Source organism: Polyodon spathula, chromosome 22 (genome assembly GCF_017654505.1).
Source record: "Polyodon spathula isolate WHYD16114869_AA chromosome 22, ASM1765450v1, whole genome shotgun sequence".
NCBI classification, from domain to species: domain Eukaryota; kingdom Metazoa; phylum Chordata; class Actinopteri; order Acipenseriformes; family Polyodontidae; genus Polyodon; species Polyodon spathula.
Genome location: NC_054555.1, coordinates 7,270,323 through 7,396,280, shown reverse-complemented (window position 1 = coordinate 7,396,280; position 125,958 = coordinate 7,270,323). Strand labels below are relative to the sequence as shown.

General features: G+C 38.6%; 3 protein-coding genes, 1 long non-coding RNA gene and 1 pseudogene across 5 annotated transcripts; 2 read left to right on the top strand and 3 right to left on the bottom strand.

Moving 5' to 3' along the window:
* Positions 1–38,814: 38,814 nt before the first annotated feature.
* On the bottom strand, positions 38,815–52,186 carry LOC121297142 (GDNF family receptor alpha-4-like). The gene is made up of 8 exons (XM_041223219.1): positions 51,530–52,186; positions 46,821–47,096; positions 46,126–46,218; positions 44,790–45,135; positions 44,299–44,408; positions 41,702–41,836; positions 41,105–41,226; positions 38,815–40,582 (listed from the first exon to the last, which is right to left on the bottom strand). Exons 1-8 carry the CDS (start codon positions 51,627–51,629, stop codon positions 40,427–40,429), a joined length of 1,338 nt encoding a protein of 445 aa, XP_041079153.1. The 5' UTR covers positions 51,630–52,186; the 3' UTR covers positions 38,815–40,426.
* Positions 52,187–70,951: 18,765 nt separating this feature from the next.
* LOC121297143 lies at positions 70,952–75,972 on the bottom strand (annotated as a pseudogene).
* Positions 75,973–76,051: 79 nt separating this feature from the next.
* On the bottom strand, positions 76,052–78,417 carry LOC121297144. Its single transcript, XR_005947130.1, has 3 exons — positions 77,712–78,417; positions 77,406–77,583; positions 76,052–76,274 (listed from the first exon to the last, which is right to left on the bottom strand). It is a non-coding gene; the product is annotated as an uncharacterized LOC121297144 (long non-coding RNA).
* A 1,481-nt stretch (positions 78,418–79,898) lies between these two features.
* On the top strand, positions 79,899–82,947 carry slbp2 (stem-loop binding protein 2). Its single transcript, XM_041223856.1, has 6 exons — positions 79,899–79,939; positions 80,463–80,543; positions 80,929–81,072; positions 81,316–81,465; positions 82,482–82,555; positions 82,811–82,947. The coding sequence occupies exons 1-6, from the start codon at positions 79,899–79,901 to the stop codon at positions 82,945–82,947; spliced, it is 627 nt and encodes a 208-aa protein (XP_041079790.1).
* A 5,539-nt stretch (positions 82,948–88,486) lies between these two features.
* On the top strand, positions 88,487–115,834 carry LOC121297210 (protein FAM53C-like). Of its 2 annotated transcripts, none has more exons than XM_041223355.1 (5): positions 88,487–88,520; positions 92,223–92,480; positions 93,381–93,432; positions 100,187–101,028; positions 113,108–115,834. In XM_041223355.1, exons 2-5 carry the CDS (start codon positions 92,403–92,405, stop codon positions 113,387–113,389), a joined length of 1,254 nt encoding a protein of 417 aa, XP_041079289.1. In that variant the 5' UTR covers positions 88,487–88,520; positions 92,223–92,402; the 3' UTR covers positions 113,390–115,834. The 2 variants fall into 2 exon arrangements, with proteins under 2 accessions (XP_041079289.1, XP_041079288.1); XM_041223354.1 differs by lacking the exon at positions 88,487–88,520 and adding an exon at positions 90,473–90,566.
* The last annotated feature ends 10,124 nt before the right edge of the window (positions 115,835–125,958 follow it).

Here is a 125,958-nt window from a genome sequence, read left to right as displayed (position 1 = left end):
CAATGTAAAATTGAAATGTAGTTTTGTGGCACTGTATTTTGTATACTTAGTATACTGTAATAATAAGTGCATTATAAAAATCACAAAACATTTCAGCCAACAAATGGAATCATGCATTAATGTCCTGCTCAGTTGTCATTACCTGCAGATAATTGACTGCAGCAACAGTTAGATCTACCAAGGTCAATTGGAAGTGGCCACTGCAGAGAATATTAATTATATCATGAACCAAACTAATGTCTTTGTGGAGGAATATCTTTTTAAAATGTGGTTTTGTTTGGACTGGATCGCTTTTGCTGCTTCAAAATCATGTTACTGTATAAGCAAGTTTCAAGATCCTGTTTGCTTTTAGAGAGCTTCTTTTACCTGGGGATAGCGTGAACGTTAAAATGGTCCCAAACACAGTAAAATCGTTTGTAAATGCTGTTATGGAGCTCTATCAACCAATTTATCACACTTTTACTGCAGTACGAAGCAGCTCAGTAACGTTAGAAAAGCAGTTAGCCAAAAAAAAAAAAAATCAAATACTTTGAATGGCAAGCACTATTTCATTAATTTTATTATTTCCATCTCCACTAGGCCTTTCAATGGTTAAACAGTGAACCTCTTTATACAGTAATGCCAGTAATCTGAGGTCATCCATAGGAACTCGATACAGCGTTGCCAAGGTCGCAACCCCAAGAGCTGTGACGTCATGTTGAAATGTGGCCGGAACAATAATTAACTGATTTATTTTAACATTTTAACATTTATTTTACTTTCATGTGCATTAAAACGACCTTCAGTAAACCCTTGGTTAATCCCATGTGCATAACTTCAAAAAGAATGGTGACTAATTAGTGACTCAGGCTCCTATGCAGCTGTGCATCATTTCAATGGGAGCCCTCTCACTCAGCTATTGAGTACAGTACAGTACAGTACAGTGGGTTTATTTACACTAACTCTTCATTGAGGTCCGGGTCCCACCTTTTAAAACATGATACTAGAAGATTGCCTTTCCTTGTTTATGAAATGGCTTAAAAAATGAAAGGTTATACAGATGCAACAGCAAGAAGAGGAGGGAGGAGAACCACTTAGGTAGGTCAAGGACGTTTTTCATCCAGCAGTAATTTCATAAACAGGGATGCAACAGAAAGGCTTCAGGAATACAGCACCTATATTTTTGCCCTTTTGTTTTCTACAGTTGCTGTTGTAAGTATCATATTGTGATCTGCAGATCACGGTGACCTTAGTGTACTGTTACACCCAATAATGGAGAGTCACATTAGTCTGATTGGATCTTGCAGTCCATTTCCAATAATGTTAATGATAATACCCCTTGTAAAAGTTCACCAAGTTTGCTCTATAATGTTGCAGTCTATACCGACTGTGATCTACAGCTTTGCTTTACTAGTGTGTGATTTGCTGCCTTGTTTTCCTGTGATTTGCCATGCTTTCATTTATTATATTTTACTACACTTTGTTGTGCATTTCCCATCCTGTATTAAAGTTTACAGCGGAACACCATGGTAAAACCATATACCGCAGTATACTTTTACAAAGGTCAGTGTCCCTACTATAATCCACAAGATACCAATAGAGCTATTCCATGTCTAAATAACTCAGTCAAGAACAGGCCTTTCATTAAGCAGGCTGGTTGGGTATTGGGATGTCCTGCCCTCTTAGTAATCATTCCCATGTGAGGAAATGAAGTCCTCAGAAGAACTGATTCTTTTCTTTCTCATCCCCATCTCCAGTTCAGCTCTTATTCCCTTAACACCGAAGCCTCGCTTTGAGTACCCCGAGGCACTCTTCTTTTCTGTTAGACATGCAGATTGAGTTGTATGCTACTGAAGACTTTCCTTGGGTATGAAATAAATAAAGTGCATAAACAAGACATGGTCTGCCTGCAATATTATTATTTGCTATCTTAATTTGCAAACTCTGAGTGAGCCGTTTCCCTGCCTGAGCCTGTGCCTTCGATTAGGTTGATGATTGCTTCTTTTAAGCAGACAGTGTCTTTTTCTGCACCCTGGGGCAGCTGGCTGGAGAATACACTGCATCACATTATTGAAAAATCAAATCACTGTCCTATTACTCACTTTCACACAGTAATAGAGATGAGTCTCCTTATAGCTAACCTCATAGATCGCAGCCTGCTTCATCTGTCTGGCTGCCAGGATCACCCCCCCCCCCCCCCCCACCCCACACACACACACACACACACACACACACACACACACACACAATTCTTCATTACTTTTGAGATGAAAAGATGTGCAACATTCTCAATTCTCCTAATCTAAAGAAGAAACCAAACATCACTATTATTTTTTCTATAAAGACACAAAAAGGCAAGTACCCAAAAACATACAGATGCAAGCAGGCACCCTAATTGCTGTTTCCAGTCAAATAAATAACCAAGGGCTCCACTATGACTGGTTACACACACACCGGGAAAAGATCATTTTTTTGCAGCTATGCAATTAATAAGAACAACATGCCTTTGAATCATTACTGCGAGTCCTGCGGTAACATTGCATTAACTGCAGGCTTTCATCGGGAGGATGCAATGTTTACAAGATAATAGTGTTTATAGCTGCAGGCATCCACATCTTTCCCAGGTACTTATTATTTTTAAGGCTGCAATATATAACCTGTAGACCCCTTTTCAATCAGTGCTATCAGAGCTCCTTGGGCGTTATTGTATTAAGCAACTAATGTAAATGAGGAATAGGATTGGTATGTGTGATGATCCTGAATTGTAAAGGTGCAACAAACAGCAGGCTTTTTAAATCCACTCTTCTGAATGAATAATAAGATATTCTGGCATCTATCTCCCCTTTCGACTAATTAAAGTAGATACAGCTAATAAAATAATTATAGTACCTACTGTATACTGACATCATCTCGAAGGTTTCGGGTTTTTTTTTTTTTTTAGGGCAACAGTGAATTACATTTTTTAATGGTTTATTTTTAAGAAATATGTTGATCCTTCCTTGCAGATATTTAAATGCTGCACCTTCAGGTCACTATATGAAGAGGTTACATGATGTAAGCCAGTTGATATTAAAAATACATCAGTCATTCAAAAGAAATGATCACAACTGGGAAAGTCAAGGGGTGAAGGAGTCTGGGAGTTTAAGTTTGGGGAAAGGAAATAAAAGGTTGGAAATTGGAATAGATTTTTCTTGAGAAATCTGTATTATTGTTCCATGTTTCATCAGTAACCGAAAACGGATTCTTTCAAACAAATAAACGCTGTGAATTGTTTTGCTTCCACTAAATATTCCACAAAAATCCAACTACCAGCGATGTGCTCACATGTGTCATAGTGACATGTGTGAGGCATTCCTTACAGGTCATAAGGGACACAACATTTGCTTAGAACCAGACTGTTCACCAAACTTGCTTGTGTTTAAGCTTCATAAAACCCCTTTGTGGTTCACTTGCCTTGATTAAGCTTTTTGTTGAAATGCGCGTACAAGCTCCATCCTTGATGTGAGGCGGTGTGCGTGCTTGTGTGGTTCTGTGTGTGTGTGTGTGAGTTTCTTTGAACTTTAGAGGAAGCAGGAGGAGCATAGGATGGCTTGCAGCTGCCAGAGAGTCACTTGGGCTTTTACAAGCAAGTGGATGGAAATGTTAATGCATAATTAAGGGCGACATCGTGATGTGTGCTCTTTTGGCTGATTGAAGGCTGAACCCACACCTGAGCTCATTTCATTAGCCTGTTGTGTTTGTTTGCTTGAAATGCACAGAAGCAACACTTTAAGCTGAGTGAAACACTGTACAATAAGCAGCATTTCAAGTAAAGCTGTGGAATTGATCAGGAATTGTTTATTGATTCAGTAGAATTGAATAGAAAATAGTGATTACTGTGGTAACCCTATTGACCGGAGCACTAGGGTGCTGTAGGTAATATCAAGCGTTATTGTTTACTACCTAATAGGCCACCATATGTCTCACTGAGATAACTTTAAAAGCAGCCGAATGCTGCCTTATCACAGGCCCATGCAAAACCAAACGGAGAATGGCGTCTGTCGATTCAGGAAGAAGGTTTACATTAAAGACAACAGTGCACAGTTGCTAAGTGATATCAAAATTCTCCTTTTTCTTTGATATGTCATTGCATTAGATTCTGCTTTTCAATCAGCTCTTATCATTTGGTCCCAGACTGGTGCCTAGCACATTCCTAAATGAGCAGGTGTTTTTTGTTATATTTCACTTTTGAGTGAAGGTAGATTGGAGCCTAGATCTTCAGAGATGTAAAGCTAGTGCACTAGCTAACCCACGGCATCCACCTGACCCAAAACTCCGGACGGCTTTCATTGACTTTGTCTCCCAGGGGACGGGATGGACTTTCTTCTCTGTGTCATCCAAGCATTGATGATGAAGGGTTACTAATAAAGAGTATCAGTCACAGGGAAGTGTGACACGCTCCTCCACGGGGTGGGGTGTGATGTAATGCAAAGTGTCAGGACAGAGGGGCAGCCCCATGGGACGAGAGGCAATCTCAGAAAGTGTGCCTGTCTGCCTGCCTGCTCCTTCCTCCCTCCCCCTCCCAATGCAATTACCACACAGAGAAATTAATCCTCCTTCACAAATTAAACACACCTCTGTCTGATTTGAGGTTGTACATTAACAGAACTTAATGACATCTTCTTAGACGTGTTCTGTTTAAAAATGGAATTATGCAAGAGCAACTGGATTTAGAAATACTGGTAAACGTGATCTAATTGTGTGAAAGCACATCCCTTTTACAGAAAAGCATAAGTCATGTATGTCAACATGGCCTAAATGTGAATAAACCAGATTTGTGAACTATCAAATCAGGCAATATCGAGGGAGCACCATGGCGTCACCATCTCCAAAAAGGCGGAACTATCTAGTGATGCTGTTTTTCCTAAAGGAAGTACGTGAGAAATGAAATCTAGAATGGTTTCATGGGAATTTGTACTTTTTAAAGGTCTATCGCGAAATACTAAACGTTAAAAATTCTTCAGAAACGGCCTGTAGTAGAGCGAGAACAGTTACTGTACCTTGGCTTTCAGCTGAAATGACGCTCACTGAAAAACATTTTCATACTACTTTCAATGGGGTATGATTTTTTGTTTGTTTGTTGATCAGCCTCTCACATATTATTTGGAGTCTGGAAGCTCATGAAGAGGGTGGATTGGCTTTATTATGAATGGATCCTACATCACAGAGCTGCATTGGAGTTGTTCACTTCCTGCATGAATTTACTACAGTAAATGCACTGTTTAAAACACTCAGGCATTCATTTCACACAAGTCATTAACCTTTGGAATAACCCTTGAACCTTATGTGTGCCCTTTGCTTAAAATATATAAAAGAAAAAACTAAAGCAAAGCAAAAATCCCCTGATAAACAGGTACAATGTAAGAGCTAAGGAGCAAGGAGCAGGGCTATTACTCCCACACTACAGTCAGCAGTAAATGACAGTGCTTACAGAGATTAGAGTGCACTGATGAAAATACAATCTACTGGGATCTAGAACTGGGTTTGATTGTACACTGTAAAAATAACCTTTTATACCACAGCAGAGATTTATTAGACTGATTACATGTCCCACACATAGGGTACTAAGAGGTTATATAGCCTAACAGCTATTCTTTTATTCGAGTCCCTAGCTGGAATTTTGTTTAAACGTATTCTTTGGCCCTGTATGCTTTTCTGTAATAACACCACCCCAGCCATGTTTTGTCGAGATGTTGTTATGTCCCCATAGACCTGCAATCTATATATTTTTTAATTGAATTCAGTAATACACTTTGTTCTTTCTGCAAAGTCTGTTGAATCAACTATATTTAGCTGGGGAAAATCCTAGCTACAAGTTCATTGATTTTGAGCCTCTGTCCAGCAGGAGTGTTCAGGTCTGGATAGAGGTGAGTTTGTGTAACTGAGTATTTACATGCCACCTGCCAGCATTGTGCCTGGCTGTACCGAGTGCTATTTTCCACTGTGCTGTAATAAAAAGGAATGATTTATTTAGTGTAGCAAGCATAATGCCCCTTAAGACTGGGCTGTTTAACTTAAACTGTGCCCTCAAATGGGCATTCAATTTACAAGTAAAAAAATTCTCAATTCTTTTTTAATTGTTACCCTGTTAATACCCTGTTTTTCTTCCAATTTGCAATATCCGAAACGTGTGCTGTCAACTGACTGCAGGCCCTCCATGCAGCCAACCTAGAGCTACAGCATTGGAGGACAATGCGACTCTGGGCAGCTTACAGGCTAGACTGTAGGTGCCCAACCAGACACTAGTGTGTGGTGAACTGAGGACACCCTTGTAAGATAGTGGCTTAAATGGTAGGCAAGTTTCATATGTCACAGTATCAACCTGCATACAATATTTAGTGTTTTTTGCTGACGGCTTAATTTAGCTGTTATAAAAGTGTGCTGTAAGATATACTGGTCCTTTTCATTACATTATGACTACATTAGGTCAGGGTGAATGTTTCCCTTTGTTACATTTTGCAGAATGTTATTTTTTAAATTAAAAAAATATATATTATACATGCCTCGTTAATTGTGCATTACTGGAATCGATATTGCTTAGACACAGGTAGCCATGGTGCTTTTTAACCAAGCAAGTTTGGAGATAAAGAAAATCACATTTCTATATCCTTTCGAGCCTGCTCGGCGGCAGATATGCAATGTTTTGTATTCCAGGCACACAAGTTGAGCTGAGGCAGAGTAATGGGACTGAGTCTGTGTACAATAAGAGAAGCTGCCAGAGTCCCTGGTTCACAGGCAGGATCCTTCAGAGTAGCAGAGTAGCCGAGAGCTATTACGAACATTAACTCTGGATAATAAAGTTGTTACGGTCTGTCAGTCGCAGCATTAGCAGAGTGTCAAACTGACCCCAAAGTGTCAACAAGTTAATAGTCTTTATATTGCTCTTATTATTACTTGTCACTGCTTGCTAAAGCTGACGCACCAATAATTCATGAAATAAACCAAACACGGTTGATTCATGATCCGAACAGGGTTTTCACACCTTGCATGATCCTGATAGCGAAGAATGCCCCGGATTCAGAAGGCTGGAGTTAAACCCGTCGCAGTATATGTCTCCTCGAGGTGTCAGAGGTGAAAACTTGATTTAGTTCCTGTGCTTCCACCCCTTAGGCAGTGCTTCATTGGTCCAGACTCATGGAAGACAAGCCTTTCCTGGGAGGAGACAGGGCTGCTACGCCCTGGCTGCGTTCCCTGGCTGGTCAAATCGACGTCAAGTTTTGCCAAATTATACGCCCTGGAGCAGGAACGAGAAGAAGGAATCAGTTCAAATCAGTTTTTGTTACTTTCTGACAAACCATCCTGGCATGGTCTGAGTAGCAAAGTGGGCCGATGCACTAGCCTTTCGTTTACTGCTGGCAACTGTATAGCAAAAACAAACTAAAGTATAACTTGAGGATACATAAGAGTGATGTAAGATATTACCACCCATCATCTTCTTTTATGTGCAAATATCTTACTCAAAAATGAATAAAGATCACAGCGAATATGCAAGTGGTTAAATGTTTGGATTCAAATTCATCCTGGAAACATATGAAACTGCATTCGGCTGGCAAGTGACTGTGACAAAATGCAGAGGCTTGTTTGGCCCAGTGGTCAAGATCAGGTAGGTCATGAGTCTTCTTACAGGGAGCTACAGGATGTTAAATGCCATCTATCAAGAAATCCTCTCGTTGGTTTAATCAAACCACTGAGACAGAAGCCTGCCCGCATGCGACATCACTGTTCAACTGGGAACACATCAGAAGCTGAAAGCCTATTTTCAATCCAACCAAGCCCTTATATTTCCTTTTTCAATCTACATTGCTTTCCGGTGCATATCGAAGTCGGTATGACAGCACCACAGCCCCTGAGACGTGTGTGTGTGTGTGTGTGTGTATGTGTGTGTGTGTGTGTGTGTGTGTGTGTGTGTGTGTGTGTGTGTGTGTGTGTGTGTGTTGTGTACTCTGTGGATGCCAGACTAATTTAAAAAAATACTATTTTTTTTGTAGTGTCTGGTCGATTGAAACAAAAACTTGAACTGTTACAGGACCAGATTGGACCGCGATTGATTCAGTGTTGAGAGCTCTAGAGCTGGGTTTTTGTTATTGTATTCTAAGCTACAAAGAGGTTTTTTGTTTTTTTTTTAATTTTGGAATCTTGCATTCATTTAAATCCGACCACAGACCAATTGCATTGTTCTGAATCACGTTGCATTACTAAGCAGATGCAGAGCTTGATTTAAGGGACATAACTCCCCTAAACATCCTTCCTTCTCTGTATATTATATTCTTATAAAAACAGTATACTCCACAAACATACGTAGAGCTCTGTGTTTAATGTAGTACATTAGGTGCAGTGAAATTAGGTGATGTGATGTGCATTCAGGTTAATGTTATTGAAGGGGGTAGATACACACAGATACACTAAGAGATATAATTAAACAGTGGCTATGGAAGTGTGTATTTGTATTGTAGAGGTCAGCCCTGCGTCTCAGTCCTCTCAGGGTCTACCCACATTCAATAGCTTTCATTAGTCACTGAGCTTCAGGGACCAATATTTAATAAGCAACATTCATCAGGGGATAGATTTATAATATTTTTACAAAGGAACTCCAGCAAACAGCCTGGGTGGTAAGCTATAAGAAACATTTACAGGGGCTCATTGGAATCAATTCAACATTTATGCTTGTCTCGGCAATCACTCTTCTATAAACATGTGCTTTATCAGTTACATTTAATTAAACCGGAGAGTAATGGAAAAACAAATACGCATGTCATCTTTCGCAAAAGTGATTACAAGCTAAGATTTGTCCACTCGTGTAATCGTGGTGTTGGTACAGAGGAACCTGTCACCTGTGATCACAAGTTTGAAAAGAACAGGTTTATAGATATGTAGAACTGACTTGTGATCAGAGTGCTAGTTAAACCTCAGTCTGGAATTGTGATTCCATGACCAGAGGTTTAGAAACCATTTTATTTAATGATGTGCTTAACTGGTAGCAGGGACAGCATTTCATTTTGTAAGTATAATGAGTTTGAGTTGGTATGACGTTAAAAAGAGTTTTAGCCTAATAAGGCTCCCTGACCATCAAAGCTCTTCTTCTGCGCACAACACAACATCACATCACATGTGGATTATGCATCGTCATCAACCACAAATGGAGGAAATGAAACTACACTGTATTAATGTGAGGTACATATTTTGGTATTTTAGCTTTTTGCCTTTATAAGTGCCATTATACAGTACAGTAGAGAATCAATTATCCAAACTAATTGGGACCAATACTAGTATGCATAATTGATCTGTATGGATAATCAAATAGGTATTAATAACAATTACTGTACCTTTAATAATTTATAGAATAACTTAACATACACAAGTAGCTACTGGTGATACAGTGCCTTTCAAAAGTATTCACCCTCCTTGGACTTTTCCACATTTTATTGTTTTACAACATGGAATCAATATGGATTTAATTAGGGTTTTTTGCCACTGATCAACACAAAAAAAGTCCATAATGTCAAAGTGAAAAATAAAATCTACAAATTGTTCTAAATTAATTACAAATATAAAACAGAAAATAATTGATTGCATAGGTATTCACCCCTTTTGCATGTGGGAGACTCTGAGACCAAGTGGAAGAAGATTCTATGGTCTGATGAGACCAAAATAGAGCTTTTTGGCCTCAACGCTAAGCACTATGTTTGGGGCAAGCCTAACAACGCACATCATCCTGAGAAAACCATCCCTACTGTGAAGCATGGTGCTGGCAGCATCATGCTATGGGGATGCTTCTCTACGTCAGGGCCTGGAAAGCTTGTCAAGATAGAGGGCAAAATGGATGCAGCAAAGTACAGAGAAATCCTGGAGGAAAACCTGCTGAAGTCTACAAGAGACCTGGGACTTGAGAGAAGATTCATCTTCCAGCAGGACAATGACCTCAAACATACAGCCAAAGCCACACTGGAGTGGCTTAAAAACAAAAAGGTCAATGTCTTGGAGTGGCCCAGTCAAAGCCTGGACCTCAATCAATTGAGAATATGTGGAAAGAGTTGAAAATTGCTGTTCACCAAAGGTCCCCATCCAACTTGACAAAGCTTGAGCAATTTCGCAAAGAAGAATGTGCAAAAATAGCAGTGTGCAAAGCTGGTAGAGACTTATTAAAATAGACTCATGGCTGTAATTGCTGCCAAAGGTGCCTCTACCAGATATTGACTCAAGGGGGTGAATACTTATGCAATCAATTATTTTCTGTTTTGTATTTGTAATTAATTTAGAACAAATTCTAGATTTTATTTTTCACTTTGACATTATGGACTTTTTTTGTGTTGATTTTTGTGGCAAAAATTCCTAATTAAATTAATTTTAAACACAATAAAGTGTGGCAAAGTCCAAGGGGGGTGAATACTTTTGAGAGCCACTGTATATAGCTACTAACCTATTTTATCACATTAAGCATACAAAATTACAAAGCTTTACAAATCATTAAATTCATGCAATTCAGTAAAGCTTTAACACCTACAGTTAAGGTAATGTATACTGTAATTAAACATACCATATACCAAAATCATCAAAGAATACAATTCAGTACAACTTTGACACATTACAGAACTTTAAGAATCATTAGACTTCAAAATTTGAGTAAAATGTTTCTATACTTTGATACTTGATTTCAAGGCATTGTAATAACGTGCAATTGAAAAAAAAAGTTCTTATCTGCTCAATGACATAGACAGGCTCTTCAGCCCTTATTGAAGAAATACAAGAAATATCAAGAACGAGGTGATTGTTTTAATTTGTTTAACTGCAACAATGTAAAGCACACAATGCTCCACCTACGGTTTGGGTGGTTTTAGCAGACAAATCTCGTAGCCGTTTTAGCTGCACAAGCTGTGTGTGTAATACACCACATATAATTCATCACGTGATTACAGGTGTGTTCGATTGATTCGGCAGTGCGGTTGACCGGATAATTGACGCTGCACTATATATATATATACAGTAGTTAGGAGATTCGTTTATTTGTGTTTTAAATTTGATTGTGTGGAAAAAAAAAAAAAAACATCCTTCAATTGATCTCTCCAAGGTACTATAAATATCCCACTCTACCTACAATATTTACAAACAACATTTTCCTGATGTAAGCGAATTCAGTGTCGCTGTTATTTCCGTCTCTCTTGTGATTTCGTTTTGTAAAGGGTCAGCAAGTTTACCCGTTGCTATATGCACTAGTGTGTGAATTACCTGGATTCTTCACTAGAGCTGCTGTAACAGAGGTTAATAACTTTAAAACGTGGTGTATTTTAAAATATTAGAATACGTATCCTGTGCATTGAAGTTAAGGCAGGTTATTATACCCTCTTGTTCGGGGTACAATTCTAATTTTATACAAGGAAGCACAGGTCAGCTCTCAATTTGGTCTCAGCAATATGTATTCACTGTACCCTATTCCCCTAGTCTTCCTTAGTCTCTGTTGTAAATTCAGGATGCTTCCTCCTCAGCGCCCTGCTTCAGTACACTTGTTCAACAAGAGGTTATCAGTTTCCCCTGGTAAAATGAAAACACAACCTTATGCAATTGCTACTGCTGTTTGAGTAATTGCTGGAGCAGCAATTGGGTTATCAAAGCAGTGCTTTGCAGGTGAGTTTGGGATATTAATACAGTTACAAAATTACAATTAGCTAAAAAAAAAAATTGCAATGTCCTGTTTTGTTTTATGTTATGAATAGGTTTGTCCGTTTTTAAGAAATCCAAATATGTACACAGAAGATTCAGAACAGCGATTCAACACACTCAGAACTCAGTGCCATGGCCACAGTTTATAATATCTTAAAGATTTTTCCACACATCGCTCTTGACTTGTAAAAGAATGAGAAGAATGGTAAAGCACTTAGCTAACCTCTTTAAAGCACTTGCATAGTAAAAGCAATGAAAAAGCAAAGTAAACTGAAAATCAAAGGATTATATCTATCCACTTTTGTAACCATAAAAGGTGCCATTCTTAAACTAGATCTAAATACATGTTGTTAATTGCCTTCCTTAATTTTTTTTTTTTAAGTAAGCTTTTTTTTTTTTTTTTTGCAGTCTCAAAACATCCTATCAAAGCATTTAATTAAATTCTGATATCTTTTTGGCAATGTTCATCCCATCTCTCGCAATTAGAGAAAAGATCAGTCAGAGTAAATTGCTAATAGTATTTCTGATTAGGAAAGAGATACAGCGCTGATATCAGACAGGTACTGCCAATCTGTCCACGTTCCAAAATGTAATGCTCCTAATGCACTCAATGCTGGGTATTATCTGTGGGACGCTTGTATCAAATAATACAGTCATATGGGATTTCAAATGGAAGAGAAGGCCGCAGTTTGGTTGATTTCCAGCTGGGACCATTGGCGCCACCTATTGTTGTTTTTTTCGAAATAGCAGCAAAGACAGGGGTTTGGTTTAAATTGATTACTGCTAATACTGTACAGAAACAAGAGATAAACAGCTTATTATTGACTTGTAAGCGTGATAATTAGATTCCTGTTCGTTACTGTCCAGCTAATTGATAGCAGTGGCTAAATAAATGTTGGAGTTACTGGTACACCATCGTTCATTATTTCCCTAGCTGGTAGACCTGTACATATGTAACAGTTTAGAGACATGCCTATCTCATGAGAACCGCTTGTCCACTGTAACAAAACAAAATCTGAAGGTAGAAGGTGGCTGGCTGTTCAAATGGGGGTCTGCAGGCTACTGTTAATTGCTTTCCACTATCTAGAACAATCGTGTTCAGTGAGAGTAAGGAATGAGAAGATTGTTCAAATTTAGCTAAAGCTTAAAGATCAGGCAGGTTTATCATTGAAATGTGTTCTCCCCACAAGCTTTTTATGCCATTGTGCTAGCAGACCAAAATACTGTGAACTTTAAGAATAAGGTGACACACTGTCACCGCACCTTCTCTGGCTGTGCCCCAGACGGTCCCAGGCTGCACAAATATATACATGCTTACAAAACATGCCAGTGTATTTTCTAAGAAGAAATGTGTAGACACAGCTTTGATTAATGATCTCTCTCTCTCTCTCTCTCTCTCTCTCTCTCTCTCTCTCTCTCTCTCTCTCTCTCTCTCTCTCTCTCTCTCTCTCTCTCTGTCATTGAATTGCACAATTTTCATAGATTTTAAAATATCTGAATTCTTCTGACTGTATCCATTACATCCATGTGAGATGAAAGCACAGACTGGGGTCCAGGGCTCTTGCCCCTTTTAGTCAAAGCCTTCACAACTCTCGAAACAGGCGACATCTGTTAAAAAGCAAGCAGGAGAGTGTGGAGATTCCCTGAGGACTGATCCTGGAGCTGATAAAGTGAACTAACTGAGCATTAACCCACACTCAGGGGTCATCGTGTCAGGGTGAACCCAGAGACAAACTCAATTGTGACGAGAACAACAGACATAAGAAGTATTCATTTTCGAGCCTTCATTTGTTTTTGAACGCTCAAAGCAATGCAGCACATAACAGCTCGACCAAGCTGATCTGTATTGATTTTTCTATGAGCAAGATTTCATAGCGTGCTCTCTATCTCACTCTGCATACAAATTATGTCTTGCATGGACACTTCAAAATCCAGATACTTACACAGTATACACTGCAGTTATCATTCACCAGTATTATCCTGATTATAACATGTTGTTTCTAAGTGCATGTATTTCGTAATGTAATACATGTTTAATCAGTGTAGCTGAAATGTAATGACTGTACTTGTATTTGGGAGTGTATCTGAATGGATGGTGCCAATAGTGGCTGGAATGGGGAACTTAATGGGGAATAAATTATGGCACTGCTATAGCCAACTTTTGATTTAATTTAAGCCTTAGTGCAAACCTGGCCATGTTCTGTTGATCTGTTTGTTAGTTTTTTTTAATCATTTGCCACATCTATCAATTGCAGATAAAGTCTGATCTTCAGTTTGTGCAGCCATCTATGCCTGCCTCAGTAAGAAAGCCAGCCTGTGTGCATTTAATCCATATACTGTCAATGTTACCATCAAGGGTTTTCCCATCGGAGAGCAAATTAAAAATACCCCTTCTACATTATGTTTCCCAGTTTAAGGGACATAAAAGTAACAGGATTACAGGAGTAATCACAGAGAGTGTGATTATACAATCATTGATTATACAATCAAAGATCATGACATATTACGGTGGAAAATAGGACCCATATTTCTTATTTTCCTAAATTATATCAATAGGAATCACACTGCTTTACCACAAATTAATTTGTAACTCCCTTCAATTAATTCCACTTGCAGAAGGATTTTGAAAATATATCCATAAAATGGAGAGGTCGGCATTACACTGGAGAGGTCAAGTTGTAACTCAAAGTGAAATGGGGTCCGTTTATTAACAGTTGAATCACAGACTCAAACAGGAACATATAATATTCAGTAATAATGTAGACAACTTCCAAAGAAGGTCCTAATCGTATAATTGAGGAGCTAGGCATAGCGTTGCTTGTTTACAGTGAAGTGGCTCTATCATCCGTCAAACTAGTGAAATGCATGTGCTGTGTCTCTGGGAGGAGCTATGACTATAGTAATTAATGTAATAGTACACCCTATGATAGTGCGTTACAAATTGACATACTGTCTTTGGGAGGATGCAAAGGCTGGAATTTCATCTGGGTTTGGAGGCGTATTTGTTTGGATTAAAATGAAACCAATAACAAACATACTTGCTGGGCTTCGATTTCCTTATACCAGCTACTAGTCACAAACAAGAAAGAAGATACAAAGACCCAGCTGTTTGGTTTGGAATGCACCTGCAGGGTGGATTCAGGTTAATCCACTACTCCTTTCAAGAGTGTGAGCACAGACAGGTGAACTTATTAACTGCACCTGTACAGCTGAACTGTGACTGGCCTGAATGCACAAAGCGTAACCTTGGGAACAGCTCTGAATGAACCCACTCCTATCCAAATCTAGTCCAGATCTCTAACTCAGCTCTCGTCCTTAAAGTTTACCAATGCAGTTTAGATTCCCCTGGTTTTTACAACACATGTACAGTGCTTTTCTGTGGTTAATGGAGCAATAAACATGGATTTAAACCCTATTTTCTTACCTCTCATTAGCATAACAACATTCTTACAAGTCCCATGTAAATTAGCTGATTTCCATTTTATTTTGACTCAAGTGAAGCTTGAAATTGACTGTCAGAACAACAAGGAATACTAAGCCTCAAACTCATGAGTCAGGTGGCATTCCAAATACCTCAGGACATGAATGGAAGCCCCTATTCATATATTACAGAAATATTGCAATATTGAAATATTGGACACTCAATATTGCAAAAAGGTTTCCCACTGTCTTCAAGGGAGGTTTTGTGGTAGGCTATTATTCAGCACCTACTTTTGCAGTTATATTCTGTGCGCACGATTCATAATTAGTTTGTGTTTTCATTTTGCACTTCAGGGCCACCGTAAGGGCTTTGTGGTAGGCTACTCAGCACTTACTTTTGCAGTTATATTCTGTGCGCACGATTCATACTTTGTTTTTGTTTTTGTTTTGCACTTCAGGGCCACCGTAAGGGCGGGGACCAGATTAGAAGCTAAGACTGGTGGAGACAGCTGGGTTAGTAATGCTGCACGACAGCCAGTTCTTGTGAAGTGGAGCCGGGGAGAGCTGGCGCAGGTCCAGAGCAGAGGACTGAACTGGCTCACAACAGAAGAAGGGCAAGTCTTAATGCGCACATAACTCACTTTGCACCATGCTCTACTTTTGAACAATCTGAGCCCAGATTTGACAGCTGCCCTGCCCTGATAATGCTCTAAAAGGGTCCGATTAGGTCTGTCTGAAGATGACGTCTCGATATTGAGCCTCCATTGATTACTCACTAATGCGTATTGAATTTTAGCTAAATGTGGCCCGGGGCACTGTTCCGAAAAGCACAAACACACGATGTCAAAGGCAACTAATTCTCTTTGTATCGACCTCGCTGCTAATAAGGCAACCTTCTTGTGTAATTAACTGACATCCTTGTTTCCCTGAATTGTCTTACTGTTCTTCACCTTCCCTCTTAGAGGGATACACTAATTGTTTGGGTTCTTTATTGCTTTTTGCTGCCCGTATGATTTCATTTGAGGAATGCCTGTTACCAAACAAAGGAATGTTTTCTCAAATCCTATCTTTATGCTTAGTGATTGCATCTAAAAACTCGGAACTCAAGCATATTACTGCAAGATTACTGAGGAACAATTTCCGTCTAACAAAAGAGGACAAGATGCACTTTTCAGTATATAAAACAAACTTAACTATATCAAAGATGTCTGACAAGTAAGAATAACAACATTTTACTTGTTTTAAACTACCATCAGGGTGAAGAAAGCAACGTTTTGTAATTTGAACTCCTCCGATTTTACAGGGATTCAATTTGGTAAGCTCTGATGTTAACTGCAAATAAAATGACTCCCTTCACCGAAGCGGGGGGGGAATTATCCTGTATAATATATAGTTTGTATTTTGAAATGTATTTTTGAATGCTATATACTCAGCGATTTGAGTTAGGACATCAACACCAGTGAGAGACTGCACTGTATACTCTCAACAGCCTTTACACTGCAGTAGACCTGTCTCTTACAATGACCAGGCTGTGTGAGAAGACAATTAAAAAGGGCAAGCAGAATGCTTGGTTTTATAGTCAAGATTGTACTAATCACAATAAAGTTGGTGAGAATGCATGTAGAATACTGCTTTCAATTTCAGTCTCCACATTTCAAAAAGGACATTTTAGAAGAGTCACGTGAAGATCAAACAGACTAATCCCAGGGTTTAAGGGCCTGAGTTATTAAGATAGGATGAGGAAACTGAACCTATTAGCCTGACCAGTGCAGTGAATTGATATTCATAAGACAACTCAAGCATTTTTATAAAGAACACTGACCATTGGATTTTCCCACCCTTTTTACAGTTGTAGAGCTTGGAGGAGTAGTTGGGGGACTGCATACTTGATAATAACCTACAAATAAGGGGAAGGGGAAAAGCAAGTTGTAATTAATCTCGGTTGGTGAGGTAATAATGCTGACATCAGCATAATACACATGCTTCTATCTCGACTAGAGAGCTCTTTGAACCATATGGTTTGCGGTCCAGGCCTTGCCTTTCCATTCAGTTCAATGATACGAGCTGCCAATTCATTGCAGAGTCGACAAGTTAACTTTACTTACTAGTTTAAGTGCAGCACAGAAATGAGGACCAGAAAACAACAGAAAGAAACAGAAAATAACAGACCCATTTAGCTGGTGCTGATACCCAACCTGCATTGAGAGTTCAAGCAATAAAACAGTCAGAGTTCAACAGCAGCCGGAACAGCATAGGGACAGCACTGTGGAGGGTTAATATTATGAATTGTACGAATTTCAAATTATAAAAGGCAGGGTGAAAAGGTAGGCTGTTCTCATCACGAGAGGCTGCAATATAGATATTTTATCTGGTTGGAACAGAGGCTTGATAAGCAAAAGCTTCATATCCATAACCCCCAAGCCTATCGCATACCTGGCTCTATGACATTAAAAAACAGCCTGATAAGAGTGGAGCAACCGAGCTAGGCACTATCTAAGATTTGTGTTATCTGTTTTGAATAAAGGCTATGTAGGCAAAGACAGTTAAAGTCTGTGTTGGTCGTTAACACTTAACACAAGGAAAAGGGTCTACTATTTACTATGAATAGAAAACTAGAATTTTTTATTTTGGTATTATATTAATGTCAAAAGTTAGACTGTTACACTTTTTAACTTAATTATATCTGGAAGCATTTGTTTCAGTAAAGTTAAAATTCCTTGTCAGTGTAAGTGATTTCTCCCCTTTACTCCCTCCCCTCTGTTGACACCACATTATTGATTATGATGATGCCATTATCCTTTCAGTTTATTAAAATATTGATTAACAGCAGCGCAGCTCTTACCGTGAGATGCCAAGCATACAGTTTCAATAGATCTGACTGGAAAAGAAAACGAAGCACAGGGACTTAACTGGGGCTGCAAGAGACAGAGTAAATGCAACTGGAGGAATCAAAGATCGTTATACTACATAAAAACTGCCAATTAGTCTATGCGCTGTGAGAAGCAGGTCATGTGACTGATGAGACGGCTGCAGAGGATTGTAACATCTGAAGGGTGTAAATAAATCATACATTAAGAGCTAGAAGGAAATACATTTAAGATAACAATCATGCAATTTCTGTTGCTGTTCCATCCAGATGTGTTCCCTGACACAAAGCCTGACACTAAACATGTGAGCGCCCAACAGACACTTCACAGGATATTGGCTCAAGACAAAAACATGAAATTTGGATGAACTTGGGTTGAATCAAAGGAAACTTGTCCTAGTTTTTTTTTTTTTTTTTTTTTTTAAATAATTGTCAACTTTCTGACTCAAGCTCTTAATTGTTAATGTCTGTCTAATTAGGGAGTGACGTTTACTGCATCGTTCCTGCTGTGAGATCGAACGCCCCAGAACATACTCTCGGACTGGCATCTTACTTTGCGTAAAAAAAATCATTGCTTAATTGATACCGAAAACACGGACCGAAACACTGGAAAGTGTTAAATAAATGATTTTTCTTTGACAGTATTACACTAAACTGTACTGAACTTTTTTGGGAGAACGGATGCAGTTTGATTGTACATTTGAGCCTGCATGCTGAGACAGTATTAACAGATAACCGGATTGTCTGGGGTTGTTTGTCTTTAGTCTTCTAACAGTCTGACTGATTGCTCGCCATGCTGTAATGTGTACTGCTGATAGACTCTGAATAGAACTAGAGAGTTTACCCTTTAATAACTGGTTCACGTAATAGAGAATATGTTTTTCAATTGATGATACCTGCTGTACACAAAAATGTTGCATGTAAATTCCTCAGCTCTGATCAGATGTCATTGTCAAGCATCATGAAGATTTTGCCAGCTAGTTTCTGCCCTGTCATGCATCTAAAAATTTTTCACTGTACCTTTGCAAGATATTTTGCAGTTTAATATCCTGTTCCCTGACTATACTTATTTAACATGCTTTATCATTTCTAACCAGAGTTCTAAAGCTGTTTAACCATGCTTCCTTGCAATACCTTGCTTTTATAACAGCTATATTCAAACAAATAAAAAAGCATACCTTCTGCATATGGTGTGACCATGAAGCAAAGCTGATCTCTCATGCTTGATTACTAATTAGTTTGCAAACTGTTCTGGGTAGAGGCAATTGAAACATTTAAGAAACAATCTACTACATTACAGGGGAACTATCTGCAATTAAGACAACTGTTTGTGTTTATCCTGCAGTGTGCTGTACAAAATGCATTTGGCAGACAGGAGTTTGAAATAGGATGTATTAATGTATATAAATAACATATGACTCATGAGACGAGGGGTGTGGTGGCTCTATTTTAATGATTTAAACAGTGGCTGATCTCAATACAGGACAACAGTGTTTAGTAAAGAACCTAGGGTGTGTAAAGACTGATGTTTCTGTCAAAAATAAGAAAGTAAACACAGTCAATGTCAGCTTTCATTAATTGTGAACCTGGCATTAAGAGGCGTAGTCACATAGGAAACTAATACAGTGGTTTCTGCACTTGAATGTTGACTTTGGATCACAGAATTTCTTGGAATTAGTCTTCATTATGTGCGCGGAGAAGATTAAAGGTGGAATTATTCATGTCAGCTTATCCCTCTTTGTTTGTTCTGCTTAATTTGCCTGAGTATATAGATCACTCAGTCCTCCGATGAGCCACTGATGGATAAATAGCACTGTGAGAGGTTTTGACTTGTCCTACTTCCTTGTCAAAAAAAAGTGTTTGTAAAGTTGAATGCAGCAACAAGTGAATAGTCACATAGTCACATGCAAGATGTGTGAGCAAGTTTTTGGGGTTTTTTTTGGTGAGACATTTTTTATATAAATGTTGGAAATTGTACATTGAATTTTGCTTTGCTTTCAATTTCCACCTTGAAAAGATATTAAAATAATATTTTTGTGGCTTTATATATAATATAAAATCTTCGACGATATATATATATATATATATACTATATATATATATATATATATATATAACCGGGCGTTCTCATATTGGCCGCAAGTCTTCCATGAAGGCCACTTCTGACCAGACTTCTCCGGACAGTAGATGGGTGTACCAGGGTCCCACTGTTTTCTGCCAATTCTGAGCTGATGGCATTGCTGGACATCTTCCGATTGCGAAGGGAAGTAAGCATGATGTGTCTTTCATCTGCTGCAGTAAGTTTCCTTGGCCGACCACTGCGTCTACGGTCCTCAACGTTGCCCGTTTCTTTGTGCTTCTTCAAAAGAGCTTGGACAGCACATCTGGAAACCCCTGTCTGCCTTGAAATTTCTGCCTGGGAGAGACCTTGCTGATGCAGTATAACTACCTTGTGTCTTGTTGCTGTGCTCAGTCTTGCCATGGTGTATGACTTTTGACAGTAAACTGTCTTCAGCAACCTCACCTTGTTAGCTGAGTTTGGCTGTTCCTCACCCAGTTTTATTCCTCCTACACAGCTGTTTCTGTTTCAGTTAATGATTGTGTTTCAACCTACATATTGAATTGATGATCATTAGCACCTGTTTGGTATAATTGTTTAATCATACACCTGACTATATGCCTACAAAATCCCTGACTTTGTGCAAGTGTACCTAGAAGAATTGATGCTGTTTTGAAGGCAAAGGGTGGTCACACCAAATATTGATTTGATGTAGATTTTTCTTCTGTTCACTCACTTTGCATTTTGTTAATTGATAAATATAATCTATTAACATGTCTATTTTTGAAAGCATTCTTACTTTACAGCATTTTTTCACACCTGCCTAAAACTTTTGCACAGTACTGTATATATATATATATATATATATATATATATATATAATATATATATATATATATATATATATATTATTTTCTATATCTTTGCCTAACTGAAAGGATACACCAGGTGGGCAGTCAAATGAGGGATAGTAAAGAAAATACAAGACTATATTTACACTGACCATCTGAACCACCCGCAAGCTCCTCCTTCCAGCCAGTATAAACAAAATAAAGTCCCATACCAACATCTGAAGGTAATGAGAGTGGCAGGCCGGTGGTGAGGTGTGGTGTGCCGCAGTGAATGAGAAGCTGTCAGGCCAGCTGTTAAATCAAGTCCATTTAGATTTGGGCACGCTTACCTACACAGCACTGGCCTGGAGACTGACAGAAAGCAAACCTTACTGAAGTTCCTGTTTTGTAAAACGAAGGGAAGTGGTTTAATTATTAGTCCTGGGGCTCTTTCTTGCTGCTGTCTCTCTGGAGATGAAATATAAAAGTAAACTTTCAGGCCCAAAGGCACAAATTTTGAGATCTGTTAAACTTCAATCTCCAGGAAGAAAGATAATCATCAATTCACAAAACACCCGCTGGCAAACTCACAGAGAGATAAATGTTATTGCGCGAAAGCATCGCTGATGAGCCTGGGCAATTGCAGCATTGATTTCTGTTTTTTACAGTCTGGACTGTTTATTGAAATGTTGTGCTTAAGCTTTACCAATGACCTTGGGCATGCGTACATTATTGTAATAAGCTCAACTATGCCAGACACCATTGATTTGAGACCTATTGTTTTGCTTCTAAAAATCCAAGCAATTCTTTGGAGCATTTCTGTTTCCTGCTCATCTTGGATGTGGATCAAATGTTTACCACCTGATTGGTCAGTGTTGTGAGGCAGTTCCACCCACCCCGCTTTGGTTTGCTCAGGGGCAGCTCGGATTGGCAGCCAACGTGGGTCTGTTAAGCTAACATGGAAACACAGTATCAAGGGCAGCAGGGGTTCAGGGGTGCATGGAAGTGAGGTGTAAGAGCAGCACGGCACTTACAGCAAAATAAACGGTGAGCGAAAACGGGTCTAGAGACCTGGGCCTCGATTACCTTCTCAGTACATTTATTACTGAACTATGAGAAGAGGCTCAGGATAGTGGCCCCTACATTTCAAGAAAAAGAAACTTGGATTAACTTTAAATAATAGAGCCCTATCAGCAAACATAATAAAATAGTAGTGAAAGTGATACACTGAATAGCTATACGATTCAGTATTGAGGTGAAACCCAATCTCTGTTTACACACTGTGGAACAGCCGCAGCAGTTCAAGCCTCGGGTTGGGGGCGGGACCGCTCCAGATTAATGCAGTCCTTGGATGGAGTCCATTAGAAACACTACTACCATCTGATGATTTGTGTGGTCCGGGTGACAGGGAGAGTGTCTAGTTTATATCGATACTATGGAGCATTTTACAAAATGCTAATTTACACAAAATGGTACCTTTGCACACACAGTTTCTGTAAGTCTTCCTCCCAAGAGAAGTTCTAATTAATTTCTTCTCTGGGGGTATCATTCTTTTCTCACCATCATTTTATCTTGTGGACTCTCTTGCACTCACACTGCTAGAAACACAGATAGTAGACAGTGTCTTATCCCATCCCTCTCTAATATTAGCAAGTTCATCATCTACTGATGTTACCAGATAGCAACTTGCAATAACGAACACCAATGGGAGCATGAAACAATCCTGCTAACACTCCTCATTTTGAAATGCTGAGTTAAACTAGGACAGTATCTAAAGTATTCATGGCAGGGCGGTAAAATGTGTATTTCCTTAGGTTGGTAGATTTCGCAGTTTATCCAGTCTCCTTTGTTTATACCCTGTATTTGCCATGCTTTACCATAGTTATCTGTGGTTCTTACAAAGCGCTACCACGGGTATCTGTGATGGACCATGCTTACCTGTGCTTTACCATGGGTTCACTATGCTTTAACTTTACTACACTGTACTCTTACTATTAGTGTACCGCAGTAAACTTTTTATTAGGGGGGTAGCACAAGCAAATTCCACAGGTGGGTTTAGCAGCTGACACTGATGCATGGTCATGTTACAGGGGTTTTGGGCCCCGATTATTGCAGAGGTTAATGAAGTTCTACAAAAAAAAATACAAAGTAGCACTGAAAAACAGGGATTCACTTCAAAAAAACAGGCACATTGGCTACAGGAAGGGAATAGTAGTTACCATTTTAATATTTACTACATCCATTTAGACCCTAGTTCTGTGATTATGAGGATGGAACTCCATACATTAGCCATAGGTATTTAACAAAGAGATTTTCCTTACCACGTCAATTTGTCATGAGATTTTGTTTTATCAAAATATAAAAAAATATGTGATTGAATTTGAGACTGAAACGGGTGGAGGACATTTACAAGTGTGTTTATATATATTTCCAGGTCCAATAAGATGGAGATTGAAGCTTCCCATCCTTGCTGTTTAGTGGAGCTCACTGCCCCAGCCTGCCTGAGTGATTTAAGGCTGGCTCTGAAAACAGATGCCTGCACTTCAGTTTACTGGGTTTCTGACATCTCTGTATTTATTTTGCCAGTATGTATTTTGTACCTGGAAAGCTGTATTGAAGCTTCACTCCAGCTGTCACATCATACAGGAGAATCCAAGACTATTCCCATATTAAACTGCCTATCATAGTTATTAACCTTTGCTAGTCATGCAGCCTCATAAAAGTACTGGACCAGGGCTGTCCAATCACTGTCCTGGGGGCCCATTCCACTCCAGGTTTAACAGGTAAAATGATATAATGAACAACTTCAGGACCTGGATGGAAATTTAATTCAATTACACAATTTAGAACAGGGTTGGAACGAAGACCAGGAGTGGAAGGGCCAGCTTTGGCCACCCCTGTACTAGACAATATCAGGACTCTTTCTTTACTGTTGGATCTTTTAAGGTTTTACTGAAAATTCACCTGCAAGTGCATATTGGTATCTAACAGCGTCTTCTTTATGTATTCTTGGAATTTGAATTGCAAAACTGCAATTCTAAGAAGCATGAATATGCCAATATTCTGGTAAGATTTTTAAAATATGTATTTTTTAATGTGAGCTTCAAAACACACAGTTAAAGCGTACAATCTTTCACAGCACAGGAATGCAGCAAAATAACTATCTAGTCTCAAAATGGGAAATGTGTGTGGCTTTTCCAGGAGCAGCATCTGCTACCTCCAACGAGTATTGGGACTATAGTGGGAACACAGGGTGTATCGAGAAATGTGTGCCTAATGGAAATCTAGCATTCACAAAACGATATGGCATGATGGTGTATACTGGTCATACAGGAACATAAGGGCTTTAGAACCCTGGGGGACATGAAGACTGTAAGGGAAATCATTTCTTCAGATTGAGAGCAGGTGGAAGGTTTGGCAGAGCTAATTAGTTTAATACTTTCAGGTCTGGGTATTAGCTCTGCCAATCATCTCCGCCTGTCCTGAACAAACTAATTAAATAGGCTATAAGCTATTAAATAAGTATGGGTGACTACAAGGGAATGCAAACAACAGTGCTGTGCTTTGTATTGTGTAATAAGAACCAGCGGTCATTTAAAAATGATTAAATGTTTGATGGGGGCAAAAGGACTTAGCCGTCCACCACAGTTAATAGAGGATGGAGTTACGGAGAACTTTCCTTGTTATAAGTTTAGGTTGTTTGTCCACCAACAAGTCTTTTCCCTGAACACTGTGACAGCTCACCTGATCTAGACAAGGTGCTATATCACTTATGGTTATAGTTATCTCAATGAACGTGTTCTTGTTGTTTAGATTGACTTTATTTTAGTTTCAGGCATCACTTTTTAAAACACATCAGTAAGAAACGCCACCTAAAACGAATGTGGATATATCTTACCTGCACTCGGGGCAGAGTGTTGTAGGGGGGACAGGTTAATGGTTACACGCTGGTGCATCTGATGCAAGAGGTTAGACATTCTGAGAACTATTATGAGGTCACAAGGTGTTTTAAATTCAGATGTGAATGATACAAAGTGAATCTAAACAACATGAAGGCTTCTTTAAGGTTTTCTCATGCTAGATCTTTGATTCATTCATTTAAGCTGCAATCAATGGGTCCAGCGATGTTTAGTTTCAACGCTTCCCTTCAGCTGCCATACAGTTTCCTTTCCCAAGGACATTTGTGAAAGCTCCCTGATGCTCCCCACCAAAGCCACTCAATTGTAAAATTTTCTATTGTGTTGTCTAACAACGCTTTTCATATTTCAATAAAAAGGTGTTCAAATCCCTCCAGTCAGTGAGTCATCAGAACAAATGGCATGACATTTTTCCTTTGAGTAATTACATTTTTTTTTTTTCATCTTTTGTGGAATTTCAAAATTAGAGGCTTGAGCTCCTTTTTGGAAAAAAAACCAACTCTTTTTAAATGCGTTTATGTTTCATATCAATGGTGCACCTACAACATAGTTTAATTTGTGCTAGGGTTTGTGTTGTAATAACTGTCATCTGTTTGTGCTTGAATATCCCTGAGGACACTTTTGAAAATGAGATGTATTCATCTAGAGGGGTGCTCTTGGTAGAATTATTATTGCAAACTAATACAACTCGTAAATAAATGTGTGTGCTTTCTCTTACGCTGTCATATTGAAATCAGCCATATCAATCTTCACACCGACTAATGAAATAACAGCTCTTCTCCTGTTTCAGCATTATAGGGCCAATTTGATTAAATGAAGAGAAGACAGTATTTAAAGAAATATAATACTGAAGCATGTGAGGCAGGACAGGTTTCATTGACTTTAACTGTTAGCTAAACAGTAATGCACTTTACTTAATATACACCAGATTCAAAGGAGATAAGTCTCCCTGAATGATTCCCTTTTAAATATTAAACATAGTCAGCTCCCAACACCAGAGGTGGGTTTGATATGTTTAGTGTCACCACCTTAAACTGGTGCAAGACAAGCTCAAGACCCTGGTTCTTCCTTTGAAATTACAAATATTCCCTGAAATGGTCACAACTGACCCAATATAAGAAGATCAATCAATCAATCAATAGATAAATAAATAAATACATACTTTTGAGGTCAGGCTACTTTGTAAATTTTTGAACATTTTTAACTAGAATCTACCTGTTATTTAAATTTTCTCTTTAACTATATTGTTATGACAACTTGCTCTAATTTTGTTAACAGCAAAACTTAAGTCTAAATGCAATTTGTCAGATTACATAAATACAAGCTTGTGTTCAAAGAAAAATGATTTTTTCACTTGATGGGTTAAAAATGTATCATGTATGCAAAGTTTACCTCTATTTTCTGACAAGGAAATGTTTCTGCCTAAACCCATGTTGTTTCTTGCTAGTTGAAAACATCAATGGCTAGATTATGTTTTCATTTAGAGGCTTTTACTATAAATAACCTTAAGTTGCTTCTTATATAGTTTAGAATTGTATTATGTGTTTTTTTCTTTCAGATAATAATTTCGCTAAAACTTTGCTAATCACGATTCGGAATCACTCCTAAGTGTTCAAGGCCTACGTTTGTTTTTCTGTAAACAAAATTAAAATCAAGCCTGTGGACTTTTTACTGAAACTGTTCAGATGTTTCTTCTGAAACTCTTCTGAAACAGTCTGTATAGACTGGAGCCTGCATGCTTGCATCCTGTCTGAGCTCTGCCTCTCTTTGTGAGAGCCCTGCCATTATCCTACTCCTCCTGCTCTATCTCAGAAGCCTCTTGTCTCCATCTGACCACTGCTCAAAGAGAGAGAGGTCACTGTGCCCCCGCTAAGTGCCTATTTAATCCTTGTTTCCCTTCAGATGGACTCCCTACTAGAGAACCTTTGCATTTCCAATGGGAATTTGGAAAGTGAATAGCAATAAGAAGCCTTGTTCTTTAAGTATGACGAACCAAAACCAGAGCACAAAACATAATTAAACGAATACACTAAATCAATAAGCGTGTGCACAGAAAAATGGGATTTCCATTGAATAGCAATCTTTAATATTGGCTGAAGGCTTATATATTAACTTCACTACATTGCTTTCTTAAAATAAACTTGGAAATCGATAGCAGAATCTGAGACACTTATCATCAATGACTAGTTCATTATATGCTGTGAGATTAATTTCCAGCGAGGAACTTGAATCATGCAGCAATCGCTGACAGACAGTGTCCAGTTTCCAAAGCTGGATGTGTTCAGTGGGTAGCTCTCTAAATCTTTTAGGTTCACCACACAGTCATTCTGTACAGTTGTTTAAAATGTATATTATTAAAAGTCTTGCCTGCAATGCTAGCCTACACAGACATGGTGGATCAATGTACTGTACTATGCTGCAATGCAATAAGACTTTGATCATGCAAGTTGGTTAATTCCACTGGGGAACCCCCAAGAGGAGACGAAAGAAAGAGGGAGGTTCATGATGAAAGATCAGCATTACAAGTAAGTACTGGTGAAAAAGCTTTTGGATTTAAAGAAAAGCTAATTCCATCCCTGTAGAGTCCTTCTATGTTGTATTTTGTAGGACTCCACTGGGTAGCAAGCTCCAAAGACCAGGTAATAAAATTAACTGTGACACATCCAAAATACATTTTTCACCAAGCATAGTTTTTAACTCCAACGTTAAAGAATAAAAAGGAAAAACATAGCTTTAAGATTCCCTTTGAAGTTTTGATATAAAACAGGTGGTTTACTTCAGAGGAAGTCACAGGAAATAGCAGATATCTAATCAGCCAATCAACGGTCACTTGAGTTGTTGGCTGATGTCAAAAGTAATACAATGTCACACAGTGTGTATATCACACAGTTAATAATCAAAAGAATCTATAAAACAAATAACCATCACATAACTGAGGCAGGTTGATGCAAATCCAAACTAAATCATTCTTTGGGAAAAAATGGCATAAATGTTCTGTAAATGGAAAACATTGTTGCTTGGTCTTATAAATACTTATTTTGTCCCCATAGACAGCATGTTAAGTATTTGAAACTGCGGCAGTCCATTATAAACAGACATCTCTAGAGCTCTATGAGCTGGAAAACAAGTCCCCAGTGAGATGTGACCAATGCTAGAAGAAACGCTAAAGAACAAAAATCAATAGATAAGACATCAGAGAGGACGACAGGGTTGGATGTCAAGAGGACCAGTTCTTGCTTGAAGGTTTGTGCTCTTGTAGTGTACAGTACACTAGGGACACCTCTTGTAATTATTGAGTCTTCAAGCCAAGCTTGGCAGTGCCTGTCAACAGGGTTGACTCAAAATCCATGGGTCGCGGGGTCCTTGTGAGGTTATCATCTGTTCTCCTGTTCATGAGTGACCCTGCAGACAGAGGGAATATCAGTCTTGACACACGAAGAGCTCTACCATTTCGAATTCAAGTGGAAGGAGAAACAGAGGCAGCAGAATCAGAATTTGGCCAGAGAAAGTTCTAGGAAATGAATCCCCCTTGGGGTGTCCCTCTGTGTAACTCTTTACAACATGGAGAAATGTGATCCCCTCGAAGCGGAAGGGTTGTTTTTTAAGTCTTGTCTTGTGTGATGGCAACTCTGGCTTTTCTTTCATTTGTTCAAAATGAGGATTACAGAGGTTTCTTCTTCCTAGCAGCTTTTCCCAGTGTCAGAAGGGTCCCCTTTCCAATTCTCTCAGGGCAGCCTGCCATCGCTCATTGTTCAAGCCATGTCTCCCTGCTGCAGTCTGTTCCCTGCTGTGCTCTTTTCACTTAACCCATTTGTCTCCAAAGAGAGAAACAGGATCTTAACATATCTAATACCCACTGGAGAGTTACAGAGAAAATACAGACTCCCGCTGCTCAAAAAACCTGCATCCGGCATTAAGCCAATTAAATCAATTAAAACATGAAACAACAAGTTTGATATACGTTAAAGAAATATAATTGTTTGGTCAAGTTTACAAGGTATTGTTTGTGGTTATTAACTGTTACCCAATAGCTTATTGACACATCATGTTGTTTATGCTTTGTTAACAGTTAGCTGATATGTATTAACCTCTTTGCAAACTATTAAAAAGGAATAACTACAATAAGTTAATATAATTTGATGCTCCCTAACCCTTCAATTATTATCCCTAAGATTGTTACTTTTTTGTTGGTTATTTTAGCATTTTAAGTGCCCTTTAAACCTCTGCACCCTCCTCTTAACTGAGTCTTCTTTGGGTTACACATAAAAACCTGATTGGTCAATGAATGGTTAATTCATATCCTTGACTCTGTGGATTTCCATTAACCAGAAGCAGGCTTACTGAGCGCATCCTCCTCTCAACCAGGATTGTCTTTTCTGTGCAGCTCTTGCTCCATTAATGTTGAACAGCTAAGAAAATGTATTTTAGTCTCTGAGTGATTATTATAATTCTATGGTGGTTGTCAATGTAATCCCATCTATTTCTACTTCATGTTAAAGTTCATTAACGCAGTGTGCTGATCTGACAAGAAAAAAAGAAATATGATTATATATTATTTGTTTATTTAGCAGATGCCTCTATCTAAGATGACTTACAGACACTAGGGTGTGTGAACTATGCATCAGCTGCAGAGTCACTCATAAACATCTCACCTGAAAGACAAAGCACAAGGAGGTTAAGTGACTTGCTCAGGGTCACACACTGAGTCAATGGGTGAGCTGGTATTTGAACGGAGAACCTCTTGTTTACAAGCCCTTTTCTTTAACCACTGGACCACACTGCCTTATATAATATAAGGTACATTTCCTACAGGCATACAATGCTGTGACTGAGGATGGAACTCCATCCATATGCATGTATTAAACCAAGTATGTGTGTGTGTGTGTGTGTATGTGTGTGTGTGTGTGTGTGTGTATATATATATATATATATATATATATATATATATATATATATATATATATATATATATATATATATATATATATATATATATATAATATATATATATTGTATTTGTATGTAATCCTGAATTTTATATGACGTAGAACGTCGTGCTCTTTATGTAAATAGATCACCCCGTCAAAAAACTAGTGGTTAGCCGGTTACTAGATGGGTTGAGGTGCCAATAGACATGGATTTGAATTATCTTTTTCAATAGTCAATTTATTTGCGCAACCCCTGTATGTGCCATTGCTAATTTAACTATACCCACAGCATTGTAGCTGTCAGAGAGACACAGTATCTTCCAGACATGCGATTATTTATCATCTGTCAGAATGAAGAAAATATTCAGGATTGAGTTCACTTCCCTGATCATTCTGTGGATGCAGATGGCACAGGATAGTGATAGATCAGCCCTCAGTTGACAGCTTAAATGCCTGTCAACAGTGGGAATATTTAAAACACACATCATTTTTAAACGTCAAACAAATCTTAGCTTTCGGCAAGATGTTAAGCATACAATCCACCGGAGAGCTGCCAAGAGACAGATTTTGTATTAATTATTTATAGGAAATACAAACAGAGAGATGTTGATTTATTGATTATTAGCCAGTTGAAAATTGACTCTCTTTCCTTCCAAATTAATTGCACAGCCTTGATTTGTTGCAGTGAACTTTGTGGCAGCTATTTCTTTGAGTGAAAAACAACACTTCTCTGAAGATACACTCACTGGCCCTTATACTGACTCTGCATGCTGATTTCTTCCTTCTCCTAACCTCCCCCTCCCCTTCCATCTCACCCTCACTCGTGGTTATGATTAATGTGATATCATCTGATCACAGCAGATTAATGCATGGTTTTATATAGATTCCATCATGACGTCATGTTACTGGTGCCACGTGTGTTGTCTGTGGGGAAAGAGCATCTCTATCAGTGCAAACAGTCCGACAGTGTCACGCCGCCTCTGAGATGAGGCCAGCAGTGTTAATGGGAGTCAGCCGGCAGACATGTGGACTATCTGATTACTTTGACAAAGTCTCATCTCCTTTTTCTATAATCGGCTGCATCTCATTTAAACACAGCTAGTACTGCTGCTCTCATTTTAATTGTTCACACGAGACATACTCATACCATTACAGATTCAGCCTTGGAAAACTGAAGCGACAGTCTCGTATACCTTTTGGTTTGTGAATAGGACACAGGAATTGAAATGCAATTCTCTACTGAATTATAATAATGTTATAAGCCTTCAAACTCCGGCTTTTAAACTCATAACCAACTTTAATCCTAACTATGATTGATAACAAGTGCAATTCAAATTACTTAAGGTTATAAAAGAGTTGTGCAAATATGCCCAGCAAGTGGGTAACCCTAATCAAGTAAAACTCTTAAATCAACAGTATTTGTAAGGGGTTGCATGTTCCCCTTCTGGATAATTACTCTAGTATGGAGGAAAGGTGAACTTCCATAGACTTCTGTATTGATTTAGAGAGATAACTGGAAACAGGCAGAAGGAATCTGAACTATTTAATAAAATATGAGATTCAATAACAAAAGCAATATAATACAAGCACATATGAGCAGAAATGTTATCCTCAATACCTAAGTCTTACTAGTTACAATTAACTCAGGGGGTATCCTATACAATCTATAAAATGTAATAATTAACTGCTGTAATAATAAAAAAATATGCTTGTAAAAGTTTTATAAAATGATCAATGCAATCTTTGAAGCTGACACACCCGCTCCATAGAGCACACATACAGAAACATCTTTAAGACGTTAAGTGCATCAAGACCCATTACTAATATGGACGGATTAACGATGCGTACTCAAAGACTGATGAATCAAGAGCTAAATCAGCTACATATTTTTTCCCAGTTTAAAGGTTTGTTTCCTAAATTACCATATTACATTACGTGCTGTTCTGCATTTAAAAAAGCATTCAATCATATATAATCTATGCATTAAGTAAACCCATAGGATTGAAGTAACAGCGAGAAAATGTGATCTCTAATCTACCTGTACCGCCGTCATTTAAATATGTGAACACCCTGTATAAAAGTGTGATCAGCACAATCCTGATGATGCTGTCATCGTTAATTTAAATGGTATAAAAGCAATTGAGATGTGGATGCAGCTGTGTGCACACGTATGGGGATGGGGGGGATCAGGTGCTGTTGACAACCCTTGCGAGGCTGACACCCCCACTTCATGCATGGGTTCATTTAAAATGGGAAACAAGCCTGCCTTTACTGTGCTTGACATCACATGCCGTCTAACTTGCTGAACATGTCATCTCATTCCAAGGCCTCGCACTGAGTGATGGCTAATAATAATAATAAAAAAATAGGCAGGCATTAGCAGACCTGGCCTGGTGGAAACATGCCTCTCCCATGGAGATGCAGCTGTAGTGTATTGACGTCACTGCAATGTCTGCCATAGCCCCTCTCTTCTCCATCCCTCCACCTCTACTAGCGGCTCCTCCATGCTTTATACTGTCTGACATTGCCATGCATGTCTGTTGTTGCTTTAAACCAGTCAGGAGACAGATGGTGAAGTTCAGTGATATTTCCACTTTTCTGGGGCTGAACTGATGAATACTGCGTGACACCATAACAGGGGCTGTTAAACCGTTCCCTTGAAGTCTAACAGAAATGGAAACTGTCATTTTAGGTTAAACTATCTGGAACTGAGGTAGACAACATTTTTTTACAAAAACGTTTACAGGTTCTTTAATTTCTTTAATATCTTTAACTTTCTTGTGAATAAGATAGTACACTCACCAGGGAACTTTTACTCATGGTACCATTGTTTTTAGCTGAAGGTTTGCAGAGCTATCATTAAATAATTTGCATGCAGCATAGTTTTTGTTATTTGGTATGTTATAAAAGCCAGATAGCACTGATGCAATTGCATTTTTATTCTATAGTTTAATACAAATTACAACACAATAAAAGGATCTCTACTAAAACAAATCTCTTATAGCATTCTTTATTAAGCCTCGGGTTGCATGTCAGCACATTCTTAGCCCCCCAGAGGGTATTTCTGGAATTTAAGCGGAGACCTCTGGATGACCGGCAGTGTGTAGCTCCCCGGAGGAGGTAAGAGAAGTGAGTGTCTGGAGAGGGAGTTACAAATCAAACCAGTCCCTTAGCGACCCTGAGAGCGAGGGAGACAGACTGACTGACTGACACACAGCAAGCAGAGAGAAGTTAGCTCTTCTGTACTGGATGTTAAAATACAGGGAATGCAATTACACAATTTAATACCATTAAATAAATAGGCATGCAGCAGGAATGCTGGCATTAGAATGTATCAATTGTATTATTGAATTGTTTGGTGCAGCCCTAAGAAGAAGGCCAGGTAACATATGAATAGTCATCTTGGACCCCACAGCCTGTTACGGGTCTGATCAAACTGATAAGACAGACAGATGGAGCTGTCCTAGAGGCATGGCGGTCAGGTGACAGAGAGATCATTGCACATGGTCTCTGGAGAAGGATCGGGAGAGAGAGAGAGAGAGAGAGAGAGAGAGAGAGTGAGAATTTACAAGGGGACAGCGCCTGGGTCACTAATGGATTAAGACTAGAGAAATGAGCGTAGCGAGGAGAAGCGTGCACACTGTTGTTTATCGGTGGTTGTCAGGGGAAAGGGGGGGGACAGGGACAGCTCACTGATGCCTGGCAGCTGGCTCGCTACTGTGGAGGAGGAGGTGGAGAGCTCCTCTCCAAACCAGAAGTCCAGATTGCATAGCTCCTAGAACAGCTGGAGGCTCTTCCCAAAATAACACAGAGCTCACTTTCCTTTTTCATGTACATTTATACTGTACAGATTAATCTACCACAGCCTACATTTTCATAAAGAGATAAAGTCTATGCTTATGGTTTTCTATAGACCACGCTATAATGGGATGTGCAAAGTATAAAGAGAGAGATATTCTTTTTATAAGGTATTTAAGGAGCAATTGTCGTACAAGTGTGTCTGAGATCTGACAGTTTACAGATGCACAAACTCTGCGCATATAAATACTATTAGGCCTGCTCTTTTGCGCCCCATGCTGGCAGGGGTAATTAGTGCAGAATCTCAGCTTCCTTTTTGCCACGTACACTGTCCTTAATGCATGATATACTGCTCAACCACACAGCCAGGCTAATACAGATTTTATATCCCCCCCAGTCAAGGTACAATGAGGTTGTATTTGTGGCATCCTCATGTAACGTCCCAGTGTTGCTCTGTGTCACATGAACTTAGTTCTTATTATCCCTCTCTTTCCAGTCTGGTGGATTTGCATTTCATCCCTCGCTCTGAGTTTGCTCTGCTGTGCTCTGTACTTCTCTCTGCAGTGTGGATTTGGGTTTCAATCTGATTCAGTTTCAATCTGATGTGTAGCCCAGAGGAACTCATTCTTTCTTGTTGCAGCTCAAGATATTCCCCAATCCTGCATTAAAAGACCATTCTCCCATCTTCTAAGAAGACAAAAACACAGGCCTGTGATACTAACCATCAGTTTTTAAGAGATTACTGACTTCACAATCCTGCTTATCACTCCTAATCTGGCTCCCAATCATGAATCCTGTTCTGAAGACCTGTTGCAATTCTCCTGGCACTTGTATTTATTTATGGCTTTCAAAATGTAGATGATACTTTCCTTTAATAGTAAACCCTTTATAATATTGGCTCCAGCAGTAATAGTTTTTTGGTTGTGCTATAATGCGCAGTCGGTATGCTGTAACGGTTGAATTTGCCGTCACTTAAGGGACCCTCATGTAAGAAAGATGCTGCACAGCGCTATCCTGATAAGAAAACTATTAAACAATAATAAAAAAAATGAAATAAATAAATCATTTCTACGGGGCTCCTGAGTGGCGAATCCAGTAAAAACCACTCGCGTATAGTCTGGTCATTGCCGGTTCAAGTTCAGGCTATTCCTTTGTGGATCGTGGATGGGAGCTCCCAGGGGGTGGCGCTCAATTGGCCTAGTGCCGCTCGGGGGGAGGAGGGTTAGGTCGGTCAGGGTGTCCTCGGCTAACTGCGCACCAGCAAACCATGTGATCTGGCCAGGCACCTGCAGGCTTGCCTGTAAGTTGCCCAGGGCTGCGTTGTCCTCCGACGCTGTAGCATTGGGTGGGATGCTTGGTGAGTCTGCATTGTGTAAAAAAGTGTGTGTTTGTCTTCGCCCTCACAAGTCAGCGCAGGGGTGGTAGCGGTGATCAGCTATACAAAATCATTGCTAAATTGGGGAGAAAAAAAAAATTGGCGACTGCTAAATTTAAATAAATAATTTCTAACAAGATCCTTTTCATTTGCTGCCTTTCAAAGCGGCATTCTCTTAGGGTACTTTACACACAATCATCATCCTATTTGCAATAAAACTGTTCTGTGGTGTAACCATATCTTGAAGGTGATGCTTATCAAATAGCTAAAAGCTCCCCATTAAATGAAGCCAATTCAGCGGTTAGAGAAGCTGATTAAAGACATTGCTTTTTGTTTTGAATAAGTGTTTTCCATTTTTGTTATTCAGTTAGTTGCTGAAATAAATATTCAAAACAAATCTGCAAAACTGCAAAACTTTTTTCATGTATTTTTATTACAAAGCCAGTGGAAAGCTCTTCCGATTGAGGAACACACTACTGTTCTCTGTCCTGCTGGCTTCAAAGCTGCCTGTCTCAATCTACCATTGCTTTCTCTCCACAAAGCAAGTCTCAGCCCCCCACACCCCCAAGATCACAATCTCCAATAGAATATGCCTCCAATGTGCCTATATAATAAACACGAGAGGTTCTCATTCAAATAATGTTTTCTATACAATCGCCTCTTTCTTCAGATTTGTGCATTTTGGGAAAAATGTCTAAAAATTGAAAAATAAATAATGACTGCAAAACAATGACTGAATTGAATTCTTACAGAAAGTTTAAGGATACCAGTAACTAATTGAATAAATGGGCAGACCTAATGCTCCTAGACCTGTATAAAGGTCTGCAATATTTAGATTTAGTTTAGTCTATTCACGCTCTGCCAGGGACAACACAGGTGCAGTTCATCTCAATAACGCAAGCACTAATACAAAGAGAGACCTTGTATTCAAGCACATACCCATATTGATTCTTGCATCCAGGTTATTCTTGTAGCTACAATTGCTGCACATGGCTGAAAAATAAACTTATTGCAATTGTCGTTTCACCTGCCTAGCCCCATATCTCTCAATTATATTAGCGTTGTTGTACCCAATATGTGCTCTGAGGTGCAGAAAAGGCACTTTGTAAGTCTTAAGTTTGTCATTGCTCTTGTACTGTAGTCGCCTTGGCTTTGAAACACACAAAACACTACAGTTAAAACGGTGGGAATTGTAATACTTTAACAAAGCAATAAAGAGGATCAAACTGCTGACCCTGTGGTTGCTAAGAGACTGTGTTCCCATTCTGAATAGATGAGTTCTTTGATTCCAGAAGCTACTCTAGTGTATGTGGTAGAGAGTCACTGCAAGCAGGCTGGATGCAAAACCAATGGAAAAGCGTAGAGAAAATAAGAAAAAAAAAGTAGAAATACCTTTTAGACAGTTTGAGAGAATAGTTTGTTTTATAGCATGTTTCCTTTCCATACGATCAGTTTTGATGTTAAGCTGTATTAAATACATAGGTATTATCTACTTAAGTAATATTGTACCAAAACGGAAGTGCTGTGCGCTTACAGTCTTTAGTATGTATTGCAGCGGATAACGCAGGCAGGCGCATCACTCAAGGCAATACATTCCCCACACAGGCGGAGAGCAGGCGCGAACCCGAGCCCTGTCGCACTAAATAGCGCCGATACCGCTGTACTAAAGAACCGTTCCTTGCAAAGTAGCTGCTACCTTCCCCCCTGCACGCTACAGTACTAGCAAATGCACATTAAAATATAATATGTGTCTCCGAGCTCTAAATCAAACATATACATACTTTGTTACTAGCCCATACACTAATAGCACTTACATGAAGATAACACGCAGTGCCATTGTAAATCATAGCACATTTAGACAAACTGAACGTGTATATGTGAACGTACAACTTCGTGAATGCAATTTTAATTATTTCTGAACTGTACACTATAATGGATTGGTATTACTGATTTTACGAGTGCATTTACCCACTTCAGCTCGGGAAATCACGAGTCGACGCAACCGCTTCTCCCAGCTCTCGAGGACTGCGTCAGTTTCATCAGTTAACTCTCCCGCAGGCAGCTCAGCTTATTTCTGGAAATCAATACAGCTCCAGAAGGCACTGTTTTTAGTGGAACAGGCTCAGTATCAGAACAAGGCTCAGAATAGACATTTTATTTAGAAAATTTAAGAAGGAGCAGCCTCGCGCTCTGATGCACATTGCCATCAGCATGAAGCCCCAGGTCACATCACCACTGCGGGGGTCAGCACGGCTCCTGTGTCCGTTTCTTTATTGATAATCAGTGTAAATTATAAAATAAACGGTCTGGCGGATACCTCTCCAAGCATAAATCACGCATGCAAAGACTTACTATTCTTTCTCAACTCCATGACTTTGAAAAAACAAAGCAGCGGAGCCCCTGAAACTGACTAATCACTTTAAACTTCCCTTCTTCCCTGTTGAAGAGAGGTGTTTGAGGATTTTAGCCTACATACATTGCAGGCAACTACACACAAGCATTGCTGTTCAGTATGCCGTCTAGTCCCAGTGTGGTCACCAGTATCCGTGAATAACTAATGCAATGTACTGAACTAAACTGGTGCATTTTTCATAGAGAGATGATCTCCCTGTCTTATGATTTGTTCCTGCCAGGGGAGCTGGCAGCAGCGTTATAGCCTGATTGTAAGGCAGAGGCGAGCACCTGCAGTCTTTGGCTTGCTTCTTGCTAGTCATTGCTGAATATGATGTCAGCTTTTTGCCTGATGCATAAAGGAATTCAAATTGCATTCCTGTGCCCTGGCACCTGGGCTAATGGGACAGTCAAGTTACTGGAAAACTGATCTCCTTTCTCTTGTTCCCTCCCTTAACAATCCCATATAAGTGACTCATCAATTGCTATAAAGAAGTATATGTTGGATGGGGTTTCATATCAGAGCCACTGTAAGGTGGAAAATATGGAGACAAATCACTTTAGTGTCTTTACTCCACCCAGCACTCAATAGTTTTCAGTTTTTCATTTTCTGTAAAGCAATGCTATAAACATTTTCTTTAACCTTTAAGATACCCCCAGTCCCTTCCACAACTAAATTACAGCTAACTGATGCACACTGTCATTACCTATACACAACAAAAAGACCCCCGTTCATAATATATTATTCATCCCTACAGCACAATTCTCCTCCTTTATTTGCATGGTTTATTTTGTAAGACAATAATCCTTTAGCAAAAACTGTAAATCATGTTTTTTTTTCTATTAAATATGCAGGTAGGTAGTTGTTTTGTTGTTTTTATATGGGGTGCGTTAGCAGGACTGCGCGAGGAGGTAAACTGAAGCATGATGCACCTACTGTACCTGTTTCCTTTGTTTGAAACATCTGCACATCCTACAAGCATGTTCTATCACTTACTGTGCCCGGTGGAGCTGCCCTCTTCAACTTCATTAGTCAGAGAAGTTCAATTAGTGCCGTTTTCTTTAATGTCCCTTTCATCTCTGCATGGGAATCAGATTTCTTCTGTACCAGCATTCCCAACAATACTCAGGGCAGTGAATTAGCACATAGGTATTAGTTTTCTTAACCCCATGCTAATTCCTGTATGATCAAAACTGGGCTTTGTGGAAATTGCCGACATAGGTTTCCCACAGGCTTGTGCTTGTTCAAAAAGAAATAGACTAAGGAACACAAATAAATACCTGAATGAAAAACGGAATATGTTGTAAATTGAATTTTATGCTGTATGTGTTTCCATGACAAAGTTAAGCTTACTGTTGTTGTGTAGCAGACAAGAGCCCTCATGCAGTTAATTAGTTAATTAGATAAACGGTTTGCACAACACTGAACAACAATTTCTATACCTATCAAAACAAAAAAACAGATAGACAGACGAGACAAAGAGATAGATACATTTGATTTACAATCAAATATTCTTATTCAGTAAAGGAATACTCAATGGATAAAGAAATGTAGTTTATTTTTATTAATGGTGTTATTTTCTACACTTATAAAACAAAACAGACACAATCTAAATGCAAGTACTTAACAACAAAGAGAAACTAAAAGAGCAATACCCCTTTTCATTAGCCTGTTCTAAATTGAGCTTATAGATACACTAAAACGTTGGTAGGATATATGCGGTATATTTACAAAAATACAGCAATTGTCTGAGTACAACATAGAGTTTGGAAAGGTGTCGCGGATATATTTTGATTACAAATTTACGGCCCAAAGCACAATTGCAAGAAATGCAGAAGTGGGGACTTCACAATCTGATGCATGCAACTTTTTTTTTTTTTTTTTTTTAACCCATAAAAACAACACTATCCATTTCCATGAAAGTCTTTCTAACCAGTCTCAATACACTTGTGCATTAATTTAATGCATCATTTCTTCAGCACCCAAATGCCTTTCAGTTCATCACATTACAAAACCTCATTCTCTTACACAAACACATCTATTTGCTTCACTAGAGAATATGGGTACAGTACCTGCAGGACCATACATCACCTGTTTAATAATATCAGTATGAACGGCTGGCATGTGCTTCTGCAATAATCTGTAGCAGAACTGCAGTGGGAAAGTGGGGGGCGGATACATTGAGTAGATATACTGCCGTGTATTATATTGCAGGAAAAACACCTCTCTGATTTGCTGCTGATCACAAGCGAAACTGTAAAGAAACTCATTGCATTGCTGAATTTGTTTGGCTAAAGCGGTCCTTACAACCATCTAACTGGGTAAGAATGAAAGGCATAGCTGCAACAACTATCCCTCTTTTAACATTCATGCACCCATTAGAATACAGGGGTGGTAAAGGCACAGCACTTCAATGTGTTTACTAGCAGGAGGATGCAGCATGATTACACAGCCCCTGGTAGTCACTGACATGGGCGAGGTTTGAACTTGTGTAAAACATTCTGTGAGAATGTTGATGAAAGCAAATGAAATATAATGGTAGTTCTTCCAGGAGGCAGGGAACATTCAAAGTAACCCATCACTCATCTTGGAAACCAGTCTCTTACATCTTCTCTACCCCCCCCCCCCCTTTAACAGCATCTGATATCACAAGGAAGAAACCCATTATGATGACATTTCCCAGCCTCACAATTGATCTGCTTTTTAACCTACTGATGGCTCCAGCGAGCAGCTCACAAAGACTGCCAGCTCTGTTCGCGGTTACTGTTTTTACTTGCTTACTTTTTCAACTTCTAAGGGGACCCCCTGAAAAAAATATATATAACAACACACACAACCACTTCTACCATGACTACCCCACAGTGGGCAATACCGCATACTGTAGATCAGGTTTATTTGTGAACTTACATTTATTTTGGTTGATTTTTATGTTGGAGCCATGTGATAAAACAAAGGTCACACAATTGCATTTGGCGTAACAGCTAACCCAACTGCATTCTTGTGGATTTGCAACCATTATTTTAAAGTGTTGCTGTGCCAATGTGGTTGGAGGGGGAAGTGGGAAGGGGGGTGGGGATGGGAGAAGAATTCCCAGATTTTGGAAAGTGCAGAATGTCCTTATTTGTCAGGGTTGGGTCCATTTTCTGGCTCTTCCTGTTCACAGCCAGTCTACAGGAGAGCTCCCTGGAGCAGCAAAGTGCAAAGAGCCAACGTTCTTGACATCCATAGCTCCCCCGCTCCTGACTGGACGTTGGACACAGTGGCTTTTTCCGAAATAAGCTGAATTCCTTCAAAGTTTCCCTGGTTGCCTTCACTCTTGTCTACCTACGGGAGAGAGACAGATGGGCATGAATATTAACGGTGCCTGACTGATACTGTGCCATTCGCTGGCCTGCAGGCAAATCCCTTCCTCGTGCCTTTTCAGAAAGGCGGAGCGGCAGCATCTGTGAGAAACTTGTAAGCAAGACAATAAACGATTTTTTCCAAACCTTCAAATGCTGTTACTTGTGGTGCTCATGCAGTAGCTGCAACCACAGGAATGAGCCTGACAAGTACACTCATAGAGCTTTAAATTCCAATGCTAAAACAACCATTGAACCATAACCTTTACATCACAAATTGCACAATAACCAACATACTTACTTCGTTTCTAGTTCTGTAACTTTAACAGGTGTTTTTTAAACTACTTAGCAATTTACACTGAAAATCATCCCCACTGGCAGGTCTTTTTAGACTCACCAATTTACTTTATTCCTTTAAACTCCAACCATCGAACCCCCTTTCTTCCCCTACATTCAATAGTACCCCTCTGCTTTCTGAAGTCATGTGATATGTGTTGACATGTACCTTTCCTATCTCGACTATAGCGTTGCCATCATCATGCTGGTAGTGCTGTGAAGGTCTCACTGAGGGCGGGGTGCCTTCTAGTGCATACTGAGCTGTGCTTGTTAGAGCGCCAATGGAATTCACTGCACATGAAACAAGAGAAAACATATTGGGGATTTCTCATATACTTTAAAAGCCTGTTCAAAACAAAGGTCTACAAGAAACACTTTTCTGTGATGTTTAGAAGTATAGAAATGTTTCACAGTTCTGTTGCTCAAGCATTGAGGGTTTTGATCATTTTTGTATGTTGCTTTGACTGACTGTCTTCAGTCAGGGTAAAGTGTCACAAGATTTCACAAAATCAATATTCAAGCAACAAAACTTAACCAATTAGAATGATTGCGAATCAATTACAAAAGTAAAGAGGGAAGGGGTAAAACATCTCTTGAAATGGTAGCTGTATGTCTTTTAATATAACATTTTTTAAACGTGGCTGCTTTGCAGCAGGTGAATGGGAAAGACACACAATGCATGCTGTTCACCCTGGTTTACTTGAGAGAGTGGATATGGGTGCTACAGACATGGGACTTGCTGCTGCTGTTATAATGCTCTGCTCACCAAGGCAGAGGTTCTGGGTGAACATCGTAAGGATCTTGCTACACTCCTGCTGCTTGTTTCCACTCCCTTCACAAGAGCACCATTGAGAGACCTCAGAACTGCTGTTGCTCTGGTAGTTTGGGGTCATGATGGTTCCTGGGAGAGAAACGGGAGAAACAGTTCATTCCTTCATCAAAACCTTATTGCTCACATATTTCCCCGGCCAGACCCAACCAACAGTTATCAATCTGCAAAGCCTTCAGCGCCAGGTCTTGTGCAGAAGCTGACTGTGTTTTGAAGTGGCTTCAGATTTCACCAGCCATGACAGACACAAGCTACAACACTGAGTATTATAGATTATATGTTGAACACACTGCTGTCACTTTGTAATTCTTATGCATTAGTCTGGTAAAATACCCTAAACAGATGGTGCGTTGTTATTTTATTTTATTATATGTTACTGGATTGGTTGCTTCCCTGATGGTGTGTTTATGCTATTATACGCATCTGTATTTTTTCATCTGTGGGACCAAACTGTACTTGCTTCCTTAAAATAGAGGTAGGGCGCTAGTATATTGCTGATAGCTACTTGTGTTGAGATAGCCTGCAGGTAATTGGCCTAGTAATTAGGCCATTAACTGACAATAGCTGATAAATTTGGAATTTCTCCTGCTAACATAAACAGATGTTGTCAAAAGGAAGATAACAGATTGCATTGCCAACACCAGAACCAACCCTGTCTGAGTGATGTTTATGCCTTGCATCTGTGACAGCAATGGTCCAGTTTAATTAGCCTTTTCTCACAAGCAGATAAAAAAGCATTGCCCTTATATTCCTTGATAGACAGAACCAATTGTCAACGCATGTACAACTATAATTGCGTAGCAGTTTTAAATACTGCCATAAATAGAATATCATAGAAATAAAATGCTTATTACATGAATTTATATTAGTTCTCCTAACTGTAGAATATCAGCAATATTTTAAACTTCTCTGTAAATCTTGATCGAAAAACTTAAAATGAGACAAATACCATTGGATGTGGATTTTGTATTAAATCTCAAAAAAGTTATACGTCTCGCTAAACAGATTATTTTATTTTATTTCCAACAGCTTTCTCTGTAGGAAAGCAGAGCTGGCAGACAGAGCAATGCCAGGAGCCCTTCTGCTCTTCTGCACTTTGGGAGTTTGCCGTTTAGACAGATGGATCAACAGTTGGGTCTTAATTGGGACAGACTGAAGTCAGTCCAAAAACAAAAGTCACATTTGGATGAAGGGCTGCCAAAATGAAAATAAAAAATAACAAACAAACACCCTCAAACATGCTCCAGCATTTATCATGTATACCTAACAAAAGAGGCTTTTTTTTCCTTCTTGCCTGTCCAATTAAATTATTGGTCAATATTAGAGCCCAGAACAACAAATATTCCGGTTTTTATGATCTGCTTCTGACCGGATCCACTACTACAGGACCGGACCTGACCTGCATTAATAAGACCTACAACTCGACCCGAACCCGCAAGTGTTTGTCCTTTACCTACTGCCTGCGCCGAGTGACTCGCTCACACTCTCATTCACACACAGATATCTCTACGGACTGAGTTTATACAATAGGCTATACAGCATGGTAGCTTGGATATATTTTAACATTGTAACATTAACTATCTCTACTTACTTTCCTATAAAATACTATTCCTTTCGTGCCACCAGTTGAAAGGGAGCTACACCTGTGCTTTCGCAGAGTTCTGTGGCTGTTGTTTACAAAATCATAATGTTTTTGCAAGCAACGAATTCCGGTCACATGTTTATTATTTTCATTCACTATGATTCCAATAGAATTCCACACCTGTGATTTACCTCTCGAACTATTATCCACTACATGATAGAAACTCTGCGCTATCTTTTGTTGCACCTCGTCCACAGGCATTTTTAATATCACCATAAAAAGATCTTGTGACTTGTCAAACAAGCGAGAACAACACTGCTTAGTCAGCTGACTCCTCCTCTCATATCGCCTCTTGCTTTAGTGCTGGAAATACTGGTACATTTACCTTCTAATATCTTATTTAGGAAAGCGTTACATACATACAGACGAGTACACTGAAAGGACAGGTGATTCAAATTCAGAACTGAAAATTATTATTTTTGACCCACACCCAAACCGCGAAAAAGTCCACATTCCGACCAGAAACCTACCCGCTATTGCGGGTCAAGTGCGGGCCCTACAGGTTAGCTACCAGCTACAGCAGTACACCACACAGAAGAAGGGGGACACAAGAGGCTCTTCCATTCTGTTTCAGTGTAGAAGCTTTTTCCAAACTCTTTACTTAAATATTTCATCACTGAAATAATCAGGAACATAAAAGAATATAAGAAGGGTTTTGAACAAGGGGAAGCCATTCATGAACCTTACATTGTGACAGAGCAGAGGCTCGGTGCACGGGTGTGTGGGTGCGCACATGTGTGTGAGAGTTTGGTGGCCATGCTTATATAACAATGCATTTAATTGTTGTTGCTGCTTTACCATGCTTTCCTATACCATGCTGTGCTTTTGTGATGGTGTACCACAGAAAACGTTTCTGAGGGAATTGAACACAGAACAGCAAGAAGTCTTTTACCGATCAGTCCTGAGTAAGACTTGAGACAGGAGGCTCCACTCTCTCTCAGGCAGCCTGTTGCAGAGATTGGGGACGGCTGACATTTAGAATGAAAATCTGCCAGCCTGGATCTGGGATAAGAAAAAATGAATATTGTTACTAACACTATAAAACTCAGCTTTGGCTGTGAAACTGTGGCGAAACAGGACCCAGCTAGTGTGAGCAGGACAGAGACAGCTTCTCTCAGCTCCCTCCACACTTGGCTACGTAACAGAACACTCTGCCTGCCTTTTTAATATTACTGAGATGCTGTTAGAGCTGAGTCTGCAACATCTGCAAGATCCTTTTTCCGCTCAATTTCGATTTTGTGTTGTCTGCAAATTTAACAAGCTTGCTGTTTGCATGTGGATCTAGGTGATTTGTTTAAAACAGTTTGAGTCCAAGCACTGACCCTCTTGCCTCCCACGCTTGCTGCCTCAAATGAAACAGCACCGTGCCGGCTGCTCACTCACTTGCACAGCTCGTCCTTCAAGCAGATCTGCTGCAGGTAGAGACAGTTGGGTTTCTCCTTCTCCTCGAAGGAGCAGGAGGGCACGATGGCCATGCGGCGGCGCTCTCCACACAGGGTGTTGCTGCACTGGCAGAAGAGAACGGCAAAGCTGTACTCCTCGGGCACGCGGTCCAGGAAGCGTCGGAGAGCTTTGTGACACTTCTGCCGGTTGCAGGTGTCACTGCCGCTGACTCGCTTGGTGCAGGCCAGCACGTACTCAGAGCGCAGGTTCCCACACTTCTCGTACAGTCCGCAGGCCTGTGCAGCCTCCAGGCATGGGTTATCCCATTCCGTCACAATACTGGAGCCTGCGAAAAGAGCAGTGGACAGTCAGGCTCTAAACGAGCAAGAGCCAAAAAGTGTTCTCAAAGACTTTACTCCAGTCTTTAATTACTGTAACAAAATGAGAAGAAGAAAAATCTTTAGTTTTGTAACATTAGTAGATTTGGAAATATGCCCCAGAAGGATGTGTGGTGCACTTGACTGTATTTTAAAGCAAGGAACGATCTAGCTTTTTAACCTTATATTGAACGTGACTGTATGCCTTGTGACCTGAGGCACGACATCGCAGGCCTCTGAAGCAGGATAATCGCATCTAGTGTGACGACTGAGCTGCTGGTTTTTGGCACAGAAAGTGGCTAATAGCTGGAGGCGCTTACTAATGGCTAACTGGCAGAGGAGTGGGTTCACAGTCCACACTCACACGCACTGGGAGCAGTTGTTTGATTCCCAAGCCAGTGGACCATAGGAAGGTAACGGATATCCTTATTAGGATCTCAATCTGTCTCGTACAGACTTTTTTGTGTAAAACTGTGACCATTGTCCTTGAGATCTAAAACAAGTAGCTGGTTCATTGGTCTGCAGCCTCTCCCGTTAGCCCAAGACTTAGGTAGGGCTGGGTGTTACAGACTAATTACCAACATCGATTTCTGATCCCTACATCTGCTCATTAGCTGTATTAACATATAATAATATTATCAATCTCAAATGTATTACTGCAGGAATTATTTTGCTAATTTCTGTAGCAGATACAATAAATTGCTGAATAATTATCAAAAACACTGTAGCCATTTTCAGATTTTAACTGTAACATTATGTGGAAAACATCATGTGAAAAATGATATATTACTATTTGTTTCTTCTGTTTGTCAATTTGCGTAGGACTTGCTGTACATATTTCAGGCCTAATATCTGTTTTCATCCAGAGATGGCCGATTTCATTGTTTGAGGCTAGGAATGTGAAGCACATGGGCAGGCATGCTGTTTCTGGTAGGGGCACGGCTGTTTTTCTTTCCTACCTGAAACAATTGCTGCTAGTCTGGAGTTCTGAATGGCCCACATCTGGTCTGTTTCTAGATCTTCATAGGGAGAGGACTCCAACTCATAATAACCTGGGAAGAGAAACACAGGGGATTAAGCTTGCTGGCCAATCCACAATACAGAATGTTTTTCATAAATCACACAGTACAGGTATTGTACTGCTGCAGACCTGTTGGCAAATGCTGGTGGAAGTTGGATGAAGTCTATAACCCCTTACTGGCCTATATATATATATTCTCTAGCAAATCCATGCCAATCTAAACTGTACAAGGCTCTTAATCCTAACACTAAGTCATTCTGAATAACCTTTATGTAAGTATAAGCACATATATAATAACATGACCTCACACAGGACAGTCTTCTCCTAGCTGAACAGGTTTGGAATATGAGAACCAAGAATCTAATAAATATATTATGTCTGAGTGCTTTTAAAGTTTTTCATATCATTTTTTTTTATAGCTATCTGCAGCAGATAATGCTATTTATTACCATTCATACTATTTATTTTAGAGGCAAGAATTACACATGGTATTACACATATAAGAGTAAATACATGTTTATTACAGTGTACTTACAAAAGAGGTTACCATAGAAACTACATGGTAACTATACTTCTTGCAGAGGGATTGTTTCCCCAAAAAGACGTCAATGCAAACCAGGGTGCGAGCCTTACTGTTTGAGAAGCGGACTGTCCAGTACACTGAAAGGCAGTGCTCCTCCCTCCTGTTTCCACGGTGACATTTACAACGGAGCAAGGGGCTTTGGGCCAGAGCAGCCTCGGCAGTCACACACTCCTTCCTGGCCTCCGGGCCGAGGGGAGAGATGGCCTCCTCAGCCGTGCAGTACTCCAGAACCCGGTAACTGCTGTTGCACGTGTGATCGGACACACAGAGCCGCTCGGCTTCCACGCAGTCGAGATGGAACCCGTTGTGACCTGCCTGCAGGCTGCCTAGGGGTCGGGTGAGAGGAGGATAGAAATGTGTCAAACAAAACAGTCAAAGGTTCTACCATTTGTCAACTTTATGCCGCTATCATTTTCAGTTTCCCTTCCCCTTATAAAAGTTTACCATTGTATTTTTTGCACTTTGCTTTATACCATGCTTTCCCCACAGTCATACCATGCATTTACCATATCCTAGTTTGCCATGTTTTTTTTATATGCTTTATCATACTTTGCTATGTTTTTCCTATGGGAAACTTTTATAAGGGCCATTATTTCCTTCTTAGACTCAGTACTGCTGTGGGACAGGTAAATGAAAGGTACACTTCATTATCTCCAGCACTATGCCTTTAAGTGATATTTAAACAATTATTTTGTGCTGTCTCCAGAAAACTAATGTACATTTAATTAGGTGGCCCAGACAGCATACTTCCTATAATATATCCCACTTTCCATACATTATTAATGCATCCTTCTGGATATTGCAGCTGGACAAACGAAAATCACCATCACTTTGTTCAGTTGGGGTTTGACTATTTAGAATTTCCGTTGTCTTTCAGCATAAGACTAGAACACAGTACCGGGACTGCACAGCTGATTGTGTAACTACTGAGCAAGATGCATTAATCTGCACTGATATCCCTATGATAGTTACAGTGAATTTAATTTAATTTAGCAATATTCAATTCAAATGTCTACATCAATTATGCATACACTATATATAACATCTCTCAATTGGATTTTGTAGACTGTTTTCAGAAAAAAAAGTCTCTGTTCTAAAACTACCCCAATTAAAAAAAGGAAATGCTTGAAAGATAGCTAAATGCTAAGTTAAAAGTATTTTTCCCTGTGGCAAGAGAATTCTGTGGAAATGTTTGATGTAATCCTGATGGTTATCAATGCATGCAAAGTCACACTGGAGGTGTGTAGATCCCCACTCGCTCTCTCTCTCTTAGGTAAATATGTTCACACAAAGGTTATCAACAAAGGGATCACTTAGAAAAGATGAAACCATAGAACATGATGAACTACTCTTATCTACGGTCTGTTTGACCCACAGTGGTATCTGCCTTGTGGCTCTACTAAAGAAGTCACACTGCTCTATCTTCCTGTATCTGCAAAGGGAAATATTTTTCAGTACAACTCTCAAATCAATAGCTTTCTATTGGGAAGGATTTGGGGAACATTTTGAAGGTTTAGCGAATACCATATGGCAACTGTACCTTCCTAAAAAAGCGTGCCATGTTATTCAACAGTAGGCTAGAATAATAAAATAAAATCAAACCTCTAATCTCTTTCCACGGGAGGCTTAGGAAAGATCTAAGGATCTGCACTATTGTTATGACTACGGCAGTATCTGCAGGCCGCATTGTGTCAACACCACACAATCCAACCGTTATGATGTCTCAAGGACGTTTCTGGCAGTGTTTGAAGGTGACAGATGCTTGTTTGACGCAGGTAACTGCAAACAAGTGGATGCAAGAACACGAGGCAGTCGGAGAGCTTGAAACAGTCCACACCTCTTTGGACACTCCCTGTTAGACTACTGCCTTTTCTAAAGCTTGAGATACTGAGGGTGTTTTAACTTACTGTAGTACTTGTGCCTGCAGAGGGAGGTCAGCAGGCTTCAGTTTCCAATGAACTCAATTAAAATAGTCTAGGTTGTATAAAGTGGCATGCGATTTTAAGATGCTTTTACGTTATGGCCATCATGCTTCAACCTGAACAACTATAAATCCCAAAAAGCCCCTACAAGCAGCGTAGACATTAGAGAGGCAGAAATCAATGAAGAACTGTCTGAAGAGAGGATTTTCACTGTCATCCGTGATCATCTCTAATGTAGAAACCTCCAGAAAATAACTAACTATCTGCATACCTGTCATTGGTGGAATCTTAATGTGGGATATCGATTTCTTAAACACTCAGGACTTGCAGCAAAATCCCCAAGAACATGATGCAAACCTGAGGCTTTATCATCTTAAAACACAGCACTTCAGAGGTTAATGCTGCAAACTCCTCCACCAGTGGGATTACAGCATTGAGCTCTGTTTGAGTAAAGGGTTAGTTGAATTGAAGTCCAAAAACAGCTGGGCGTTTGAAGACAACTGCAATACGTAGAGAATATATCACAAGCTTCAGGATGCTGCAATCAGACAAAAGTGGCTCACTAAGCAAGTAATGATCCAGGGCAGAAGCTGAGGTTCCATTTTACTGAAGCACACTGCTTTTTTTTTTTTTTTACTTTGCTTTTACCATGCTGTGTTGATCATACTCACTGTGCTTTGATTTCTTATACATTTAAAGGGATCCTAAATACCCCCTTGTTGTTTTTGCTATAACTGTAATACCTGTTAACTAATACAAATTAATTGCAAACTAATTGTTCAGTGCAATCAGTTCTGGCTTGTGAGGTAAAAACGAGAGTAAAAATGAAAGAGGACAGAATGAGAAGATTACTTCCAACACATAATTATTTCATATGTTTCAATAGCATTTATAGATTGCTCCATAAGCTCAATTTTGGGTGTAAAACTATTCATGGGCTTCTAACTGTTTGCACTCTGCTACCCACCCTTTACAGATCATGCAGTAAACTGTGGCAGTGTGCACTTTCTTTAGCAAGCCTGTATTCTTCATTGTTTATTTCAGAATTAAGAAGCCTAAGTGTTCTTTCAGTCCCTGTCAATAGTTCTAGAATGCAGTGCCCGAAGGCCATGGCAGGGATGTTTCCATGTTTTGTAATGTTTTATATATATATATATATATATATATATATATATATATATATATATATATAATTTAAAATCTGAACTACTGTAATACATGCATGTGTGTGTGAGCAGGCCTGTGCAAGTTTCACACAATACAGCCCTGATTAGAGGACTTTTGTCGTTAATCTGACTGGTTTGGCGTGCTTGCCTTCCTGACATAGTCAGCTGCGTACCAGAATTTCTATTGCTGAACAAGAATAATAGATTTCTGATGTGTCACAATTATACACACACTTGAATCCACACAAAAGTGTCATATCTACCACACATTTTGTGTATATGCCTATAATAGTTCTCCGTGGTGTAAAGTAGATTCAGTTACAATGGGCAAGACAGTAGATCTGATAGACCGCTGGTAGAGAAGCTTGTCCTGGCAGGTGCTTCACACCAGGAAGAATCTCAAAAGTAGTGGCTCCAAGTAGATCTTGCTTTGAGGAACTGGCACATATTTCTCCAGAAGATTTACAACCAAATAAATCAGTTCCATCCTGGCAGCCCACCGTGGCCCTAAAACGATTTTTGATTAAACCGTATCAACAGTATATCACCCACCCGCATACACATGCATATCATTCATATGGATACAAATCTAGCACGTAGAGATGTCACTGTACTCCCCTGTGTGGAGGAAAGTAGTATTGCAGGTAGTGTTCACACTGATTTAAACCCAGTACTTTTAATGCTAATAACTAATGTTTGGTAATTTATTTATTTTAGCGCATCACTTACACTGTGTCCTGAATACTTCAATATATTGCAGTAATATTACAGTATATTTTGGGGAGTGAGGAGCTGTTTTGTTTTATTCTCCATTATTATTATATATTTTCAACAAAACAGCTTACACTAAAAATCTACACTATCGGATCAGCACAATATATTATAGCTACATGTAAAGCTTTTACACACATACACACATATATATATATATATATATATATATATATATATATATATATATATATATATATATATATATATACACACACACACACACACACACACACATAAAGTAAATGTTTGTTTTAGAAGCAAATACACTTAGTATAATTAAAACGCATTAAAAGCCTTGGCACGCTCAAATAGACTATAGGCTACTTTTGGTCCTCTTTAGTCCCGTTATTTCTGCTATACATCCCCCCGTTATTTGCCTTGGCTTTTTTTCATAGTGAAAGTGTGTCCGTGTGTGCAGAACTGACTGCAGAAACGTCCTGTGGGATCGTTCTATTGACAATATTACCAAATATACACACATTAGCATTTCCTATAAATTAACACCAACACACAAAAAAAAATAACGTGGCTGTTAGATAAAAATGTGCAATACAGTAAAACGACACCGTGTGCTCCCCACATACAGCCCAGCACTGAAATACACTTTCACTGCATTTTACTTTGTCAAAAAAGTCACATTTATACTTTCCAAACGCAACAAAATAATACCACAATGAACACGCTGCTTTCCTAACAACAGAATAGCATAGTGACGGAAACAATGTCATAGCCCATCCACTGTTACTGATTTCGAAACTTGAATTGTGACCAGCGACATGTATTCATCACAAGCTAATACAATAATATCGCTCCGTGACAAATCATATTGCGTAACCTATATTTTGCAATTCGCGTCAGTTTAAAAATAACAACAAATATATAAAGAACAATACTTACCGCAAATAAATGCATTAAGAACAAACCCCCAAAACATCATGATGACGCTGTTGAGAGAACACTGATCCAATCCCGGTAAATCTCTGAAGAAGTTTCCCATCACCTAACACTGTCTTTAATTTATTTTTACAAATCCATTATTCCAGACAGTCAATTAAACAGCAGACACTGTACCGCTACTTTATATCCCAAAACTCGTTATCTTTTCCTTTGCGAATCCAAGGAAGCGAGGTCTGTTCAGTTTTACCCAGTGTTATTCATCCAGTCCAGTGTCAGTTTTTTAACTGAATTAAAATATGCTGCAAAACTGAAAGACTAACCTGTTAATAACATAAAAGACGTATGCTTTTCGCTATAAGTGGTCTACTCAGTGGATAGTTGCTGCACTGTGAGTGAAGCACATCGGGTTGGTTTCTGTCTCCTATGGTCTTGTGTGTTTGTGTGTGTGTGTGTCTGCGTAGCGGGTCAATATACTTGTTTCAGAGCGTCCCTTCCAATTACGTGCTGAACATGCCCAGTGCAAGTGATCGAATGCTTCACTCAGTGCGATCACATTATGTTTAACACGAAGAGCTTTGGCGTGATTGGTCATGCAGTGATCATCCACATTCATTAACGTGAATGGTGTTACAGTGGCGACTGCAGAATCCAGCAAGACACACGCCGCCAAATACAGCAGGCTTTACAGACCATGTGCGGAGCTGCCATGGCGGGGGGTGGGAAGGCGGATGAGGGGCACCCCTGCAGGTGCCGCACGCTTTATTTGCAGTTGGGGCAGGTAAATATAAAGTGTTTGAACTTCTCTGCCTCCCAGCATACACGTTCAGTTTAGGCTACACTCCACAGGTGGACTTTTGTATTTGTTTTGAGTTAACAAAGCATATGCAATGTAACGTCAATGTTTTTTTTTTTTTTTCAGTCTCCGCGTTTATTGAATGGAAGGAGCTAGTTAGGCTATTCGGTTCTGCTTTAATGGCAAGCTTAAACGGTGTTAATAATTCATTAAATGAACTAGAAGATCAAATCCATTTGCTATATTACATCTCTTTGTAAAGATGTTGAATAACTAGGGTTCCGTTTCATCGTCGAGGTGAAATATTAAAAACACAGCATTTAACAGACCGACGACCTCTGAAGCTCCTTGAAAGTGCTGTCGTTAGGTGAACATTTCCCACAGCAGCAGCAGCAGCACAAAGCCGCCCATATTTTCAGTTACAATATTGAGAAGTTAAAACCACTGCGCTTCTATTTTTACAACAACACTTCTTAACACAGGGGGCATTACCAGTTAACACAAGGAAGTTAATGGGTGGAAGAAATGAATTTGGATTTAGAACATGTATAAGGTATACTGACGTGGAATTGACAGCAAATAAAGAAATGCCGCGCTGTTGCGAAGTGGTAGAACACGGGTGCAGGTGCTACAATCCACGTGAGATTATATTACACTAATTAAAAGTACGAGCGGGGGTGATATCATAAACATCAAGGTAAATATACACTAGGCCTATAGGAAATTAAACAGGATATTAAATTAACAATTAATACGAACACGATAAGCAAGTTTACATTTACGAAAATGGAACACGACGTTTCAGTTTCCACTGGCCCATCATCATCCGTTCGTATATTTTATTGCGGGATGCCAGCTCCACCATTAGCTTCAAACCGCAAGCATAGGCTTCACCAAGCTAGTAATGTGCAATCTTACCACGTGTTTTTAATATTACAGATATAAGAAACATACATAAAGCAGGGTTAACTGCAGTGATTTATATAATTATTATATAACCTACATTTTCAAAATAACATTTCTAACGGGGATAAACGCATAGTATCCTGAGGAAAATAACACTGACTCCTGAACCTGACAGAAACCGGCCGAGTGCAGTTAGACTAGCAAGAGGACCGTTTGGTTTAACGGACCTAAAGCAAAAGGGTAGTTCAGATTGGTCGGTCTGTGCACTCAAGACAAACAACTCGTGTAGATTGATTAAAAAGCCACCGCTTTTTTTCTTTTTTTTTTTTTTTTTTTAATAGATACGGTAAAATGGATACACACGGGACAGCTGACAGTTGAGTATATGTTGAAAACCTACTTTGCAAAACCTATTATGCAAATAGAAAAACGTTTACCACCAGACAGTGTGACAATTAAATAAATTCCACATTCCACACATTTTAGAAAATATTTCATTTAAGTAACGCCTACGCTCCTAATTACCAGGAGCAACAACATATTATACATTATTCAATTAATTATACTGCATCGTTGTTTTTCTGTATGCTGCAACTGTATGTTGATGGCTATTTGCGGAAATTGAAAACTGCGACAGCGTTGAGAACAACGAGTCGTCATAATTAAAGGCAATCAAATCTATACAGACTTAATTTGCCTATCCATACATTCCTTTAGCTTGAATTCTGATCACAACAGTCGGTAACCATGAGCTAAAGCCATCAAGTATAGCAAGTCTGACAATCTATCTGTCATATGTGCTGACATAGACAATATTCCATTAGGCTAGAATTATAACTCTTGGGATTTGCAGCACCCCCTTTCATTTGAGCGATATAGATAGAAGCAAGTCCAATCCACCCAGCTCTGACAGTTCAATGAAGAGGGATGAGCTTAGCAATTTGCTACCCAGATTTCTCATCATTTGCTGAGAGAGGACAAATCTTTCCACCTTACCCCCTAATTTAGAAAATTGCTTATTTTGCAAATAGGCAGCCATTCACTGTTATGCATAACAGACATTTCTGGATACTTAAGCAAACAGAGGAGCATGTTTTAAAAAGTTACATAATGTCTCCTATTTAGAAATATATATTTTCAGACTGAAACGAGCAGCATGAGACCATGGTTTGTTGTCTACTGTGAAAAACAAGTCAAGCTGTATTTTCTATTAAAATATAAAGACTCGCTAATCCCGCCCCAGATTCAATCCTACAGAGAGGAAGTATAGCTGTGGGATGATACTGCATGAATCAATTTAATGCTCCATGGTTTGGATCAGGATCAAGACCAGAGTGAGACACTTAATGTGCTTCAGTAGGTTTTGTCCCATTAAATATAGTGTTTCCTGAACCAGTATTATCAGAATCTGGTGCAATGTTTGAATAGGGTTTTGCTTTTTAAAGGTCCTTATGCAAAGGAAAGTTTTATGAGGGGATTAAAGCAACTGCATTGGCATACAAACTTGCAACACACAACAAAGGGGCAGGCACATTTCTGTTCTTAGTTTCTTGTTAGTTTTAACAGAGCTAAAATCATATTACTACATTGGATTCGTGGCAATGTAGTAATATACCTGTTCTCTGTGTTATCTTTTTTCCTCTGCGATTCTGTGTTTCTAGTCCCCAGTCTTGTCCATCTGCTAGATTTTCCAGGCCAGATGTCCAGCCCAATACCACCTGCCTTTTTCAAAACCCCTCCCCATTATCCAGGAATCTTGTTTGATTTCTGTCCAATTGAGACGATGTTCCTGACAATACCAGGAATGCATCTTCAGCCTTCCTGGAAGAGTTTTATTTCTCTGAGCACATAAAAAAAAAAAACTGTTCCAGTGAAATTCACTCGCAGACACTTTCATCGTTAAACTTTAGACTGCACTGGCATGTTCCATATATTTGCCATGTGATAAATGTATAAAGTTGTTTACTCCCGAGTTCAGGAGCTACTTTTCGGTTTTCAAAGCATCGTATGTATATCCCAATACATATTGGATGGTAGTGTACCTACATGGATGCAGTTAGCAGTTAAGCAATTACTAAAAATATTAACCCTGAAGTCTGAGAACTTAGAAAAATAATTAGAGACAAAAATCATCCCACTACTCCCGAGAGACTGTGGACCCTGATGAGTGAACAGTGGGCAAAAGGCACATCTTGCATGATAACTGTGAACGTTTCGAGGTTTAATTGATTGCTCTGCCGGTAAGAAAACAAAAGCAGTGTTATTACTTCACTCTTTCTACCCTTCCAAGCTACAGTCATCACAGCCTGCATTACACTGCTCACTGCTCCTGAATTAGTCAAACTCTTACTCTGTGCCAATACTTACAGTAGACAGCATTCTGCAATACTTTTCAGGGTTTATTACGCATAACCAAGGTACGTATTTTTAAACACAAGCTCCCCTCTCAGAGCTGTTTCTTTTGTAAAAGTAAAACGACCAGTAATGTTTAAATCAAGCAAGAACAAATACATAGATGAACTTCAAAGTTAATTACCCTATTTCACCACCAGGTGGCCATGCACATGGAGTACATACCCCATCAGAATCAAAATGTAATGAAGACCACCGTAAATATGATATCGAGGGGTATTTCTCCCTCCTAGCTATTTCCATTTCAGTTAATTAACACCATGCAGCAATCAATTTCATGACAGACTAAGGTTAGATTTCAGATGATTTTAAAAATGACATCTCACATCATGGGAGAGAAGAGTGTCCAAAATATGTCTGCCCCTTTAATCTGTGTCTTTGGGAAAAAAAAAAAAAAAAACTTTGATTGGAATTCCCTTCAAAGAGTGAGCTAGCAGTTATTTTTATTCCCAAGGGAATAATATAAACTATTAATTTATTTCTCAAAGTGGACATAGCTTGAAATGATTTTCCCATTCTGAGTGTTGTTATTGCATTTAATCAAACATTGTTTTCTGTGTTATGGTGCTTTGACTATGAGATCAGGATCTGCTCTTCAGTTCTAGTTGCTTATTATAGAAATGCATGGATCAGCAGTAGTATTGATAAGCACCAGCACCATCTAGTGCACAGCAATGTATCACCAGCAAAACAAAAGAAAGCAGGATCCACAGTGGCAGATCACTAGACTAGACACTGCCTCATACTGCAGTATAGAAAGTTTGGCTGATCTAGCCTGTGTTACACTTATCTGTGATGCGACTAGAACTAGGAGAGCAGCTCCTGAATAACTGAGGTGAAGCAAATTCACAGACAATACAATCATTTCAAAAACTCTTCAAAGAAAAAAATAATTTGATGCAACTTCAAAGAACAGATCAGTGCTGCAGTGACACACTAGAAATGATACAGTGGATGCGCCAGTAATGTTAGAAACAGGCCAGTCCAGGTTAAGATATTAAACAAAGACATGCATTGTAAAATCAGCCTTCTTGCTGCTAACAAAGTTTTAAAAACAGTGTCTCCCCATAGAAAACAAATATCTTCTCAAATTTGCTAACATCTTAAAAGAGTGTTAAGGACACATGGCGAGTCGTCATGCTGATGTTAATGTTCTTTCTGTGTATGTCTCCCCTCCCCCCAGATGGAAATGAACGGAACATTGCTCTAATATAATCTGTCGTCTCTGTCTATTTCATTATTACTCATAAGGCCTGGTAGGGGCTCTTCATTTTTATGAGCCATGTGCCTCAGCAGAGCTCTTACCATGAAAGTTAATGTTCGTCCTAGATACATTTTCAGAGAAGCAAGTACCAAACATCTCAGGATCAGTCCCCATTATTACTAAAGACGTGCCAACCAAAATAACTTTATCAGACACTTTCCGGCATGAATCACGCTGATGTAATGGAAAAACATACATGCATATAGTATTTATGATATTTTAACCCTTTTAGTCCTGAATTGTTTTTTGTCCAGATGAAGAATAGACTCCTTTACTGAGTATATGTGAGAACAGGACAACATTTATTTTTACATATATTTATATGCTACCTCAGACTGGGACCTAGGAGTCCCGTGAGTTTCCAATGTGATTTCTGACAGCATATGTTAACATATGGCGTTAAGATAAGGCGGACTGCAAGGACAGCGATTCAAACAGAATTTCAGTTTCTGATTATTTTGTAAGGTTGCTCAGGTTTCAAGTACTTGTATCAGGTTCAGAACAAAAACTGCAGCTGGTTATGCTCAGAAATAACCTTCCAGAGATACACTTACTCCATCTGGTGGACATATATGGCATTACAGCTCACTGAAACAAATTTCAAATGACTGCAGATAGTCTATCTGAAATAACAGTGGATAGTAAACAGATCTGTGTCACATTATATATATATATATATATATATATATATATATATATATATATATATATATATATATATATATATATATATACACACACACACACACACACACACACACACAGTATATTGTTCCATTGCTGTACCTGCTTTTCTCTAACAACCCAAAAGAGCATCCGGCTGAAAGGACTGCATTATTTAGTAAATACCACATGAACATACGCTGTAATACCAAAGTCAGAATGGCAAAACAGGCTTAAGTATACTTCAAGCAAAAAGGACCATTTTATGGCATTCATTTTACAAAGTGTCACTGCTGCACAGCCAAAGCCTCATATCCAACAGACCATTACTTGATAATGGCATATTGAAGTCAAGATACAGACCACTTTGAGTTATTGCCTTAATATTTGGTGCACAGCTGCATTCTATGCTTTTCTCAAGACCACACACTTTGAGATACTCTTTCCAGTTCATATAGAGCTGTCTTCAAACTATTCCATCAAAGATGTCATTCTCTTTACATTATGTCCACAAGGATGCAGTGCTTTTGTGCAGAAAGTCGTTTGCGAATTCTTCAGTAATACAGGGTCACAGATAGCAAAAGAGCACCTCTGGAAGATCTGATGATGGGACTGACAGAATGCCACACTACCTTCAATTTGCAGAGGATTAACAATGGGTGCTGGGGGCCTGCCATAGGTGCAATTCCATTGCCACTTGGTCAAAGTGCACAGATGGGTTTGTGTTTTTGGTTCTTGTATTGGGAAGGGCTTGCATTTGAATTCTTGCAATGGAATGTGAGGAAGCCAATGGGGCGTGGGTTCAATTGGGATATTCTTGAAGTTTTTCCTGCCTGTTTTCTGATACGGAGGCAACATTCAAAGTCCCAATGCTGCAGACTATTAATTTAGCCTCTGCTTTGGGTTGTGCACAGTTTAATTGTTCTGTGTGACAGATTATCATGATGAATAACAGCTGGTGTGTCCCTCATTAGCCGATTCAGGATTGTGCCCTTTAATTATGAAACTGGCAAGCTGGGTACCATGTGAAATGCAATGCATGGATACAAGTTTATAATCTAAATGTAGTTACACTGTGGTGAATTCCTAGTATTTACTAGATGCACTGTGATTGTCAGGATGTATCTCTATACATTAACAACTTGTAATTAACAGTTACTGTACCGATGGTAACAAATACTATATAATATATAGTTCATAATTTATTATACACAAAAGACAATGCTAACATGAAATGATCTGTGTTATATAAAAGTGAGCACACTGGGCAAGACAGCCGTTCTAGCTGGCTCACAGTAGGCTCTTGGTCGACAGTTGCTTCCACAACTAACTGCAAAGGACTGATGTTTCACAGGGACCAATGGCACTGCTGTGGGCTGTATTTTTTAGTGTCCGGTGTCATTTGATCCCATGCTTCTCATCCAATCTAGACCCTTGATTCAGAACTACCTGTAAATATCATTTTGCAATAAGTTTCCATTTGCCACTGACACAACTTAAAAAAAAAATCACAAAAAAAGGTGCATGTTCTATTCTTCTGGGGAAAAAAAGCAGCTTAGAATGTATTCCCCTTAGTCTTTTGAGGTAACACGGAAGTTACAGCATTGCACCCTAATAAGAACAATCCAAACTTTTCAAGAGCTCATTTGCATGGTTGAATGAGCCTGGTACTTGTTTCTGCCATGTTGTAAATGTATTATTTCATGCCGTTTACGTGCCAATGCCTTTATCGCTGAATTATGCAGAGCTTATTATTTTAACACCTTCAGATTTGGAGCCGCAGCTCTGTAATTGACCAAAGGAGTGTAATAAGGGTTAGGCTTAGAGGTGGGAGCTGCGTTATTGAGGGCCGTTTTGATGCCTGTGTTTTCTTTCTTCGTGTGTCTTCTTGCTTGCTTATCAAATACAGCGGAGACAGCTACGAGGAGACGTTTCAGTTTGCTTTCTTTTAAAATCATTTAGAAAAGACTGACTTACAGTTCATTGTCCTGGAAAGCAAATGGAACCAAGCAGTGCAGTTGACACAGAAGGCTACTGTTTACTTTATGTGTGTAACAGAGTTACTCTACATAACTCAAAAGGTGAGTAAGGTGTCGTTTGCCTCAGAAATCGAAAGGGGGGGGGGGGGGGGGGGGGGGGGGGTCCAGAATTATGAAATTACTGAACACTTCCCTGTTTAAAATTAGCATCTCACAACTGCTAACTTCTGAAGCTGATATTGGTCACATTTATTTTAGAGGCACTTTTTTTTTAGTCTAGCTTGCTATCATTTCTATATAAGGTATAATGAAATAAAAACATATCTCATTTGCTTTACATTACAACAGTAACATCTTTAAAAATGCCTTTTAACCACTGTAACCCCCTGTAAATGATTGGAGGTGCTTATTTCCAAGTTGGCCTCGCACAAGTACGCTGACCTACCAACAAATGTACAGTGATAGGGGTATGTATGTGTAATGTATTTATGTGAATTTGATATCCATGACAATACACCAATTGAATATGCAAGCAACAAATAAATATACTGCATATTTATGTGAAAATATCTATCTGAATATTAACTATATTAACAGAGTGATCAAATAATTAAAAAAAAATGATGAACCAGTTGCGCATAAAAAAAGTACTGTGAACAACTTAACCAGTCACCAAACCTCGTCTCAATAATCCCATTCAATCCGAACGCTGTCACACAGGCATATAACACAACAGACATCTGTACTGACACCCTGATTAAAACTCAATCAGTCATTAGGCAGTCTGAATGCATCACTTGTTAATTAAAGACACTTAAAGAAACTACGAGTATAAAATATCACAATTATCTTAACTAATGTTTAGATTCACTTTGTATATCCTTTCCTGTTTCTGTCATCACATCTGGATCACTTTTCAAAGCGCTCCTCTAGACTCCAAATGGTCTCTCAAACATGTCTTTTCTCTAAGTTCAGCTGGTTCACCAGAGTGTAACCATTAACCAGGCCCCTGAGATACTGCCACTAGTGGATGTATGAAACCCCTACTTTGCCCTTTGAAGTAGTTGTTACTGACATCCACTATGGGCCGAGAGTTAGAGGAGACTTTGAGAAAAGATGTATAGTAAAGATGTATATTTAAGGCCACAGGGCTTTAAACTTTTGAAGTTTGGTATTTTGCCAGGCCTCCTGAGAGATATGTTTCATATGTTCAATACCCAAAGGCTGGCTACTTTTCCCCAAAATAGCTGTAACAGAAAAAGAGTTTCAGGTGGATTTGATTAACCAATACCTCACTGGGATAAACAAAACCTGGATTTTATTGGAAAATTTGACAGCACCAGTAAGTCACCCATTTATTTTTAGGGGTCTCTCAAGGTAACCACTGATAAGCAATTGATGCAATCCAGGGTATATTCCCCAGTGCTGTATACAATGACTGCTGTGGCTTATGGCAACTCCTACAGGTTGATCAAATAGACCCTCAATCTGCAGGAAGGCGCAGTTACATTATTCATTATTGAGTAGTTTCTTGCTATTTCTATCCTGGAATTATTTGACTCTAGAAATGTGCCTTTGCAGGGTCAACAGGATGGAACGTACTTTTTAGTCTGGTACAGTACCTTTATAATTTGTACAAAAATATTGGATGAAAAGGAGCTGTACAAAGTACTTGTAATGCATTAATATGTCATTTAGGCTACTGCTTGATGTTACAAACCTGTCTAATTAATTTTTCAAATTTAATGAGTAAATTAGCCTGTACTTATCCTAATAATTCAGTCCTAAGTGTCTAGGTTTAAATTCCATGCAATTTCCACTCTAGCTAGTGAAATAGTTTTTAAACATTCTTATCTAGACTGACATGCTTTTGACATATATTTTTATTCCAGCAAGATGTTACAAGTTTTATATAAAAATAAAAAAAAAATATTAAAAAAAACACCCTGAAGTGGATTTCAATTTTCCTCAAAAATGTGTTTAGCTCATAAATAAATATTTAATATCATTCTGCTTTAAATTGTTAAACAAGATAAATGCGCACATCTTAATATTGCTCTGCTTCATTATGTTTTAATAATAAGCCACTCTGAAGTCACAAAATATCAATTTATAAAATGAAATGACAGAGACCAATATTTCTAGCCATGCAAGTTAAAAATACTGGCATGTTTTTCCTCCATTTTAATTGTGTTGTCTTCGATGGGACAGCTGTCCTGTATGAACCTGTCTGAAGGAAGCTTTGTTTCCCATGTTTTCGTTTTTAAAAAGGTAGGATATGTGCTGATTCTGCTCCGAGTTTATTGAAACTCTGCTGTGTTATCACACCATTTGGAATCCAAACAAAAAGAGATGGTTGAGAGATTCCACTTATCATATTACTGAATAGAACTTTCCACTGCCAAGGTGTTGAAAGACCCCCTCAGCCCCATGCTATCACCTGTCCACAGCCAGCCCACCAGCTCTCGAGCCTGGGTTGATCATCAGAGTTTTCCCTGTAGTGCCTGGCTCGCTGTCACCACCCAGTATTAAGCCTTTGTTTAAAAAGAGCAAGTGTTTGAGAATGAGTGAACCGTTTCACCTTGCGTCGTCAAAAAAGGAAAAGATAACCTTAGTGTTTGCTCTGCGCAGACAGAACTACACTTTGTGAAAATCCTGCTATAAAAAGGGCCCAGCTGTCTTCTGCCAATTAACTCTATATTTAAATACTGTGTGTTGTTTTACTTCATCTGATCATTCTCTTTTTGCAATCACTGGCAATGACAGCATCCAGGGTAGTTACTAATTTCAAACAATTTCCATTTTTTTCTTTTTAAACCTCTTCTTAGAGATGTTGGGGCACTGATTGCTTCTTATAAAAGTGTACCACAGTAAATTGTCATAGTAATTATGCATTTGCCCATATTTTTTTCCATGGTTACACTGTGCATTTACCACACTTTACCATGCTTTGCTATACCTCTGGGCTTGATAGTGCTTACCTATGTTTTATCATGCTTTGACTATAGCCCTTTCCAGTGAATTTCCTTTGTGAATCCTCGCTTCCATTGCTGAGCGACTGATGTTGCAAGTCGAGAGAAATCCATCCAGTTCCTTCCTTTTTATACGGCTGATTGCTTCTGGAGCACAGCATTGTGGACATGGCAGAGTTTCAAGCCTGCTATTGTGGCTCTGTCAGAAATCAAGAAGCAGCTCTTCATGGTACCTGACAGATCCTGTCAAGCTGGTAGGGATAGCAGGTGGCATCTGAATATTGCCCCAAGGCAGCTTTGGGTTGCTGCTTTAAAGATTGCTACAATCTCACCAGGTAAACTATTCAGCACATTTATTATTTCTACCTTCTGTTCTGAACTTGCTTTCCCCTCAAAGTCCTCTTGTGCGGAGTGTGGAATAAACAACTCTTCAGATATTAAAATAATGCTTTCAAATATAGAAGCACTCCCTTTCCTAGACTGAAGAGATTGTTCTTTCATTTACCTCTCTGCACTCCTCGTGCCAGTTAGTTCTGTTATCAGCCTGGTTGCCCTCATCGAGCCTGTACCCTTTCAAATGCAGCAATGTCTTTTTGTAACAGCTTTAAGAAACAATTAGATAATGAGTGATTAAACGGAGAGGGAGAGCTAAGGAGAGCCCCTTCTAGTTAGGATAACTGAAAGTTTGTGGAGGAAAAACAATGAGGAGCATATGATTATATGTGAAAACTGTGCAGTTTAGTTGTCATTGTGTGGGATGATCTGAACTACTGTCATTTAAATAAGACAGGATGCAAAACAGACCACCACCAAATCTTCCCAAACAATTTTCTTCTCCCTACCTTATATATGAAATGTAAAAGGATAGATTCCTAGATTACTCTGCAAATATAAAAACTTTCAGAAAGACTAAAAAAATAATCCTGGTTATTCCAGGTGAAGAATGTAGGAGTGTCTACGTGATGGGAGACACACTAAATAATATACTAGTAAGATCAAGACTTTCACAAGGTTCCCCTGACATATTACAAAATGAAATATAATCAAATATAGGCTGTATATTGATTTGAAGCTATTCACAGAATGTATATTTTAACTGGTTCTTAAACAGATTAGAGAACTTAACCTAACAGACAGATCCTCTCTTATAGAAACCTTATACTTACTCCATTCCCTGATCTATAAGCCTAACTACAATTCCATGCAGAGGGGCTATGTTTGAAAGATCACAACAAGGAAGACCCTATGGGTCCCCAACATTCCCCAACATTTCTTTGTCTGCATCTAAGCACAGTGAATAGAACCACAAAGATACTAAAATATCTTCAAGCCTGTAGCCAAAATGAAGCCCAGTCACTCCCTGTGTGTGTGTGTGTGTGTGTGTGTGCGTGCTTTCATTGAGGACAGAAGGTGCTGATAGATCCTTGCCAGCCCTTTCTGTCAGTTTTAATAATACAGATTTAAAAACACACACACACACACACACCGGAGCCCTGCATGCAGGGCAGACCAGAGGAAGCTGAGCAAACACATTGTCCATTGTCACTCGGCCTGTTAGTGCTAACATTTACCAGCATGCTTCGTCTAACACCGCCACAGAGATTAGGCACACTAATGACAACTACACAATGTATTAAAGGCACATTTTATCACCTGTCTGTATTACAGTGCAAACATATAGGCGGAATGCCTAAAAAAAAGTCAGCCCTCAAATTGACAATCTGGATTTATTTGTCAAGAAGGCAAGAGGTAAACTAATTGATTGTTAGAAGTTCCTTTAAATAAAAAGAACTTAAAAGGGGAGGTAGTCTTAGACCCATTATTAAATGTATTTGTAGATCTATAATAACAGTAATAATAATAATAATAAATAAAATACTTTTTTATGGATTGAAGGTAAAATCAAACATCCAAGATAATAAATTGTAGTTCTAAAACAATGATGCTTCTTTTTGCTGTTTGTTTGTCTGAGGTAGCCCTTTAAGGAGTTAGTTATGTGAGCTTTCCAGGTATAAACAAATATCACTAAAGTCTATGCAACAGCATTTAACATAATAGGGCTGTGCTGAGTGAGTAGTTACCTAACTAACCTCACTCAACCATGTGCAGCTCCATGCAGATGGCTCTTCCCAAATGAAGGCCTACTTTGTGGCTTTTGTGTTGCTGTGACAGGGAGCAGCTTGCACTGTGCAGTCGGCCCCCGGGTGAAACGCGAGGGGAACAGGTCCCTCCTGTCGGTGTGTTTGCAAATGGAGAGACGCAGGAAGACAGACGTGTGTTACCTCCGGAGGGTGCCAAGCCAAAAGCTCTGTCACAGCAGAGCAGCATATTGCTGTAGCCCTGCAGGAGAGTCCATTCCACTAAAAAAAAAAAAAAAAAAAAAAAAAATATATATATATATATATATATATATATATATATATATACACACACACACACACACACACACACACACATATACACACATACACACATATAAGCTTAACATGCAGCCTACAGCACTCAGTATTCCCAGGTGGTCTTCCATCCAAGTACTAACCAAGCCCAACATTGCTTTGCTTAAACATTGCATGGTAAGTTCGATTTGAAGAGCTTTTTGCCGTCAGAGATGTTGCCCAGGGGTCATTACAAGGAAGTAGCTCTTCTTGACCCCCCACTAAAACATAATGTAATAACAAAAAGCAAGTACTACTCTTCTGAAACTTCATTGAGCTGTTTACTGGAAAAAGTCCCAACTTGTATTTTGTATTTATTTATTTATGCAGCATGTCATTTATGTATCTAGCTAGAACTCAATAAACTTCATAATCTAACAAAGTGTCTTGTTTGTACATTTGTGGATTTTACTTTTAAGTCTTGAAGATATAAAAATCCCCTTTAACATCAAAACGGCAATTAAGACGATTGAACTAGACTGAATGTCTTCAATGTAGCACCTTCTATGTACCAATTGTACACAGAAGGCACTGAGAGACTTATCGTCAGAACGTGATTCACCCTACAGTCACACCTTACCTGTTCAATGGTGACCCCATCACAAAGCCAGCTACTGTATAGAAGTGCTCCCCCAGCCAAGCTGTTGGCTGCTTACTGTTTTTCTCATACTAAATTATATTGACTATCATCTACTGCAGAATTGAGAACGCCTTTATAACATTATATACCAGATGAACACAATAAAAAAAAAAACCCTGAGCCGCCAATTATACCGTTTTAAAGACCAGCTTAATTCTTTTAAACGGGTATTACCCTTCAGAGTGACACAACACATGTTTTCTATTGACATTTACTGCCTTATCAGCTGTCTGAATCACTGCTCAGAGTGCTTTATGTACACACAGGGCACTTGCTACACTGTTAAATGTTAAGTACATACAGCAGAAAAATATTAGTTGCTATGCTCATGAGTGATCTGATCTAATGCCCACTGAAAACTGCTGCATTGTTTGACCAATATATCTTTACAACAGGTATCACAGATGGGAACGTCACTTGGTATCATGGAAAAGAACACAAAACCACATGCCAGGGTTTTATGATGGTTGTGACAGAACAGTTAAGGAAACCAGGGGGTTGTTGGGTTCAGATTGGTACTGGGCTAATTGCAAAGCAGGTTCGTTCACCTGACAAGCTTTTCACCTCCAGAACCCTGGGTTTACAGAGAAAGGGAATATGACTGGTGGTCATGCGCCCCTTTTCCACCGATTCCACTGGCTATTTGTTGAGACAAGCAAGAACCAAACAGTGAAACTCTGGCTTCACAACACACCTGAATCTGGCTCGGATCTGAGCTGGACCAGGGAAGGGGTTAATGACTTGTCATTACGTTGCATCAGTCAGTACACTCGAAGAAAATGGAATGCAGCGGGTCAGAAGAGAGAAAACGACAGCCTTAGGATGCTGAGGAAGCTCTAGTTTCTCGGTGGGTAGATAGAAGATTTCATATAGCTGGGATCATCGATACACAGCCATAAGCTCTGGACCCTCCCGTCTCACCTCAAATATAGCACTTCTTAATACCGCTTCATCTACACGTTGGTTGTGTGTTACATCAGTTGCATGGCTCGGACTCTGCAATGGAAAAACAACCAGGTTCCTCCGAAGTGTGTGTCCCCAGCACAGCTCGATTGTACAGTGGGAAAGAGGTAATGGGCTGGTAGCTCGCAAACATCTGCTGTCCTGCTCCTGGGTTTAACAGAAAAGCTTTGCTCGGCTATGGGATCAGTGGAAATTCAGCAGCACTAGGTAAAAGAAAAATCCCATTCAAATCAACTGCAATCAGTAGCACCTGTAAGGGTAACATATTTGAGACATTTTGCACATCTACAGCATGTGCCTTGTGGAATGTAAAATTGGCAAATTGTTGTACAAGGTCAAATTCATTATCAGAACTATTTGATCAGATAAAAGAGGAACATTACAAGTTGCGGTCTCTAACAGTTGGGAGTACAGTGGTAGTTGTTAACTGTGGTGAGATCATGAAAGCCATTCTGGGGAATTCACAGTGTTGAAAGTGGGTTCAGAGACTCACACAATCACAATACAGTTCAGGCCTGACTGATCTTTTTGTTGGAGGAGACGCCCCTTACAGCAGAGGTCACCCGGCGGAAAGTTAATTAGCCACCACCGAACAAAGCTTCTCAAAGGGTGGCATATTCCAGCTTTTATCTTTCATTTTGAAATTCAGCAAATGTGCCGTTTTGTATTGCATTTTGGAGAGCAACTCAATTGAAATCCTTTTTTTTGCATTAATGGACAAATACATATTTCAGTAATCATTTGCTTTTTTTTTTTATAATCACTAAAGTTTTATTATTATAGTATACTACATAAATTAATCTGAGTTGGATTCATCATTGTACTTGCACTCAGTAATTCATACCGGTATATTAATTACACTCTCGGATTTTGGCATCTCATTTGCAACAGCTTTCCCCTTTGAAAAACAGACAAACTTTCAGATGTTCCAATCCAAGTGATACAGACTACATGAATTTCAAGCAACTGTAATGCAACATTAATGACCATGTGACAGGATGGCTGGGTGGACAGAGACTCTGAGACAGTAAAACTGAGGTTAAAGCGCTGCTCACAGAGCCACAAATCTCGCACACAATAAACACTTACAAAATAACTGGCACAAGGGCCAAAACAAAAGTTTAAACAAAACTGTTCAGGCTGGGCAGAGCCTTCACTGAACTTTGTCGCAAGAAACAAATAGTAACACGCTGTTTACTCACCCCAAAACACCTTCACCGAGCAAAGGAATTCACCCTTTTTTTTATAGCACGTGGCTGGCGCTACATTCTCACATGTATTTTGGCAGGGATAGGAAATTAACGCCACCCCTGCCAACCACCACCAAATCAACACAACAATATTATTATTTACAGACAGGGCCCTGCCCTGCCACAGGACATTACCCAGTATATTATTCATTGTTTGTGGGCAGGTGGAGTCGGGGTGTAATGATATTGTAAATGTTTCCTGGAAATGTTTGTGGGTAAAAAAAAAACTGCATGACATTCAGTGGCATGGCTAGTTAATCTCATCAATCAGCCAGTTAACAGAACGCAATCTAGCGTAATTAAAACAAGCATGAATCAGTCTCCGCAACGCAATTCAGGATTGAATTTGCTGTTATCTCCCCCTCTCCAACAGGTAAGGGGGACCCTGGGAAAGAAATATTCAAGCACAGCAGATAACAGGGGTGCCTCAGCAGAACCATGTTTCAAGAACGCCTGATAATGGTAATCACAGAGGGGTTCTCACCATGTGTATGGTGTCCATATTAAAAATGATTGGAGTTATCAATATGATTCCATAAATCCTACCCGTTTTACACTTCCATTCACAACACAGGTTTATCGCATGTGCAGTGGCTTGCTAACCAATATGTCTTTATTTACCAAGTGTAGTACCAGATATCATGTTTTAAAATAATTAAAAAATGCTACTGTTTCTTTCAAAACTGCACATTACAGACCTATATAGCAAATGGCAATGGGCAACAGGTAAGACTTGGGAATTTTGTTTTAACTGCAATCACTTTAAATCAGCTTTCAACCTTATAAAATGAAGGGTTCATTAAACACAAAAATACAAAACTGGCACCAAAAGTCCACTTATTCCTCAAATGTTACCGTCTGTGTTTCTGGACTGCGAATGGTTTAGAGCTTTCACTGTGAATTTCCGAGCCCATGCCTGATATGGTCTTTGTGACCGAGATGGAAGAAGACGTTTGGAGATTATTATAGAAACCGTCAGTCGTCTCCTGTGTGATCAGTCAGGTGGAAGAATGGCATTAGCATGGTATGTGAACTGGAATTACCTGGCCTGGCAATCTGATTCCGGAACCAGCTAAAATAATTCCATTCACTAGATAGGTCTCGCCTGTGTTGTTTTGAAAGAAACACAGCTTTTAATTAAAAAAAAACAAAACAAAACAAAAAAAAAAAAACAATTTTGGTACTAGAATAGGTTAAATACAGCTTTTGTCATTACACCCAGCTAGTAAAAGTGCACGAGCTTCCTTCAAAATGTATATAAAATCATTAATATAGCTAGCTAAAAGGCAGTAATTTATATTATATATATATATGCTATTTATATATATAATAATAGGATATATATGTACATAGATATATTCACCGATTTATCTCTAATATATATATATAATATAATATCTATGATAATCCAAGATAGATGAAATACACATATAGAGTGAACGTGTACAGTAGATAATATTTACAGAATTGCCCCTTTAACGAGTTGCATGCCTTGTATTGCAATGCTTTATTATTTTTTTGTAAAGTAGGGCAAGGGGTTAAGGTTAAGCCAACCGTGAAGCCTCATCTTGCTCCAGGTAGGGTCTTGTCTATGCCCAATTTTACAGCTGGTTGGACCATGGCAGAAGGAGAAGGTGACCTGCATTAGCCCCCCAGTGTACAGGACTGTCAAGCTGGGATACAAAGCCATCATCTCCTTTTTGTCTGCCTCCCTTTGTTCACAATGCTAACCACTGACCCATACACACTGCCTTTCAGATACATTAAATCAATGGCTGTTCACGGGCAAGTTCATCTCTGTTCATTAAGGACCGCGTTCAGTCCACGTTTGTCTCAGAAATACCTTGATTTTAAAATTTAGCTTTGTTGTCTGACATGCACAGAAGTCAGAGGATGCAAACACTAGCTGTTATATGCACAGGAAAGCAATATCAACCTTTTATGACTATTTACCATTTGGCAGGATCAAAAAGCTACTACCAAGTCCATTGGGGCTCCCAAGAGACAAAAAAGCATCCTTTCCCTCCTCATCCTCTGGTGTGGCCGACGCCTGTAGCAGCTCTGTTATACGGTGAGAGAAGTTAATGCACATTTCTTTCAACGTCCAAATAACACATTTCCTTCACATCATGTATAAAATGAATGGCAAGAACAGAAATCGAAGCCAGAAGTAACAGTTTAACCCTCTTTTAGTTGGCAGCTCAAAGCCTTCCTTTTCCCCACACTATCCCCTTTCAGGAGAGGGCAGAGTAACATAGGAATAAGCGTCAAATTCCAGCGTTACAGTTGCATAGTTATTACTTCAATCATCCCCCCCATCATAGACCGTTGGAAACAAAAAGGGCTCTGTTTAAAAACAGACAGCTGTTTGCAGCTGTGTTGAATCAAAGAGCCACCAGATTCCTATTTAGGGTCACTTGCAGGTTGCCTTATCAGAAGCAGCATTACTATATAATTTACTGTAAACAATAATGTGCTTTTATTTACATTACATTTAAGGAATGAAGAAAGGCTGTTAAACCCACCATGCCCGCAGCTTTTTGTTGTTATCCTTATCTCAATTTTCACCGCACAGCACTGGTTCATCCTCTCACAATAAAGCAGATCCGATTCTCTCCTGCACCCGTTTTTAATCACTGGTTCAAGGGTCTCCTTGACAACTTGTTTCTTTGGAGCCCCCCCCCCCCCCCCCCCCCCAGAGCTAGGAGATTGTCTCTTTCTGGATAAAATTATGAAAACGCTTTTAGTTAATTATGTTTTGTGTACATTTGCTTAAATGATACTTAAAATGATTCTTTGTAGTACTCACATTCAAAAAGACATTATTTACAGTAACTGAAGAGGAGAGACTTCAGGAGGATCCATTATAATGGACTTAATCACATAGGCTTCTGTTTAGTAAATTCAATGTTTAAACTCAACATGTAGCCATTGGCTCCACTACAATTTCATCACAGTTAACTGCAATGTTTGACCTTTTCATTGCGGGAGCCAGTCCAGTGGCTGTGCTTCAATTTTCCAGTTTAAACAGCACAGGTTAATTTACAACAGTTAGACCTTTAGCACTATGTGTGAACATTGAAGCCTTCCTTAAAAGCACATCATTACAAAACCATCCCAGATATTAAAGGAAACAAGAAAAACCATAAAACACATATACGTTTGTTTGTTTTCATTTTTGGTCTTCATGGATCAGCATTGCCAGTTTACCTTGTGAAAATCATTTGTAACATTTAAAGGAAACGACCACATTATTTAGCTAAACACACAATTCTCTTTAAAGCCCAACATTTTGGATTTTATCATTTTGCTACAGTAAAGCACCCAGCTAAATAGTACATGTTACTAATGGCAACAAATACTTTAGAGGACAAAAGCAGAGCTAAAATATGCACTTCATGAACTTTCTTTATTATTTGCATAACTATAATGCTGTTACAGGAGGAAGGGGATTACCACAGTGTCTGATGATTAAAACATTTTGTATTATACCATCGCAGCATGTGAGCCATCATGACTCAAATAACAATCCCATATTCTAGGAAGGAATCATTGCAACCATGTTAACAACTATAACAATAACAATAATTTAAAAAAATCTAAATATTGCACCAAAGATAAAAGGTACCAGATGCCCACGAAGGTTCTTGAACCTTCTGAGAATGCGTAAGAGGTAATCAGATCATCTGTCTTGCTTGTAAAATCATCACCACCAGTCACATACTCAAACAATAAAATGTGCACGGTGTTGAAATCCTATTTGATAACGAAATACACTGGGAAATAACACAGTGCTGCATCACATGTCCAAGACAAAGTGAATTTCTGATGCTGTGATCCATGAACCCTCCCCTGACTGGTACAAACATGCACAAGGGATCATGCTCAATTGTTAAATATTACAAAACAAGAAGCAACTGAAGTCCCTAAATTAGTGGTCTACTTCTAATACGCCCTCCTTTTATAGAAGAAATAAATACAAATCTCATTTAGTTCATAGGCAGTAGAACATTAAAAAAAGCCACATTCAAAACCAGGCTGTTTGTATCAGGATTTCATTATAAAAGGACAACTGCCTCTGTCACAGCTTCATGCCTACCTCTGCACCATGACTGTGCTGTAGCAGGATTAATGTAACCCTTCAGATGCAGAGATTCATGAACAATAGTCCTCCTCTCTCTCAGAACACAAAGTACTGCTGTAATGTCATTTTTAGCCACTAACACAGAGACAGTATGCATCAGTATCAGTACTGAACGTTCTGTTGTATGCACAATTCTATTTCACCTAACCTAATATAAGCAGGATTACTTTTAGATCAATATCAAGATACCATGTCCAGCAGCAGCAGATCACTAGTACAGTACAAACCATGTAGAATCAAAAAACAATGGAGCACAGTACTTCTTAAACCATCACAATCAGAGGCACACACACAAATAAATTCAATACAGTTCAGCAGTTTAGATTGATATTTACTCAAATCATATAAAATGCAATTTTTTATAGGGCACTCAAGTAATAAAAATACAGACATGGACCTTAGACATGGACCTCGACAGAGGACACAAAAATATAACAGTACGACAAAATCTGACAAACATTGCAGTGCAATTGGAGTGCAGCCAAGCACGGCATGATCTGACATTTGTTAAAGGCTAGACATGTCCCTCTTGAAACATATTAATTTACTAGAGAGTTGATTGGATGTGGATAATCCACAGGTGGATTTCATAGAGACAGAGATCTGTTTCTATCTTGATGAACTTCAATTTGTTAATATTCTACAAATAATAATAATAACAATAGTTCTGTGAACCTTTGTACCCTGCACCTAAACTCGGCACCAGAAACTAAAAACAAATAAGCAAAAGTAAAATCGGCAGTCCATTGATCTGCAGCAGAACTGCATTGGTATCCTGCAAAAGCAGAATTGCCAACATGCTACCAACATTCCTCCAAATTACTGGCTCATGCAACTTGCAACTCTGAAGGGCTTTACATACCACAAATTTAGGTATATAGGTCTGTCCAGAAAGGTATAGGATTGTTTTTTGTTTTTTTAATGTAGAAAAAAAAAAGGTTTAAAAAAAATACTGCAATTTAAAAATGAGGGATAATAAAAAGCAATTTATAGATTAGGATTTTAAAAAAAAAACAAGTCATACCTCAATTAATTTAACTGTCCGAAATACAAGTTTCCCATCAGCAAATATATCAATATATAAATGATTATAAAAAACAATCCAATAAACACATTTTGAGATCGATCTGCACATTATTAAACACTAAATCTGTTAAGTGTCCCACAAAAACAATTACTGAAATCACGCTGTTGTACAACGCAGGGTAGAAATGGAATCCATTCATAATAGCAGATCATTTGGCAAGAGTGGAATATTCTTTAATTCTGTCCCCACCTCAGTTGCCTCATCTTACAGCTTCATCAGCCGTGTGATCTGTTCCCGTCGTCGCCGCTCCCAGGCCCATGACTTGCTCCTCGTTCTGAATTTCAGCAGCTCATCCCTACAGTCTTCGTGGTGCATGGGGCCGTAGGACTGGGGTTCACACCACATCTGGACAGCAGAGCGAAGGGAAGGGTTAAAAAACTACCCAACACACAATTAATTTCCAAAACTCCTCCGAGCTCTCGAATACTCCTCTCAAGTCAGGAGTGGCCAAGGAGTCCATATTCTTTTCTGCAACATCAGGGATGGAAATAAGACTCCTACTGCATAGCAGTTTCATCCGTTACAGGTTTTATTAGAAGCTTGATTAGCCACAGAATATAGGTAACAAGCTCAGGTGCATCTTACTAAACTCTCAGTAAAACCAGGACTGGATGAAACTGCTATGCACTGGGAGTTTTATTTCCATCCCTGAATATCACATTTTTGGATTATAGGGTGTAGTAACGACAAAGAATCTATATTCAGGCCTAAGAGTCGGTCAAACTTACCCAGCACTATGCTAAAATCTTTCAGTGATTTGTCTTTTAAGCAATACTTTAAAAGGTAGAACCATAATTTGGGTTATTCACTACTTTACAGAAAATTACCTTAAAATGTGTTTTGTTCTCTTCTTGTTTCTCTTACAATTGAATCATTCCAGATATTTTCTCTTTTACTTTGCTCTGTTTCCAAGTTTGCCAGAGCAATAGAATGTTTTTCTTCAACTTGGATTAGTTCCAAATCATACACTATTGATATGAAAAGCAGTAGTGCTTGGTGATATTGTTGCAATAGATAAAGTGATCCGGTTGGTTGAAAAGCTTGTGACAGAGTATACTTTCATAGTTTAATCTTTTCTCCCAATTCTACATTGGAGAAAAAGTGTATTAATGCTTATATTATACAGTGCAAAAAAATAAATAAAATGAAAAAACGCTAAATGTTTCATATGCTTGCTTTGTTTGCAGAGATTTCATCATGCATCAGAAATGGGCTCGTACCTTGAAATCAGGGAAGAAATCTTTGTAGCCCCCTTTAGGGTGTACAACTCGGGGTAATGCCGAGCAGGATACTCGTTCACATGCCTGTCCTCCTTCCTCAGGAAATGGCACCTGGGTTATAGGGAACACAAACACACTTTATGTAGATGGTTTACCTATTACTTCTCACTTCACAAATAGAAATGTAACCGAGCAAAAGTGACTTCAAAATTGTGATGGAAAAACGCAGTAGATTTAAAGTTTAGGACTATAAAACAAGGATAAGGATAAAGAGTTGTAACAAACACCTACCAGAAACCAGCTTTACACAACACAAAGGGAACAGTGAATCATCGGGTATGAGAAACTACACCACAACTTTACCATTTGCTTTGAACAGTTATGAAGAATTGTTTTTAAAATGACACTTGCTTTTTGGCTCAAGTTGCACTATTTCTGGTCCATTATTACACAGCACAATACAAACTATCCCTTACATCCTGGGCCCCCTCTCAGAAGGGGAGTGATTTTTGTTAGGAAGAAATTGGAAATGTCATCCTGTTTGTGGAGATTCAGCGCCCCCTGGTGAACAAAAGAAATACAAAACAATTGAGATAACTTGTCAGAACATATTCACATCCACAGATCAAAAAGACAAACATTGATTAAACCCCAGTGGTATATTTTTGATTCATGTAATTCTGTCAATGTATTTACATGTAGCACGTCAATTAAAACTGGTCAATTTAAATGTAAATGAAGGGGCATTTTCAACCCAAATTAATAAGGCAGTGTCAAATCCCGCCCTAAATCTTTTATTGCAACATGACTACATTTTATTCAATGATTTTTAACACCATCATGATCCCAACGCCTACACTGCTTTCCACCTTCACAATCTCGGAGGTAATGATTTCCGGCTTGCTATGTTTTTCCCTGTAAACGTGCCTGCTTGCGCTTAACTAACCTTTATATGTCCTCCTTCGTATTCGTAAGGGTAGCGGCATTCCAGGATGAAGTACTTCTCAATAAGACTGTTGAATTCTCCACAGAGTACAGTAGCCATCTATTACAACATGAAGGGGGTTAGGCTCAGGGCGTGAAGGGAGTCACATCAAACCATGTGTTACCAATTACAGAGAACAGTTAAGGTCATTTGACTTGGATTTAAATAAAAGAAAAAAAATAAATTCAGAAGACATCTGATGTTAGTTCAACAGTTGCCAGTAGGGGTATCCAAGAGCTTAGCTCACAAAGTAACATTGTGTTACCATCTTCATCAAACCTGTGACTTATTTAAAATATATAAAATAGGGATTAAATATATATGTGTGTGTGTGTATGTATGTATGTCTACATGTATATTTATATATATATATATATATATATATATTATATATATATATATATCACACACACACAGTGATGTTCAGTAGATACCCCACGAGGTGTCAGAGAGTAGCTGCCCATCAAAAATCAACTTGTTAAAAAAAACGGTACATCAAACATTAACATGATCTGACACAAACTATAACGTGAAAGCCATCTGATACAAACTATGCTACAAAGACACTTCCAACAGCTCGGCGTGGCACTCAAGTTTCCTCTGTGATATGTTTGAGATCCTGGTGTTTCCCCGTCACAGTTGGCAAGGCGTAGACAAGACAAAGAAACACAATGAGACAGGGGCAAAGTCTCACCTGTGTCCTCATGTCCTCCTCCTCTCTCTCTCTCTCTCTCTCTCTCTCTCTCTCTCTCTCTCTCTCTCTCTCTCTCTCTCTCTCTCTCTCTCTCTCTCTCTCTCTCTCTCTCTCTCTCTCTCTCTCTCTCTCTCTCTCTCTCTCTCTCTCTCTCTCTCTCTCTCTCTCTCTCTCTCCTCCTGGATGAGGCTGCTGATGCTTTTCCGGTGCTTGACTTTCAATGGTGTCTCCACATCCTGCGACCGCCCCACTTTCTTCAGCATCAGCCGGTTCAGCTTCTCAGGCATTGAGGGAGACCGGAACAACCCCTTCCTGGACCTGTGTTTGGAAGCCTGGCTCTGCAGGACAGCAGAAAGCACAAATCAGCCTTACAAGCTGGCAAAGCAGAACCGCTAACCTATTTTATTCAATTTACCATAATTGTGTTGCTATAACGGTATTAGAATGCATGCGCTAGGTGTTACTATTACTGCTGCATTTATAAAAAATAAAATAAAAACAGGTTTGCAAGAAGTCAAAGACAAATCCATCTCCTGGCTCATTAGGGGATCAGACAAAAGCAGTGCCATACTGGAAGATATGTTTGTGTTACTGTAATTTTATAGCGTGTAGGACAAAAAAAATAATAATTAAAACAAAATCAGGTTCAATAACCTAACCTGCACTTTCCATCTGTGACTAAATAGAGTCCCAGTCTTGATGGGGGAAAAAAAAATTAAAACGAAAATCTGCAAAATGTTGTGCTGAACAAATGTGTGTATACTGTGCGTGTATAAAATGTGTTTTAAAGTTTTGTTTATTTTTCACACATGTTGAAACAGCTCAAAGAAAGAATATTCAGGTTACAGAGTGCTCACAACCCTCCTCGCAGCAAAGCACACCTAATCCTGCAATTCCTCCAACTGTGCAGCAAGAGACGTAACAGGAGCGTAGAAATACCTCATACCTCAAATAACTCATACATGAAACAAAAACATGATGCGTGATGCCTTTAAACTTCTTACACTGTATCAACACAGACAAGAAGCCATAAAGTAATCGTACACATGTGCACACTGCCCTCTAGTGGATTGCATTTTCAGAAGACAGGATGTGACATTCAACAAGCACAGGCTGAAATTAAACTCAAAAGTTCTTTGAAATGTGGATCAGGTTACTCCAGCATTTGCTTGGAATGTATTTATAAAATATTGGCACAGAACTGCAAGTGTTAAATTCTGCACAATTTACACAAAGTGTGAATGGCGTTGTCTTTTTTTTTTTTTAAATACAGCATTATAAAACTCCACTTCGCCTTATCATTCTCGCTGTTCCTGCGTTTTAAGTACACAACATCAAAATCATTACAATTGCGTTTTGAAACTAAACATTGCTGGAGGCAGGAACAGTTAGTTGTGGGAATGCAACAGCTACCAAAGAGTTCTGTTAGCACATGGCATGTAAGATGAGCCTAGATTCACAATCCTTACCCTCCTGGGAATGCACTAAGGTTGCTGAAGTTGTTAGCCAGGTCAGTGACGGGAGATATCATCTTCTCTGGAGAGGAGACAAACGAGTCCCGCTCCCTGACCAGGTTCAGCAGCAGCCTGCAGCCAGATCGAAAGCTCAGTCTGGAGCCTGGCCCACTGGAGGGGTTCTTAAACATTACTGGAAAACAGACACACATTTAACAATCCAAACTAATTACTAGCAGATAATTAAAAAAAAAAAAAAAAAAAAAAAACTCTGAACAACGCTACACAGTTACAAATAAGGAAAAGATGCATCATAAATACATGATCAAGTCAGCACTTTATGTTTTGCATTTCCCGGACAGGTGTTCTTATTGTTCCGTCAAGGACAACGTACCGTCCGCCGCTAATTAAAATAAACTCACAACAGTGAACTAACTATTAAACTGGAACATATCCTGTGATCACGAGAAATCAAAAACCGTGAAAACTCCGTCGTGAGCTGTTTGATGTCGTGATAGTTTACATTTAACTTTAGCTCGAGTTTGTGATTAACACAATTAGTGATATATAGATATAAAATCAAATTACGCCTACTTTCTGTTCCCTCAGATTTACAAAAGTAGCCTTTTATTCAGATTAAACTGCCTGCCTGTCTGAGCATGCTGTTTTATTTCAATATAAAATGATTTCTCTTTTTTTATCGTTATACAAATAAGCAATGTATTGCAGTCTGTATTGTTGCTAATGACAATAGTATTGTTTCGTTCTACGACGCTGAATTGAAAAAAGTAAACAACAAGCAATGTTTTTTTTTTTTTTTCCCAGTGCGGCGAAATAATGCCCTCACTCCCACAGATTTTTGACACACGATAAATTCTGTACATTATTAAAAAGTGTAGCTAGTTTCATTTTCCTCAATTTTTCTTCTCAATCGAGAAATAGTAAAGTTTTTGTAGTCCAGTAAAAAACTAAATTGTGTTTATCATATGCGGTAATTTACAGTCTTCCCCTGCTAACTCGCCCTTTAAAAAGGACACAAAGCTTAGCCAATAAGAGCAAACGCCACCGTCACGTAGCACCACGAAACAAAGCAATAAAGCTTGCCAATTTGTTGCTTTGTGCGCCCATCAAAATCTTGCACAGAAGGCAACTCTTTATTTTGGGGCGTGGTAAGTAGAACTGATACAGAAATTACTGGGTGACCTTCTTGTCAATCAAATCTGCCCGGGGACAGCGACAGTGGTCCATGCCCTTTGTTTAAATAATTCCAGAAGCCCCTCCCTCGTCACACCTGTTGCAGATCTGCAAAACTCTTCACCTTAAGTTCAGACCCCACGCCCTCTTTGATAAGCTGGCGGGAGATTTAAACGTGATTCAAGTCTCCATTGACTTTCTGTTATTACAAAAATTCCTGACTACAGAACATGTCTGAATCGGGTTACAAATCTTTGCAAAATCTACTGGAACACAGGTTTTCATTATTTATATTTTATAAATCAAAACATGCCTGTTATAGCTATTATTTTTTAGTTAAATATTCTTCGTTAGTCTTATATTTATTGCATGTTTCCCTTTCAATGCACTATTGTCGATCTGGATAAATGATTTTGATCCTTAGATTAGATTAGTTGGGTTAATTGTTCAGTAGTGCTGTACATTTTTGATGTTTTGGACCTATGTTCTGCAACGTAGGGCAAGAAAAATGTTTTTACATGTAATTCTTTGTGAATGCACTTTATTTTTTATTATCTGAGTGTGGTCAACTATATTGTTTTAGTTTTTCCTTTGTCTTATTTAGACATACAAATTATTGGATAACCCAAGCAATCTCGTGCCCTAGTCACACTATTTTTAATAATAATAATGGGAGAGTATCACAGGCAGGTGTTGTCAGTCACGTCATTACCTTGCCTCATGTATTATTCGGGTTGTGTGAATGGGTTATAATCCGATATTTGATTTAACTATAATGTGTAATTTTTAAAATCGTCGCATTTCGCAACCAGGTCAATTGAATTCGATATGAGCTGTTTCAGTGGTGTAGCTTAATCTTTGCATTTCAACCCGATGTCTTGTTGTATCTGGTTGCAGCGCTCATAGCTGGGGTTTAAATGTAAGGTATAGCTGATTGTTAATGGCAAAGTGATTTGTTGAAATTAAAAACGCCCGTGCATCTTTATTGTTACAATAACAGACTAATCTTGAGTTTTTTTTCTTCGGGTACATTGTTTAAATAACTGTTTAACTGCCACGCATTCCAAGAAGATATACACCATAGCTAGGAGAAGTTATTCAGTGGGCTGGTACATATGTTTAATTCTGAGGACATTTGTGGTAGCTGGCAATTCTACAACTTCTACATGCTGCATACAGATTGCTGCACCTTTTAAATTGCTGTGCCTAGTATGCTCCGTTCTTCTCAGACAATGGGCAGTACCCACGCAGTCCCCGTGCACAAAGCAGGAGGTGCGCGATTGTCTGTCTGGGGCATCTTTCCCAGAACCTTGGATGCTCCCAGGCTGCAACAGTGCTTACAATAGCCTTGTGAGGTAAGAATTTTTCTTTCTGCCTGCCTCTCAAATATATTCATATCTTGTCATGTTGTCAAAACATTTTGTTCCAAGTTATGTAGTACTGGTGTTGACAGGCCTTTGTCACTGTTAAGCATTTTCTTGCCCTCTAAGTTATATAATATAAATTGTTGAAATTTTCTTCAAAAGGTAGTTTAAAGAATTTGCAGGAATCTCCATGTTTCATATGATATTGTCTGCTCCAAGGATAGTCCCAAATACTTCCCCATAAGCTACCATCTGAGACTTTCCTTAAAAGGGGTGTGTTGAGGTTGGTACCACATGGAATACTCTCTGTCTGTCTGTGTAGGAACCCGTCATCTGGCACTGTCCTCCTGCAGCTTGGCTCTGACTGCTCTGGAGTGACTGAGGAATCAATATTATCTTCTCCAAATACCCCCGAACCAAAAAGGTTAAACTCTCCTTATATTGTGTGTGCCTGCATGTTTTTCAATGCTTCAGACTGCCTTGAGATTCCATTAGCTTCTGTATGTCTTGGCAGGTCTTCAATCCTGGAACGCTGTATATTAAAGTTGTCGACTGTCAGCGTTGGAGTGGGAACAGAGGATTTGGATAGCAGGGGGTCAGAAACATTCAGTCTTAAGATTTAATTTGTATGCACTTGTACAGTGTCTCGACCAGGAATTCCCAATGCCCAAAGTACTGGCGTCTCTCTAATCCATGCTGGGTCATTCCTTTTTTCTGTATGTCCTATATTTGTTATGCAGGCCTCAGATGTGTAGCTTTGAAAGCAGCGCATGTTAGTAACCAAGTGTTTTTATGCTATCTTTATTATTTTTTTTAAACAGACTGTTAGACTACTAGTAACAACATTTTTTCCCTTATTTGACTTTTTAAAATGAGTTTGCTTTGCATTTGTTGGCTAGTTCACACCCCAGTTGCCTGCACCTCCTATTTATTTATTTTTAAAATACAAGCATATAAATCACCCAAAACCTTTCTTTCAGGTCCCATGACGGCAGGATGTCCCAGAAACCCTTTGCTCTGTCGAAATGTGAGGGCGATGAGGCGGTTCTGAACCGGAGGCAGAAACAGATTGAATATGGCAAAAACACCATTGGCTACCAGAAGTATATACAAGAGGTCCCAAAGTACATATTTCCACTTACAGCAACTCGTTACTTACTACTGCCAGTCTAAAATAAGATTTGACATTGTTACAGAAGGAAATGGGTATAATGAAGTCATTCAGATGAATGCTGCCCCAGTCGCTTGAATTGCATTGGACCCCTATTTGGATAATTGCCACAGTTGTCCGTATTTTGGCGGCATTCTGTACAGTATACATGTTAAATAAGGATATGATGGTGTAATGCAGGTTTTTGTTTGTGCAGGAAGATGAGAATCCCAAATGTACACCCACGGACCCCAAACAAATACAAGAAGTACAGCCGCCGCTCATGGGACATGCAGATTCGACTCTGGAGAAGAACCCTGCATACCTGGGACCCCCCTGGAGAGAACCTGGACACTGTAGACCAGCTGTAGGTACTAGGGAGGGAGCTTTATGAATGGGACATTGCACCAGCTTCATAAGGAATAGTTTCCAATACTGCTCACTTGTCCCTTTTTTAAACTACTGCTGATATGTATGACCTCTGCTCTGGTGCAAGAGCGGAACGGCAATGTGGTGCTTCTTGACACTGGACTGCCAGCTATGTCTGGAATAGGTGGAGGTGATCCTGTTGGGTGACTAACACCTTGCTTCTAGCAATATGCTACAGAGTTGTTTTCATAGGCACGTTATTCAGGAAAGCAGAGTGCTATTGTTAAACACAGTTTGGCTATAGTTTTTTTTTTTTTTTAATAGACATGTGTTCTGTTGCACAGACAAGGTCTTTTGGACCAGATAAGCGCTGAAACTTGGGAAAACTTCAAGGACAGCTGTGCTGACCATCAGAACTTGTTTGGACCTGGGGAGAGGGATCCCCTTCTGTCACAGGTAGGCTCAGTACTCCATTGAGACATTTGAACCGAGGCTCACAGTAATAATTGGTATCCTGTTTCGCTGCTCTGTTACTGTGCTGGCATGCATGCAAACCCAATCTAGCTGGGCTCTCAAAGTAATCAAACCCATCTCCTAGTCTATACTTGGAGGTAGAACTGTGTATTTTGTGTTTGTTTGGTTTTTTTGCTGTATATATTTATCATTTAAACGGGCAAAGGGACAGGGTCTCTTGAATGCATTGGGGTTTCCATAAACTGAGATGTCAACTTGGGCTCAAAGTAAAAATTGATTCAGAATTCTTAGTTCGGTTCTCGCTGATAATTCTCGACCAGTGTGCTCCATCCAGAATGTTTCACTAGCCTTGCAGAGATGTGAATGTAGAGGAAAGCTGTCCTTCAGTGTTGCAGCACCCCACTTGATGGCAGCCGATTTTAAATCTGTTTCTTGTCTTCAAATCTTCTCTCCTACCTTCTGATGCAGAAGATTTTTGGTATTTTAATGGTTTCCATGAAACTGTTTTTGCTATGTGTGAAATGTTTGCATGCAATTCAGCCAACTCCATCTTGAAGAAAATATAAGTGAGAGGTGGGCCTCTTCACCCCCTCTCCTGAGAGACGTTCTAGCAGGTGAGGATTCTTCTAATGCCCTTGAAACGACAATAGGTTTCATAGAAAATTTGGGTAATTTCTTTAATGTGTTGTTGTGTGTGTTGTTCCCCCCCCCCCCCCCCCCCCCCCCCCCCCCCCCCCCCTTTTTTTAGGTACCAAAGTTGGACTCTCAAACCTGGATTCTTTTGGGTAATGTTCTTTTATAGAGTGTTTGTGTTGGTGCTCTTCCCCGTCCCCCCCCCCCCCCCCCTTTTTTTCAATTTCAAACTGAAGGCCCCTCCTACTCTTTTGACAGCAGACTCCCTCCGGATGAGAACATCATGGGTTGGATTCGATTTCTCATGGAAATGAACCACGACAGTAATTTGTTAGAGGGTCGCCAACCACAGCTTCCATTCAACAGGGACTGAAATGACTTCCACTGTGCGGTCATTGTTTTTGGACGTTCCAGGTAATGAGAGTGTGAACAGACAAACCTGAGGTCAAGTCCTGGTGTTCCATTCCTGATGATAAATCCTGCAATGGGAGTCCTATTTCCACATCTGCGTTCACCAATCATTGCTTTGCTGCATGGATACAGCTGGCGAGTTTGAGGGTGGCTTGATCTAGCTAGCTAGCTCATTTACAGGCAGTACAATCACACTTGTGCATTCTTAACGGACCACTGCAGCCCCTACATGGTGTACATTGATAAAATGTGTGCAAATTTCTTTGTTGTAAAAAAAAAAAAAGGGGGAAAAAAAAAAACCTGTGTTAAATTATTTTTCATTGTATTTGTGTTCTCTACTACAATCTGTCTTGTTTGTTTTGATTTACCTAAACGAAAAGATGGCATGATATTTCTATAGAAATATGGAAAGAAGACACTCATTAAATAGCAGTTCGATCCATTCCTGTTTTTGCTATGAGTTTGACCCACCGGAATGTGTTACCTCTACACTGGGGTTAATCAAGCAAGTATTAAAACCAGAAATGGGAGAAAGTGCTGTGCAACAGGAGTCTTTCCCTGGGTAAATTTATTATAGAAATGACTTTCTTGAAGGTATTCTTCCATCACTTTGTGAAGTTAGTGTCCTCCAGGGCTAACTCCTACTTTTTAGCAATCAAAGACGACTTTGACTATGAGAAGTGACTGTCAATGCTTATTTATCCATGGCTATGTTAAACTCCAGGCAAACTTGACTGGTTTCATGAATGATCCCAGTGTTGTGTTCTGTCAGTGCTACTTAATAAATGTGGTAATAAACTCACACCAACATTTTGACCAAGTCTTTGCCTGTGTTTTATTATTATTTATATTTAAATTAGAAACATTTCTATTTTTTATATATAAATAAAATAGAAATTAATTTGTGCTCACCCCAGGCACGCCTACTTCCTGGAAATGGCGCACCTTGGCATTCTCCAACGTAAAAAGAAATATGTTTCAGTAGATTGTCTTCATATCATTTTTCCCAAATCTAAGTGAAACTCTGTGTCTGCTTGTAATTCTGTGAACCACTAGATGTCTCTGTTTTGTAAAGAAAGCGGTGCAGTGACATCTGGAGTTATAGCAAGACCAAGGGATTTCTATAAACCTGAGAGAAGCACAACTATGTTTCTGTAGACTGGGGAAAGAGGGGGTGGGGAAAATAGCAGAGCAGGGGGTCCTCTTTCTCTGATGATCCACAGATGTTTCAAATCATCATCTAAAATAAATTATAAAAACAGTTTGATTTTGGAGCTGCCTCTTCTTGTGAAGTGTACCACTTTTAAAATAGTTGAGTATCTTGGCAACTTAACCTTTTTTATAGAGTTGATTTATTTGTTTTGCAAAGTTTAGTGCCTTGTTCCACAAAAGGCTTGATGTCTAAAACAGACTACTTCATACAGATTGCTTGGGTTTCCTAGCTGGAGTTTTTAAGCATGTGGTATGTGCCTGTCCTCTCATTACTAGCTTGATAGATATGTTTTTATATATATATATATATATATATATATATAAACTAACTAACTCTGCTTTGGAGATCCTCTGTAGTTCCTTGTGTATTTTGTTTAAAATAGTTGGGCTGGTTTCACAGACCCTGATTTTTAGCACTTCTGTCTGGAAGATCTAATTTGAGGTAACAACAAATAGTCTGAAATTCTAGTCTCTGTTTGTGAAATGGATCTGTATCACCACTGTTGTTCCTAACTTCAGTACACTGATGAAACATTTGTCTACATGACTTGGTTTCTTAAGTTTCCCTAGATTTTTGTGGGGGTGTTTTGTGTTGTTTTTAAGTTATTGCTGAACATCACAAATTACCAGCTGCATCTTACACAATTCCCAGGCTCTTCCTGACCTAGTTTGATTTCCAGATTGTTTTTATACCTTATTGCAAATCACAAGATAAATGCTGTACTTAAGCCATTTTCACTGAAGTTTTGCTATGAGCCTGTGCTAGAACACACAAGATCTATCCTGTAATTTTTTTGTATTTATTTCTAGAAAAACACTGACCCTTTAAGAGGTGGTTCTTCATGCATGCTTGTTCTAAGTTATCGATTTCTAGTGATCTTGTTGGGGTTCAATGTTTGTATGTCAAATCCATTGATGGTTCCATATAAAGCTTTTACTGACAAAGCAGTTTCTCTGTTCTCAAACCTCACAATGTGTGTGTGGTTTTTTGAAGTCACAGTGAAAAATAGATACCAAATATAAAAGGTGCAGCAATTGTGTAAAACACTTCAAAAAATGTGTGTTTTACTGTTTTTCAATCACAAGTCTCCTTATGCACACCCATGCTTCACATTTTGTAAGAGGGTACCTTGCTCTTCTGCCCAGAAACGTGATGTAACTTCCTGTAGTCTGTCTGTTTAAGTGAGGATCTGTGACTCATATGAACCGCGATGATTTTGGTATACGTTTTAAAGATACATGGTAAAACTTGCAGCAAGTGTTTAATCTTGCGTTTAGTGACCAAGAGACTGACAGTCACTACCTTTTATTATTTTTTAACTCCGCAAACGACATAGCACTTATTTACGTCGATAACTCCATAATTACGTTTGCGTTGACTTTTTTTATTTTTAAACTGCATTACGAGGAAATGATCTATTAAGACCAAAGGCATTTTAACAACGGGCCCTATCTGGTTATTCTGTGTGTTAATTTGGGGGTGGGGGACGGGTCTGCAAGCCACTAAGGAGCCATAGGAGCGACACATTATCATGGTTGGAGTCACGAACATATCTGAAATTGTTGCAGGCGCCGTTTAACTTCTAATCGTGTGCCGATATCCCAGCAAGCTCAGCTCTAATTGTTGCCCCCTCCCGGTCCTTGCTAGGTGACACGAATTTCTGCATCTGTAAGTTTGTTAAAAGAGGACACTTCACCCCCACACCATCCCCAAAGCTATGAACTGTAATTCAAATTAAATCTTTCCTGATTTGCTTCCGGGTTACACTCTTCATTAAAAAGGAAAAACAGTAAACACATGCAGGCCAACGCTGTATATGTGTGTGTGTGTTTTTTTTTTTTTTCTGTTTGTCTGCAACCCATTTCCAGTGTCTTATTTTAGACACTGGGAACTGCAGTAAATTCTTTGGACAATACAAAAAAAACAAAAACAAACAAAAAAAAGGTGATACTTGTCACTTGTAAGTACACAAATACATATGGTTTTAAAAGCATTTTTGTTGAGATCCTACTAAGGAATTCTAAAGGGAGAGGCCTACGTTCCTTGCTTTGCTCAACTTTTCAATACTGCTAAAAATGTATTTGCGTATCTAGACAGACTTCGACATACAGCTGTCTCCTACGATTTTGCATGTGTCATTACATATTACACAGCTCTCCCTTTTGGTAGTACTTAAAACAGTTTCCTGCCGTTCTCCTTAATTGTCCTCCCTTCCCCCTTACCACTCAGTTGGTGTTGGAGGGGGGGTTATATGCAGGACCTCTTTAGCTTACAATATACAGCAGGTGAAGATCTACTGCTGGTTGTAGTTCATTGGCTTGTGAACCCTTATTAATATTGAAATGTAATTGCTGCACTTTGCCCGTGCTTTTAGAAGAGGAAACGTTACAATGAGGCCCTTTCAGCCTAGCGATTTGCTATTTCGGTTCCTCGTGTCTGATTGATCCCAGCACTTTTGTCTCGGGACCAACATAACCTATTTTATTCACTCATCAGTCTTTGGGTAAAAAAATAAATAAATAAAAAGGGTTTCCTGGCTAACCTCTAATATGAGCTCTAACTTCCAACTCTTTCCTCTGCGCCTGGTCTCTGTGCTGTGCTCGTAATAGTAACAAGAGTTATTTCGTCGGCTCCTTTTGGGGGATTTGAAAAACTTTGGATCAAGTCTACCTCCACCCAAATCCGCGATGTCCTTTGTGCAGTGATGGCATTGAACACAGTACTCGAACCTCCCTTTGACTTCAATACCTTTACTCCTGGCTGTATAACCAAGCCTTCTGCTAGCCCTTTTCAAATTGCACCTCACAGCTGACAATGGCAAATTTTTAACTGTTCTAGTTCTAGTTTTGATATTGGAATCCTACCTTTTTTTGACCAGCATAACATTAAAATGTGCAACTTTTCTGCACGATTCTGAATGTGGTCTAAAGCCCTTTGGATTTCCTGAGCCGCTCCTCCCAGCTTTGTATCATATAAAAACTGTCAGTGTGCTTTTACAGGTCTGCATGTAGGAATGCAGTACTGTTTGGGAAAGACAGCATTAATATATTGAAAGTGTACAGATTTTCTGCTTAAATTACATTCCCTATACTACATATTAGACACTGTTTTCCTATACTTTGTCACGAATCATTGCTTGACCATATTTTAGCTGAGCTTTTACCATGGTATACAGCAATGAACATTCTGGGGCCTTTTTAGACCATACTTTTTATATAGGTTCACAGCTGCAGAGTTCCTATGGATACTGTGAAAGGGTTTGTAATGTTTTTACTGATCCTGAATTGATCTCTACTTCATGCTTCCTTGTAGCATGGCTGTCTTTTACTTAAAAATCAACCCAAAATGTATTGTTTCACCAACTGTGGCAGCGTAAGTTAAACAAGGTTCCACTTGAGTATGTTTAAGTGTAAGAATGAATTGACAGAATTTATTAATTTCCTCTTTTGGTTTAACAGTCTTAATAAAATGCAACAATTATATCGCCCTTGGTTTGGTCACATTATGTATAACTGTACATGTCTGATAAACTTTACAGTTGCATATGTGTGTTTTAAATAGTTTAAATAAATGTGACTGGAGATTTTATTGTAATATATTATCAGTACACATGATTAATATGAATTATTCCCGTATACTTATTTTTTCATCTGTGCTGTACTGTATAAGAAATTTTTAAGAGAACAAAGTAAAATAAATTTCACGACCCACAGTTATCAAAAAAAAAAAAAAAAAAAAAAAAAAAAAAAAAAAAAAAAAAAAAACTATCCATGAAAGGGCGCGTCCAATCATTTACCTCTCGGGGGTGAATTTGCAGGAAAAAAACAAAACATTTTGTTAATATTATCGCTAATTTTCCAACACAACCACATATTTTGAATAAAAGATGTATCAAAACGTTTAAGTTCATAACAATAACAGGTTTATTAGTTGTTTATCCAATTTTTGTTTTTTCTTGACCACCCCCCGTTTTTTCACTAACACAACTCGACCTTCTTGAACAAAAACAGATCTCTGACATTTCGGGTAAGACCAAAATATATTTTTTAAACAAAATAAAATAAAATAAAATAAAAAAAAAAAAAAAAGGGAAACAAACGTTATTTCACATTTCGGTTTTCAGCTATTAAATTATAAAAACAATAATTTTGTATTACAACCATCGCTGTTTTTTTTTTTTTTTTCCTAAATGACTTTATTTTGTTTTCAGTCTGGTAGCCCCCTCCGACGGTGTTGGTATCTCCTGGTAGCTATTTAAGCCACTTGCAGGGCCTGTCGTTGCTCCGTGCTGCTCAGGGTAAATAAGGAGAAACGTCAGGCAGGTAATTGTCAATACAGGTGATGTTGAACATAGTAATTGTGGAATACAGATAGGTGCAACTTTTAAGAGTGAACTATTAAAAATATTAATATTAACTATTTCATATAATGTGAAAGGAGAAGTCGAAGCTAATATGTATTAAGATAAATACAATACCGCACCATGCAAAACATGGATTATATATTTTGCAATTACTAATAAAATGTCAGCTTTTAAAACATTTTTTTTTTAGGTCAGAATGATTTAATGTAATACGTTATCTTTCATTACGTTTGTGTGTTTACAAATAGCACAGTTGTTATCGGTATACCTATGTAAATGTTCTGTATAGTGTTATATATGTGTGTGTGTGTGTGTGTGTGTGTGTGTTATATATATATATATATATATATATATATATATATATATATATATATATATATATATATCATTGATATATATCTAACTATCATTGATAGGCATTATTAAAAACATTAGCTGGTTATGATTTTTGTAATACGCTGCAGAATTTGAAAGTCGATGCATCCTTTTTTTCGTTTAATAAGAACAGCATGAAAGCTTGCTTGTCTGCCTACCGAGTGGTTTCTAAGGTAACCGGTGACTGAACAGACCAGACCTGCGTTTATGCTGTCCGGTATAGTTCAGCACACCAAGACAGTCGCGCACACACATGGTCTTGTTCTGCAGATAGAATCCAACTTTTAATTCGTGTTTATTAATAATAATAATAATAATAATAATAATAATAATAATAATAATAATAATAATAATAATTGTATCGGGTTTTATTTTGGGGACATTAAGTAGCTATTAGTTTGTTTTATTAAAATACAGAGGCAGCGATAGGTTATTTGGGAATGCTAAAAAAAAAATGCATTGATGCTGAATACTTATGGGAGAAGATGGCCTCGTGGCAGTAATTAGTCTTGTTTTATTAAAAACAATCGGCTTTTAATATTATCCCCCCTGTCAAGTTTTTTTTTCTTTTATTTAGCTTTGCATACATTATAACAATACTGTATAAACTCGCTGCACTGTATTTACAGCGCACACTTTAGACCACCTGTTCTTAAAAAAAAAAAAAAAAAAAAAAAAAAAAAACAGAGAGAACTCTGCATTGCCATGTGTTAGGGTTATCAAAGTTCGCACATATAATAGTCAAGTTTATATAGAGTATGTGGCCACTTTGTTTTGTAATGAGAATAATCCAGTTAATGTAAAGGTTGTAACCGGAATTTTTATCATAAAATACCAGTTCCAGCTGTTGCTGGCCAATGAGTTGGATTTCTTTGTTCTACAGCTTGATCTGAAGGAATCAATGTTATGTTTAATTTGAATAACTGCTGATTTGCCTCAGACCAGTAGTAAGTTATTTGCATAATTAAACATACTTTTTTTATACAGAAAAAACAGATGCAAATTATTTTTGCATAGATTGCATAATCATTTATAAGGTGTTTCTGAATGTGTACTTGTATTAAGCAAATAATCATGGATGTTTTATAAGAACAAAACATGGTGTGTTGGGAATTTCTTTTGTGTTTTTATGTATCTGTTCAGTGTGGGGAACATGTTCACAATGCAGCTATGTAAAAAAGTATACATAGATTTGTTTAGTCTGGATACCATAATCAAAGGTGCATCTGAACACATTAGCCTGTCTATCTGTGTCTGGTAGTCCTGAGCACTTCAAGAAAATCTTACTTGTTTGGCTTCAGCATTAAAAGCAATATTTAGGTATATGCAATGTGAAGTACAGGACTCCATCAGAGTACAGAGCAGGGACTGGGTTAATGTTTATTATTATCATTAAGAAGGAACTCGGAACAGATTTCTAAGGGACAGAAGAAAAGTCACGGGAGGGGTAAAAGGGAAGTGTAACTTTTTTTTTGTTTTGTTTTCAAACCAGCAGCATTTGCCATTCCTTGCCTTGTGACTCCTATAAATTACATTAAACCTGAAGGAAGCATGAGGACAGCATGGTTTACCAAAGACTTCATGTTTTTTCAGAAGAGTCTGACATTGGCAGTATGCTTTATTTTACTAGGTAAAATGTGCTACTAAAAAGTACACACTTGCCCTGCCATTTCAGAAGTGTTTTTTAATCTACTTTAATCCTTTTTTTAGTATCCAGGTATATATAACCTATGTAATAGTTTGGATTTGCCTTTAAAGTTGTGCAAAAGCTTTGCAAATCTGTCCCAGGGTTTGTAGGAAAATGCAATACCAACAAATATCCCACAAGTGTGTGAAGATTATATCTTGCACCCAGCACGGCCCAGGGAATCCATTTGCCTTCTCCCTGGCAGATTATCCCTGTCACACCATTTGGTTTGAAGTTTAGTCTGCAGTATCAGTGTAAAGAATACAGAAAAAAAGTGTGGGGGAGAACATGTGCCTTTTTATAATCTTAAAATTATGCATGGATGCCATTCAGTAAATTCTTCCATTTAAAACTTGGTGGAGGTATGTGCATATTGAAACAGAATACAATAAATACAGCCATTGTGGTGTTTTTATGTCCAGAGGTGGCAGGAATGCATGTAGTGACCAACGGTTAAAAATCAACTTTTTGCTGCCCCCTTTTAGAAAGTGCACAACTGTCCTTTATGTTGGTCTGCAGACATTCTTGCCTCCTGGTATACCTAACATATTGTAGTCATTTAGGCAGAAAAGTAAAAGGGGTTTTGGTCAAGGCAGAATTATGATCTGAAAGTGCAGTGCAACAGTCTACTTTGCATGATCTGACAATCCCTATTTAATTTTGTTATTTGCCTTGCAGGCCTTTTCTGTAAATACTAACCCTTACTAATTGTGTACTGTGCAGAGTAAGGATTATTTGGCAGCCTCTTTTGATGAAGGCTGTGCAACAGGATTTCACGTCTTTGGGATATTCCCCAAATCTGACAGCTAGTTGTGTTTGTGTGGAGATTTCTGTCCTTGTAAAATAATATTCCTATTTAGCTATAAAGACTGGGTTAGATCTTTTTTTTATTTTTTGTTTTGTTGAGCAAAGCCCTTCTGTGTCTTTTCCTGTATCTCTTTCCGCTGTACCAGCTGCTGAGATCGCCAGTGTTGTCTCACGGCACAGGAAGCGGCAGAGGTTTGTAATTTTAATAGCAATGGTGTCACGGCTCTCGCAGGAAATCAGAAACCCAGTGGTAATGCCATTCTGCTTGTCCACACATACTGTGAATTTTTGCATCTTTCACTAAACAATGTTTTTTTTTTTTTTTTTTTTTTAATTTTTACAGCGTGGTTGTGGGGTTGATGTTACAAGAGTAATGTAGTATGTTTTTTTTGCTCTCTTCCATGCGAACCTTGCACCCCCTTAAATGCATAACAACGTCTTGAGCATTCTTGTTTTTGATTATCATAACTTTTTGTTCTGGTTTCCTTCCAGTCTGCTATATGGCGTAGCGTATATATTTTAATTGCATTTGGAACCAACGTTAAAGGCATTTTATGGATTTCAATGACATGGCAACTGTTGTTTAAATGTTGATGTTAAACTAGATAATGGTATTTACACAGGTAGGTTGGTAGGTCCATTGGGGTGCAAGCACACATAGATGGCAATAATTATAATAAAAAAAAAAAAAAAAAGCTAAAAGCACAGTTGCACAATAAAATACAATTATGACTTGAGTTCACTGTATAGAGCCAATTGGCAAAGCTAACATTTTGTTCTTCATATGTGCAGGCTGTGATGATGGATTAACCAGATGCCCTACAGCAGTCGCCACAATGAGTGCCTCCAAGTGAAAAGCGGGGCAGGCAGCCTGGCCGAGTGACGGGGCCGTGCCAGTGTCAGGCGTGGCGGTGGCGGTGGACACTACAAACGCTTTTTCCTACTGAGCTTGGCAGAGCCCAAGACAGTACCATGGTAACCCTCATCACCGAGCAGCTGCAGAAGCAAAGTCTGGACGACCCCAAATGCAGGGCTTTTAATCTCAGCCTGGTAAGATGCAAGCTGACCAAAGTCTGTCAATCGGATTTAAAAAAAAATAAAAACAAAAGAAAGCGTTGCTATAGGTATAGCATTGCTACGGTGTGACGCAAGTAAATATCAAGTCATGCTAGGCAATAGCACTGTTACGTTGGAGCTAGGATTTTAAATCATGACCCAAGTTAACTTTCAGTAAAGGTGCACTTTAACTTAATATACATAACCTGTGTTTGAATGCTCACATTGAAGTCCTGGAACTGCTTAGGAGGATTGGCGTTTCACCCTTTCTGCATTGCATACCCTGGCTCACTCACAAAATGTCAGCTTGGCTGGCTCAAATTTGCCTCCAAAACATGTCTCTGGTGTTTTATTGGGGACAGTTCAGGACATATGGCTGGCCATGGCAGGGTATGCATGCTAAACTGTAACAGCTGGGATAGTTTCTGCTTTATTTCATCACCGATATTCCTTGAACCCTAAAAAAAAAAAAAAAAAAAAAAAAAAAAAAAAGCGCCTAGTTTCTGACAACCAGTATTGGTCTATACTTGAGTCCGCATGATTCTGTCTAGTTGAATGAGATCTTGGCATTCTTCTTTTGATCCTTTCACATTTGTTTGAAGCAGCCTTCATGTTTTGCTTATTTAGTCTTCTGAATCGGGGGGGAAAAAAAGCGATGCCCACACTGACGTACAAAGTAACAATGTTAAGATTAGCCAAGCCCTAATACACAAATAAGTTTTCCCTTACTTTTACCCTTGGGGCGATAACTTTGTGTCCTATTACACGCTTTAAAAATTACCAGCATTTGGCAATAACAGTGACAGCTTTACTGTTTGGTTCTAGACGGGTAACTTCTGAAAAGCTGCATTGGTATGCATGTAACACAGGGTTTTTTTTTCTTCTTGTCTTTAGTCAGTGCCTGATCATTCCAGCACAGGAGTCTGCTGGAACCCATTTAAACCAGGTAGGGTTGTTTCTGTTGCCTTACTATGTGTTGTGCCAGCTACACACGCCACAATTACAATGATGTGGCTGGAAAGCAAATCAGATAAGGTTTTTCTAGTAAATATTTACATAAATTGAGTAAAATAATTTACATAAATCAAATAATTATTGTGCAACACTAGGAGGGTAAATTTATACCTGTCTGTCTTCCGGGATGAGGAAAAAGGAGGGTGGGGATGAAGGAGGTTTAAGAGGAAATAGTCTGGAGTCAGTGATACTGAATACTGACCTTTTCAAATTGGAACATGCACTCCTGTAATGGCCGCAGAATGTTTCGTGTTATGCAGTTGTGTGCTATAAGGTGTGCCGTATGTTTGCTTAGTAGATTTCTGTACAGCGTACTGTAGTGTTTTTATGGGGTAGTCATGCATTATACACAGGGTGTTCATTATTTTCCAGCACACATGCCAGTGAATTTCCAGAAGTTGTATGTGTTTTTTTTTTGGTAATTATCGGATACAGTCGATACTGCCTGAACAAGAAACTGATAATCAGGATTTCTGCTTAAATGGGATAAAACTCAGGGAGACAGTTTTACCCAATGCTGTTTGTTGTTTAATTGGGATACAGTATTTTCAAATGAAGGGAGATCGCTTTTCAGAGCAAGACCGGTTACGTAGTGCAGTGAGTACGTTATTACGCTGTGACTTGCATAAACCACCTTGAACTCGAAGGAGGAGTCTTCTATGGTTTCTCAGACTGCTGCTGCAAAGAAAGTTGGCGTGTCAACATCGCAGGTGCCTCGCCTTGTGATAAGATATGATTTTTATTATTTTTCATTTCATGTAGAAATAAACAGCGATTAATTTTGTTTTAGGATTAAAATTATATGTTTAACATTTAATCATAATGTGATTTTATTCTTTTTCTTCATTTTGAAACAAAATGTGACCCTAAGGTCGTCTCAACTGCCTCTCGTTTAATTGGGACAGCCGCTTATTTGGGATATTTTTCATTCTCCCGAGGCGTCCTGATAAAGCGGCACAGACTGTACTGTTGTCTCGCATTTTTGTGTTCCGTCTGCATTTAAAAACTTAATGCCTAATTTTGCTTGCGTGTATCCTATCCAAGTACATACCAGGCCCAGTCTTGCTTATTGTATCTGGTGTTGCTGCAGGTTATAAATGATAGACCACAGAAATACTGAGTAAATATGTTGTTTAATCTGGACCAACACACACATTCTTCCTGTTTTTCCAACACAAATTAATGTTTTTAGTTACCATATTCAGATGGCTTTCTTCAGAAAAGTAGGACATTATAATGGGTTTATTCTGTAACATAGGGTCATTGCTTTAGTAGGAGAAAAAAGTCAATAAATATAAAATGTAGAAAAGGTTACTGCAAGTATGATTCTGCCTCATGGCAGAATAACCGTGGCATTGCATCAAAGGAAGCACATCAACTTTAATATACTGTATTTGGGTGATGGTTACTGGACACTTATAAGGATTTATTTTCACAAAAGCATTAAACAGCTAGACATCATTGTAGTCTATCTTTTTGAGTTAATTTTTTGATGTACTGGAGTTCAAAGAACAAATATTATTTCCGGGCTTGATTAGCAGACCAACTGATACTGAACCTTATTGATGTGTACTCTGAGTGTTGTAAAAGTTCAGCTTCATGTATTGGTAGCTAAACAGTAGCTTTTTCTAATAAAAGTTCAACAGATGTTTTGGTTTTGTTCATTTGATACAAGTAGTGCAAACCAGAAGATTTCTCATCAACAGGATACAATTATTCTAGTTTAAACTTGTAATTATTTTTAGTTTGTGACGTGAAAGACTTGGGTTTCTGTCTGTTTCGAGCTAGAGCAGCTGGTTTCATTGAACTGTATTGTCAGGGTTTTGAGTTTTTAATTTGAAAAGCTAGTTGTTGTCATTCAGTTACTAAGAAACACATCAACCTGAGGCTGGAACCTGCTTGGACAACATATCTTGCTCTGTGCTGCACTACCTTCCGTGGAGCTTGTCACTCCTCTTGTCTGTAACTATTAGTGCATGGTGTCTTATTTCTGTTTCTTCATCTTCAGAGTAATGGTGAATATTGGTAAATGTTATCTACTGGGCAGACCTGTAGGTGTTTCGCACTGCAGATACACAGCAAAAATTTTAGGGTGGAATGGCAAAAAAAATCAAGGCATATTTGCATAGTAAAAACTAGTTATATTTTATTGCATCATCATTCACTGGTATTGCTTTGAAATAAGCTGCTTTCAGGAGACGTAACAGCTGTTCATCAATTTGAGACAGAGCACTCTCCATTGCTTTTGCATTGCCTGACATGTAGTTCTTGCATGCAGCAGAAGAAAAAGGTCCTTTTTTCTTTTTATTTCTGACTCTGTTTTCATTTATGTATGTTAACTACTGGATACTTTGTACTGCATGCATGTAACATCAAATGAAAGGCTACAAAATTGCCTTTCACATTATGTAAGTTGCAACTGGATCAGGCAATACTATACATGGTAGAGATGAGAATATATATATATATATTTGTTGTCATATATATTATATAAGAAAATATATATATATATATATATATATATATATATATATATATATATATATATATATATATATATATATAAAAAAAAACTTTTTCCAAAAACATGTATGGTCACAAATATATTATTAGTAATCATAGATGGCTAAAAAAAATAAAAATAAAAATACAATGCACTATTGATCATCAATATGAAATGAACATGAGGCGCTGGAGAGCTGAGCTTCAACGCTTTCCAACGATACCGCTGCTTCAGTGACGGAGCAGTAGACTCAAAACGAAACCTTAGCTGTGAACTCTGTCTCATGATGAGAGGCTTAATTTCAGGCAGTCGTTGTTCCAGATAGGAGTACCGCATACATACACTGAATACGCTTGAGTAATATGTGCATAACCTTCGGTGCGCTGGTGCCCCAGAATGAATCAGGCTGAGTTAAAGCGAAAGTCGCCGCTTGCAAAACAACATCTAGATATACTTTAATGTGTCGTCCCCCCCCCCCCCCCAAAAACTGTTTACTTATACTGTAGTGTACTGTTTCTATAATGCTTAAATATGCTGCAGAGAATCGCGTACGAGAGAATAAAGTCTACCGGCACTTAAAATATCGAGCACTACTTATTTATTTATTATTATTTGTTTATTTATTTCAACCAGAACTGCTGTACTCAGAGTGCAGCTCATAGTGCTTTTGTTACTGACACCCACTTCCTTATACATTGTTGTAGCGTTTCAGGCATTTAACTTGAGTGAAAAATAAAGTAGCTGGGTGTCTTAAAATATCTCTGCAGGATTTTCCTGCACTGATAGTTGCAGATAAGCGGGAGCAACTTGGAAAATATGGGATTTCCGCAATCCTGCTCAGAAATTCAAGCCCTGCCCTGCTCGGCCAATTGTGTGGCGCTCCCTAGGAACCCCCGGTCACGGCTGGTGACGATCTCCTATGATCTCCAGACTATAGGGCGCATCCTGCACTCTGCGTGGAGCGCCTTTACTGGCTGTGCCACTCGGGAGCCCTGAAGGTTGTAGCTTTGAACATTAGATATTAGACAGTTGGTAGGGTTTTGGGGATGGTTTATAAAATTACTTCAGCTAAAGAATTGGTTAACATAAATAATGCTGAACACTGCCTCTGTTTTAGTAAGCTGTGTCATTTACACTTGATAGTTGTTGATTGTGTCAGGCTCACAAAGTTACAATAAACCTTTAGTAAAAATTGAATGAATAAACATTTAGCACTGCAGTAGTAAACAAAACTTACACATCAGTACTGGGTTAATTGTGACACCCCTAGCCTCGGTGTAGTTGTGCTGTATAGATAAATTGTGAACTGCTTAGTTTTTTTTTTGTTAGTTGACAAGTTAGAGCTGTAATCTTCTAACAACATCAAGCAATTCTAGTTTATACTGTACATCGGCAGACAATTTTATTGCAAATAATATACTAGTGGCAAATGGTAGCTGAGCAACCAGCTTTATAAAATGAATAAAACCCATCTGAAATGTGAAATATAATCCATTAGCACTGGAGCTTTGTGCACGCAGCTAATATAACAGTGAAAAGAAGTGGGCTTGATTTTTATAGTGCCTGAATGGACCAGAAGCCTGTTCAGAAATGGGAAGCAATGACCCAAGTTATACTAAAGGGAGTTCTGTGTTATATGACCTATAGTAAGAAGACTGCAGCAAGTATATGAGGTTTTGTGGTTTTTTACTTGTCTGTCATCAGGCTCTGGTAGATAATGCTGCAAACGAGGTGATGTGGCAGCAGCACAGAGAAGAGTTTTATGTAATTGTTTCTTTTTAGTTATGCTTTTTTTTTAAATTTTTTTTTATATATATATATAAAGTGAAGGAGTAGACGGAAGGGACTGTGGTTCTTGAAGTAGTGGATGTTAACCCCATATTGCAGTGCACGCCTAACTAGATGTTCAGTGAACAATAACAATAATTCAATTGTACTGCATCTTAATTCAATCCCTTTTTAAAATATGTATTTTTTAGTGCAGAGCTATATTGTTCTATGATTGCTGGGACTGCATTTATTTCTTTCACAAATAATTAGTTTTTGTTGAATGATCACATTCCAGGAGATTAGTAGCTGGTTATCTTGGAATATACAATGTGATCTATCAGATATACGCAAATAAAGGGTAACTTAGCATGCCTTGCTTATAAACAAGGCCTTGTTTAAAAAAGGATGTTACCATTGGAATTAATTGTTGGGAATATTACAGTATCTTGGAATAGGTTCCAGAATTTATAAAGTGTTAGATTACACTGTGTAACAAAAAAAAAAAAAAAATGTGTTCCTAGGTAGTAAGTGTTATTTCCTAATTGCTTATGCCTCAAAAGTATAGAACATGGCTATTATTCCCCACAAACTTTGCTTTTGTGACCAGGACAGTGATATTTCAAAATATCACTATCTCCAATGGGAAAATGGGCAAATGTGTGTCTTTTCGTTCACATAGTCAGAAAAAAACAACATATGAATCCAAATTAACATGTATTTATACTAAAGTAATACAAAGATGACTACAAAAGATTTAGAAGTGAGTAGTTTTTCGAGATTTACAATTATACTGTATTTACACATCTGCCCATTTCCCCATTGGAAATAGTGATATTTTGAAATATCACTGTCCTGGTCACAAAAGCAAAGTTTGTGGGGAATAATAGCCATTTTCTATACTTTTGAGGCATAAGCAATTAGGAAATAACACTTACTACCCAGGAACAACAATTGTGTTACATAGTGTTATTAAACATATGTACATACAAATAGATGAACTCCTGATTCATTGCAGACAGCAACAGCAACCCACCTTTCCTCGTTGTGGCTTTTTATGTAGAGTTAAGTACATGAAGTACTTTTTGTGAGGCATGTCCCACCTGCCTCCTCTCAACAATGGGGTTGCATTTTCAGTTATTCTTTAACCATGGTAAAGACAAGCACACCTGTCTTAGGTGACAATGCATTTTTGTGAATGATTCCTTTCCTTAGGCTATTTTATACAGTGAATTTTTTTTTTAAACATATGCACTTGTATACAAAATATGTGTTTCACAGAGCTGTGTTATAATATTCGCAGTCAAATTTCATTCTCGGTGTTTACAAATTGATCGACTTTAGGTTGCTGTTGGACATTCAACAACTCTTATCTTGCCAATTACTTTTTCTGTATTCCAGTGAATTTCTTGTTCACATTTTAAAGAATAGTTTTACCAAGTCTTTGCAAATCTTGGCAGCGCTGTAACATACTTGCATGTTCAGAGTTTTCTTCATTATGCTGTGCCACAGAGGACTCTTTGACATCCGTCACTTTGTTTCCAACATTCCATTGTAGTGGGTAATCCTGGATTTTATATATATATAATTAGATATGATCCAGGATAAATACATTTCTTTTTTGCAGTCTTTCATTTAATCAAAAATCTCAAACTATTTGTTGGTAGCCTTAAATATTTGCAGGTAAAATAATTACACAGTAATGTCTTTACTTTCAGCTAAATGCTTTTAAAAATATTGAATCTTTCACTGTTGTCCAATCAGAGCTACCTGTAAGTATTCCCAGTGTGCAGGTGATTTAAAATGCAGCATGAACCCAGATTGTTGTAAATCTGAATCTTGGCCATAAAACTAAGCTCTCTTCTCTAAGCCTGCTTGGTGCAGTGTTTTACAAAATTAAGTCTCAGCCAAGGCTAGGATTCCAATCTTTGTTTGATTAGTTACCAACTTACTGCTGACTGTGCTAGGTGGTGTATAAAGTGGAGGTGAATTATTTGCATTAAACCTACCCATTGCTTTTAGTTTAGACAAAAAGAGATATAAAGGCCCAGAGATTTGCAGTTTTTATTAAAATCAGTTTGCTCAATCTACAGGATGCAAGAAAAGCAAGTTATGAAATCACAGACTTTACTGTGAAATTATTGCCATACATATTGTGAATCTTAAATTGGAAATCCTGTAAGCATAACGATGTCGACCAGTTGGGATTTAGACTTGTCGGGTACTAACCAAATAATTATTGTATTGTTCCTTTGGGGAAACTGCAGTTATTCCAGTTTATGGTTCAATATACCTCCTGGAGTATATATGTTCACACAGATAGAAAGCACATACACAGACATTGTTCATTGCTTATTTTAATTATTATTATTATTATTATTATTATTTTTTTTTTATTTTTTTTTTTTTTTTTCAGATAACGGTAGTTGGAGCATATTGAACCCTTCACCCAAATTCGATCTCCATGACAGCATGGGTTTTAGTGCAGTTAGTCACACAACTGGCTACAGCTTTGGCACCAGCAGCTACAGCAGTAGCAACAACAGTGGGCATTCCCTCCAGAGATTCCATGTGCCCAGCACCTCCGTCACAGACCTGTCTGCTGCCAACCAGGAGAGCTCCAGCACTCCTCCTGCACCCCCCACTAAACGGCACTGCCGTTCACTGTCCGTACCCGAGGACCTGTCCCGCTGCAGATCCATCTGGCGTCCCAGTGGCTCCAAAATCTGGACCCCGGTCAAGCGCAGGTGCAACAGTGGTGGAGGCAGTAGCAGCTGCCAACACCAAGGGCTTCAGCGCCCATCCAGCCTGCGACTCCAAAAGGTCAACAGTGCCTCCCTGCACTCCGTCAAAACCAGCAGCCCAACTTTCTTTAGCCTGGCCCTGTCCCCAGAGTCACCCATCCCATGGTCCTTCTCCCCAAGCAGCGGCTTCGGGGACTACTGCTCCTCCGCGCTTCCGCTCCACTCGGATTCGGAACCCTGCTTCTTTCCCTTCCCTCCTTCCTTCTCATCTTGCTCTCAGCGGAGGTTCTCTCTGTCACCTGTCCACATCCAGGAGTCGGCCCATTTCCTTCCCCCAACAGCCAGCAGCACACCCTCCTCCACCCCAGAGCTGGGACGTCGTGCCCCGGGCCTTCTCCCTCGCAGCCAGTCCCAGCCTTGCGACCTTGACCACCGCAAGGCTGGCCTCAAGCGCCGCCGTGACCAGGAGGTGCGATGGAGTCGGCCTGTGCTTGACTTCTTCAAGATGAACCAGGTAAGGAAGCATACAGGCCACTGTTGTGGCTCAATTTAGACCTTTAGATTGTATTTAAACATAGTTTATTTGGGTGCAGGTATGTGTTTTTTTTTTTTTTTTTTTTTTGTTTTGTTTTTATATTTATATATAGATAGAATCTCTCCAAAAAGTTTATGGATGTTTTTAGCTAGGAGTATTTTACACACATAGATGTAGTCTTGCACATAGATCTGTGTCAGCCACTGTCTGTAATTGCTGTTAGTATTCTCTTCAGGGCTCTTGTTCAGTGTGGGAGCCAACAGCAGTAAGCAGAACTGATATTTTGTATGTAGGCAGCTATTTGGAGTTGTGAAAGCCCTCTCCGGGGTTTATGTCAAAGTAAACAAGAGTAGGGCAGATGGCATCTCGAGAGTACACCAGTCATCAGAACTCAACTCATAACTGGGACACCAGTACACTTGCTTAAAGAAGCTTACAACTCCTTGCATTGTCGTTTACAGTTAACTTCTCCCTCTTCATTCTAAGAGTTAAATAAATGTATGGCAGCTGATTCAGTAAAAATAAAGATTTATATTGCCTTTTTTAGTCAAAAGTATGGCTTTTGTTTTCATGGCCTATTATAGGACCTATTAAAAAAAAAAAAAAAAAAAAAAAAAACCTCCCACACTTTCTCCATAACCATACAAATATGAAATCGGGAATGACAGATGTTGGAAGCTCAGTTTGGATTCTTGAGGCTGTACAGCAGCTCATTTTCCTAGCTGTTTCTGATTTGAAATCTATTGCATTCATCTGCCATAAAACAAAAACTCACCTAGAGAAACCTTTTCAAACCAATGAATGGTTGAACCAAACCGGATCTAGGAAGTAGATTTTCTTTGGTTAAGTGAGGAAGAGCAATTTTTCACTATTTAACAGGAAATGATCTGGCTGCATTAGATCCATGCACTCGTATGAAAGTGTTCAGTTAATCTGCAGTGTAGTAAATATTTTGTGAAAAGAAACAAGTGATGTTTACTGACTCTGCCCAATTTTATGGCAGCTTTGTTGTCAAAATAATTGTGGAACGGCGAGGGGTTTGGGTTGTGCTGAATTCTCCAGATGTTTACTTTTATGTAGCTCATCAATCAAGATAGTGTATAAAAACAGTATACCACAAGCTTGCGTAACAAGGTGTGAGCAATGCAGACGGAAAGCTATTGCCAAGACTTGTCACATTGTCAGCAGAACTTTGTTGCACAGCTGTTTTATTTAGTGCTGTATCTCAGCCCCAATCTGCAATGTGACAGTCTTTCTCATTCACTAGTATGATATTTGATGCATTGAGTATGCCTCTGTTTCCATGCTTCAGTAAGTGTGTGTGTCTCTATTTATATATATAATTTTTTTTTTGTTTTTACTGAAAGCAAACGGAGGAAGTGAACTCTCAGCCACCAGGCTGTGAGTTTCCTGTTATTACTTTCTAAATATATCGGAGGCGGTCGGTATGGCTGACATGGGAATGGAGTTTTATGCAACAGTACAGTAACGCTTCATTCAACAAGGCCTTTTGATCTGGCTTGGGTCATCACACCTGAAGTTTACTGTGAACGGTAACTTTTATATCCTGTTCACCTAAAAGTATGACTGTACAGGGCTGGACATGCGGACTACAACAAGGTCGGCATGGAAGGTCAGCGTGAAATGTTTTTGACCGAGAGGTCTTGCCCGGACATATCGGTCAAGTTTATTCTGTAGGGCCTTGGCTGTAGCAACATCTGTGGATTTCGCTTTTGTTTTATTGGTGTTTAATGCATGTTAAAGCAGTTTAGTGCTTTTACACTCTACATGATTTTTTGTCTGTGCCGTGGAAACGTGTTCTTCTAGAAGAATGCATTTCAGAGCACCACAGGAATGCAGGGCTGGACATAGAGGCAAATATACTGCATCATCTAATACAATGCTTTTGGGAGGAGGTGATCACGTGATGGAGTCAGATCGATGTAATGATGCTGGCTGCAAAATGTTATGTCTGTACTTGCTCTTGTTAATTGTTCCATGTAGAACTAATAATTTTTATCCTTTAGTGTTTTGTGTCTAGTTTACAAACAAATGTGGAGCCTATTGGATCTGCAAAAAGTTAAATCCAGTCACTAGAGTCTGCAGATATGACAAATTAATATGGAAAGGGATTTTTGATTACATACATTAATAAAATCGATTTTGTAGTTATTAAAGGAGGACCTGGCTTGTTTTATTTTGGTTTAATCAGGAACGATTCACCTTTTTAGATAACCCTGGCTGTGTGACAAGCCGATAGGGATTTGCATTCCCCTGCTGTACTGTATTGGGTAACCAATAGCCATGGAGTGGAGCCTCACTCCATTGCTCTGTCTGTATCCTTTCCCTGCAACAAGCTGCCTGCTTCCCAGAACAAAAGACTGGGCTTTCTGTCATATCGCCTTTGTTTGGAGAAGAACGCAGCTGAACTTCTCTAATTTATGCAACTGTTTTGAATTAGTTCTTGCACAATAGCAAGTCCTCTCACATTGCAGGTCATTTGTGATAATTGTGAATCCACATAGATCTGATGCTGTATGAATGAAAGGCCTCTGATTTTAACCTTGCACGCCTTTGTGATAGATGAATACAGATTGACAATATCTGTACATGCACAGACACAAACAGGATGCACTTAGCTGCTCTTTTCTGTTGTTCCCAGTGACGGGGACCTTACAACTTTAAGAATCGGCCGAGGTGCTGCCTTAATGGCTCTAATGTTTGCCATTCTTAGACATGGGGGGGGGGGGAACATCGCATAGCTGGGCGTAATTGTTATACTGGGGGTTACTTTGCAAGGCTGGAATGGAGACTTTCACCTGCTGTTGCTTTGATTTCAGTGAAGGCTGGTGTAATGGTGAAATCTAAGCGCTATTGTAACATGAGATGAGGCTTTGTCCTAAAAAATAATGCACCAGCAAACTCCCATTGCATCCTGGATTAGCAAGAGAGAAGTAATTGAATTGGGAATGTTACTGGAGTACTCTGGTGCCTGTACAGTACATTGTGGTGTTAGAACACCAAGAATAACATTTACAGTATTTTACTTGGCTTTTATAGCCTCAACCAATTGGAGGTCGCACCCTAACAAGTCTCTGTGACCCTGATTAAGTTAATCTAAGGAGCATCAGTTTCTTCACAATGAGTGACTCTCTAGAGTTTAAAGAGTATTGTGACATACTGTACAGACAGACAAGCTCATGCATATGAATTCCTCCACTGTATTTCTGTCACGGGGGATAATGAAGGCCACTGAACATGCCAGGAAGCAGACAGTCCACCAAATTAAGCATGCAGCTCTTTATGAAAAGTTGTTTGTGCAGCATTAATGGAGCTGTATTGATTCAAGTCTTATAAAGGAACAGTTTTATAATTAAAAAAGCGTTTTTTATTGTGCTACGCAGCACACTTTTCATGAAAATATATTTTTAAAAATCGACCAATTCACAAGCCCCCGGTGCTCCAGTTTTTAAATACCTTTTTTGCAGAAGCAGGAGGTTTTTGTGCACTAAAACACCCCAATTACAGCCCCTGTCTGCCCAGAGGTATTGAGAGTCTGTTCTAATTAGCCACAGAGCATCTCTTTTGTTTGGTTCAAGCACTCCAGTTCCCTGCTACAGCTGGCAGCCGATCCTGAATGTCCAGGCTTTGGATTGAGAGCAGGGGGCTCTGTTTAAACACTGCCAGCTTTCACAGAAGGTAGGGGGAGAAAAAAAGATGATTTAAATTGCTGGTGGAGATGGATACAGAAGGCTTATACTCCTGTCTACTCTTTTTTTTTTTTTTAAATAGTTCTGCCATTAATACAACCATGAAGTGTAATTTAGATGTACTGCAATTGAAAGCTAACAGATTACAACAAAAGTTGTTGCATTTCAATTTAAGCACATGATGAAGGGAAGGGTGTGTGTGTGGTGCTGAAGAATAAATTAGTGCTAAAAGAAAATAAAATAATTCCTTAATTGTTGGATGTTAAGAATGGCAGACAAATTCACTTTGCAGTGTATGGCTCCCAGCCTGTTAACTGTCCTCATTGGGTTGGGGTTTTGTAATGGGGATATGATGCATATTTGAAACCAGTGATCCTCATAACTGCTTTAGTGTGGTCACAAAACAGGGCTACTAATATATGCTAGTTTAGTTGTATACAGTAAATAAATTAATGCAGAAAAAGAAAACATATGAATAGGCTATCACAAAGGTTTTTAATTGCATTTACATTTGCAGAAAAGAGCTTATTGTAGCTTCTGTTTTATTTGGTTTCAGAAGCTGCTTTTTTTTTTTTTTTTTTTTTTAATGTACATGGGCAGGAGCAGCCGCAGTTTCCCCCACTGTTGCATCGACCTTTGTTAATGCCAGATTCTGGTTAAGCACTGTGTGCATTGGCTTAACTGTTGTGCAAGCTTGCATATTCATCCCCCATGGAGAATCTCTCATCCTCATTTATAGTAAACATGTCATCCTAGGAAACACTCTGCATAATCACTTTGAAGTGTTGCTCATTTAACATAATAGGCTAAATATTTAACAGCAGCACTAAAATAAGAAATTCACATAAGTTTTGTTCTATTTATAGATTTTTATTTTGAAGTTGCATTTTCATTGTTAAGTGAAAGCTAAAAGTTTGAAAGTTTCAATACATTGTTATTATTTCAAAATTGTCTAGTTGAATAATACATTAGTATGAGTGATAAAAAAACATTTTATTCAGCTTATTTGTCACTGTGGTGGTAAATACAGTTCGGTTTTTGAGGTTTTAAACTTTTTTTGGTTTTACCGAACACATCAAAAACGTGTTTGGTCGTCAAAAACAGCTGATTAAAAAAAAAAATGAACCGATGATAACTTTCCAAATGTTTATAATGGCAGAAATAGTCCTGGGACAAATCCACACAGCTGCCGTGTATTACAGAAAGCCCACTTTGTAGATTAAATTAAAAAACAATATTATAAATATGGATTTTTTTTATTTACCTTTTTCTATGTTTTTGGTGTGTGTGTGTATATGTATGTATATATATATATATATATATATATATATATATATATATATATATATATATATATATATATATATATATATATATATATATATATATATATATATATATATATATATATATATATATATATATATATATAGGATTGCAGTGTGAGAAGACCTTGACCTCCATGCCCTGTGCCCCCAGTCTCTATCCAGGGCATCTGCTCCCCTGTTCACCAGTCTGCTGGGCTAGTGACCCCGTCCCGCTGCGCTGTCGCGCTGATTTCAAAGAGTTCTAAGGACCTCTTCAAAGCACAAAGCCAGCCACTATGGAGTTTGAAGTGCAAATTATTCTATTTGGCATTCTCTGGCTATTAGCAGTGTCACTATTCTGTGCAGACTGCTGTAGGGAAACAAACATCGCCTCTTGGTATAGAAAGGAGAAGCATGCTTTTTTGCGTGTGGTTTTTTTTTTTTTTTTAAATCTTTTTAGGTTAAATTTAGATCTGGGTGGAGGCTCTGTACAGTCCTTCCTTTCTGGGACTCCATGTACCCAGTTCACATGTTATGTAGTCCTTGGATCCAAGTTCTCCTGGCCCACAATCCCACTCTTCATACCCCAGCTCAACTGGGGTATGCAATGTTATGTGCGAGTAAAAAAGAAAATATTGAATACCTACCTATTATTGCTTTCAGCTTATAACTTGTTATAGCTTGCAATTCTTGGTTTTATAATTTAAAAAAATAAATAAAATGTGCTTGTTATGCAGGTCTCAGTTGTGTTTTACATGGATGTAGGGAAATGCTTCCTATCATAAGAGATGCTGGTTGAACTTGAAAGAAATCCCACACACTCTCCAAAGGGTTGTTGGCGTGCAGAAGGTAAAACCTGCACTGTGGGCAAATCCAAAAATACGCCCAACTACTTAAATTGCTCTCCAAAAATGTTTGTTTTTGTTAACTTGTACAGCTACTAGTCTATTTTAACACTGATCTGTGTTGCTTTGCAGGATGTCACCATATCTTATTTCTATAGAATTGCAAGATAATAATTTGGACTGCTTTTTATTATTTTTAACTTTGGGGTTTTCTAACACTATATCCAATTTTGACATGTGCGTGAAGTGTATAAGAGTGTGGTAAGCCTTGCAACGGATATCCTGGGTGGTGCTGCCAGTCCTTTAAATATATTCTGTGCATCCTGTGGCTCGCAACTGTATCTGATAGCTATTGGCTATTACAACGCATTCCTCTTGTTACACAGACCTAATTATCAGCTTTGGCCATCCATACATTATATATATGCTCATGTAGTAGTCTGATTTTATAAAGCTTCAACTTAAACTATATGGCCACAATTGTTTTAAAAGTCTGAAATCTTTTGATACTTTATTATTACTTTATCTTTTGATACCTTCATTTCCGTCAGTGATTTACTGTTATACAGTATGCAATGCTGTACACCAATTAGTTACTTTGCTCTGTACCTGTTAATTAAATCCGGTTTCTGTTAAAAAGGCACTCGCAGTCGCTTCTTGCATGAAATTTCACAACTCCTTTTCCAGCTTTAAAGCCACATTTGGCTTCCTTCTAAAGTTATCTGCACTACGCAGCCTTATAGGGAGTTCTTACGGGTCATAGTGCAGAGTCACACAGCCTCTTATTAGCCAGATTTTGCTAGCAGTAATATAGGATAGAAGCTAGTGTTCCAAAACCAGGAGTATGTGTAGTATGAACACTACACAATATACGTTCTTGCAGCGTAATGTGGTTCAACTTACTTCAAGTCTCACAATGGTAATTTGCCCCTTAACCTCCAGATACTTCAGTAGTTATTTGTTCCAGTGCCAAGCAGCAATGATAAAATGCTATCAATCTCTTAGCTAGCTCCGTCTGCCTTTTAGATTCTGTACAGAATAGTGGTGTAATGGTCAGTGATTTTTAAAAGGACCAGTGTGCTCTATCAAACAGGCAATTTATGATGCTGGGGGGAAATGTGTAGAAATGTACACAGACTATAACTTCTCTGTTGACTCAGCAGTACTGGTATCGCTGCTATTTGCTAACCTTTCCTATGTGTTAACTGTATCTGTTGTATGGGGCTTGTGATGTCATAGGCTTTGAGAACCTTGTGAGAGCAATGCAACAAAGCCTGCGGTCGAGCAGAGAGCGGAATTGCAGAAGCCACAAGACCTGAGAGTTTTGTGTGGGTTTGACATTGCATGGCCTGTTTTTAGCTGGTGCCTCGGGTCACAGAAACCGAAACCAGAGGAGGTACCTGCACTGTAACAAAATGTGCAATTGGCCTGTTCTCTGAGGTAGGCTCAAGTACCTTCAACCCGAATGACTTGGTGAGTTAATGCAGTATGCAGACACTATCGAGGTCAGCATACTGTTTATTGCATATTGTGATATTAATTAAGGCTGTCGCTGCTTTGCTTTTAATGTGTGCACCCCCCTCCCCCACTGCTCGTTCCAAAATTGTTGCCCTCTTTACAACCAGCAGGGAAGTTATCGAAGTTGCAGACTATACCTGCACCAGCCCAGTGTGTGTAAAAGGGTTTATATTAGTTGACTTTGAACTCTCTTTGTAGTGGAGCTCTGAGAAAGTTAATCTTATCAACACGGCGTGGTTCGCATCGGATGAGTGCATGTTAAATTCTTCATACTGGATGCCTGTCCATGTATCAAACACAGGCAGACTAAAATGGTATTGGTAAGCAGTTATAGCAAGGCTGTGAGCATGACATGTGGTTTGATTAGAGAATCCAGATAGAAGGTAGCTTGCATATGTTTTGCATACAGCTGCTAAAAAGCTTAAAGATTGCACTGCTGCCGTTAAACTTAATCCCAGGCTTCTAATGGTGTGTTCTTTGTGGTTTTTTTTTTTTTTTTTGGGGGGGGGGGGGGGGGGGGGGGGGTGTGTGATGGTGTATGTGTACACATCAATAGTGCGTTAATCAACCTGCTTACTTTTCAACGTCATTGAGATTTGTTAAAACAAGGTTCGTATAAAAAGTCATTTTCAGTGTAAAATGAAAATCCTCTGTTTTTATAAATGCATTTTTTTCCAGAATTTGAAGCCCTACCCTAAATGCAACCGGATGATTGTCATGTCATGACATTTAATTCCAATTCTAATGTGTAATGTACACATGCATCACATTATCTAACCAGTTTTAGAACTGAAATTGCTTGCTACATTGCGATTCACACATTCCATATGCTCCTATTTTCTTATCATATACAAACATGTGAGTCACAACGCTGCAGGCAATATGCTAGATATTAGAATTGAAGCGCTTAGTTCAATACAGTGAAAGTCTCAAACAAGCAAGTGTCACCAGTGAGTTTTGCTATTTTTGAAGAATACCAGGCTATATGATGATATCAAATATTGTACACTAAAGCCCACAAAACCACAGGCAATCTTTTATTTTTAATGGAAATGTTAAGTATGTGGATTAAAAACAAAAGGCTGTCATTTTATAAGCAATTTTGCTAAACTTTGTTTATTACTCGGTAAAATGTTAACGGAATTGGTTTTCTGGTGCTTCAGTGGAATGTCACCTCTATGAAAGAGCACAGAGGAATCTGGCCCCAGCGGTTTTTTCCCTACATTAAATTATATTTAATTCTTTAATAATCATTATTAGAATAGAAGGGTATTGTATGTGCATTTATTCCAGCTACATGTTGCACATCTGTTCTCCCATTCTGCACACTTTCTTATCTAGCTTTGGAGATCCTGTTTCACCCCACAGTGACCCCTGCTGGGCAGGAGGCCAGTTTAGCCACAGACTGTCTGCTGTGTCTTCTCAGCAACCTGAAGGACTAGTGAGCAAAGGATCTGAGAATTTCCTTCCTGTAGGAGCTGATTCGATTAGACCACCCTGCCATCACAGACGTGTGAACAACACTCATCTGGTGGTTCCAGTTATAGGACTACATTATTTTATTAGGCAAGAAAACTTTCATAACACAAAGCAGGTTAAATGCATATTGTTGGGATTCTCCGTGGTAAATATACCATTAGCTTTCAAAATATACATCCTGGCTCTTTCAGAGCAATATGCATGTGATTTAAGCAGTCTGTACTAAAATAAATATCTTGTCTTTCTGATCTCAACGTTAAGCCTAGACTTTGGTTTATTATAGGCCTACCTCTTGTAGATATGAGTTTGTAAGCTGATTTGTGATGTGGATTTTGGATTCCGTTAGACAGCTTAGTCACAGTGATAAATTTGCTCAGCTTTTGCTCCTGTGCAAATTTATTTTTTAAATGTATTAATTCGTTCATGTTAATTTGTTTAAACTAGAACATCATTTACATTTAATCGCATATTTAGTTTTATTTTCTTCTGTTTGTTTGTATTTTAGAAAATATATAAATGTGTGCCAGCATAGTTAGTGACTCCTGTTAAATCCTAGCTCTCCAGAACAATGCATTTCATGTCACGCCTGCAGATGTCCGACAACAGAGAGTGAAAACAAAAACAAACGGGTATCTGAAAGAGGTGAATGCAGGTCCAACTGCATTGCACTAACAAACCTGTTTTGTGTTGCGTACTCCTGGCTGTGTGCATTACAATATGAAAACTGGAGGCCTGTGCCAGTGGTTCCCAGTTTCAATCCATGTTTTTGTTTCAAGACTGATGCATACAGAAGAGTTATCCTAGATAATCTAGCAGAGTGGTTGAGCAGCATTAAAACTGCATTTGCGTGGGGTGGATGGGGGTGTTCAAATACATTTTAATGTAGACAAAAGGCTTTAAATTGAAGGGGTTAATTTCAGGCTGAATTCTCCACTCTGTCAGGATCATAACTCATTGAATCCTTCCCAGCAGGGCCAGTCAATGGATTCCCTCAGCTCCACACATCCCCTGCTCGCTTCTTTGTCTTCTGTTTTGACAGATAACTCAAGCTCTCTGACTGCTTTCCACAGCAGCTGGGGACAATGGAGATGTTCAACATTTTAAATACAAACCTTCTCTTTTTTGAGAGGGCATCTCCAAATTGCAGAACAGAGTACATTTTCTCATTTCAAAGGGCCTCAATAACAAGGCTCTTTTTTCAGTTTCTCAGTTCAAGAAACCAGCTGTCCGAGTAGAGACATACTGTAATATAAATACTGTAACTAACTTTGGTCAAGATAACACATAACTTACAACCGACATTGTCAATGTGTTTTACAAGTACAGGGTTTGAAAATGTTGTATTCATATTTACAAGACTTAATCTTTTTGGAATAGCTGTTTTGGTAGCATTACTGTCTGGTAGTTGACCGCATTGGGAAGTTACCCATACTGTACAATGGCAACTATATTTTATAGTCAAGCAGCACCAGGAGGCAGAGATTGCAAAGGATTTACAGCTTCTGAGGCTGGGTTCTTCTGAGAGAATTCGACCATTGATTACTTTATCTCATTAAATTATTGGGGGGGTTGTTCTTTTATCTGTTGGGACATGGAATAAGCTATTTGTTTTTTGACTTTTTTTTTTTCTTCTAAAAAGTGGGCAATTTTATATACAGGATAAGTGAAATCGGCTGCACTACCTATATGCAAACAAGTCTTACTCCAGTCTCGAATACTGGCAAGTTCACCAACATAATACACTATATATATATATATATATACCTCTGTGTGTTTAAACAGCTTACAGCTTTTGTAAGGTGCTTGCATTCTATTAATAGTGTGGTTCATGCTGCTGCTAGGCTTCTGCAGTTTTTGTCTGGTAGTCTCCCCTGATGTTAACCCCATACGATGAGCGTGGATGGAAGCATTTAAGATCAGTGCTTCGGACTTGGTGCATTTCTGCCATCTTCAGCGAGATTGTTCTGGGGCTGCTAGTTTGGTCAGGTGGAAAAAGAAACTGTAACAATCCTTAAATCAAGTTGCTGAGTAATACTGCACCAGCAGAAATACTGAGAATTGAGGTGTGTTGAACATACAGTGCAGAAAAATGTAAAAATAATAAATAAAAAAAATCAGGAATGGCTGTTCTATGAATGCATATTTGAGTTTTATAGCCAAGCTTCTTTAACTGTTCAACCTTGTAACCTCCTGTATAGTAACCTTTTAATTGGGGGTTCACACAAACCAGTAAGGATCTGCCTCTGGGATATTAAGACAACTATGGGGAGAGCCGAAAGTGCTTTATTGGTTCCCTTAACACTACAACCACCATGGTAGTCTTTTTGACGGTTTTCACCTTTTAAAATTAAAATGTACTCTGCGTGTGTGAAAGATACAAGGTTGTCCATTCTTGTCTTTTCCTAAATACATATATTAAATACCCTGATGGCGTTTGAAAAGCCGGATTGCAAAAAAAAAATACTTATAATCCCTCTACCTAGAACCACCAGACTAGTCACTTTGACAGCCTTTTTTACAATACATGGTTTTTGTTTTGAATATAACCTACCTCCTATTTTATTTTGATATACAAACCTGTTCTCTGCTGGACCTGGCAGCCGTCTGTTTTGTTTTGTACAAGGAATGCACTGGGGAAAATATCAGTAGGAAATATTTCAGCTTGAAGCCACAGTGCTTCGGCAGAAACGTTTCAATCAGAAAACTGCAAAGCAGCTCAACCTGGTTTTTGTGCGACACAGAGTGACACACATGCAAGAGAAACCCTATATTACTTCAGGTTTTACGGTTTTGTATGCACATGTATCTGTTTACACACTAGTTTCTTTTGAAATGCTTATTTTATATTTTTCATTTTTTGAAGTAGTGCTTTATATATGGTTAGAGAAAACCTTTTATTTTTAATTTTAAATAGTGTTTCGGCTGTGCAGATGTTTGATATGATGTGCTTGAATAAAATTGTTGTATCCGATAATTTAGTATTTCATTTTAATATTGCTGTTTAAAAAGTAACTATCATAATGACTGCCAGCGGCAGTTTTAGGTATGAGTATAACCGCGGCAGTTCTAGTGTTAAACCAATTCCTTTGGAAATCCTCCATTTCTGATTAATTGGAATAAGGTGTTTTAAAATGACCTGTATGAAACTTGAATTAGTTTATTTATTCTTAACCATTTTTTTTCCCCTCTTGTTTTTCAGACACGGAATTGTACCACCCCAATTTACTTAGAAATTGAGCGAGAGAGTTGCAGTGACCCTCGGAAGCTAGCTTCCAGCGAGGAACCCTTTGCTGATCTGGTGACAGAAGACATGTGTCCGGAGGTCCTCACGACTGTGCAGTACTGTCCCAGCAGCGGTGCCATCGGGACTCTGAGCGAGAGTGAAGAGGAAGAGGAGTCAAAGAGCGAGGCTGAGGATGAACAGACCGTCTTTCAGAGAGACTGCACAGAACTGGATTTAAATCTTATTGAGGAAAACTGAATGTTCCGAGTACTCTCTGGAAAACGAAACAAAGTGGACTGACTAGGCCCCAAGCCGAGGTCTCTAATTGGTGATGGTGGGGGTGGTGCTGTGTTTTCATAAATCTGATGCAGGTAGCCATCAATACTGACCCAGTGGCTGAAAACATTCCACGGCTTGGCCTTCTTTTTTTCTGTTTCTGTCAATCCACATTTTTTTTTTTTTGTTTCTTTCACATCACTCTCTTTTAAAAAATAAATTGTTTGACAAGTGAAGAATTAGAAAACATTTTTTTTATCATTAATTGAAGTACAAAAAGGCAACATTCAATTGAAGTCTGTTGAAAATGGCATGAAAGTAATCTGTCTGTTTTTGGTCTAATATTTAATGTGGAGTTTAATGCACTGGGAACCCCCTTTTTTAAAGACTTTCCAATGGCTTAGATTTGGATTTTGTTCAGTTCTATTTATGTTACGAAATATATTTCGTAACATAAATTTTTTTAATAACGGCATCAAGCACGGGAACTACTTGCATATCTTTAGTCAAAATCAGAATAATTTTAAAGTGTTTGAGAGAACGTTGTCACAAAATGTGGCATGGAAGCAACAGAGCTTTTTGTAATTGGTTTAGCTGCCACTGCTTCTCTTTGTGTAAAATTAACAAAACCTACAGAGCTGCTCCCAGGCTTTTCTGGCCAGTGATATTCTTAGTATGGTTTTGAGCAGAGCAGTGAGCCTTCTCTTTAGAGTTCAGTGTCTTGGAGCCTCTTATTTTAAATGCTTTTTAACGTTATCACTTTCTGAATATAAAAAAGTTATTTTTTATGTAAAATTACTTAAATGGTGTTCATTTTTGCTTACGGAAGTCACATTTTAAGAAGCTGCAAGCTGCCTGTTTTGAAGAATCAGAACCTCGGTCACAAGCAGTCTTGGTCCCAAACCTCAAGATAAATACAGTAATCTTTTAAGTGACTACGTTTAACACAACTCTAAGGTTGCGTTTTAGTTGGTTAAAAAGATGGCTTATCAAAATGGAGGCTCCCAAGTTTTAAAGGAGGAAACAATGGATCACCTTGCCTCTACGCTGCTGCTGAGCAGTGACTCCTTGTAATTTAAAAGCTAGGATTGTGGTTCTTGAAAGACGTACTCGATATGTAACACTGTTATAAACTAACTAAAGCACATGTGCTATCGTGATTGAAGAATTAAGTGTTGGTATATTCAGTGGTCATCCAGATCAGTTTTAATTGTAATAATTTGCAATTGAAGGCTGTGCACCTAATTTTCTGTGCCCTTAAAAGAGTTGCAGAAAAAAGCAACAAAAAAAAAAAAAAAAAAAACTATGTAGAGCAGGTAAACAAGATGTGCAAAGTACAGAGCGGGCGGGGGGGGATGAAAAAAGATACATTTTGAATGTAAAAATGTTCCTTTTGAGAACATTTCAGGAAGGCATCTGCCAGTACACTAGTGTAAGCTCCTTTGTATTTCTGTATAGCTCAGGTTACAGTTTTTTAAGCAGGTGGGGATATTCCTTCACCGTTCTGCAGAGACTACAGTTGTGGAAAGTTTTTGTAGGTTTTAATTTTAGATTTGAACTTTATAGTACTGACCTGGGATTTATGACTTGCAAAAAGTTATGTCTTATGATTTGGGTTCAGCAGTGTAGTAACTTGTATTGGTTCACTTTCCTCTTTTGCAATGGCTAAAACACATGTGTGTTGGGTTTTAGGGAGTGGCTCTGTATAAGAATGGAATAATTAAAGTGCTAATAGTCTAGCACAGACTTATTCTGTGGAATATTGCAAACCCTGGTTTGTAAAATTGCCTTGAGAAAAGGTCTAATTTTTCAGTTAAACTTTTTAAAGAGGTTTGATATTTCATTCTATTAAATCTAATCATGGAACCAGTCTACATTCCAACCCAGTTGCCTTAGGTGTACCAGGATAAAAAGTTAATGGAAACATTACTGGCTTTTTTTTTTACACAAATCCTTAAAAGTCAGAGATTCTCCATCGCTGAATATCCTGTTTAGGAAAGTGTAATACGGATGTGATTTTGGAGGGACTGTGTGTGTAACTTTCTTGGTGTATTTGAACATAACGTTTCTGTAGCACTGCCTATTGCATTAAGTGTCGCAACGATTTGTAAACGAAAAACAATCTATTTGTGTTAAAGCGATTTTACAGGTTTAAAATGTACAATGTATTGTATCCAGGGCAAATTGAACTGAGGTGGGTGTTGATCAACAAAGATAACTGCGAGTCAGTGCTCTGCAAACAGGATGACAATGTAATCTGGTCTAGTGGCATCTGTCATTTTGAATATCTGTTGAAGCCTTAAGGAAACACCTGTGTAGCACTAGAATTGCTAACTTCTTGCAAATTAAAACATTCATGCACTGTGTTGAGAAAAAAAAAAAAAGCTGCAGTTTCATTCTGAAGGGCACAACTTATTGTACATTGACCATTTTGTTTAAACTTTTTGTGTGTGTAAATCCAGTTTGGAGAATTTAAGAGGACTGTTGGTCTATCTTTTAGAAATGTTTTTTTATTTTAAGTGTTAAGATGGCAACATTCCTCTAACACAATTTGTGTATAAATAAAGTTTATTAGAGATTAATTTTACAAGAAAAATGTGTTTCTGGATTTATTTATCTTCCCAAATAAGAATAATTTTGTGTTGTAAAAATCTTCTCAATTTTTTGCCCGTTTTTCTACCATTGGCTGCAGGAATAATAGGCGCTTTGAAGGGACTGGGTCTGGAAGTATAAAGCTGTGCGTCATGAACTTCAAGTAAACCATTGTTTTTGGTCCGGCAGTAGCAGTAGATTTACTAGTTGCTAGTGGGAGGTTTACAACCCTATAACACAGATTTCCATGGTACAAAGAACCATACCAAAACTGCTGACTGGACCCCCTACTGCAAAGGGAGGCATCCCTGCTGTCTTGACTCCTTTTATAAATACATGAACAATCTACTTGCATTGGTAGCACAGCACCAGCAAAACTCAGATCAGTCTCCTAGCTAAATATTCTTTTAAGAGTTCTCACAGCTGAACTTTCAAACCCCTGATATAGCTCAAGAATGGAGTTAATGAGGCGAGCAAGTGTTTATCTTCTCACAACAGAAGAGGGGACTCATAACGACAGTCCCACCTGCCGATGGCTCTGAGAGCCGTCCAGACTGTATCAAGAAACACTAGGGGCTCTGCTAAGTTAACACATTTTATCTGTTAAGCATCAAATAACTGAATGTTGTCTTCAGTGAAACCAGCAAATCCATTTTTTAAATTTATTTATTTTTTTCCCCAGCCTGAAACACTCCTCCACTGTGAACATTGATTGGCGCTCTGGTTTTTCAATATGCTGTTATTTTGATTTACTCCTGCTTGATGTCTTCCACTCAAAGTTTACCAGTTTCTGAACCAACACAGCTGTATAAAGCATCTTTTCTGAACCCCAGTAGGCTGTCTGGACCATGTTTGATTTAATTAAGGGGTTAACCAATTAAAGTTAAGTGATTTGATTACTGCTTTGCTCTTTCCAAGTAATAATCCATCAGCATTACTTCCGAGATGAAATGCCTGTATTTATCTACAGTTCGAATAATGTTGATGCCATTTATCTAATGCCCTTTTCAATAACATATATTCAATTCCTGAAGGTGTCTTTTATTTAAGTGCTTGCCTTGTCTCCACCTTAGCTCTTGTTGATTCTGTTAACTCAGAATTCCATCAAGCTAATAGATTCATTCAGTCAATATTTTGTCACAGAGACATCTGTCTGAAACTTTAATAAACATGTACCTGAAAGGTGGTATTGGCAATCATGACAAACAAAATACCTAAAAACATATTATTAAAAATAGGCTTGGGTTCAACCTGTATAACGATGAGCTTGTACTGTGTCACTCACCAGGTGAAATGTACATATGTTTGTCATGTAGTTAATTAGTGTATGACAGTAAAAATAATATTTCATATGCAGTCTTTCAAAAGAATTACTGTTAATTTGCAGTCTTGTCAAGTCAGATTTTAAAAAGCAACAAGTCATTAATATAGTGAACATTTCTGTGACACTGCAATACACAGAAAATGCAAATCGTTTGTAGGTGTAAAATTGCACAGATGTCTGTGGGGAAACACACTACTGTATTTATGAATCATAAATATAACTTTGATAAAGTAGTGCATCACGTAATTCAGAAAGTGGGCCCCTTTTTCACAAAAAAGCAAAGGAATTGCTTCCTTCTCCACTAAAGTCAAATGTGTGTCCATGTTAAAAATGTAAGAACAAAGGGCTGGTGTGAGTTTTTACTGGAGTAATTAGTAAGCATAGCAAATAAATAAGGCAATCATTACCAAACACAGATAATAGGACATTTAACAGGTAAGCAATTCAAAGTTAGGGAAATGTAGATGATATAGGGCTAGTTTGAGAGACTTCAGTTAGCACTAGTCTTGGACTACCTTACCTAAAGAAGCATTAGATTAGTATGAATCACGGTCCTTGGAACCAGGCAATATAGTCTAATATTCAGAATTAAGATACAGTGCATGGTTTGGTATGTCAGTTTCCTCATACAGAACCTACACCATCACATAATGCCATACATTCATATTCTAGAAGTAACAATTAAGCTTCTTGAGACAGTAAATACAGCTGGGAACAATATTTTTTTTAGAGATCATCTGTGGAAGAGATAATTTTTTTCTGTTATCTCAGGAGACTGATCTTGGCAGACAGTCAAAATAGTGTCCTCATTTGAGCTGCTACTAAGAAAACAAAACCAGAACAAAAGAGGCAGACTGGGATAGAGACAGGCTGTGGTAGATGTTCACGTTTTACAGTTTTTTTGCAGTTTTTTTTTTTGTTTGTTTATTAAGCTTGTTTACACACGATGGGCCAGTGAGAGCAGGTTAAGTTAAAAAAAAAAAAAAAATCCTATATAAATATTAAACAAACTCACCAAGTAAAGTTTAAAAAAGTTTTGTTTGAAATGTTTGGGAAAGTCGTAACCTCGTGTTAAAACGACTAAGTCTTCGCAGTAGAACTAAAAGAGTATTTTGAAACTACATGTGGAGAACATAAACAAACTGGACCGCCACCAAGATGCCCAGAAGGATATGCCTAGTTATGTCATTGGAGCACTGCAGCTTTAACCCCTGTGAACTATGGGGACAGGAACCCAGCAACGACTGGTAGATTTAATGTTTAATGCTGGACTTTTCAAATTAAAAGGGGAGCATTGGCAGGTACAAAATAAATAGAAGTCAGGAAATCAGTTTTTAAAGCCTTAAAAACAAAGATCCTGGAGCCTGTACTTACAGTTAAGATATGGACACTAACACAACTGGTCCTTTGCGTGTGCATGTGTGTGTTTGGTGGTGGGGGTTAGTATCCTCAGTGTTCAACAAGCTTGTGATTCTAGATAGCTACGTGCAACACCGACACCTTTGCTACAGGCAAAAACAACAACGTCGCATAAAAATCATATGAATGGTTATTGATTGAATAGCAATCAACGCTGAGAAGACGTCAGTACTGAAAATGAAAGAAAAAAGGAAGCAAGACAGAGTACAAAGATAATAACAAGTACTGTGTAAATCTGCTTGCTACGCTTGGAAGTTTTCTACATAGACATCTATTGTGTCTTGCAAGGTCTAAATTGAGTGGGTTTGTATAATAATGTACGCTTGCAGAGCATTTGCCTGGACATGTAGTTGAATGCATGCACACACACACACACACACACACACACACACACACACACACACACTGTCACATTTGTATATAAAGAGGCATTGAAATGTTGTTAAGAAACCGAAAGCTGCTCAAAGAATTTTTTGAAACTGCTGCAGACGATTCTTGATATTGCACCAAGCAATGCGTGCCTCAGTGTGTTAGTCCTGTTGCTGGTACCAAAAAATGAACCCCTTAAAGAGAGAAAAAGGCTGACCCAAGTTTGGCCTCTCATCTTTGATATTTTATAGGACTGTGGCGACTGTTGTGTCCAAGTGGTTTGGAAAAAAAAGGAGGTTGTTATCCGGGCCCGGTTTGCTCCTGCATATTCATTTCCATTCATGCTGCGAGCCTGTGCCTTTCGAACAGGCTGCGAAGTACAATAAGCCCAGGAGATGACATTCACACTCTGTGTGCCCAGTGAGAGCCTAGGATTGTTCCCCAGATAATGATAGCACTGATCAGGGCTCACCGTGGGTGGAAGAAAAATTTGGCAACTAAATAACGTCTTTATTTTCAATGTTCGGCTTTCACTTTTTTCTTTCTTTTTTTTTGTATTCAGTGCTACTGCATGAACGTTTAACATTTTTCTTTTCAGATTTTCTCCTGGAAGGCAAGTTGGTGTATGGCAGCTGTGGGAGAGGTTGGGATTTAGAAACCGAAGTGTAGGCGTAGAGAAAGAGAGAGGCTTGGGTTTCCACTAATTGCTTCCCAACTCCAGATCTTCCTATAAATATACAGTTCATTTCTGGGCACAGTCTGAACTTCCCAACAGGTGACTCTCGAGCAGCTGGAACAGTACTTACATCTGTCATTCTGCAGCAGTGAGGCTATTCTACATGGCTAACCTGCACAGCAGAAGGAGGATTACTGGTGTCACAAAAATCCCAATGATATTTTCTTAAGGGCAAATCGCAGGTACAGTATTTCCAAGTATTACAGAAAATAAGTCATTGTTAGGACTGGAGGTTAAACTTCTGACATGTAAGTGTTACCCCTGAGCCTGGGTTTTCTCTTAGATATAGAGCTGTACTGCAGGTCAACATTATTTTTTCTTAACTGTAAGCCCTTAACCAAAAAACCCCTGGCATTGCTGATCAGTTGCACTCGTTTGCTGTAAACTTTGCATGTGATTTCCACGTTTTTAGTTTTTATTACAAATTGTAAACTAGGCTTTCTGTTATTTACCTTGTAGGTAAGGCCCACTGCGTTGGGTATGCATTGCTTATTAAATCAATGCCTGCTTCTTGTCAACCAGCCCAGGTATCTGACAATGATTTATAAACTGTTGAGATAGACCAGAGTACACCTGCCCATAAAGTTTATGATGAACATACAGTTTAACAGTTAAGACCTGGGAATATATAACCTGGGTTGCCAGTAAGTAATGTACAGTGTCTATAGAAAGCAAAGACTCAACCATGAGTACCGAGGAACTTTCAAAAGGACTCCGAGACAAAGTTGTTGAAGGGCACAGATCAGAAGATGGGTATAAAAAAATATCAAAGGCCTTGAATATCCTCTGGAGCACGATCAAGATGATTATTAAGATGTGGAATGTGTATGGCACCACCAAGACCCTGACTAGATCAGGCCGTCCCTCCAAACTGGATGAACAGCAAGAAGGAGACTGATCAGAGAGGCTACCAAGAGGCCAATGGCAACTTTGCAAGAGCTACAGACTTGTATGGCCAAGACTGTGCATTTGACAACAATATCCCAAGCAGTCCACAAATCTGGCCTGTATTTTACTCAAGAAAGCCCACCTTGAATCCTGTTTGAAGTATGCAAAAAAAAAAAAACACTCAGGAGATTCTGTAGCCATGTGGCAAAAAATTTTGTGGTCTGACGAAACTAAAAACTTTGTGGTCTGACAAAAAACTTTTTGGCCTAAATGCAAAGTGTTATGTTTGGCACAAACCCAACACAGTGCATCACCCAAAGAACACCATCCTTACTGTGAAGCTAAGGAACAAAAAGGTAAATGTCCTTGAGTGGCCCAGTCAGAGCCCTGACCTAAATCCAATCAAAAATGTGTTGCATTTCTTAAAGATTGCTGTCCATCAACTCTCCCCAAGGAACTTGACAGAGCTTGAACAGTTTTGTAAAGAAGAATGGTCAAATATTGTCAAATCTAGGTGTGCAAAGTTAGTAGAGACCTATCCCAACAGAATCACAGCTGTAATTGCTGCCAAAGGTGCTTCCACCAAGTATTACCTCAAGAGGGTGGAGACTTATTCAATTATGATCTTTCAGTTTTGTATTTTTAATATATAATCTTTTTTCTCAATAAAAACATTTTTTCCTCTTAACAGTGCGGAGGGTATAGTGTGTAGATAAGTGGAAAAAAATCCTCATTTAAATGCATGAAACTCTGAGGCACTGACACAACAAAATGTGAAAAAAAATTCTAGGGGGTATAGACTTTCTATAGGCATTGTACATTGTTGTGTCTGTTGATTGCAGGGCAAACTGTTCTTTTTCATTGCATTTGTTTGTTTTTTTAAGGTTTTTTCTTTTAGTGCTAATCAGTCATGACTTTCCTGATGGAAGATTTGCTGCATATCCTCTCCAAATCCACTCCCCTCTCATTCTTCCTCTTCCCAGTGAGGTTTTAGGGATGTGATGAAGCAATAAGAAACTTTGTACAAAGTTCAAAGTGACAAAGACAAGGGGAGCATTGAGCGTAGTACCAACACTGATGAAAAGTCATAAACATAGTTTTAATTGAAAATACGGAACATATTGAATGTGGTCAATATTTCTGTTCTGTGAAAGGGCTAAAATAAAGATTAACCAGCCTTTGGGAGCCTATATTACTCCCTTGGCACTCCAAATTGGGAATGTTAATTAACAGTTATGAGCCACTCTACCCATGCTTTGATCTTGAACCAGTAAAACCTGAACCAGAAAGTACCTTGCAGTGTATCTTGCTGAAAACCATTACAACGAACCTTGACTGACTTTCAGCGCAATTCAGCAATTGCAAGAAAGCTCTTATTCATCATGGACAGGCTCTTGTATTGAAGCACAACTGATTCCCTAAAGGGAACTCCCAGTCTGGTGAAAACCTAAGCAACGAGCAACCAGAGAGGTTAAGAGCCATAAAACTCTGTCCAATCATGGTGGAATAAAAGTGTGTGCATTACAAAGAAGACTGACATTCTGAGAGCAAGGCTGCTGGGTGCTAAGAAGGTCTAAAACTGATGACCCCTTTTGACCAGCAAGAAGTCTAAAGTGCATGGCCAGGTCACATTACTCATGCACATGTGTTAACCTCCTTCACCCTGATCAGTAGCTTCTGTCCGTACCAGTGACCAGCAAAATCACACCTGACAAACAGTAGATAAGCCAATTAACCTGTAATTACACATAAAACACTCCAGGAAGCATGCAGCAAAGATAACTTCTGTCTACGTTAAACAGTTTATATTGGGAGAGAGAGAGAGAGAGCCTTTATTTGCAGATATTTGAATAAATAATGACTGTTTGAATTCTAAAGGAATTGATGTTAATCTTCTGATAATTCATTGAAATCTACATGGGATTTCTGTGAATGTGAAGTCAAGGTCCCTGGTGCTTAGCAATGGTTAAATATACCATGGCAGGTAGCTGGACAGCGGGTGTATTGGTGTTTATGAAGAAAAAATGACTTTTTATCCTAGCGTGGGACTTCTATTATTATGGGCAGCTACCACTATCCATAATAATAACAAGCATTATCAGCATGAAACTTCAAACGTAATCATTACATCCTAGAATACAAGTTTAGTACTTGCAATTTATTATAGTTATTGTAGTTCATTATCCCTGGCTCAGGTCTGTACCACAGCCTCATTTTGAAGAATATCTTGAAGCGACAGGCAACATGCTCCTGTCAAATTGATCACACAGAATATACTACAGTTTCCATACCTTAAAGGGTAGTTACAACTAGCATAAAATGCAAATCCCTAACCTATGGAAGTAAACATTTACAATGTTTTCTTTTTTTTAATAGGAATGTAAAACACAAGGTCATACCCTCCGAGTGAGAAATGAACTTCTGCAGGCAAAGGCTTTCTAAAAAGTAGATCCGATGACTGCTAAGGTAAATACCGTTGTGTTGACTCACCTGTCAGGACTTTTACTGTTGGCAGAATGCACAACAAAGCCTAGCCATGCCCGGTTATTAAGTAACACTTCATAGAAAAAGAATCATTCTCTACAAACAAACACAAAACCATTGATACTAATTAGTATGTCATTTGTAAGAACAATTGTGTAACATACAAAAAGAGATGAGTATGTGTACAACACCACTTCCACTTTGCTTTGGTCTGTCTCCACCTCCGTCCCCACCCCCACCTTGCGCTCTCTGTCTTTGTTCCCGTTGGAAACGTGCGCCAGAGTCTTGCCTTTCCCAAACAAAGCTATCTGAATACCAGGCCTATCAAATCAGCAATGAAGTCAGCCCAGAGGTTGTTTCCAAGGCACAAAAGGACCGCTAAAGTTTGTGCCAGTACACTGCAGAGCATATACAGTTCTGGACAGGGTATAATTTGTGTCCTGGGCTGGCCTGATCCTATTGCAGCAGTTGGACCAAGCTGTCTGTATAAATGAGTCTCAGTCTTTTTTGTTCTGAAGGACTTCAAAGGGTTGAGGGCCCTCTAGTGGAACAGTGCGCACCTAATGAAAGGCCTTTCTCAAAGACACTGTACTGAATAAGGGGTTGAGGATTTACAGTACTCATTTATTTCTTTATTAATTTTATCAGGGAACCACAGTTCTTCCCACCTCACAAAGGTTAATTTTGCATATTACAAAGTTCAACATGTCTTGAAGTTCCAATCTTTAAAGTGCCAGAAACAATAAAATACATGCAGTGCTGGAATTAAGTGGATTACAAAATGAAGGTTAAACAATCCTAAATAAAATTTTGCACACCTCAATACATTCTAATACCTACAAAAAAAGGCATGCTTCACCCTAGCAAGCTATTACACATACACACACAAGACTGATTTAATACAGCCATCTGAAATGTACGTATATTCATATATATATATATATATATATATAAGTATATATATATATATATATATATATATTAAGATTATTATTTATAATTTATATTATATAGATGCTATGTAAGAGATAGGATGCAAGCCTGTATATTACATCACCTTAATAAATGTACAGATATATAGATAAATAGACAGTGGAAATCAAAGGGTGCAATTCAAGATGCTTAAAAATAATAATTTTCAAAAAGGAGAAAAATAATTACATTTACTCATGTTATATCAGGAGTTGGAAAAAGTATAAGCCCGTTGTTTAGCCTTTAATTAGTATTTTGGGTTGTTTTGCACTAGTTTTGGAAACATAAAGTGGTTCAAAGTCTTAGTGAACCACCCCAGTGCATTGAACAGGGTTTGCACACAGTCGCTTTCATCTTTCGAATCCCATTTCAATGAATTATCTTTTCATAGGAGCCCTGCCATTTGGGAACACGGCAATATAGCCCTTGATGACTCAGATACCCAGCCCTGTACATAAAAGGCTGTTTTCTTATCTCTGTGGATGAATTAGAGCTTCTCATTCCTGGTACAGTACGGAGGCCAATGTCCACACAAAAACAAATAAAAACATACACTGCAACGGAGACCTTCTGTGTACACTGACTTCAGGACTCTTAAACTGAATTCCTTAATTTCTGTTATAGTTCACCGTTCTGCACTTACAGTTTGTTGGTTAACAATCCCCCAAAGCTGTTTTATATGTAGGGGACACAAGCTTCCCTCCCCACTGACATCTGCTTTCCCCATCGAGTTTCTCTGTTATACAAATTGGCAAGGTCTAGCTGCTGCTTACAGCAGTAAAAGGCTCTAAATGTTTTTGCTTTCTATTAGAGCTCAGGAAAACTCAAAATGGTGTATTTGATGTAGCGAGAACCCCAGCAGCTACTGTAGGTAACATTTCATGCAGGCTTTTTAAACAACACTCATAAATGTATAATCTGTTTAACTGTATGGCGCACTACAGCATTAGCTAGCTCAGTCTCAGTCAATCCTTGATGTTGCTGATGTTTTATTCATTTGCAGTTTTTTTTTCCCACCACAGTGAAATCTCAGAAGACTCTCTTCAGAGGATGTACCCTAAATGGAAAGATAACATAAAATAAATAAGCACTTGATCTGAAGTATCTTTTTAATCTTAGAAAACACCAACGCTGCTACTATTAACAAGTTACAGATGTTAATACAGTCCATTGTTTTTTTCTTGAGAACACAGTATATGCCTCGAGCGAAGTTCGTTTGTAAAAAAGTTATAATCTCAGAACAATGGCAAGCCTCATTGTAACAGGAGCTTTCCTCCTTGCTGCACACAAAGAGAAACACTGCAGGTTATGGCATGTGAAAGCATAACAATTAAACAGACCTGTGCATACACACTGTACAGCCCTAAGTACAGTGCATTCACAATCTACACACACTGGGTTAAAGTAATAATGCATTATCAGCAAGTCTACATGAAACTATTTCACAGTTTAAGCAGAGCTTCAGGCAAATACAACACGCCTTGAGTATCAGCCTCCTGAACTGACCTTAATCCATTTATTAGAAAAGTCTTTATAACCTGTATCGAAACTGCACTGTGCTTTGACATGTACTGGATTGCTATAAATAATATTGGATTTAAATTGCCACAATTCTATCAGTAATGTGCCTGAACATTATGGGAACTCTGATGCTCTAAACCTCTATGTTAATCCTGTCAGTGTTCACCACCTGGGCTGATTTCTTGAACCACTTCATTACTTTATAATAAAATACAGTTAATTAAAGTTTCGAAAATGTGTACCTGC

Coding starts and splice junctions, on each gene's coding strand:
- LOC121297210 (XM_041223355.1), top strand. CDS start 92,403: ATGGTAACCCTCATCACCGAGCAGCTGCAGAAGCAAAGTCTGGACGAC. Junction 93,433..100,186: donor CTGGAACCCATTTAAACCAG/GTAGGGTTGTTT, acceptor TTTTTTTTTCAG/ATAACGGTAGTTGGAGCATA. Junction 101,029..113,107: donor ACTTCTTCAAGATGAACCAG/GTAAGGAAGCAT, acceptor CTTGTTTTTCAG/ACACGGAATTGTACCACCCC.
- LOC121297142 (XM_041223219.1), bottom strand. CDS start 51,629: ATGGGAAACTTCTTCAGAGATTTACCGGGATTGGATCAGTGTTCTCTC. Junction 47,097..51,529: donor TCTTAATGCATTTATTTGCG/GTAAGTATTGTT, acceptor CCCGACCCCTAG/GCAGCCTGCAGGCAGGTCAC. Junction 41,837..44,298: donor GTCTTACTCAGGACTGATCG/GTAAAAGACTTC, acceptor TTTCTCTCCCAG/GAACCATCATGACCCCAAAC.
- slbp2 (XM_041223856.1), top strand. CDS start 79,899: ATGCTCCCAGGCTGCAACAGTGCTTACAATAGCCTTGTGAG. Junction 80,544..80,928: donor GAGGATTTGGATAGCAGGGG/GTCAGAAACATT, acceptor CCTTTCTTTCAG/GTCCCATGACGGCAGGATGT. Junction 81,073..81,315: donor TATATACAAGAGGTCCCAAA/GTACATATTTCC, acceptor TTGTTTGTGCAG/GAAGATGAGAATCCCAAATG.